The following is a 144,179-nucleotide window of genomic DNA, read 5'->3' as shown; positions in this document are numbered from 1 at the left end:
GGAATAGGTTTATTTGATATCTGAATTCTATGATTATTTTCAATTGAGCGATTGGCAAATTGAGAATCTTGTTTTATTTTTAAAAGGATCTTATGTTTTCTGAATATCTAGTAAAGAAAGAACGCCCAGTTTGCCTTCTAATATTGTTTGATTTCTAATGTTGTAAGTTTAAATATGGAGTTCTACAAAATAAACTCCAAAGCAATCAATAAATTAATATGTCTTTAAAAAACTTACTTCAATTACTTATTGGCTAATAATTGAATCAAATTTCATTTGTCAAATGCAATTATTTTTAAAGTAATCTTTTCAATCAGTATTGGAACATAAGTTAAATTCCTTAGATTGTGTAAACGCAATGACTACACTTCAAGTTTTAATATTCCGTCAAAAGTTTGAAATGTTTGTAAACATGATGAATTTCAGACATACAAGGAAAACATTTTTGAGAAGGGAATATGGGAGTCTAGGGATTTACAAGGCTCAAGATGTTTGCTTTAACATACTGGGTAACCTGAGATTAGGTAATGATCGCTTGATAATCACCATCTCTTTTCATCTTATTGAAATTATATGCGCTTCTTGCTAAGTGATCTAAATAGATTACATCTCTTTCTCTCAAATAAATGTTTTATGTATTTGTCTCAAGGTACTCGATATTTTGTGATTTTCGGAGATCCTGATGAACAAAATATTTCATTTAAAATGATCTAATATACCTAAAAAAACTTATGTGCTAAGTTTTACTTAAAAAGCTTACATAATTATAAGTTGAGTTAGCAATATTCACAGAAGTTGTCGAGTTATTAATTAGTTAAGTGCAATTTGCAACGCAGCGCCGCGCCGGTTGCATCACAGAAACGGGCGGGTAACGGCGAGATAATTCTAATCTTAATAACTCCTTAGAGATAAAACAGTCTACCCTGCAGGGGTGAATCGTGTATAGAAACGATTATGCACAGCTTACTTTAACTTGACTAGCCATAATAATGTTGTATTGTAACTTTATTTATAGAAAAACAAATCAATAATTACCATTTATTTTAAATCATTTCCACTGTTTGTATTTTTATCCGAATAAAAATATTAATATCAATAAAGCGCGCCCAGCTCCTGCGGTGTGCTAAGAAACTAGCCGATTATTCCAGCTTATTTTTTCATACAAATAAGTATACTATATTTTGAATGTCTTAACCCCAGTGCGGAGTGTTTTCTCCTGATTAAACTTGCAGTTTTTACAAATTATTTGAAGATTCTTGATTTGGAAAACAGTATTTCTAACAGTGTTTCTTGAGGATTTTTTTTCTTTGAGATGGTACTTTTGACATAAGACCATAATTACTTTCATACGTCATATAGCGCTCGATGCGGCTGTTTTAAGCATAATTAATTACTTGAACAATTCAGCCAGTTAACATTTCAATTGAATACCTATTATCGACTAAATTCATAGTAGTATTTTTTAATGAATTATGTATTAGAGTAATGGATAATCTCTATTCTCTTATCTGTAATAAAATCATCGTTTGCTACTGCTACCCTGACTACAAACGTTTAGACATACTTAAAACATTTTTTTTTAATAATAAGTATGACATGTGATATGAAGCATAAAAATTGAAATGTATTTTTAGGCGTTGATAGTTAAATAATTCAGCCAGATAAATCTCGCCCACATCTATAAAGGTTTCAGCTTTTTACTTTTAAAAAAGTCAACAGATGGAAAAGTTGAGAAAATATGATTATTTAAACATAGGCATAATGGTGAATGTTACACGGCGTGAAAGTAGTCACTCAAGCCAGACAATGAATGGTTATAAGCTTCGTAAATGCCTAGGCTTCCACATTTGTTTCAATAAATTTAGTTCATATACTTTTTTCATCCTCATAATTTCAAATCTAAAACTAAATATAATAAAGTGCAGGAAATATTAATGAAAACATTCCTAAATTGGAAAAGTATCGCATAAATAAACCAAATTAGTACTGCATTTATTATTTCAAAAATATTTTTCACTTTGAATATGATTTGCGAATTCTGAGAAGTTATTATTGTAGAGACATATTTTTTGTTTTTTTATTTTAATTTGAAATTTGCGTGAAGTTTTTCCAATGTAAAAATTTAGGCAATTTAAACAATTTAATTGATACATTCTCGAACCATTCAAATAATTGACCTAATCTTTAAAATTCAATAAGATTTTACCTATGTTATTACTAGTATAAAATGCAGGCCTATTGTTGTTAGATAAAATATGAGTGATATTATTAATAAATGAAGTCATGTATAAAATTTTATGCCAATTTATAATTACTAATTAAAAAAACAATTAACTATCATTAATTTAAGGCCGAAAAATAATGCATTAAATGTTGTCAAATTTAACTTTGTAGAAAACGTTATGGTAAAGTGTGTATTGTCAAAATATACAGATTATCATTTGTCTGTCTATTTATAAAAATATAATCGAAGATTAAACCCTTATGAAGAAAATAATCAACGATTTATCTTCACATAATTATGTAAGAAAAAACTCGTAATTTTTTATGCAAATCACAAAAAATCGTAAATTCTTAACAGTTAGGAATAAAATCATAAGAAATATGACAGTAATTCTGAAGCTCGAGTAATTAAACATTATGAACATTATTTTGTCTTCAGATAAAAGCTTTTTCAAGCACGTATTTCCGTAACAGAAACTTTTACTTTATAACCATGAATAAAAACAAAAAGATATTTTATATTCTAAAATAATTAAATATTTACAATATTATTTGTTGTTATTTGAAAATTCAGTATTTAATTCCAAAGACATTTTTTTAAAATAAAAATATAATATTATTTACTGATTAAAGTTTTTTTCAATTTGTCGGAATAGTTATATAGTTTGACGATAGTCATCGATTCACGTTGAAAAATAAATTATCTAACCAAGAATACAATATTTTGAATTCAAAAATGTTTTGAGTATGTCCAAATGTTTGCAGACTGGCTGGATTTCCTCTCTAGGGAGTTATTCATATTTAAATTTGTTGCAAAATAGAAGGAAAACATTTTCACGAAAAGATTATGCAAGTCTAGGAATTTGCAAGGTTTATGACCTGCCATTGACTGGTTTAAGTGGCCACATCACATACTATTCAGCCGGATGAATCTCACCCACACGATAAAGGTTTCAGCTCTTTTACTTCACAAAAGTCAACAGATGGAAGAAGTGAAGAAATGTCCACAAAACAAATTTAGATCTGAATAAATCCACAGGGAGGAAATCCAGCCAGTCTGCAAACATCTGAACATACTCAAAACATTGTTCAATCATAAAAATTATTCAATTATGTAATAAAATATTTATTTTTCCACCCACTAGAATTCTGATAGTACAGTAGAAAAGATGCAGTTCTTGCCAGATGATTTTTTCTTCGGAGCATCTATGTACATGACAGATATTAGATGAAAATGCAATGTTTTAAGCAATTACCCTTTGTTTAAAATTAATGATTATTTTATTTTTTCAGAATTTTTGTGATTGTATTTTAATAATTTATAAGAAGTAGGAAAAACAAAAAAAGTACAATGAAAACCTGGATTCTAGTACCTTCGTTTCTTTTGCTGGTTTTTTGTGGTTCAATAAATGCCCTGCCTGAAAATGGCCAGCAAAGTTATCCTAAACCCGCTCCAACTTCAGAACATATCAACAGCTTCATGTCGGACTTGTGGCTTGATGGTGCTGAAGTGGTCCGAGTTCTCTGGAAAGATTGTGCCAAGAAGGTAATACTTTATGCTATAATTGACTAAATACACTGAAAGTACATGATTAATTTACATCTGAAAAGGCATGAATATCTAAGAATTTTAATAACAGCACGCTATATGAAAAAAAGGTGGTAATATTTAACTAATCAATTAGTTTAATTGATGATCATTTTCTTATCCGCAACCAGTAGTGAACAAACGAAAGGGGGAACTTTAAGGTGTCAGTCAAGGAATTATAAAATATTGCAGTATAAAACTACCAAACAATATTATTTTAATCCGAATACTGTGTAGTTGGAGATTCAATGCAGTTTTTTATGGACCATTGGGTGTGGTGATAGTGAATAATAATGAAAATCTGATCAAGATCTGGACTTTTTTGGTTTAAGTTTACAATTATTTAAACGAGCACTAAATAAATAGTCCATGTCTTGTTTTGATGTCCCCTATGTTTGTCAATACTTTTTTCTTCTTTTTTATGGTTTTACTATTTTTATATTGTAATATTTTTACTGTTGGAAAAAAATACAGTCATAAATACTGCTGCCAAGACGTTTTTCGCCGTAAAATTTCTAAGGTTTAAATACACGTCGACTTTTATTTTGCTTTTAACCCTAAGCGCTCCATACTGTCGTCCGTGATTATCTCCCACGAAGCGTGACTTATCGATATTTTAACATCTTTCAATCGCTTTATCAGATACATTATAGGTATTATATTTCCATACCTTTACATATAAATTTATTTCATTTCCTCGGGGATAACTGACGGGCTCTTTAAAACAAAAGACACATTTGACTGTCAATACAAGTTCAAAAAATGCCGTGAGTTGTAAATGTAAATTTTCATTATCATTTTCAAATACAAAGGGGGTTTACTTTATTATACTCAACACAATTTATTAATATTGAAATTTGTGAAAAAGTTTGTTTGGAGTTATTCAAGTTAAACTATATTTGAATATTTACATATCATGCTCATGGTTTTGTATGAAAAAAATCAAATTTTCAAGCGAGAAACTTTGAGGGTTTGGTAATATGTGATGTTTTTACGTTTCAGATTTTTTCCTAATTTTTTTAAAAACAATTTATCTTTAACAAAAGATTGCGGAATACACTATTGTACATTTTTCTTAAAAAAACATATTTTAAGGATATTTGTAGGGTTCCTAACTTAATCGAATGGAAATTTGGGAGATAAAAAAAACAAAATATGTATTTTAGAGTGTACTTAGACCTTTTTTCCAAAACATAATTTTGATAATTATTTGTAGAGAATCCTTGAAAATAGAATTCGCCTTTTGCGATTTCAATATATTTTATGATAGCAGACAATTAAATTATTTTCTCCAAAACTGCCAATGTGAGCTAGTGGATTTTTTATTTATTTTATTTGGGAAAAAAACAACAGTTTTTACATATATTGTATACAGAAAGTAAGAATACATATGAACGAAAATTGTGAAAACAGTCAAATCACAGTGGTGTAAGATATTGATAAAGTACATTATCGGTATCAAAATAAAAGCAATTAACAATTGTTAGGCACTTAGTTGCAAATAAATTAAATTTCTATATACTTACACACAGTTACAAAAATAAAGTTTATAGAAATAAGATAAATTTAAATTTAAAGAATAAGAAAAGAAAAAAGTTATTTAAAAATAATGTAAAAGGTACAAAAATATAATAATGAACATATAAATACATACAAAATAACTGACATTGTAAAACTAAACGGGTGTACTGTCTACAAGGATTTTTCTATATTTCATATAAGAGAGATGAAAAATGTCTGCGTAACCGGAGAGAACAGTATTATAATAATGACATGCTCTAAAGAAAAAGTCGTTTTTCTTTGAGTTAGTCCTAGGTACTGGCAAATTAAATGTAGTATGGAGTCTTGTTCTGTTGGGTACAAAGTATTCTAAAGAATTTATAAGTAAAGGGCAGTCTACGATGTTGTTTACCAGTTTAAACAGGAATAATTGATCTGCAATCACTCTTCTATATTCCAGAGTTTGAAATGAATTTGGTGTACAGTGAAATTTATATTTTATTAAATTAATAAACCTCTTCTGTACCTTTTCAAGGTTTTTTTTACATATTTTATATTGGAGATTCCATATAGTTGATGCATTTTCTAATTGACTTCTCACATATGTGTTTTATAACAATATAAATGTTTTTGAAGTCATTCGACATTCGCATTAAAAAACCTAGCATTTTGTATGCCTTACGCAGCCAACAATCTATTAAGATGTACTTGAACTAGATAAAATCAATATGTAATAACACTGACCGACCTGGTGTTGAGTCTTCTTCTTTGTCAGCGATCAGCTCGCGCTATTGGATAAACTGATGGTCAGGAAAACTGCATGCACACAATTGTCTGGAGTCTGGAGGTGGCGCGGCGGATGATGAAGAATGGCGAAGGATTATAAAATGTTTCCGGCGTTGTGCAAGTTAAAACGTTAAGTTATTTTCACGGCAAAATAGCGAAAAATACTTTTCAACAATTAGAAAAGCATGCGAACATAACTCGTTGAAAAAGCGAAGAGTGGCGCGGAAGAAAAAACAGTGTTGCCAACCAACAAAATGTCCCGTCAGGCGTGGCAACCTCACAAAACCAAAATAAGCCAGTATCTACTTACATGCTATTCTTCTGGCTAAAATACATTGAAACAAATTATCGGCTCAACCAATTATTATTGAAAAACACAAGTTATGTTTTCTCAAAACTGTACTTTTCAACACTGCGCATTTGCGCGTTTTGGCTGAATTTAATTTACTTCGCCAAAATAAGCTACGTCGCGTCGTTTGTGACAGGGATTGATGAATAAATGTAATTAATAGCAAAAAATCGTTTTTTTATGCATATTCTTTTTAAATGATAAAAGAAAAATATTTGAGTTTTTATTATTTGCTCAATATTTAAATTTTCAGACCATTTCCTAAAAGTCGTAAATAACTTGTAATAGAAAAATATAAATCGAGTTGTGGTTGAATGGGATTTGAATCTCGGACCTTTGGCCCATGAGTCCACATACTAGCATGGGATCTTGTCATAATTTTTACGGTTTTAAATTTTTTATTTGAAAAAAACCCTTACGTATTTCTAAATTTTCCCATATTCGTCTAAGCAATTTGAAAAAAAAATCTACCCCCTTTATTTCGTTTGCTAAAACTTCACAAACTTTTTGCATCCTGCAATAGATTCCGCACAATTTTAGCTGTATTCTGGGAATCAATACGAGGATGACCAAGGAAGACGTGACATGATCAGATAAACCAAAATCTTAAGTCTGGTCATGTCAAAAGCAGACAGAACCGAAGGGTATGTATGACAAGATGTATGAATGTGGAAGAAGCTAGGAATATATGCCAGGATAGACGTGTGTGGCGGTGCATTCTCTCTCCCTACCCCTACGGGGAAATGGCGTGACGGTAGTAGTAAAAAAATAGCCACTAACCGGTAGAATTGTGAAATTCCGGGAGAATCAGCAACTCTGGCTGTGTGCCAAAATTGTAATTGTATTTTTTTTTTCTTATTTTTACTAATGAGAAGATAATTATTTTGGTCCCATTTAAATTAAATAGATCCAATAGACAAAAAAAAACAATGCAAAATTGTCCATGAGTGTAATAAAATGAGCACCTCTATTACTGCGTAATATATTGTTATTGAGGAAAGAAACTTTAATAATAATTCAAATGTATCAATCTTACTGAAATCTCTTGAGAATTAAATTCAGTTTTTGTTAACAAACATTTGGAGATATTGAAAATAAAGTTGCAATCTAATGGAATTTTTTTCTTGTAGTTTGTGCAGAACGACTTGGCTACAAACTTGAGCAACGAGTTCTTCCCCCAGATGATGAAGTGTGTGAAGAAGAAGACATTAGTAGCTCTTGACCGCTCTCTGAATTCTGACGTCATCCCCTTGACTCAGGGCTTCCAACTGGTCCGGTTTGAAAAGGTCAACAGGCAGGGGAAATCGTTCGATTCTGAAAAATACGAAAACAAGTATGAAACTATCACTGAAACCCACAGACAGAATTAAAAATTTAAGATATTTGGAGGCACAAACATCGATTTGTCTATTTTTGGGCGGATGAATAATACAGTTTTGCGTGTGAAATAGGGCCGTTATTATTACTGATTATTTCGCCTCAGTTAGCACGTTAGCGAGTCTACTATATGCGAGTTCTTAGGTTCAATTTCTTGTAGGGTCGACATCAAATATGTACTTATAAGGTGGATTTATGTGAAGAGATTTAAATATAGAAATAAGTGAACGCAATGTGATCCATTATTGTTCGAACAAATAATTACGTAAACGTTTTTGGCGTCATTTTCAAATTATCTGAGTACTGAAAGAGATAATGAAGAACAATTACATCAGGTATTAACACATTTTTCCAGACATATTCAAACAAGTGGTCAGCCATTTTACTTATCATCATCTTTAAACCCTTGTTTGCACCCGATGGTGCATAGAGCACTGCATTAGTAAACCAAATGCAGCATAGTTCCATCATCTGTTACATGAAAGTAAGGACGGAAAACAAAGAAATATTGCAGTTCGAAAATGCTTTAAAATCAATATTTTACATCCGCCCTGGCAGGAATTGAATCCAGGACCTTTAAAATGGTGAGTGAATGTGTCAACCACAACACAACCAGGTGGACACATCTCCACTCGATTCTTTGAGTAAATAACACTCTGCTAAGATTTTGGTTATATTTCACACGCAGGACTGTATTTTTTACCCGCCTGGGCAAAAAATATCTGAATAAAGAACAAATGTTAAAATAAATATAAAAAAAAGTAAAAGGGACAATTCAAATGAATTTCGAAACTGATAATGCATAAAGAAATTGTGGGAAAATGCTTAGATGGAAATGCACATTTTTTTTTTCTTTAGTGCTAGTAATAAATATCTATAGCGCATCTCGCGTTACAAATCAAAACGCATACAACGGTAGCCACAATCTGTATATTAAACAGAGTGTTAGGCAGATGGTTTTCCAAATGGAATAGGTGGTCAAGGAAGGTCATTGCCGACTCGATCAGCCCCAATAACCTGGACTTGTTATCATTGTCATTTTTTTAAAGTTTTTAATAAAAATTCCGATATTCTTAACTTGCATGAAAAAAAGTCGTGGGTTAAACCGCCAAAACGATATTTTGTTTTCATGTTAAGTGTAATAGTAAAATTAACATTTGGTGCAGGTATCACCTTGAAAAATACTTATTAGCTATCAAATTTTCTAAAAGAGCTAAAAAACTCTCTTTCAGCAACTTTGATAGGTTATTATTATTTTTTAAGCTGATAGCACCAAGTTTTAATTTTAATAGAACATAAACACACTTAACATAATAACAAAACGTCATTTTGGCGGTTGTGACATTGATTATTTTATTTTATCTTAGAACGTTTTAAATAGGCAGAATATTTCAATAGTACTCGAAGACACCCTTTTCCCTGTAAATACTAAGAAATAAATCAGTATCCTCCCCAGAAACACCACTGATAGATGAGTTGTAATATATTGCCATAAGGGTGATGATAAAATCTTCCTATACTTTTGCTGTTCATATCGGGCCTTACTTATAAACCTGGTATAAAGTTACGCCTAGGCACAGTGGTAAAATAATAATAAGAATACCATCTTTATTCTACCATTGTAATGAATATAGTATTTTCATCCGTATTTTACTACTTTATTTATTAAACACTTTATTCAATATATATACAATACACAAATACAACATATATACATATAAAGGCAGGCATATTGCTTTAAGGCAATTTTTTCCTACCTACGCTAACTGTTCAGTTTGGAAAAATTACAAGGGCATGGACGTTTTGAATCTTATGATTTTATACAAAATTACAAACAAAGATTAACTAAAAAAATAAAACATATTTAAAATTAATACTTCACTATGAAGAGAGGAGAGGTGGTGGGAAGAACCGAGGCGTACCTTTATGGCAAGTTTATGAGTAAGGCCTATTGTGTTTCAACAGCACATACAATACATATTCTACACATACATACATATATTTTGTGAACTTATGTATATCCCAACTTCTACGGAAAGTGTCTAATGAAACAAACACAAACACACTCACAGTTAATCCGTCGTTTTACTGTTTTTATACACAAAGAAACTTAGCGTACATTTACTATTGATGTAATATGATATTTTATAAGTATAAGTTTCCTTTAACATCTTAAGACAGTGAAAACATCCTATCTACATCTACATACGAGAAAATAGTTTTAAAGGTCGTGAGCCTTCCGATCGGTTTCAAAAAACAAAATACCCGTTTCTAACTTGTTAATGTATGAACAGGCAGTGCGCAAATGCCAAAAGTGAACAGGTAATACCAGAAATTTGAGACCAGTATATCATTTAATTGAATTTGTAGTTCATAAAAATTAGTTGAGTATGATCCATAAAAACGGTAAATGTGGCTAAGATTTCGGTTTCTTACGAATTTATATTCAGTGTCGACAAAATCGGCGTTTATTTTAGTTGAGTACAGTTTTATTCTTACAATAGGGAAAACAAATAATGAAGGAAAATTCATCATTATCATCATTCCCCTTCCACTCCTAATGGTGCATAGAGCACTGCATTGGTACACCAATTGCAGCGTATCTCGATTTTTTTTTTACATGAAAACAAGATGATCAGTCTTACGCTTCAGTTACTAGTCCAGGGACTATGAAATATTCTAGTGTGACCACACTCTTTCCAATAAATATTCCCTATCAACCATGTCGGGAATCGAACCCGAGACCTCTTGCATGGTAGGCAAACGCGCTGACCATTACACCACGAGGTCGACGGAAAAAAGGTACATGAAATAATTGTAAGTTTGGTTGATAACTATCGAACAAGGTATCACCTGTTCTAGAATTATTCCTCAGCTATTTTTTTTAAAGCATTATTTTGATTATATCATTAAAAAAATAAAAAAAAAACAAAAAAATATTCATACATTAAATGAAAATAGTTTATTTATTTATTTATTAACAGAGTCCATTAAAAAATGGCGTTTACAAATCGTTAAAATACAAAAAGGAGAACCAAAAAAATTTAAATTATTGTTATCAGACAAAAGGTCCATGTCATCATGTTATATCAGTAGGTACTAAAACAGTTTTCCATCATGAACCATCAGGTGATCATTGTAAACAATTGGTGCATTAAAGGTTAAATTACGTTGTGCAAAAGAACTTTTACGCTTAGGTACACTTAGCGTTTGGCGGCCTCCGTGGTGTAGTGGTCAAGACCCTTGACTCACGCACGGAAGGTTCCGGGTTCGATTCCCGGTGAGAACACAAAAATTAAAAATGTGAAAAAAAAAAAAATGTAAAAAAAATGTAAAAGCTTTTTTTCTAGCTTTGCTCTTGTGTTCTTGTTGTGTTTAATATACAACTATTATTTTTGTTTCCCAATTTCTCTTAGTTTAACTTTCAGGTGAATCGTCTTACATGTCATACTTTTAGATTTATAATAATGGTTATGACTCATAAAGAGAAATTGAATGCCATGTTGAAATGTGTTTCGGGTGTTAATAAATTGTTTTCGTTTTAGAAATTCAACTGAAATGAGAATGGCAGATGAAACCATTGAGAAGGAAGACTGGAAATACCTTGTATTGGAAAGAATGGGTAGAGTGTTTAACACCCACGTACTGAAAGTCGATCTTCTCCCTTCCGACGAGAAACTTGAAAAAAGTAAGAGAAATGTTTTTATTTTGTTAATATTTTAATGTTCAATTAATCTTAATTTTCAAATATGATTCATTCCGCATAATTTACACACATTACGTTTAAATACCCCAAATACAAACACGTTTTATTTTCAATAATGATGGTATTCTTTTTTTTTATTAAATCAATTTCAATAGGGTTGTAAAGTACATTCACGGAGACTTGACCGCTGTGCGACACACGTGCGCACCATGAACCTACTCCGTGATATCACGTGATTGGCCCCATTTCAAACGATGGCAAAAATCTTATGATGACACGGTATGATAAGGGTGTATTGATATTTATTGGATTCCGTATTTTTATTTTGTTTTATTTATTTATTTAATGCCAGACGAATTACATTAACCAGTACATCATAAGGCCGATTAATCTTCGCTCGATTTTTACCCGAGAGTCGTTGCTCATTGAATTTCAAAGAAACACAAAAAAAAAATGTCAATCCACATGCCTTTTACTGGCCGCGTGGATTTAAACAATAATCGTAAATTGTGCTGTTTTATGTCTGATATCACGCGACTGGTTTGTTTAATTTGATATTCCTATAATACTGAACACGGTATATCTACTTAACTAGTGCCACGGACTCGTGGGTTAGAGGTCCGAGGTTTGAATTGTTTCTACTATAACTTGATTCCCAATTTGTTATAGTGCGTTATTTACGGTTTGTTGAAAATGGTCCCTAAAATTTTGGTGAAATAAGAACATAAATATTATTGGAGAAAAAAAAAACAGATGTGTAAATTACTTCAAATATTGGGCGAATTGTTTAATTTTAAATGGCATTTATAGTCACCGAAAAGCTTTTAGAAAGTAGGAATATAATTTTGACGCCTAATTTTAGAAGTACCTCTGTAAAAAAAGTTTTTCATCACGGGGGATTTGTTTTGGGAGTTTGTTTCCGTAGCAATTTTTCCTATAAAATTACCCTTTATAAAGGCATTTCATTTACTTCTAAAAATAACTTTTTTTTAAATGAGGAAGTTCATGTGTTCGTATTTATGTATCGTATTATCAGCGCTATGATTATTTGAAGTTTCGTAATTTTGAAATTACTCCGCCTGCGACGTTACAAGTTTAAGTCGGAGAATTCTGCTGATAGGTAAGTTGGCTTCCCAGAAACCAGAAATCTATTACAACACTATTGTGATAGATTTACATTGGTTGATTCTTCAGAACTTGGGACGAAGTTCAAACTACATTTTCGAGAAACTAATTTTTACAAAGTGTAAGAAAACATTTTGAATATCCAATTTCCCGTAGCACTGAGCTTTCTCATTATTTGTGGGATAAAATGCACCTTGAAAAACTATAATATCTTTGTACCTTATGTCAAAGACATTTTTCGCTCTAAAACTTGCCAACATTTTTGAAGTACGAATGACAAACAACATATTTTGGGCAAGTTCCTCAAAGTGACTGAAATGTGCCCTTATTGAATAAAATGAATTGTTATTTAGTATTTTTGATCCCTAACTTATTTTAACCAAAATTTGACTTCTAGGAATTACACTCAGAATAACATAACTTCTATGCAATCAAAGGTTAACATTATTTGACATATTTACGAATATAAGTTTTTTACAACCGCCATATAACCGAAATAGAATTTTTATTTCAATAACAATCTGCTTACTTTGTATAAAAGTAAAATCTTGATCGGGTTCATGTATAATCATACTGTTACAACATTCAATGTAAAATTGTCAATTGCATAAGAGCAAAATTAAAATTATCGTGTTGAACGTATTTTTCTTTAAAGTGTTAATAACATAATTGCGAATACATTAAAAAAAATCAAATTAATGTTTAGTATTTAATTAGATACGACGACGTTCTGAAGTTTTCGCGACACATTTTAGATAAAATTTTGAATGAAAGGGTTTTATTTGTGAAACTTTGGTAACATTGTCCAATCTACATTTTCTATGGAACAATAACTTAGTGTTACAGAAAATAAAGTTTTCAGAGAAATCGAGTACAAATACTCGTACTTCAATTCTTTGAATATAATAGAAAGTTATGTTCAAAGAAATGTAATGAGCATAATAATATGTAGATTGAATCATTTGAGAATATTTCTTACAACTTCGCTACAGATAAAGTTTATTTGTATTAGGCATGGTCAACCTTTTTACAGTCTGGGTCAGATTCTATCGAAATAACCACCCACAAACACAAAACATCCATCTGTTTTAGTAGTCAGCGAAGACCACGTAAAACGAAATCCAAGTATTTAATCAAAATAAAACAAATGAGCTGGGGTGGAAAGTCAAGATTCTCGCTCAATAAAGTGCACAACAGTGAGCCAAATGGATAGGCCATAAGATAAGTTTGACTCAATTCTGACCTTTCTCTTGACGCTCAAATTAGTAGAACGATAAGTTCATGCTTCTACCAGCTGAGACAAATTAAATGCATACGTAAAAATTTGACAGTGGATGCCGCCCGTCAATTAATAAATGCGTTTGTAGTGTCTAGAGTCGATTATTGTAATGGTATCTACGCAGGTCTACCGATGAACAAAATGACTCGACTACAGTCTGTATTGAATGCTGCAGCAAAATTTCAGCCATATCACTCCAACTTTTTCGGGAATTTCACTGGCTACGTTTCTGACTCCGTCGGTGAACCTTTTGGTTTAAATATTAATGGAAACAAAACTAAACTTATGGTTTTTAGCCGAGAAAGTCATCTAAATGTAAATCTCTAACTCAAAGGTATCAATATCGAGAGAGTGAAACAGTTTAGGTACTTAGGATGTATCATCACAGAAGATCTAGACCCCGACATTGAGATACAATGCAGAATAGAAGCAGCCCGAACAGGATTTGACTAAATAAAAAATCTTCTTTGTGACGATAATATAAACCTTAAACTGAGACAACGAATGGTCAAATATTATAAATGGTCTGTTTTACTGTACGATGTAGAGACGTGGACTCTTAAAGTTAATATTATAAACAGCCTTAAAGCATTTGGAATGTGGATCCACCGTAGAATGTTAATAATATCTTGGACCAATATGATAACCAACAATGAAGTATTACGTAGAGCCAATACTAATAGAGAACTATTCACCACTGTTAGGCTCCGGAAGATTTCATATTTTGGCCATGTGTTGAGAGGTGATAAATATGCCAAACTTCAGCTTGTCATGAAGGGGAAGATCGAGGGACGTAGAGGAGTCGAAAGAAAACAGCTTTCCTGGCTTCGAAACATCCGAGCATGGACCAGGATTAGAACTGTGGAGGAGCTGTTTCGCACTGCTCAGGATAGGGAAGCTTTTTTCCAAGTGATCGTCAACGTCGGGGGGACCCGAGATGACACGTGAAGAAGAAGAAGATGTAAAGCGACCTTGAGGTATTATATTACGAAAATGGCGCTATATAAGTTATCCATAATAATAATAAGACACCCAGGCCTGCTTTTTACGTTTCCAAAGGGCATGTGACAAGTGACCGAAGGCACACATTACAGTGACATGGATCAGATTATCTCCGACATGCGTTGTAGCGGGTACGAGGTAAAGAGACAAGCGGAGGATAGAGACGAGTGGAGACTGACCATACATGAAGCGAACCAATCGCACAGATTGTGACCCGCGAAGAAAGACAAATGATGCACTCTGCATTGAAATAATGTTCTTGTTAAACAACTGCAGGCATAATCCTGTAAGGTTCTATTTTACATCACACATACTGACGTGTTCTGGTTATCTAAAATCGAGTTTGACGTTTTTTTTCTAAATTTCTTGCAACAGAGGGAAAACATTTTTAAGAAGGGAATATGGAAGGCTTAATTTTTTCTAGTGTTAGTTCAATTTTATCCGCAATTAAAAATACGCTTATTAAAACTACTCGTACGTTATGACCCTTAGTTAAAGCGTGTATTTTGTTATTATTGAATATGACATGATATCTTTTGATAATAATTTATTATTTAACAGTTAAAAATCACATCAAGCTCGCTGATAATATTAATTATCAAGGAATTATAAAAAAATAATCATAAAATCACACACAAGTCCGATATTTTGAAACACAATATTTTGAGTATGTGCAAATGTTTGTAGACAAGGCTGGATTTCACAACCTTAGGAGTTAATGAGTTTCAATCTGATTTCAAATTTCAAAGTAATCCAGTCTTGTTTACAAACATTTGAACATAGTCAAAATATTTTTGATTCAACTAACTGGTGTAAACAAAGTATAAAAATTTAATAGTATTTTCTAGTATTGCCTAATAGGCGAAATAATTCAGAAAGAAGAATCTCCTCTCATCAATAAGCCGACAGATGGAAGAGTTGAGGAAATGTGGATGTAACACTATAAAAAGGCCACCTTAAACAGCCAATGACAGGTCATAATCCCTGTTAATGCCTAAACTTCCATATCCCCTTTCAAAAAAATTTCCCTGACAGTCGCAATAAATTTTGATGTATTAAGTAAATTTTTTGATCAAATTTCCTCAGGCCGGATCAAAACGTTCCACGGGCCAGACCCGGCCCGCCGGCCAGAGTTTGCTCACCTGTGATTTATATAAATACATTGGTATAACTTATCTTTATAGAATTTATTATTCAAACTTACTGTTACGTACGTAGGATTAAGAAATTTTATAAATAACACGCTATTTTACTTACGGATGAAACTTTTATTGCCAATCAAAGCAACACAAGATTTTTTCTACGAATCTTGCTTAACGAAGCTGAGACCGGTATCATGTTATCTAATAACTAATAAACATAACAGTTTTTCCAAGAACTGGTGCTTTGTTTGTTTTTTAAATATAAGACTGTTCCTACAGTAATTTGCTATGCAACATTTTAGTAAAAAAGAATGAATAGATTATCATCATACCTATTTTGCTCTATGTCCGGGCGGACCAAGAATACAGTTCTGCGTGAAACAGAACCATAATCCTGGATGATTTTTTTAAAAATAAAAGATAAATATTTGCGTTCTTATGAAAAATCTAAATATTTATTTTGGCGGCCATTTTCAATGAGTAAGTTTATTTAAAATAAAAAAGAAATACAATATTACAACTAAATACAAATCTATAAAGATTTAATGCCTTTATTTATTTCAAAGTTTCCCACTATGCAAAAGAAAGTAAAAAATCTTTCACGCATGAAAAGGAGTGACTTATTATAATAATGTGTTTTTTGTAAATATTTTAAACATGAAATGTGAATGAAAAGAAAATAAATAGAGTGTTTTCAATGAGTGCTCATAAAATAATTATAAGAGTAACTTTTTACTTCTTTCGTAAGTATGTTGTATTCATGACTGCACTTATTGTTTCTAAATATATAACTCACTAGTAGAAAATGAGAATCAAGTTGTGGTAGACTGGGGTTAGAACTTTGGATCTCTGATCCGTAAGTCAGCGACACTAGCCCTAAGGCCATAACCTGATTTCCATGAACTCGATGGCTACTCTCAGGTTGAAATCTTGAGAAAAGAATGAGTGTGCAGATGTTTCTCTATCTTAAAAAACTCCCTAGAGGGTTAGTCCAGTATTTGTCTACATAAAAATGTACCATTTCATTTTCTGTATATCTTTTATAACGATGCTAATTTCATAAGTTTCTTTCTTTTTAGCTGAATTTCGTCATCGGAGGCGTCATCAAATGGTCCAAATGATGATGTTTGGAATAATGTCTATGGGAATGATTTTGGTTCCAATGGGTTTCCAATTCCTGGCAGTTCTAGGAGGAAAAGCTCTTCTTCTTGCCAAACTTGCTCTCATACTATCTTCTATTCAAGGACTGAAGAAGGTAGGATTTATTTAGGTACTGTGATTCCTAATTCATTTTATTGATGAATCTTAATATATTATATAATACACTTAAACGACAAATGAAATATATATGGCCGCAAAAAAGTCGATCACATAAAATATTGATGACCATGAAAAATCAATATGAAATAAACACATTAAAAAAAAAAATATTTGCGATCTAACGATATTCACAAATATTTATATTTTTAAACAATTCTTAAGCATAGTGGGTGCTTTAGTAATTGGACGTGCTAAAATAATTGGACACTCTAAAACTTATGTTCAAAATTATCTACGTAAGAATTTATCTCCCCCATATAATACACTTTTTTTGTGCTTTATCTTAAAATGAACGCATTTAATAAATTCACTTTTGACCATTAGATTTAGAATGACTGATTACTAAACCATGTTTGAAAATGGAAATTTAATTGTGGTAACGGAGTTTAAACTCCAGACTTCGTCAAACGTCAGAACCAGTGAGTCCGCGATATCACCACTTTCAAAATTTTCCTTCTGTTAAAAAACACGCACTATCCTGGATTCAAACTCTTTAGATTAGAAAAAAAGAGTTCATATATCTTTACATGAACTCTTTTTTTCTATGATATATTTTGTTGCCCTTTAATGATAGGAATATTTTAATGTTTTTTAAAAATATTTTTTATTTCTTTTTATAATTACTATTAAAAAAATACCATGTAATCTTTTACATAATATTTTATTTTCTCTTTCTTATGGTACACAAAAATATTATAACTGTCCATTATTCATTAACATTTTCTTGTATACCCACGAACAGGCCATGCCTTTGTGAGATATTTTTGTTGACTATTTTTACTATTAATATGTATTTCATTGCTATGTAATTATGCTTTATTTTTAGAATACTATGTTTTACCTTTTATGTATATTGTAAAAAACAAAAAAAAATCACCTACATACTAGGCAACGCCTAAAAATCTTATTTTTTCAATTTCCATACTTCTTCATGGACCAAGTGGATTTATCAATAATATTTTGAGTTTGTCCAAATTTTGGTTAAGTGGCCACAATACACAGTGTTAAAAGTGGCCATTTAAACCAGCCAATGACAGGTCATAAGCCCTGTAGATGCCTAGACTTCTATATTACCTTCTCTTAAATGTTCTTCGTCTCTGTTGTAATATGTTTATGTTAAAAGCTCCCCAGGGAGTTGAATCCAGTCCTTGTCTACAAAAATTTGGACGAACATAAAATATTGTTATTCTACTTTATCTGAATTAAATTTTTAAGAGAGATATTCACAACTATAGTAAATTACCAAAAAGTTGGCACAACAATAAAATCTTTAATATTTTTTTCTGACCCTGAAATAAGTTTTGTGTATATATCTTTGTAAGTTAAATATATGTTTTGTTTTCTATAAACAATAATATTCGAGCACCCGATGAAAAATAGCAGTTGATTTTTTTTTATTTTTTATTTATTTAAATCTTAAAGTAGGGCACACGTATCATACATATTGTTATGTGTGTTCTAATAATAACATTGCAAATATATTTAATTTATAAATTGTTTATCACATATGTCTTGACCATTATTTTAAATTTTGATATGTTTTTTTCTTCATAAATATTTTTTTCCATTTCGTAATACTTTTTAATTGCTTTAAATAAAATTGAATTTTGTGACTTTGCCTTTTTCCTAAATGGAAGTCTAATTTTGTTCTTTTCTCTAGTTGCTGGTTCCGATCAATTTTTTTCCAAAATTCTGTTTTTTTATTAGAGTTTATAAGTTTATTGGAACGTAAAGCTACCATAAATAGTGTAAGTCTTGAAATTCACGGTTTTGTTTATACTTTTCTTTACTTGTATTCAGTCACTACCGGTCTATATGTTATTTATTTTTTTGAATGGAATAAATGAAACACTAAAGAAGGTAAAATGTTTTTTGTATTCACATTTTATGTTAAAAGACATCTGTCGTAGACAAGACATGTAAAAAAAGATTAGCTTAAAAATATGCTTAGTAATAAAAAAAAACACATTTATTTCAAATAAAACAAAATGATGAAGATTTTTTTTACGGACATTTACTCTACATTTTCAAACATTTTTGTAAAAAAAAAAAAAACGTATTTTACGCTTGGAACGTTTTAGACTCTGATGAATGAATGACGTGATAATTACAATTATTTTACGATCTGAAGCATATCGCTGATATTAATCGACCACTGTTATCCGAATCACCACAAAAAAAAATTTTTTACTTTAAAATTAAAAAGAGGAGGTTGATTTTTTGTTGCGTGCTTTTTTTAAGTCCGTGTCTTTGTAATAATAAAGATGAATAGATATTTTGTTCCAGATTGCTACTAGTCCGCTAAACTACGGGTTATATCATAACTTTCCAACGACCTCATTCGATGGCACTTTTGAGAAACGGGGATATGAGAAATCGCCACAGCAACCTCCAATTTACAAATACGAAGAATGGGTTCCACCCTTAGAAGACAAACAATCCAATGATTTTATAAGATACCGCTTTGATAGTGACAGGAAAATGTGGATGTCAGAGGGTAATAAACAGTTAAAGAGATCTGTTTACAATATGGCTCCTGCGCAGAACGTGTATCCGGTTTACAGCGCATCTCCTAGTGAGGGTAGTTTTAGCCAATATCAGTCGCAACTTTACCCAGGACTTATCCCTACTGTTCCAGGATTAGCGGAAAACTTTGGTAATACTGGTGGTCAACTCCCTCAGGAGGTAATTGCTGAATACACAATTGATCTACCTGTTAATAAAGTGCAGCTCAAAAGCTCTGGGCCGTTCTTAAGTTCATAGAAAAAAAAAAACAATTTTATTTTGAAGTATCATGAAATTGCTAATGTCTACTTCTATTAGAATTTTCATTTTTATTTTAGTATAAAAATTGAAGTAAATTTGAAACTAATTTTATTTTAAATCTATCAAATACACAACGTGCCTTATTAATTTATTCTAACTTTAACATACATAATGATAATTTAGTAAATATGAACCATGTTTTATCGTTAAACAGTAGTTCAAACAATGTGTTCACAAATAAGATTTGCTTTTTAAATATACCGATTTCGACAAACTGTACGGGTTTTATTTTCCCATTGCCCAGAACACGAATTTGGACTAGTTACACCAAAAAAGTTAATAATAGTAACAATTAAATTATTGTTACGTTTTTCGTCAAAATTGGTTGCTTAATTTTTTTTTTCGCCGTGCAACCAGTTTGTCTGTTGTGACGAAAATGTTAAAATTGTTCAACTGCAGCTTGGAAAGTTTTATTTGCACTTAAAAATATATTAATTAAATTGATATTTTACGAGTTCAGTCACCTATTTCCGAAACCCGCCATCTCCCTATAGCGGCCATAGGGAGATAGCGGATTTTGGAATGAGGCGACTCAGTTATATGTGTTACTAGGCTGTATTTACTGATATAAACCAAGCAGTAAATAAAGTATACTGTAAAGGCTTATTTATTTTGTGCAAAATAATTGTAGAATGAAAACTTAAGACTAAGTTAACGACAAAATGCCTATGAACATCTCTCATTCCAGAGATAATTTATCGTATCGGAAAATTTCAGAACGAGAATAACATTTTCCTTGTTACCATTTTCCTAGATTAAAAAAAACATCATCATCGTCATCCCCCTTTTTGCACCCAGTGGTGCATAGTGCACTCCTCTGGTAAACAAAATTAGTTTAATAATCTGTAACTTAAAGCTGAGGTGATCAGACTTATGCTTCAGGTGCCAATCCGTGAACAACGAAATATTACAATTGAAAAAAAACCGTTAAAATCAATATTTAACTTCCGTCCCGTAGGAATCGAACCTACGCCTCAATAATGGTAGGCAAACGCGTCAACACTATAAAAGGAGGCGGCCTTATCTTCTGTAATGGGGGGCAGAAATCATCCTTATTCTGTGAATTGAGAAATAAAATCAAGGAAGTATGTCATATTGTAAAATAATAAAATCGTATTTATTTATTTTATTCACATAAACGGCAAATCTGCCTTTTATAAAAATTTGTGATGCTTTAGGCTTAATTTAAATTTTTAAAAACATAAATTTTCTTTTACCCAAGATTTATAAAAAAATTATACAAGATTTATAAAAAAAAAATAATCTAAACATTATACAACATATTCAGTAGAAAGTTTAAGCAATTTGAGAATAAATGAAAAAACAAATAAAATAATTAAATATTTTAAAGTAATATAACAAGGAAATCGTAAGTACTGTTTCATACAGCTGGGCAAAGTGAACAAAAATTGTGTTTATTATGAAATGTATAAATAAATATAATTACCATTCACCATCTTTGAAAAAGGTTTGTTCTATAGGAACAATACCCCACACTAAATATATCCGATAGGTGGGAATAACTATTGCCGAGTTCATGAAGTCTGTTCAATACGGCATTACAAGTATACACTGTCCGTGAATTGTTGTTACAAAACGATGGCACCTGTCTAGTCATTCTTCTAAGCACCCTGAAGTTGATGAGAGATAACAGTTCAGGGCAAAAATATATGTAAATATAAGTAAATAAATGGAAACTTGTTTTCTCTACAAATTATGTTGTAATTTACTAAACACGTTTGATTAGAAAATATATTTTTTTAGTTTCTTTGAATTTGCTTGTATCTTACACATCTTGACTTCAACAGATAAATTATTATTTATAAGTATTTTTATTAAATTAAAAGTAGTTCAGGGTAACTCTTCTCAGTTTTTTTGTTGTTTGGTTTTATTCATCTTGAATATCCTGATATTATGTAGAAAAGAGTTCGTGTTTCTTTGGAGATGTGACCGTGTCTTTGATTTAATCTTAAACAATTTTCACAGTACATTCTGCATATAATTTGAGCCTCCCACGTGAATGAAAATTTCTCCGGAAGATCTTAGAAACTTCTTTAAGTTTTGCAAAGCATATGCCTCAAGTTTGCTTTACGATAAAAGTTTTATCTTATGCGGGTCTAACACGAATCTAAAATGATCTAAATTTAGTATTAATTAATCCAAGAAACCGCCAAAGAAGAAGATTTAATCTGAAATCTGGTGTAATTAAATGAACACTCCGAGAATTTACCATATTGAAATACGGTTATTTGGTTTAAAATCATTAATGTCTTTTTTCGGAATATATATTTTTTTATTTCACAATGATTCTACCTAATAATGTGCATAAATATAATGAAATAAAAAACAATAAAAAAAAATAACTTCGAGGTAACATAATATAACAAATAACATAACATAAAAAAACATCTAAATATACACATATCCTACAGTCCTATAGACCAATCAGTCTCACCTCTTTCCATCTTAAAATAATGGAGAAAGGGATTTACATTTGCTTGACAGAGATTACTCTAAAAGTGGCACCTCTTCATGTTAATCAACATGCCTATCGAAAAAGCAATTTCACAGAGACTGCACTACTTGCATTTACTGACAGAGTGGAGAAAGCACTTGATGACAAAGAAATAGCTCTTTGTGCCTTTCTGGATATTGAGGGAGCATTTGATAACACCTCAACTTAAAGTTATTACTAATAGAATGACGAAATGTGGCCTTGATTCAACCACTAAAATGAATTGAGCCAATGCTATCATACAGAACGGTGAGGACGACGCTTCTTCATGCCACCATAGAGGTATCGCTAACAAGGGGCTGTCTTCAAAGAGGTGTTCTATCGCCACTTGAATGGTCCATTGTGGTTAACAATATTTTGTGTGAGCTCAATGATGCACAGTTTATGACTCAGGGATATGCAGATGACTTGGTGGTCTCAATTGTAGGTAAATGCCCGAGAACTTAAGAAAGAATACACATTATATATGAATGTGATGCTTTACATCATAAAAGTAGCCTTATCCTCGGGGGACCACTCATGAAACCTCAGGATGTGAAAGAACTCGCCCCCTACCTAATAGCCCGATACTTTACGGATCTGAGCTTAGAAGGGCAGATTAAGCAAAATGTAGGTTAGGTCGGAAGAAATTGCCTTTAGACAATATTTATTTATTTATTTATATACGGCATTTCTGCCATTTACATATATGTGGTATAAAGAGTGGTTAAAAATAAAAATATTTTAAAAAAATCGAGTATGAAATATTAATATACTCGTACTGTACACATTATTAATTACTTGAAATACATATATATTTTAAAGAAATTATACAATAACAAAATACATTAATCATTCAAATTATAACTATTCCAACCCAATCTTCTGAAGATGATTTGCTCTTTTTGATAAAAATATGTTGGTCACTTTATTTTTTAAGTTAGGCAGAGATAAACTAAATATATCAAAATGTGATGCATATTCATTCCCGGTATTCTGTAATCTAACAATAGGTGAGTTATATTGAGCTACCGTTCGAGAATTTTGACAATAAAATATTGTAGATGTTCTGCTTAATCTAGGTGGTACATAGAATGAAATCAATTTCAGTAGATCAGGGGTATCAAACATTGGTTTTATTATTTTATATAGTCATAAGATCGGTCGATGTGCTTCGTTCTTGCAATTTAGTTAATTTAAGAGAGTCTAAAATTTTGTTATAATTTAATTGATTAGTAGAAAAACCCATCTTAAAATTAATATATCTAAGAAATTTATTCTGAATTCACGCCCTTATGCAAATGTATGTAAACTGTTTATGTATATTAGTGTTTTAATAAATAAATATGAATATGTTTCGTAACTTGAACAATAAACATGAAACATTTATTTTATTGGTTGGTTAGAATAAGTTGTCATTTGGTAATATGCCCACCAATGTATTATTTATATTATGTACAACAAGTTGAATAAATATAAAAAAATAATATAGGCACTTTTCCCTACTAATTTTTTGTAACACAATCAAGATTCAAATTTCAAAGTAAGAATTATTAGCAAACAGTATTTTTTTGTGAATTTTGCTAGCGATTGACGCAACTGTTGAAATATTTATCAAAATCAGCATGTTAAATCACGCCAATCAACATCTCATCTTTTACACGAAACATATGTTGCTAGATTTGAGATTGACTTTTAAACATCTACATACAGGATGTGAAATAAAGTATAACATCATCAAATATCCAGGAAAATTTGAATACAAAGTACTCCGGTGAATCAACGAGATCAGGCATTTGCAAACTTTGCCAGTAAAAGGCCGCATTAGGAATTAAAATGAACGGGGGGTCGCAAGTAAAACACTGTTTATAAATATACATTATTAACTATCATAAAAAAATTCAATGAAAAAAACTGTTTTTTTTAATTTAACAAGTAGAAAAATACGTTTTTTTTCAGAAACATGATTATGGTTCACGGGCCACGCAAAAATGCGAGTCGGGCCGCAGTTTGCCCAAGCCTGAACTACATGTTAGGATGATAAATTATAATTGATGAATCCCACCAAGTAAACGAACATATATTTTTCAGTCTACACTCACTTAGAGGTTGCAAAAAATATTACCCATTAATACCAAATGCACTCTTGTACAAGCATTACTACTACCCATGCTAGATTAAGCGGATGTTTCTATGACTAATTTAAGCTCTGAGCAACTCAATAAACTTGAACGACTTCAGAATACATGCATAATATACATTTTTGGTTTTAGGAAATATGACCACATTTCTGATTATCGTAGGCATCTAAAATAGCTCAAATTTAGACACCGGAGAGACTATCACTCCCTCTCACTTCTGTTCAATGTACTTCATAGTCCTAAAGCTCCTACATACCTGCGTAAAAAAATTCAGCGCTTATCAGTTCATGGTTTACCTATTCGTTCTAATTCTTAAGGCATTCTCTTAATACCCATCCATAATTCCTCTTTCTTCTCTAACTCATATAGTGTCCATGCGGCTCGACTGTAGAATCATCTCCTATCCACCATCAAAGATGTTACTACATTATCTCTGTTTAAATCACGTCTGAAGAAACATCTCCTTTCTCTTCCTTAATCTCTCCTTCTTTCCTCTTTCCTCTTTCCTCTTTTTTCGTTTTTCCCATTGAGTAATAGTTTTGATTTAAAATAATTTATAAACAAATACGTTTATTTCTATTTTTATATATCTTTAGCTTGTTAATCTTTATTTTTTATTGAAAATGTTCTGTAACTTGAATTATAAAAATAAAACTATTATTTTATTGGTTGTTTGGAAGAAATTGCCATTTGGCAATAAGCCCGCTAATGTACAAATAACATTATTTACAAAAAGTTAAATAAATAAATAAAAAACATATGTACATTTGATTTCACATTAAGTAAGTTTAGAAAAATTTTTATATGAACAAAAACAAAATAGTGGCTAAAACTCGGAGTAATTATTTACTCGCCTATAGAGACGCTCTTTTGCTCTATTGCATTAAACAAAAGTCTTTTCAGCGTTTACGATTGTCGACCTGAGAACTCACTGCCCGTTGTATTGCTGTAAATAGCTAACTTTGTGATTGACAATCAAATAATAATTGGGTGGGAGAGGGTTAAAAGCCATTAAATTAATTAACTTCGACAATAATAACAAATCGTCACGCCGATTCCCCGTAATGCGTTGGCAAAGAGGATAGAACGCCATGTAACTCTATCTTTGACTACTATTTCATGTATGCGCGCCGATTATTCCGACTTTTAAAATATCCATCTTCATGTGTTTGTTGGATTTGGTCATGCTATGTATTTTTCGGTCTTCCTCGTTTTCTGCGTCCATCAACAGTCGCTTTGTATTTTTTTAGCCGTTCTTTCGTCGTTCATTCGTTCTACATGTCCAAACTAACGCAATATTCAAATATAATAAAAAAATAATTCAAGTTTTATAGAAGACTAGACGGATGAAGAAAACATTTCTGTGAGTGAAACAGAACCAGAATACTAGACGAATGTTTTCCACTCGATGACTGTTGTTCGGTTAACACCTTGAATAAAGATTTTGAGTAAAGAGCTATTATGTTAGCCTTGTTGTGTACTGGTTGGCGCGATAGCTTACCATTCTTGAGGTCCTAGGTTCGATTTAATAAAAAGATTTTGATAGTTTATTTTTAATAACGCCAAATATAAAAATATTTAATAACGCCAAAACCACTGAATATAAAAATCGACTTTCCAAATATAGATTTTAAAAGATTATGCAAAGCTAAAAATGTTCAAACTGATTGGAAAGTTATTCAGTTGCTTTTCAAATATGCTTTCAAAAATGATAATTTTCTGAAAGTTTTTGATCTTTGCTCTCTGGAACTTTCAAACTCAATAATATTTCTATGCAAAAATAAAATATTACTTGTTTGGTGTGCTACGAAAGTTGATAAAATTTTTAAAGCGTTGCCAACCGACTCGATTGCTTATAAAGGGTTGTCAATGCCCAAAACATATAATCCGAGAAAAAGGATTATATTTAAATATACAGTATAAAACAATAATTTCAAACTTATAATATTAAAAATCAAACAATAATTTTATATCAGGAAACAAAAATCTGTAGAGGAATCTGGAACCTGTAATCCCCTTTACGAACCCCTCATTTTTTAAAGATTTCCGCCCATTGCATGAAATATAAACACTGCAAAAACATTAAAGAATAAATATATAATCAAAAATATACAAATCTACAAAAAAATGATGTTGAGCAGATATAAGAAAGCAAAAGTGATTATATCCAATTGACTGCAAAATTTATAAAACAATAGTTACATAAATTACTAACAGTATTTTGAGTCAAAATTTTTGTAGACAAAGACTGGATTCAACACCCTGAGAGCTGTTTATATTAACATATTACAACAGAGATTAAGAACAGTAGAGATAAGGTAATATAGAAGTCTAGGCATGTACAGGGCTTGTGACCTGTCAATGGCTGGTTTAAGTGGCCACTTTACACACTGTGTGACATTCGCCATTCTGGCCATATTTGAATGCATAAATGAAGGTTTCAGCTCTTTAACTTCACAAACATCAACAGATGAAAGAATTTAAGGAATATACATGTTCAAATATGGGCAGAATGGTGAATGTTACACAGTGTGTAAAGTGGCTAATTAAATCAGCCATTGACAGATCATAAACCCTCTAGATCTTCATCTCTATTGTAATTGTAATTGGATGGGGTGGAGTTTTGGACGCACATAGTCACCCTGTAGAAATCGCACAGAAGAGTATAGTTAAGATAATGTACAAAAAGCATAGACTAATTCCTAGTAACGAATTGTACATAGAGAGCGGACTCCTTAATTTAAAAAAGTTATATTTATTACAATGCTTAAAATATGTACACAAAAATAGGGAATTGTTTGGCAATAATTTAAATAGGACTAGTAGCAGATTAGAAAGTGTACTGTCGGTTCCATGATGCAGAACTAAGTTCGCACAGAGACACTCTTTCCATGTTGGTCCAAGATCTTTTAATCTCCTACCCAAGGAAATACAAAATACAGAATCCCTTCCAAAGTTTAAAGCGGCTTTGAGGACTTGGATCAGCATGGAAAATACAGATATACACCTATTGTGAAAGAGTCGTACAACAGCATATTCTAAACTTTGATGTCTTAATTACATTGTTTATGTCATTTTCCTGTTATTTCTGTATGATTTTTAATGGCATTGTCATATTTGTGTTTGTATACCAAAAAATTCACCAAAAACAATAAAAAAGGAATGGCCCACGCTCAGACGTTTAAGTCTTTGTGGGCATTTTTTCCAAATTTAAAGCTATGTTTATTTTTAGAATATGTATTTTTTCTCTTCTAATGTTTAATAAATATAATGTATAAAATATGTAATTTAATACATGCATAATACGTAACAGTATGGAAAAATAAACAAAAATAAAAATATGTTAACATAAATTACTTTATTATTTTACGGCAGACTGCTCTAGCATTACTTCTAGGAACTAAACATTTAAAGAAGGTGGACCAATACCAAAACCTGGGCAGTATAATAACAAAGTCTGTAGATCTAGTTGTAGAGGCGAAATACGGGATCAAATTGGCCAGTAGCACATTTAATAAAGTAAGGACAACATTCAGCGATGATCAAATGAATTTAAAACTAAGACAAAGATATGTTAAGTGTATCCTATGGCTTAGAAAACCTGGACTTTGAAAGTACAGACTGTGAACCTGTTGGAGGCATTCGAAATGAGGCTTCAGATAAAAATGCATCGTATGAGTATACTGTTGGTAGATTAGGTTAGCGAAATAGGTTCGCGAGGAAAGCTTATTGCAATGGAATCGTTAAAATGCATAAAGGTCCGTAAGAATTCCTATCTGGGTCACATCCTGCATGGAGATAAGTATGAAATCATCCAACTTATACTAGGCAAAATTTAAGGACAACGTAGACCTTACAGAAAGCTAACGTCTTGGTTGCGCAACCTAAGATATTGGACCGGAACGAGGTCCTTGGAAATACCTTTCATTATATTATTTGGCCATATCTAATTTCCAAAGTTGAGAACTTCCGTATAAAATTCATCATCTTTTCATATCATCGGGTTTCTGTTGCAAGTTGGTAATAAACGTTTTACTAGTTGTGAGATATTGCAACTTTAAGATTAAATGCTCATTTCAAATCAACGATTCAAATAAAACCGCAAATTGAATATTATATAATAAAATACATTTTTTGTATTTATACAATCTGAAATATTTTTATTTGCTTTTTAATTAAAGATAATTAAATGTCATTTATGAAGACATGTTATTTTTTGATGCTTTTTATTTACTAACTTGTACCAGAAACCCGATGGTACAAAGTTTTTCTTTTAGGGAATAAATGATAATAATATACTTACATTGGAATTGCTACTAAAATATAGCATTATTACAAAAGTAACTATCGAAAATTCTTCAATTTTAACATGTTTTACAAAACGATCACAAATGATTCAATAATGTGTGAGTGTGCACAAAAATTAATATCAATATTAAGACAAAGAATTATTATTATACTACAAGAGCATTAAATTTCTGATGAGAGAAATTATAAACGGCTTTTACACTTGAAACATTGCTAAGAGAATGTAGAACTCGAGTTTTGACTAAACTTAATGACAGATCACGTAAACTTCAACCTTTAACCTTCAATATGAATAATAATTTCTCATTCGCATAAATAATTCAACATTCTAATTTTACCTTTCTTTTTGTGAATTCGGCATTCATTCATAGCCATTCATTAAATTAAAATAATTTCATGCTCTTTAATAAACATTTCCTGAATAATGAAAGGATGAAAATGGTTTATTGTTTTTCAAGTCGACCGTGAAAAAAGATTTACATTTTAGGGGACAAAAATTCGTACCAGATATTGAATTTTTAATGAAAATGGATACTTGTCGATCTATAAGCGGATAAATAATACGTAAAATGTAAATACTGAATTAAAATAATGTCACCATGATTTCGATAAATCTGATCCAATCTTGAAGTATTCAGAGCGGTGCGGCAGTGTAGAATCTCCGCGACCCATCCAATACAATGAATTTGAATTTTTAATCGGCGAATAAAAATAATTATTTCCGTACTTGTTGCGAATTTCATAACTGTTTTTGTGTAGTAACTATTTTAATTATTATTCATAAATTTGTAAAATGGTTATTATTTATGACACGTGCGAAAGATTAATTATCAACAAATAAATGTTGACCATTACTTAAAAACTCACAAGATGATACTAGATTTGGTAATATATTTTTGTATACATTTTTTTAAATTTTATTTTATTTATTTGCCGGACAACCTAATAAAATTCACGAATTTAAACTACAAAATTGTTCAGTGATCGTGAATTGCAACTGCAAAAAACTGAAAAGTGTTCAGAGTATAAAATATCTGGGAAAAAATATAGACCAGTATTTAAGGTGGGATGAACGAATTGAAACTATAACTGCAAAAATTAAGCGTTTGATACATTTTTTCATCCCATTTAGAAATAAACTTTAAGTCCCGGATTTGAATGCACTGGCAAATTCTGTTTTGACTTATGGTCTAATTGGTTGGGGAGCTTGCACAAAAACCGTCCTTGAACCAGTAACAATTGCACAGAAATCCTTAATCCGAGTAATTAAAAAAAACACTTTCGTTATCCAAGTGACTTGCTCTTCAAAAAATTCAGAGTACTTAATATTATTCAACAGTATATATTGAGAACGGTAGTGGTTACACACATAAATAGAGACAAATACCCAAGCGTCAACCACAGCCATAATACAAGATACTCTAATTAGTATTGACATGGACCTTGCAAAATGTGATTAAGGCAAGTCGCTTGGCACAGTTGTTCACTTGGTCAAACTGAGTTGATAAAGCCCGGTTGGCCAAGTCCACCCCCCGCTGGGGGAAGGGGGGGGAGGGTGTCAAAGTGCCTATCTGCCGCACGTCAGTCTACGATTTAAATCAAATTCAGTTTGACTACAAGGTCATGTTTGATATCGTTTTCGCATAAATCAGGGTCAAGAAATTCATTTCTAAAACAATTAAATATGGACTTTTTATAGTAAAAATAGGAAAAAAATAGAAATATTTTTTGGTAAATAACTTTTGAAGTATTGCGATATTTATAAAAAAAAATATGGGTAAGTAGTTTCATTAAATTTTATTATATAAACAATAACTTTTTAAAAACATTTTATGAAAAAAATACTTAAATAAATAACTAAAAAACATTAATGCCGCGCGCCAGAGCGACGCATTGAGAGCGCCCACATCCAAAAATCGTTTCTCTCTCTCTAAGAAAAAAAATATCTTTATAGGTTGGACGTTCATAGGCTGATTATGTTTTGCGTAAAATATTATATTACATAAGCAGTTTAAACTTTATCAAGTTTTATTAGCAAAAATTAGAAGAAAAAAAAATAGTAAAAGAAATACAAATAATTTTCTTATTCATTTTTAACTTTTGAAGCATTGCTTTATTTATATATATAGCAGTGACGAGCGGTGAGTTTTTAAATTGGTAAGCTATGAAAATTCTGATAAATAATTCTGTCAATTCATCACACGACTTGGAATTTTTTGGGATAGATCTTCCGGCTTTACCTAGATCTCTTCGAATGAAGTTGGATTGGCGTGGTTTAGCTCAAAGTTTTTGGTCTTTCGTTTTTTTTGAATATATTGGATACTATTATTGTTTTGCCCTTGTTTGTCTTTGCTAAATAGTTTTATGTTCTTTTTGTTCAGTTTCTTGCATTTATGTTTCTTCATGTAACTGTTGTAATTGGCTTAGGCCATATGTATATAATAAATAAATAAATAAATAAAATGTCCATAGCGGTAGTATGGCATATAAAAAACAAGTCCATTTTATATTTAATAAATAATTGCTAACAAATGGCTCCAGCGGCTAATAGTTTCAGTAAAAATATTTTGTAATGTAGCACAAACATATGATTTAAAAAATATAATTTAAAAAATATAATTTAAAAAAAAATAATTGCAAAAAAAAATTGGAACGCCATGGACTCGACCCCCGCCTTCGTCATTAGGAAGCAACGACCCACCGGCGCAGCTATTCCGCGTTTCGGGCTAGGTGTCGAAAAAGTAATTAATAAACTGTATAATTCGTTAGCGCACCGGTGCATCTTTGGTTAAGTCAGACTATTATAACTTGTCTTAAAATAAAACACTATTTCTTTATAAATGATAATAATTAAATAATTAAAAAGTATTCCTTACCGAGTACGATAGTTCACCAAACAAAACATAAATTACGTTTTAAGAATCATTGTTTCATCGACTTTTAAATCACATTATTATTCACAAAACGACATAAGTTATACATATTTTAATTCTTCATGTATATTTATTCTAAACACTATACACTAGTAACGTTTTTATCATAACTCAACTTAATTTTCAAAGTTTAAACGGATACTGAAGAATAACCTACAATATTCAACTGTCATCGTATGCACAAAAACGAATTACAATTAAAAAACAATTAGCAAATCTTTGTTTTTTAAAACCCACTCAAGGATTTATACTATATTATGGATTCAAATATCAATTCGTTTCGATTAAAATAACAAAATATTTATTTATTTTAAAGCAAATTTACTTTCAAACCACCGAAACATAAGTATGATCAATTACTTACTTATTATTGTAACTTCCGTGTTAAGAGATATAAAATGTATTCGTTATCTCTTTCTCACATATAACAAGTGCGTATATTGTCACCTCCCTTAGACTATCGTCAGTTAAATTGTTGTATTTTCAAGAATACTAGCCCTTATGAAAAAGTATTAAAAGATCAAATTGCATTAATGAAAGCTGCAAGATTTTACTATAATCGCAAGTGTAATTTTTCGAACGAGATTCTAACGTTTTAGGTTAAAGACGTATTTGAATTAGTGATTTTAAAGTGAGCAGAGTAATCTCGTGTAATCCAGTGGTAATAATTTTGGCCAATAGAGGCGCAACTGGTCGCTGTATGGAATAAAGGTATATTATATAAATTTACTTACCCAAGGGTACCCAAGGGTAAGTAAATTTATAAAATAAATTAAATTTATTTAATAAAAAAATATATTACTTTTCAAGAAAAGTACTATATTTTTTTTGGTGATGTGTTTTTTCTTAATAATACTACAGTATTATAAAACATTTTGTACTATGTCAAAAAAATATGGTAAGCTGCATGTAATCGATTATAAGGAGCATTCGCCCCTGATATATGGATATGTGTGTATGTATGTATGTATGTGTATGTGTGTATGTATATTTATCAAAATGTATATACGAGTAAGTTTATATTTTATTGGTCTGTGCTTTCTATTAACTTGTAAACGGTTATCATGTTTAAAATGTAATTGTCTAGCTTGGAACGGGGTGTGTACCCTTGTTATCTGGGCAAAGTGAACATAAAATTGTATTTATGATAAAATGTTTAAATAAATAAATTTGTTTATTATTTTGAAGGTGGCAATAATTTTAAAGAGATAAGAATTATTAATTTATTTTAAGTTCTGTAAATAAAGTTACCATAAAACATTATTATGGACTCTCGAATATAATAGTAAGCTGCGCATAATCGCTTATATGAACAATTCGCTTCTACTAGGAGGCCAAATTAAAGTACAGAATGCCCAGGCTCGAGAAATATCACATTTAATTTTTGTATTCTCACCGGGAATCGAGTACGGATTCATTTTTCTAGCCTTCCTTACCGTCACTCTATAATGGACCTTCATGATATGACACCTAACTGTTTTCTTTATTCACTTGGATACGGATACAAGTTGACAAACCCAATAATTAAAGAAATATAAATATTAAAACATAGGCAGAATGGTAAATGTTAGATTGTATAAAGCGATCATTTACATCGGCCAATAATAACCGGTTTTATGTCTTTTTTTTAAATGTAACAAAAAATATGTGCAATTATTTTTCTTTATCAACGAGGCACTTTATTAAATAACGCCTGTAACAAAATGGTTTATGTAATAAGTCAATCACAAAAAAACAATTTTCAAAAACAAAAATGAGTATTTTGAGACAATTTGTGAGTAGTAACAATAATAAAGGTAGGGATAACAAAAGTGAATATTTAATTAAATAAATTAGCATAAAAACCAAACTTTGGTATTTATATGTCTTTTTTTAGCTACGAAAATGTCGTGTTAATTTATTTTTTATTTCATTTTTTTATTTGCACCACAGCAGATCAGGAGGCCCAATTACAGTGCTGAATTACAGCAGAAAATTCACAGGCTTTCACATTTAATTGTAGTGTTCTCACCGGAAATCGAATTAGGAACCTTCAGTGTGTGAGTCAAGCGTTTTAACCACTACAACACGGAGGCTTCCTAGGTTAACTAGGCACCTAGGCAGGTATCTAAAAATAACTGTGATCTAACAATCACTGTAAAACTTTGATTTTTATCTAATGTTAGTTATTTAGAGTCTAAATAAAAAATTCAGAGTTAAATTTTCTATATTTTTCTACCCATTTTTTTATTAGGTTAAAAATTAAGCCATATTTTTTTTTGTTAGTATTGCAAAAAAATAATAATTCTTTTTCGCACTACGTAGTTATACTAGTATTTGTCTACAACGCACAAGTCCTAAGTTCTATTCCTGACAATTTTATAGTTGTCATTCAATTAAGAATTAAAGAAAAGTCTAAAGCCCAGGAACGATCACGTAACAATGACCGAAATACTCTCAATTAAAAAAAAAGGGGTACCCTATGTACGTTTTTTGCGGATATGGATTATCTTAAATTGATGTTGTATATTTGAGGATAGAAACATGAAAACCAAAAGTGATTTTTACCAAGAAAACAGAAACGTTTCGCTTGTTACGATTCTTAAAATAATCAATTCAAGGATTAAAATGTAAACAACACGAGATAATATATTGTCCTTGATGTGGTAGGATTTAATTATTTTTTTCATCATTGCATCAATATCATTTGTATTAAAATATTTACATACTATACACATTACATACAAATAAGGACTAAGGATTTTGTTGATTTTTGTGGAGTTGACTGCGTGTATGTGCATACAAGCAATTATACATATAAAACGATATATTACTTATTTTAGTATTCAATATTTTGTTCGGCAAGGTGCAACACTTTGGCATAATATTTACAGTGTATCTTATTGTTGGCCCTGTGATCCTTAGAAAATGTCAGCTTAAACCTTGTATTGTTATTAATACAACTTTTACACTCTTAGATTAGTATATTTGCCTCTGGGAGAATCTATAATAAGATACGGGATCACCGCTTAGGGATATTCTTGTGCAACAAACATTAAAGATGTACAAAATGTTCAAAATGCGCTTGCCAAATTGATTGCACCCAATTATGTATACAATTAGAGAAATAATACTCCATTTATGTGTAATGAATGAAATGTTTTACCAGTTAAGGGTATTTTATCGAGCAAAATTATTATCCAACAGATGTTCAGCTCGATATATAAAAATAAATTAGAACACAGCTATCTAACAAGATTTACATCTATTGATGGCCTAGTTGTACCAAAATTTAAAAATAAATATGGACAATGCACGTTGGATTATATTGTTTCAAAAATATTTAATATGTTACCACTTAAACTTATAGTAAAAATAAAGTTATCTTTTTATTACGTAAGTGGTTAGTAGACAGAACGTTCCTATATTGATTTATTATTTTATCAAAAAAACATTTTTTTTAACTCTCATTGAATACATTTTTGTTATTTTCTTAGATAAACCTTTTCGTTTATTTCTTTCGTATTTTATTTACATTTTTTAGATCTTAATTATATGACATGAATTGAAATTTTCGATTTGCTGTATTTTATTTTTTATCTTATTTAGATTACATTTATGAGCACACACTATTTATAAATTTGTTCAATTTTTTTATTATATATAAAATATATTCAAGTAAATTGCTATTCTTTAATTTTAATTGTATTATTTTACTCTATTTTATTACTTTAAAAAAATCTGAAGTGTTCATTATTTTAGTTTATTTTATGTTTATTATTTTATACGTATACAGTATTATATCTGTACTTTTTAATTTGATTATTAATAAAAAATCATGTCTGAGCACCCGATGACAAACTATTATTGAATAGTCGGGAAAAAATACATTTCGATATTTTGTTTTATAATGTACATATTGTAATAATGTTTATATTTTTATTTAAAAAAATTAAAACTATTTGATGTTAAAATTTACATTTATCGTACCAGTATAAAATGTCCATGTTCAGTTTATTTGAACTGTGATATTTGCAGTTACTCGGAATATCACGTACGGGATGGTAATAACCATGTTTGAATGAGAGCTTTCTGCGTTTCATGTGAACAGAAATAGCTTCAATTAGCTTGTTGGTATTACACATGATATAGCGTTACCAGAAACGTTGTGTCCCTTTGCAAAATTAAATGAATGCTTGGTTGATTAAACCAGTAACAACGTTGTACGTTATGATTCTCTCAAAGAGTCTTGATTCAGATAAAAAGATAGGTGTGCTAAAAAATCATTTCAAAAACTGTAATCTAACTTAAGCCCAGTTGCACGAGAAAAAAGTTAAGTTGAATAATTCACGCGTTTTTGTAAAAATGGGCAAAATGTGTTGCTTTATGGTATTTTGTGCATGCAACCCATTTTGTCCATTTCGACAAAAACGCACGAATTATCCAAATTTCGAATTTTTTATGTCTACATTTTTTACTTGCACCGCCGCCGATTGGCTAAAGCCCGGTTGTTTCATTGTTAGTTATTGTAAAAAATCTGTAATAATAGTTCAAAATGGAATAAATGGGTTGTTTCATCTAAAGTAACTAACGGTGGATAGTAAAACCATTAGTTAAAAATTCAACGGGCCAATGTTGGCGAGTAAAACGTTATACTCGTACAATAGTAGAATAATGAAGATGGTGTCATTTTTTAACGTTGACCGGTTGTCGTTATTTACTCGCGTCTCTCAGTATTGCTTTTATTTACAAATACGGAATGGAAAACGCTTATTATGATCAATATAAATCGGAAAGTTTGTTCGATGATGAAATTTTTTACTTATTGTCAAAAAAACGAAAACATTTTGAAAACGATTTGACAGTATTTTTTCATCAAACCTTGGACGGTCAACTTCGTGGCAGTCAAATCATGTCTTCTTTTTGAAAATAATTCACTTAAAGTTATAAATAATGGTATGAACAAAGAATGTGATTTATATTTTATTATTATATATCCACATTACAGTATTTCAGAGCTTGTTGGATTACCGTATTTTTGTTATCTTTTATTTTTTCTTACCATTATTGTTTTTAAATAAGATATTAAAATGTTGTTATTGTTCTTCGGTTTTTATTATATGAAATTGTCAAAGTTTATTATTATTATAAGATTCAGTTTACCGATGTTATTTTATTGCGTTTAAATATGCCATGTTGTCACATGGTTTAATTTGTCCGCTTTTTTGACGTTTGCAAAGTCACATTCCACAGTGTAACAATGTGTAAAAAATGAATAAAACATAATGTTCCATTTTTGAGATTTGGAATAAAAAAACAGTGGCTATATTTCACTCAAGTTAAAACGCGGACGAAACAACGCATTGATAGTAGAACAATAGTTAAACCGAATTCGTTATAAATTAAACTATAGTAAAACTCAACTTTTGTTTTAGAAGTACTTGTTTGTGATTAAATTTCCAGACTAAAAATTGACAATATTAAAAAAATATTTAATTTAAGAAGGTATTTGTTTATGGTTGAATTCCAAAAAATAAAATAAATATTTTTTCAAATATGGCATTCTTTTTGCAAACGTCAAATTCCGGTCGTTTCACCAACAAAAAGGTGTACTTATGTAGGAATACGATTTTAAAAAATGTATTGAATTTAATATTATTTAAGTTTTACCAAAAATCCAATAAAAATAAATAAATGGGTAGAAATTTTAAGAAATTTAAGGAAAGAATCTGATTGATATTCACAAAAAACAAATAATGTATGTAAACATTTAAAAACAAACTTTTTTATACACAAAAAAACAACGTCTTGCCATTTTTTTGTATATGCATTCTCCTCGAATGCAACCATGGTAGATCGATGAATAAAACATTTATGCTTCTTACTTCTTTTTTACATTTTAGATTAAAGATTTCAATATCTATAAATACGCACAGCGCAAAGATCTATAGTTCTATGAAAACCGCACGTAAATCGGTTAAACCGTTTAGGAGTAGTTCAGTGACATCACACGTACAGAGGAATTATAAACACAAAGAAGATAATGAATATTCAACCAAAATAAATCACTATGAAAAGGAAAACGAAGATATCAGCAGCGTGGAGTTTTGCCGCAGTTTTCCAGAGAAATAAGAAAATCTTTAAAAAGGTTAGTCCATTTCACTCCTTATTAATCCGTTTGCGCTGTGACATTACAACATTTAATATACCTGCACGCATCGCCAATGGCAAATATAGTTATCGAAATATTCAAAACACGAAACCGGTCGGCATATGAAATATATTTTGTGATTTTACACAAAATAAATATTCGTTTTCCATTAAGTCACTACTTCAAATATTATTTGAAAATTTAATTTAAAATTTGCAAATACGTTTGTCACAAATTATTGTATTACAATTCTCAGGAACTCAAGTGCGCACCAAATGCATACTTATACGATCATCTAGGCAAACTTAAGATTCCATTTTATATGTTTACTCGTGTATAATATTCCTCGTTTCTTAGTCCAATCGCATTTTCCAACCTTACAGCGGCATACAGTCTGGGGGTTTATCTGTTTTACTCAAATATTAGTGCAGAGAAATCTAGGTTTGATAATAAAATGCCCTCTATAATCTTACGTATAACTATATTTCTCTATTGACTTGAAAAAACTAGTTCTGTTAATCTTGTTATTATTTATGTGCATCAAAAAAGTATAAGACAGTAGTATAAAAATATGGAAATCATGCGATTTTGCTATTTTAAAACGCCGTTCTTTAAAAATGTTGCTTTAAAAAGATTAACTAATTTATTTATTTATTTATTTATTCATTTATTAGTTTATACATGCATTGTTACAAAAATGGCACAAAAAACACACTGGCAAATTCTGCTTGTACTGGGAGTAGGCACAGTATATGAAGGGTCGGCAAGCCAGACAAATATTAGTATGCCTAATGTTGCAATCGGTTCCTATATGGGCAAATGCCCGTTCTAAGAAACCGATTTGTTGCGGCAAATATGGTTTTCGAATATGTTTCCTATAAATAAAAACAATATTGAATAAATAGAAAAACAGTTATAGCCCAAAAGAGAAGAAAAGAAAAAAAAATTTCAGTTTACAATTAATGTAAAAATACAATTAAAAATACAAATATAAAGCATACATACTACATACATACATATACACATACATACATATATACACACATATACATACAGATACATATATATACACACATACATACACAATATATATGCACATGCGAAAATACAATAAATTTATATATGATTCAATGGGATAGCATAATATTTAGATTACTATACTCAATAAATTCTCCGATTCCTTACTTCTAATGTCTGTCAACCAAATTTTTAATTTCTTTTTTAGTACTGATGGTTTATCAGATTTCCAAAATGACGGTATCAGGTAATGAGTATTAGATAAAAACAATTATTTTCTACGGTATTCCTGAAAAAAAATAGTTTGACATAACTAAAAAATGATTACTTTTTGACCGACGGATTACGCCTCTTGAAATTTAGATTAAACCTAGGTTCAGTGGTACTTATATAAAAACGAAGTATTTTTGTAAAATTTTTCTTCAATAATTATAAGATAAAATATTAAACAAGCCGTTGAATAAAAAAAAAATTTTAAAAATTAGAAATTTCAAACATTTTAAATCATTAAAATTTTGTTGTATTTTTCTTAAATTTCAAATAAAGTTATGTTATAAACTATGGTTTCATATATATATATATTTTCAAAATATTTCAGATGAAACTCTTTTAAAAAAGTGAATTAATTTTAGGAAAAATAAACTACAAATAATTTTTTTTTAAAGGGATAACCCACTAAGCTTCCAAATATGTTACAAATAATATAAAACCAGTCTTGAAGAGAAGAAAAAAGTAAAAGTAAACCAAGAAGTTTCATTGATTACTTTATTTAAAATTTTATCAAATTCATTCCTTGCTTTCATTCTCCTAACACAGCGGCTCTTAAAAGGATCACAGAGGTTCCGAAAGTTAGGGCTTGTCACATAATTTTTTTCTCTTCTAAATAGACTTCTTGAAGAAAATGAATTGTCAGTCACCTCAAAAGTAAGAAAAACCATCTTCTTCTTCTTGTGCCTTGCCGGGTCTCCCCGACGTTGGCGATCACTACAGCGAAAGCATATGTATCTGTCCTCGGCTAATTTTACATTTTGCAGCCAGGACGACTGCTTATTGATGTACTCGCCGTAGTGATTCCTGGGAAACAATGACTAGAGTGGTTTCCCGTTGCCTTCTCTGGTGGATTTTCTGTCGGGATTACCTTCCCTTAGCTGGTTGGTTTTGGTTTTGAGGTGCCAAAAACTCGCCCAACATTGCCCGGGGTTCGCGACGTGGACACTAACGAGTAGGACTAGTCAGTAGTGCTGCCGGTGGAATGCAACTGGGCATTCGCAGCATTTAATAGAATCACACCCTCTAGCAAGATGTGACTCACTGCGACCTAACTGACAGTTCGAACCCCAAGAAAAACCATAAATAAATATTTATTGAACCCAAAAAATCCTCAAAATAAAACTTCCCAGGAGTTCCCAGTTTCCACTGATTTGCGAATGGATTCTGTACCCAGAAAGACATCAACTGGGTATAGAATCCATTCGGAAATCAGATCAAACTATCAATATTAACAATGTCTGAGTATGAGAATAAGATCGATATAAAGATTTCATCCTATTTAAAACAGAAACTTAAATCAGTTGATTACAAATTGAAGGACCTTTGGATTGAACTTAAAGGTGAATACGTAGCTGTAGTAGCGAGTTAAACTCAAATATGTGTCATATTTGCATCGTATCGTGATTTCCTATCTCTCGAATACTCTGCTGAGGGCAACGCAATATTTTCTACTGATATGTAGGTAGTAAGAATAACGTGCATACCAACTGTTTGGTTTTTATGAATGATGGAAATCTATTTTAATTGTAAAGTAAAATATTATGATAATTTTCGTACCAAAAATCAAGACAATAATGACTGTGTATGCAACTTAACAGTAAAGAATTCAATATACCTGTATTGTAATACGAGAACAAAAGAAATATTTCTAAGTATGTAATTTAAGCTTAAGCATTCCGTGTAAAAAAACTCCCTCTAGTCACTGTGTAGTAACCTGAGGTTACTTTAGGTTAACCGTAGATAACCTGAGATTCAATGATGGTCGCTTGATAATCAGTTTCTCTTTTCGTTTTAATGATATCTGTGTCTTGCTTAGTGACCTAATTAGATTACATATTTTTCTCTCGGTGAATAATTTATATATACTCAGGGTACTCGTTATTTTGTCATTTTCAGAGATCCTGAAGGACAAAACGTTTCATTTAAAATTAGCTAAAATATCTGAATATGTGACATTTTTTTATTATTTCTTAAGGTTTACCCGAAGACAAAAAAAAAAAAATTTTTATTTATAGTATTTGCCGACATATTAATTAATTAAATGCAATTTGCAACGCCGCGCCGGTTGCATCACAGAAACAGGTGGGTTAAAAATGATCATGTTCTTGATGTTTTGCTTGTCAGCCTTCTTAGGCATATCACAAAAATCCTACTGTTAAAATATTAAAGCACGTGTGCCCTCTTTCAGTAGTGCATAATCTTTACTTTACCTAATTCTACGAATGTAAGACGAAATAACTCGAATAATTTAGTGAAAGGCCCATCCGTTAAAATAATCATACCAAGAAGATTGTTAATACTCTTTCATAGTATTGGTATTAAGAAAAGATATCGCGATATCTATTTACACACAAAGATATTGCTAATGCTTTTATAATGCTAAGGTAAATATGTACTGCTAACATGTGTACTTTGCTGACAGTATTAGTGAGTAGAACTGCGGAAAACAAGAGTTCATATAAGCGAGATCTCACAGTTCTCAAGTCTTTGTTTCTAAGTGGAATGAGAAAGATTTCACGACTGTAACTTTTGAGTGTTCTTCTGCTCAGAAAAAAAGATTCTTGGAATTGATTTCTCGTATACATATATATATATATAAAAACTGTCTTTTAAACGACAGTCAATGAAATCTAATTAAACGTCTTACCACGTGCTTTTAATTATTAACTGGATAGTGAAAATGTGATAAAATTCAAAACAAGTGAAGTTTAGTGACGTTTACTTTTTATTTGCTTTTTCAAACAGTATTTCAAAATGATTAACGACACCAAACATAACATTATAAAAATGCGCAAATCAAGTTTAAATATGTACAACAATATTATGAACAAAAATTTGAATTCTTTAAAGTCAAATGATGGAATTTTCATGGAAGTTTATAAAATCAGAAAAATACGTAATTTAATTTAAGTGTTTTTTAGTTCAATGTGACAGAGAAACGATTTAATATAATATTCTACTAAGTGAATATAACTTGATTGTACTCAGAAAACGATTCTAAAAAGACTTGCTCAGTACATGAGGTTTTTATATTACTTTACGCTCGCTGGCGGAACAACACTACAAGCTAGAAGTGTATAAAGGGTTGTAAGGCTGTATTAAGGTTGTTAGGGTGATGAAACGCGTACGAGTTGCGCCCTGGTAGAGCCGACGCTATAAGAGCTGACGTCGCGACGCCCCGATCGCAATAAGCTTTTTGCCGCCAACATAAAAGCTCCGATACAAAGGTTAATACAAACATTCACAACTACAAATTTACTTCGAATTCAACTTTGTAAAATGTCGTTGTGAGTTGAGCACGCCAGTGCTAAACAGATTTTCCCTCGTGTCAAGTGTCAAAACGATAGATAATTAAAAAAAAACACAAGTCAAAAGTTTCGTGCCAAAATGCGTGCTTCTGTCGCGTTTCTCCTGAACCTCAACATCGCACTTTACTTTACAACAGGCCAGACAGTTTATCAGGTACGTTTATGATAGTTTCATAAGTTTGCAGTGTGTTTTATTTCCAAATTTTTAAACAAGATAACAGAGATAATAACTATGTGCACAGACGAAGATAAATCATATTTAAATTAACATAAGTTCCTTGTTATCTTTATGACACAATAAAACTGGTTTAGTATTTCTGTAGACTCATTTTACAATATCAAGATATGCGTAAAATTTTAAAAAATTATTTAAAAAATCAATTTACAGATCAAATTAAATACATATGACTACATTTTTATTAAATTAATATTTTTTAAATTTAATTCATTTTAATTTAAAATTCTAAAAAAGAATGAAAAAGTCCATAAAACTTATATGTGACAAATAATTATTTAAAAAAAAAAATCAAGTTTATATTATTTACTCAAATATAAAAAAAAATCCAACCATTTTCCTAAATTTTGTTAATAATTTGTGCTAGAAAAATGAAAATCGTGTTGTGGTAGAGTGGGATTTGAACCTCGGACCTTTGGTCTGCGAGTCTTTAATACTACCACGGGACCACAACCCGGTTCAAAGAATACTTTTAAAATTTATTTTTGTTCAATTAAAACCTTTTAATTGATTTTATTTATGTAATCGTATTATGTTATGTGTGAATACTTTTTTGTTCTTACTTTCAATTTTCTAGTCACATTATTTAAAACATTTTAGGAGTATCTTTCAAATTTCGTATAAATCACAAAATAAACCCTTTCGTTAATTATGGCAGAAATACATTTACTGATGAGGCAAAAAAGCAAACTATGTTATTTCTCATTTTTTTTATATTCCGTTTGTTTGTTTCATAACTTAAAAAGTAATATATTATTTAAAACGACTTTACCGGCATTCTTTCGGTAAGAAAAAATGTGGTAAAAAATAAGAAAATATGGTTTAAATAACTGATTTATTTATGTATTTACATACAGTTTATTATACATGTTTTGAGACGTAACTCTGTAGGGCCAAAGTCCTGTGTTGAGTTGGGACGAATAATAAATTGACACTGGCATTTGTATATGACCATAAATATTATATAAAATCAGAAACAAAATAATAAAAATTAAAGAAAATATATATTTAAAAGTGCGTTTTTTAAAAAAAAACTTTATTCTACTTCAATCCATGTAGGTACCGGTAAGAAAAAAATCAGCAATTCAATTAAAGTTAAAAAAAGCGGTAATACAGAGTTCTGTAAAAATAGCAAAAGTCAGATATTACGCAATATTCAAAAATGAGCAGTTAAGACAGTAAATAATGTATCGCAAGTGTCAATATCACAGAGTGTGTTTAAGGCATTTGATAAAACGTATTTTTATTATTACGAAATCTAAGAAATAAAATACAAAAGGAGATATTTTGTTATTACTCTGATTTAAAAATAATATCTGGTGTCATGTCAAAGTTTAATTTTAAGATTCGATATTAAGAGGCTAATGAACAGAAAATAATTATATATATCAAAAGCAAAAACAACTGTGATTTCTCATGGAGTTCATTAAAATTTTAATTAATCGGCACGCCTTATTGTATGTTTTTATTCCCCTATTGATTTCTCAAAACATGGACTTCTAATTTGTTTCATTGATTAAAATATCTTCTTTGACGTAAAATGTACTTCGGAACACGAAATTAAAATAAACAATTGATAAATTGGTTCTTTTAAATTTAGTATATTTTAGAATAAAGACTTCGTAGTAGTGATTTGTCATTAATTTGTTGGAAACTATTTCTTGTCTCAAATTTAGCAAATTTCTCGTAAAATAATTTCGATAATTTGAAATATAATATGTAGTTTTATTTTTATCCTACTTATATTCTACTTATTTATTTATTAACGGACATTGTCCATTTAAATAATTTAAAGGATTTTGACTATAAAAGAAGAAAAAAAAGAAAAGAAGCATTGACAAACATAAGGGACATCAAGACCAGATCTGGACTATTTATTAAGTGCCTGTTTAAATTGCTGTAAACTTAAATCAAAACAGACCAGATCTTGTCTTGAGTTAACAATACGAGAAAGATGGGTCATTGGAGAATTAAGGCCATGGTTTGTTCTATGCTGATCGATGAACAGTACTTCATTGTTTCTCAAACTAGAATATTGAATTTTACTGGTCCCAGTAATGACGGAACATCGATTATACCATTATGTTTACCGTACATTTATATATAAACAATATTAGTTCTACGTTTTTATAGACTAGAAATATTTAACATTGACTATATATCAGCATAAAAATAATTACTTCTCTCTAGCTCAAGCATCCACGATACTTTTCAAAGCAAGCGATGTTGGAATAATTCAATATGATTTATGCAATTCACATAGAATGGAGACCAGACCACGGAGGCATATTCTAGAAGAGGGCGAACAGTTGATCAATAAAGAGTTTAAATTGTACAGACATAAGAACAATGAGAGGATATTCTGTTAATAAAGCCAAGTAATTTCAGCGATTTATTTACTGTATTATCTATATGCTCGTTGTATGTCAGTTTATAGTCCAAAACAACTCGTAAATCTTAAATGGACTTAACTCTATCAATTTTGAATTGATAAAGTTAAGGTTGAGGTGGTTAAGGTAATTAGATACTCAAAGGAAATAGGTTGTTTTGTTCAATGAAATGAAATTATTTTGCATTTTTAAATATTTAGTTCTAATTTATTAAAAGAGTAAATTTCAGTTTCAAGAATAAAGCAGTCTTGTTAAGTTTGAATTATTTTGGGAGTTTTGCTGTCGTCTACGAAGAGCAAAAACCGAGAGTTAGAGAATGACTTAGCAACATTATTAATAAACAAATTGAAAAGCAGGGCTACCAAATAAACACCCGATGTAACATCAACACTGGTTGACTAATAGTTGTCTATCCGAAATCTATCTACTTGTTTAAATTCTGTATTTTGGGGGAAAGTCGAAATATTAAGTCAATTGTTGGAACACTGCAGGAATCAATGTTGTGGCAACATTGGAACAGGAAGCTCAAGTGACATACTTTTGAATTTAGATTATTCAACTTTACTTTTTAGTTTTATTTTGTGAAAATCGTTTTTTTAATATTTAAAAAAAAAAAAAAAATGCATTAAGCCTCTATTTTAGAGGCTTGTCAGCAATTTTTGGTTTTATAAAATGAACATATAATCATATTTTCAAAATAACTGAACACATTGTACTGGTTATATGGCACGTTGGGTATTACACTATCCGCCTAATCGAGCTGGAATAAAAAATATAAAAAATGTTGGTAAATATAAATATTTAACCACTCACCGACTTTTTATGTCTACCGGTTTTGAGACATACCCGATTCTTTGTCAGGACACTCATTACACCAACATGCAAATACTAAAATACACTATCTCTTTTACCGTCACCGTAGTTTACATAGTATTTACGAAAAAATACATAAATAACATGCAGAGTTAAAGGGGATGCAAACACCCACAAGTCCAAACATGCACTAAAATTAGGTTAATAATATTTAGTGATGTGTTGCAAAACTTGTGAGAGAAGGCTTAGGAAGGGAAGATGCTAAATGATTGAACGTTACACAACAACAAATAATCAAATACATTTTCAATATAGCCCACTTTTTGATTAAAAAATTAACCAATCGTGTAAAAATGGTAGAGAATCGGAGCTCCAAAATGTTGTCAATAAAATAATCCATATGCTTTAAATATTTTTTCTTCACTAATAACAAATAATTATCTATCACATAAAAAAAATATTTGACATATTTTCTTCACTTGCGTGTATTTTATTAAAATTTATTATCCTCAAGCTTCTAATAAAACATCCCATATATTCTGTGTTTTATGAACTCTTAAAATACTGTGGTAAATAATTTATTTGTGCATGGTGATGTACAATCATATTACCACAAGCAAAAATGGAATATTCTAAAGCTCAAACATTTGAAAAAAAATTGGAGACATAATTTTTGACAATTCCTTTTCCATAATTTATAAAAAGAAACAAAGAAATTGAGTTGTTATAGCACACTCAATTAAAATTTTTAAATACACCGGTCATCTTACGTGCGTGTGTCGTTCATTAATGCCAATAACCTACTGAATCTATTTCACACAAACACCGGCCATAGAATAGCTTCTCTGTCTTCTTTGCTATGAGTTCTATCTTCGTGCTCTAGGATAAATATTTTTGTATTAAAATCCAGCATATTTATGCAAATTTTATTTTCCAAATCCGGTGTGAAAATGCCCATAAAAAAATACAACTTCAACTTTTTAAAAGTTAAGAGAGTTATATCGTGTCTTGTATCGTACGTAGATTAGTGTGGCATCACAACCGCAGAAGAGATAATAAATAAACAATATCACATGATTAGAAATCCCCGTAGGATATATATCAGATATTTTAACTCTGTTCAGACAACTTTTATAATATTATGTTTGTCATATCTTTCTAGGTGATTTTATCGACATTGGATATTTTCAAAAATATTTTTTAATTTATTCATCTCGTTTTTATATTAATGTTTCTATATTTCCGTTAATTGTGATTCAAATATTTTCTATTTAGAATCGTTTTAAAATCAAAAGATAATTCGGGAATAAGTAATATTTTTTAAAAGCAACATTGTTTCTGCACAATGCAAAAACAACTTAAAATACAAGTTGATGTTTTAACAAAGGTAACTAATATTTGAATGTCAAATATCCAAGCGTCTTCAAAACAAATAAAATACCGAAAATTAATTTGCAGGCAGCACATATTATTAATTTTTCAAAATGAAACTCGTAATAACTAATGATTAAATGTTCTTGTGGTCTTCAAATTTTTTCCCTATGAGTAATATATCCTTGTTTCCAAAGCAAAATAAAACATCTCCCAAAACCTGTTAAGACAGGATAATGAATGAACTATTTAATTCAATGCTCTTCTATTGAAAAAAAACATTAAGTCCATTATAATAAAATAAATAAAACAAGTTTGTTTTTAACCACTAATTTTTATTTTTCACCGACCGGTTTCAAAGCAAACAAGCTTCTTTGTCAAGGTTTACGTAACGTGAAAAATAAAAATTAGTGGTTAAAAACGAAGTTGTTTTATTTATTTTATTATAATGAATAACCACAAAGTTAGTGCTTCAAATATAAACTTTATATTAAGTCCATTGTTTAAACAGGAAAACATGTGCAAAATTTCATTTTTAAGTTAAATAAATAATTGAGTGCATTTTGCCCTCATAAATCTTCCATGTAACATTGAAATTTCACGAAAAATTAATATTGATATGTTGATATTTCTTTATAAAACATGACTGTAATACAGCTACAACCCGTATTTTATCCTGAATCTAGCATTTTATTAAAGAAATATATATATTTATTTATTTTATTTACAATATTATATGTATATTACATTCAATTGAGACACAAATCCCAACTCCATGGTACCAAAGCCCTGTATTCAGTTGAGACGAACATATGTATAAAACTTTAACAATCAATATCACCATGTATATTGTAGAACAAAAAACATCGCAAAAATATACATGGTACATCCACACGTAAAAGAAACATGCAATAGTAAAAAATAAAAAAAACATTTGAAGTACAAGAAAAAATAAAATTGAAATAAACTACCTAAATATTTTAAAAACCAAGCCCTCCCCCAAGGAATATACAGTCCTAAAACCCTTTTGTGAAAATAGATTTTGTCCTTGAGAGGTTAACACGCCCTTTCAAAACACTCTCGGTGCAATTTATTATTTTATTTTTTATTTTTATTCCAGTAAAATGGCTATAAAGTGCAGAGCCAATTCTACCATATAAACATGAACATAATTATAAATATAAACAAAAATATAACATTAAACATAAATATAACAATAAAAATAAATATAAACATAAAATAAAATTTTATATTGCAGCACTTATGGTGGTCTTAACATATCGCTCCATCGCTCGAACAACGGTGAATGGATCCACCCTGCAGTGGCTTGGAGAATTTCGTTATTAATGTTTTTTAGGCGTTTCCATAGGCTCCAGGCTCTTTGGTGAAGCAGGGCAGCGAAGGTGTTTATTCGTCCAGCTGTAAACATTTTAGAGGCACTGCAGTACCTAGGCCGTACTATAAAATCTCTTACAAACGTTTTGCTGATCCTCTCCTTATTGCTCGACCAGAAGTGTGTCAGTGCCTCTTTTAGGTAAAGTTGCCTCACATCTAGTACCCTCATGATACTAGTTGATACCATTGATACTAGTTCCATCACGTCACATTACGTCTTGCCGTACCACACCACATTACATCACATCATAGAAATTTAGAAAAATCGTATTTTTTTAGATACGCGGTGTTATAATGTAAGCGACGAAATGAACCATCATCTTTAAAAGGCATTTCATCAGAAAATATTATACACACGTGATCCAGTCACTTATTTGATCTCATTTTCACATTTACGCAAGCCAAGGGCTATTTTGCTATTTTGGCAAAGTTGAACGTACTGAAAAGACAAAACAACTTTTTGCGATTGATGCTTTTATAATTACAGCGTAATCTTCTGCCGCAAAGTTACAGTTTTTATGTTTAAACCAATGTTACAATTGACATATTTTAAAGAATATAATCGGCAGACCAACATCTCAACCAAGACGAAGGGGATAATGCTTTGGTAGATATCTCAACCGCGATAAAGGAATTTTTGGGTGGAATAAAAATTCACCACTCTGCCTAATGTTTTCCACAATTAAACAATTTTCAGAATTTGTATATATTTATGACAGTAATTTTATTATTTTAATGTCAATAAGGTAATATGGCGTAACTAACGCTTTAAAATAAATTTTTAAAAAATGTTGATAGATATAACAAGACATACAGAACATTTTTAGTAAAGGAATAATAAAGTCTTGGCATTTACACGTATTTTTACCGGCTCTTAGCTAGTTCAGGTAATTATTTTGCACACTTCGTAACGTTAACTGTTTTTTCTACATTTAAACATCCATTTAATCTATTTTTTTAACTCTACGTTAATGAGAGTTAGTAAGCGACCACAGTGGCAAGCGTTTGCGGCGCGCGGGTGTTGGGTATCCTAAACTAGTTGTATAATTATGTAAAATTCTAATTTTAGATGGCAAACACTTACAGTGAAACACGGTGCTAATGTTAATAATTTAGTGAGGGAAAACAAAGGAAAAGTATTCAGACTGAGAAATTAAATTTTTCCTTAGCTTATTAATTTTTTTAGTACACGAGTCTCCGACTCCCTGGTAAAGTCTGTCCTACAGCAAGTTCAGCAAGGTAAGGCTCTTTTTTACCTAGTATGTATCTAAAAGCTCCTTGATCCTGATCCTCAGGTCAAGTGGCATGAATCCGCTTAAAACCTGAGCTGGTACCAGGGAGATTGTTCTGTATCCTTTGCATGACCTGATAGCTATTCGTCTTTGGATGGACTCCAGTTTCCTACGGTTGACTTTCTTCTTACTTAGAACTTTATGTACCAAACAACACCGCTTGTTTGCAAATCTACAGAAGTAGCCCAAAACGTGGTGTCGCGCGCGTCAAGATCGAACTGGTTTGACTTTCCCGCAAAGCGCGTGGTCAGAACGCGTGCGGCTCCCGCTCGCGGGCACCTGGCCCGCGCCGCAAAACGTTCGTCACTGTGGCCACGCACTTAAGAGTCCACATTGTGTGTTATACTTTATATAAACGTGAGTTAAACGGCTACAATAAATGACATGTGGCCAGAGTCTACATTAGTGTGGGTTAGAGTCTGCGGTGAAGTAGGTTAGAATGAATTTTTTTACCAAATTATTTCACTCACTGTTACTAGGAAATTACTTAAAATACTAAATACTTTATTTTCTAACCAGTTGGGTTCAATTAACAATATTAAGAGTCGTATTATCAAACGACAAAAAAATATCATACACACATCAATAGATTTTAACTAACCCACCTATTATATTATAAAGCCAGATGAGACATACTGCCTCAAAGTGAGGTGGTTCGCACATTTACCTACCATGCTATGATGAGCATTGGTTTGTAAGTTCCTAATAATTACCTTAGACAGCGTCAGCACAGATTGTTTCATATTCCGATATACAGGACCAAACAGCCGATGGTTATGCCTGTTGGAAGGGCTACCGCTATGCTGAACAATATCGCTCAAGATATTGATCTGTTCCATGTATCCGAAGGGGTTTTCCGGAGCAGGATTCTCCTACTACTTTGATATGAATCTCTTTTATGTATTTTTTATAATATGTACGTGTTGAATGTATGTTTGGTATGTATACTTTATATGAAAATAAATGAATTGAATTGAAAGTCCCAGGTTCGATTTCTGGTAACATTGACATGAAACATTAAAAAAAAGAAAAGGTGGTTCCATACTACAATATGTCATGTTTCTGGACTGGCACCTGAAGCAAAAGCTGATCATCTTTCTTTCATGTTACAGTTGATCGATGTATTCTAAAATATCTGAAATACGAATGCAGTGCCCTATGCACCATCGAGTGTAGACAGGGGCAAGATGGTGATGATGCTGATAAGCATTTTTGTGTCATGATAGTTTTCATACATAATTATTATTATTTTTTCACGTTCCACAGTTTCTTACACCCAATAAAAATATGCTCTACTCACGTTTAATAAAAAGAAATAGTATTCCGAAAAAAAAACCTGTAGGCAGAAAAAGGTAATTTTATAGTCAGCGTGTTATGCTGATGCCAGCTTCAACGCCATGAGCTAAAAGCTCTCTAAGATAATTGAGCAGATAATGTAGTTAACGTCCAAACTGAGTTAAAAGCAAACGAATATTAAAAGGAATTAAAATATAACATAAAACATTTTGCTATTAGCGGCGAAATACACGAAAAATCAAACATTCACACATGGGTGCGAATATTTGAAAATTAAATCACGTTGATCAAATAAAACTGCACACAATATGAACAATTATTTTAACTACACATCATTGTTTCTTTATTTTTCTGAAGTGCCAATTACTGCTTTTACTAAGAAAATGGGTTGAAAATTTCTTAGTATCTCTTAATAGTAAGTTGTAAAAACAAAACTTTTGTTGATATTTAGAAAATGCGCGTATTTTATAATTTACCGATGTAAAAACGATAGCATTAAAAACCATCATAGCTTTTTATACATAGGTAATTAATGTTTTTCCCCGTGACAGCGCGCTTTTTTATATTTCGCAAATGGCTAACGATGAAATTTTAAATTTGAAAAATACCTCATCCATAGAGTTTTAATTGATAATATATATCCCTTTAAAAGGTTGGTCCTTGGAATATTGAATATGGGTTTAAACATTTTCAAAGATTTAAAAATTTTTCGTAAATTTTTTTTAAATATTTTTTTTATTCCTTTGTTCACATAGTGTATTTGTAAAAATTCAAGAAAATTAAATAAGTAAAAGGCTGATATATTTTTTTAAAATATATATTAACTAGCAAAAAGACTTTTGAAAAAAAAAATAGGCCCTTTTGCCTCGTTTCATCGGCCCCACGGGCCTAAATTGATCGGCCTTTCGAGCGTTGGATGATTTGGTTCTTTAGGACACCAAATTATCGCTCTTTAGTTTGGGTCTCAGAATGGATTTTTCGCTGTTCGGAGCAATAGAAATGCACTAAAACAGAATCTGTTACTCAAATTAGTGCTACCAAAATCACACCAAATAAACAGATCAGACGTTCCGTTAATCTATGGCAACGTAGCATCGCTGTTTTAAAATGAATTAATTTTTCGATTAATAATTTATTTCGAATGAATTTGTTTTTTCAGGATAAAACTCGTCGGCTATCCTCGTAAAAAAAAGTCAAATCGTTCGGTTGCTTCGTTACCCTAGCCTTAAGAATTATTTGAAAAATAAGAAAAAACTCGGGTAATGTCGTTGTTAAATTAATTAAAAATACTTATATAAAGTCAAATAATATTTTACAATACTATGATACACAATACCAAGTACAGAATTATCAATTAAAACAGAAATATAGAAAAATGCCAACTTGAACATGATCATAAAACCAGAAAAAAGGTAAAAATCAAAATCCCATTTAGAGAAAAGGCGGAGTCACAAAATTCTATTAAATATAAGTTAGTAAAAAACCATTTATGGAGAAAAAAACAGGATGAAAACTTTAGATTTAATGTTATCATTATCAGGGCACACATAAAAATATGTTGCCCTACATAAAAATTTAAAATATATTTTTAAAATAAAAAAAAAATAGTAGGTATAAACCATATTATTAAATAGTAAATAAAATATTATTATAAAGAAGAATTAAATTGCCGTAGGGAAAAAAACCTTTTTAATATGGTTTAATTTTAAAATAATTTGAATTTTCAAAATACAATAAAATAAAGTGAAACTTCTCCTTGCGTTGCCGCGTTGACACGGTCCGGGTACCAACACAACAAAAAAGTCTCAAGAATGACGTAATTCAATAGATTCTTACAATGGTGTTTTATTAAACATCATTGTATTGAAGATTCACTTCTTACGTCATAAGTATTATCGACATTCAGTTTCAATTGTCATACATCAGATCATTTTGTTAATAACAAATTATACCAAGTATGATATGAAACATTTGTAATTACACGCTACAATTGAATTTACTGTGTAATTTAGTTTTTAGTTACAAATATCAAGCAACGCAACATACTATACACCTCTGGCCCACAAAATAATATGTTCTGATACTAACATGCAAGATAGACAGGCTACCTCATAATCCTTTCCGGACGTTTGCGAATAATCTGTTAGGTATCAATTTTTATTATAAAGGAGAGGAAATGCGGGCAACAAAATGAACGGCGCTCTAAGCGTAGTAATTGCCAATAAAAAATTGTCAATCGAAGCTAAACTTGCAGTGCACAACGGAGTTTTTATCCCAAGACTTATGTATGGAAGTGAAACGTGGAGCTGGCAGAGGAAGGATAAAAGCCGAGTGAATGCGGTTGAAATCCGATCTTTTCGACGCATGTGTGGGAAATCAATGTATTTATTTATTTATTTAAACGCCTTTTAGGCTTTTACATGTTTTTACATACATATATACAAATAAAGACAGACTTGAATTTTACAAAGAAGTAGCAAAAAATATATAAATGATTTTTAGAAGAAAAAGAAAAATATCAAAAATATCATCTTTACATATTTATATAAAAGTGGAAAGAACAAAAGTGCATTTTTAAATATGAAGACAGAAATGCATTTTACACAAAAAAAGGAGCAAAAAATAAAAATGAATTAAGAAGAGAAAGAAAAAAAAAAAAAAAATAAACATCATTACATATTAGTAGGAAATATATGAGGATACATAATAATACATACATATATTGCAGTGGAGAACAGGAGTGCATTTTTTCGTATAGGATAATGTATGACAGGGTTACGAATGATGAAATCAAGCGAATGTGTAAATCTGAGTCAAGTATAATTAATAAGATTAAGAAAGGGTCTCTGAGATGGTTTGGTCATGAAGAACAAATGGACGACGAAAGAATGGTAAAACAAGTATAAATGGCGAAAGTGAACGGTAACATGATACGAGGACGAACAGGGAAGACGTGGCATGATCAGATAAACCATAATTTTAAGTCTGGTCATGTCAAAAGCCAGAAAGACAGAACCGAAGGGCATGTATGACAAGATGTATGCATGTGTCAATCAGGATAGACGTGTGTGGCGGTCCATTCTCTCTGCCTATCCCTACAGAGAAATGGTGTAATGGTAGTAGTAGTAATATTTTATAAGTACACGCATGCACTCATGTGTCTGTGTCATATAAATGCTCGTACCATTTCAACACAGGACTTTTAGTCCTATTTAATTGTAAAGAAACAAATAAAATAAATAAATACAATAAAATGCAACATTTTTTGTACTCAGAATAGTTGTCCCAGTACACTTAAATTGCAAATGTCAAATTCGTTTCTGTCTATTCTGTGTAGTTCTGCAATGAATATATATGCATATGGAATTGTATCGACGCATACCTTAAAATAAATTATTTATCTTGGATAAATAATCTTTTAACCCTTTCAAACCTGAATTTGTTCCAGTGGATTTAAAAAATATTAATGAAAGTTTGAAAATATTAACCACTTACCGACTTTTCTATATCTACCGATTTCGAGACGAACCCGCCTCTTCACCTGGACACCAATCAAACATGCAAAACCCAATATACACCTTTTTTTAAAAAGGAATAAGTCTCTAACTTGAGGCTTGTCAGCCGGTGGAATAGAGGGAATATGGAAGGAAGTAATGAAAATTACACCACAACACCCAGACCAATTCAGAAAAAAAATTCTTGGATTTTTTTCTTGCAACTTGCGGGAATCGAACCCGTGACGTCAGTTTCACAGATAGCCGTCTAACCAACTGCGCCCAGCGCCTGTCAATTTACCATAGTTGTTGGACAAAAATATAAAACCAACACGACATGCATTTTAATGAGCACATGCACTGATTAGGACAAAAAAGCACTGATACGATTATAAAAATATTTTATGTTGTTTGAGAAATAGTTGAAAAAAGGGGGGAGGGGATGGAGGGAGGCAATTGAAAAGGCTATCTTCGTCGGTACATACCGAGACAGTTTACTTAACTTCTGTGATATCTACCTCAATATGCTCTACCGACTTGTCATTTCGATATCATATGATCGAATCCTATTAATAAATGACTCCTAAAAAATTTTCCGCGGTATTAATTATTTTATTTATAAATTTATTTACTTACATAAGTTCGTTGTACATTATTTGAGACATAAATTTCAACTCAATGGAACTCAAAGTTATGTGTTGAGATGGGACGTCATATAGTCATCATTCATATTTTACTCCTGTAATAAAAAGTGGCCACTTTAAAGCATTTATGAACTAAAAAAAACGTGAAATAAAAAAAAAAATCCTAATTAAAGCAAAAAGTATGACTTTTCACAATTAATAAGACGGTATGCTTCACCTGTATTTATCTACCGAGGTATTACGAAGCCGGCTCTTTTGACATCTCGATACGTACGCTCAGGAAGATAGTAAAAAAAGTGGAAAAAATGTAATAACAAAATGCATTTTTTACGGTGGCAATGTTTTGGCAGCTAGATGCTTTTATATGTTAATAGGGAAGCACCGAGCTACTGCATCCAGCCATTTGGATACAAACCGAACAGTTGCGTCAAAATTTAATTCGACTTCAAAATTTACTCATTTTTCGCTCGCATTTAAAATAGGTTTTTACGATTAAAACTGGCTACCTCAGAACGATTAAATAATGAAATAAATTTTTATTAAAGCAAAAATTGTTCGGTGGAACAAATTGAAAAACACATCGATGTACCTAACTTGAAGATAAAACTAGAAGATAGAGCATAAGTAGTGTATTTTTGTAATTGCTCTGGAGAACTTATCTTTAACTATACAGTCATGTTAAAGGTATGACGTGCTTAACTTTCCGTTGTAATCGCGGCCCAGAAAATATTTAAAACAAGGAACACAATACAGATTGCTCTCTTTTCCAAGCCGACAGTCCCGAACGAATACGTGCCATTTAATTTAAAAGCTCTTTATTATAAATTATTTTATCGTTGTAAACTCAGTAAAAAAATAAAATTATTTATGAAATTTTCATAACGCAACATTTAATAATCATAACCTACATAATTCTGAATGACTGTAATGAACTAAAATAATATCGGGATAATCTTCCAACGTATCACATCCCTATAATTCTCAGTTTTTACCTTTGTTTGTTATCATTTATCTGACTTTGTTCAGATATCGATCTATTAAGATTCTAAATAATAAGAACTATTCGAGATCAAAATATTTTGCCAAGAAAAGCTCTCAGTTGATCAGATGGAACAACAAAGGATTAGTTGTTTCCCGGAGTCCACAAACAAAAGTTTTAGATTTTCTGAAACTACTTTTCTATTCCAAAAGTCTTTGTTCTTTTATCTTTTACATCATTCCTCCTTAAACTGTTTCAGCATTATTATTGAAATTGTGGCCAATCAATAATTCCGTCGTGTTTAACATTTTAAAGGATAAAACAATGTAAAACTTGTTTTTGGATTGAAACTAGTTTAATGAAAAATATCATACATTAACTTATTTTCCCGCAACTGGGCGGAAAAATAACACATTGGGTAAAATTGAACTATGTTTCTGGAAGGAGTATTTTTGACTCGATGGCTAATCTGAGATTCTGGAAAATAAAATCGAGAGGAATTTAGTCTGTCTTTCAGACTAGTAGTTAGTGCGTTTGTCTGCCTTCGGCCTCGAGCTCGATTCGAATATATTAATAAAATAGGAAGTTTTTTACTGAATATTTTACGGTCTCTAGACTGGTGAAATGCTGATCATACAACCTTTGTGAACCGATATTATAAGTAATTAAATCTCTTTTATGGACCATTAGGTTCAGATGAATAAATAATTAATATGAATACAAACGATTTTATATTTATTTATTTGCTCCTTATGCTCTGGGTTCTATATAAGTATATCGAAAATTAAAACTATTTTTTTTATTTACTGAAATAATATTAATGTACCCTAAAAACAAATACTAAAATATAAAAATTTCGTTCGTAATATTGACTCAAATAATACATATACCAACTTTAAAAAACGCATACCTACGTAAAAAAAGAGCTCTTCTTATTTAAGGAATTATTACAATTTTCTGATCATTTCCTAAATATCGTAAAAACCATTGGCTAGAAAAATAGGAATCTTGTAGTGTTAGTGTAGGATTTGAACTCGGACCTTTGATGCGTGAGTTTAGAATACGACTACGGGACCATCACTCATCCCAGACTTTTACATAATTATGACCTCCAGGTATATGCAAGTTGTATTATTCACTAAGATTAATTTGATATAAATTTGTTACAATAAAGAGGAAAAAACTATTCTGAGAAGGGAATATGAAAGTCTAGGCATTTACAGGGCTTATGACCTGTCATTGGCTGGTTTTGGTGGCCACTTTACACACTGTGTAACATTCAGCATTCTGTTCACGTTTAAACATCCACATTTCCTAGTGAGGAAACATCCACATTTCCTAGTGAGGAAACATCCACATTTATTAAAGAGAAAATCCAGCCTGCCTACAAATATTTGGACATACTCAAAATATTGTTGATTTAACTAACTGGTATAAGAAGAAGCATAAAAAATGGAAAATAGTTTCCAGGCATTGCCCTGTAGGCGAATCTGATGAATCTCACTCACATGATAAAGATTTCAGCTCTTAAAAGAGTGAGGTAAACCTCACAAAAGTCAACAGATGGAAGAATTGATGAAATGTGGATGTTTAAACATAAGCAGAATAGTGAATTTTGAACAGTGCGTAAAGTGGCCACTTAAACCAGCCTGAGTAAATGCTTAGACTTCCATATTTCCTTCTTAAAAATGTTCACCCTCTCTGTTAAAACAAATTTATATCTAAATAACTGCCCAAGGAGGAAATCCACCCTGTATACAAACATTTATACATACTCAAAATATTGACTGTTCATTTGTTATTTTTTTCAATACCGGAAAGGGTAATGGCAAAAAAGAGCTACATGTAATGTTTCGTAACAGTCATGTAAACTGTTTCGACCTTTTAAAGGATTAATTAATCCGCTTACGAGTGATTTTTTTTAAAGTAAAAAGATAAATATTTGAGTTCTTATTATTTACTCTAATATTAAAATTTGCAGACCGTTTCCCGAAAGTCGTAAACAACGGTTAAACTGGATTAAATTATATTTATGGATATAATAACAAAAAAACATTTAACTAAAACGTTTGTAGCAAAAAAAAAACGTACTTATTAATCCTTTAACATTGAAAATGTATTCAGCAACATCGTCAAACGAGATTTTACCGGAATATGAATTATGTTAAACCCGCACGAATTTCGTTCAGAGGCACCTCTCCTTGAACGCACCGAAGTGTTTGATGTTGATATTTTCGGTAAGCGTATTAAGCTCTTAGGCCCAAATAAATTTTTAAAAGAGGGGTTCAGTGGCTCTATTCTGTAACTAATTCATTTCGCAAATTCATTCGTATTGTATGAGAGGAAACGAGAGTGAAATACGATTTTAATTGCGTAAGAGTGAGATGGATATATATTACGAACGAGAAACTTACGAAACGAAATGAAAACACAATAAACTTGCAGAACTGTGTTTCCATGGGAGGAGGGATTTGAGTTGGAAACGCGTTGATGATTTTTTAAATATTAGAGTTTGTTTGTTTTTTTCAAATATTGATGTGGTATGCGTATTTTATAACTTTACTAATTACGTGTGTAAATATGTTTAAATATTTGAAATAAACACATATTTTCAAGAGATGTTCATTATTTAATAACAACAAAATACAGAAGGGCCTCGATAGTCTAATCCGATATCTGGCTAATCCAAATGCCTCAATAATCCAGACGATCCTCCTACACCTGTTAAGCCTCCGTGGCCCTTGTTGTTTGAATCAGATGACATTTCTGGCGAAAAGGCGGAAGATTTTGACATACCATTAAGCCTTTTTAGAAACAGTGGCTTTTCAGACGGAGAAATTAACATTTCTTAAAAAACAATGCTAATATTGATTGTCTGGAGCCCTTAACTGACAAAGACATACTAAGAAAAGTAAGAAATGAGCATGCCAGTAAAAACGAAAAAGAATTGGAAGCGTCAGAACCAGTTATAAGGATTTCACATATTACAGCGGTGTCCGTCTTGAATCGATATCTTAATTACAGAAAAAATACTTTTACGTACATCGAGGGACAAAGCATTTTCTGTAAATAACATTATATGGGAATCCTTTTAAAAAGTGTGAATATTAGCATTATTATTTTATAATCTAAGATTCTGCATGATCAAAACTTACTTAAGCAAAAAACTTTGTTTTGTTTTGCCAAATAAGTCACAATTTGTGTTGATTTTGAACTTTGTTTGTAACTGTTCAAATATAAATAGAAAAAAGTCATGAATCTTGACGTCACAATTATCAAGGTCAAACATGTCGCGTTTTTGTAGGAACATAGTTTTTAATAATTTATTTTTTGAAGTTATGAAAAAAAAACTTTTTCCCTAATATCCATATTTATTCTGAAAATACAATAAATTTTTCTAAACCCACTTCATATATCTTCATCGGTATTCGTTTTGTGTGATATTTCCTTATTAGATAAATTGAAAAATCCAAACTTTATTTATCCATTTATCCAGAATTTATAAACTCTAAATGGATATAAATATAATAAACAGGTCGTGTAAAATCACGGAAATATTTAAGTGATTTTACACAAGCAAAATACATTGCTATTATAGGACGGGTGCGCGTGAATTGATTTGAGGTTAAATGAGAAAGATGGATTACAATTGAAGTTATTTATTAAGCAGTTACACAAGAATTACATCTTATTATTCTGTACAGAAGCAATTTGTAAAAGCGGGCACTGGCGGGGAGCTGGTGGCCGGGGGACACGAAATGCCAAGATGAAATGTAATGTTCTTCGGATGCACGACGTTTAATATCTTGTCCGAGCTGATATTGTCGCGGGCTACGCGTTCGGACCTGTCAACCTCACGGCTTTGGTGTTACCCTCCTCACGATATTATTTAATATTAAAAACAGAAATTAATTTTGTGCTTCAATTATTATTTTTTTTCAAAGTTACTGTTAAGACTTATTAAGAACATGTTTTTTGAGAACGCAATGTCGAAACCTAAGTCGTTTATCATCTTTGTCCAGATGTCTGTCGCTAATATGATTAATTTAATCATGAAAACCGTTAAACGAAGATATAATCGCATTTTCGTTTGAAAAAAAATTAGGTTGGCTGCGTAAGTAGAAATTAATAATTTGAAAATCTTGTAAATGACGATCCTAAAATTATTTTTCTAGAGAATAAGGGTTATTTTCCCAATTAAAGGTACACTTAATACAAAATCTGACCAAATAAATAAATTATAAATATTCCCAGAAATATTTAAGCAAACGATTATCAAAGTGTCTAGCCACGGCTTAAAGGGCTTAATTGTATTTTTAATTAGTAGATAGGCAGGTACTTGGGGATATTTACTATTTACTTAGAGATAGTTAGAAATAAAATGTTCAATACGAGATTTATAATTCTTACGTATCAACAATATTTTGAGTTTTTCCAAATTTTTGTAGACAAGAACTGGATTCAACTCCTTGGGGAGTTTTTAATATTAACATATTACAACAGAGATGAAGAACATTTTAGAGAAGGTAATATAGAAGTCTAGGCATCTACAGGGCTTATGACCTATCATTGGCTGGTTTAAATGTCCACTTTACACACTGTTGTAAGCTGTTTCTAAAAAAACCTATTCGGTTCTGTTTTTGGGTGCGGAAAACGGGACAGCGAAACGTACATTTTGACGATTTTAGCTAAACATAGTCAGTCCAACATGGAATTATCCTTTTTGCACGGTATCGGGAAGGCATTTGCGAGAGAGAGACAGAAAAACAATGTTCAAATACCTATTCATTAACAATTTTTGGCACATTATTTTCTCTTAACATCCAACGATAACATGAAAATAGCTGCTGTTGTGGTAATTATAATTTAGTTTCTAACATACATATTTCAACATCATTTACCTGTTATTCTCTACTCCATCAAAAGTTAAAACGTGTTATACAGACAAGTTAGTTTATTCAACGATCAAAACCCACGGCATCTATTCCTATTACCGTCATAAAAATTTAAATAAAGGTTTGCAATGTTAGTTAATATTTGTATATAAGCAAAAACTGTCTTTTTTGTGTATACCAGTTTTGAGACGTACTCATCTCTTCATTAGAACGCTAATTACACCATCCAACTTCCAGTATATTATTATTTATTTAGCATACGTGCAGGAAACAGTTTTTAGGCGATAAAAACTAAATGGCATTTAGAAGTCAAGATCCAGACCAGTCAGATATTCGACCATCTCAGGAACCACAGTCAGGCAGTTCGCTGGGTCACCAGGGTAGCGTCTTGCTGGACAATACTTGACGATTTACTTGGTGGTTTGCCTTTTGTCACTACAGTCGCAAACCGATAGGGGTATTTTTATCCATTTGTGCGTCATGTCTGCATATTTCCCGGTGGTCACAGACCAGTATTTTCTCATTGATGTGGGGAATGGAGTGTAGGTGAGGCTCCACTCTCGACCTCCGCTCTCTCAACCATTAGTGGTTAAGCTCAAACTCATTCATGCCTAGCCATTTCAAAATGCTTCCTGGATGGTAGTCGGTAGATGATAGATGGTAGTCTGTTCATTTCTGCATAAAGTTTATATTGATGGATGGAGTAATTCATAGTTTTTTTTAAGATTTTGACATATTCTCTCAGCAGGGATTTATCTCATTATAATATAATTTCACCGTCGTAGTTATAATAAATATAACACCATAGTTCTCATAAGATATATGTTATAGATACTAACACCAACGTGCACATATTGTAATAAAAAAAAAACGCAGATTCTTCTGCATACACGGATAAAACAATTCAATTACAGGGCATAAATTTTTGACACGAAAAAAAAATTATGACATTGCACGAAAAAAAAAAGCAATACGTGTAAATATGCCGCATACTGTAAAAATTCACACACAAGAAAGTTAATTATAAACGAATTAATATTTGGAGAAAAAATCCAAGATTCTGTATAAAAACTGGAAATGAGAAATCACAAGTAAAAATTAAATGGGAAATTAAAAAAAAAATAGCCCTTGTGAAAATATTACAAAAAAAAAAAATTCTTTAATTGTACGGTAAGTATTTGAATATTTGAATTTTCTTTCAAATAAAAAATTTCTCGGTCGAAGTACATATTCATTTATTGAAGATGTCGTGAAACGATTAAACCAGTCACTAGTTATTTCAAATTCGTGGGTTCAATTATCACACGTCTGTGGGAAATTTCTAATTTTCGTTAATTATTAACCTGTTTGAATATCCATGGATCGGTAATACGGTTTCTACCTAACTTTGTTTTCATTTCTCACCCCTTGCTTTATTTTCCATTACACCCCCACAATTACCCGCACTTACGAGTCAGCTAATCTAATGACAAACGAAATACACGCATACATCCGTTCCTGGAGTTAGCTGGTGCTATATGAAGTGGAGTATTTGAGGAAATTTGATTGTAATAATTAACCTCGTTATTCTGCCAACTGAAATGATTTCGCGACATAAAATATCACAGTCAGCGCCATTATTCTGGAATATCTAATTATTTTATTTTTTTATCCTATACACGGTTTTTTAGGCCCAGATTGCGAAGTTTCAGAGGAACATTCCCCAAGGTGAACTTTATAAAAAATCCTAATATTTTTTTTCCAAATACTTATTGAAAAAAACGTTTTTTTTATAATCTCAAAATGGACTATCATTCATTCTTCATTTCTCGGACTAGCATCTCTTCACAAACTCCTCTACCCCTCCCCTACACTGCCGCTCCCCTTGTCCGCTTCTGGTGCTTATCGTTTCGTGGGTCAAATACGTTTATTTTCTAGTTTTTTATAGAGAAAGTGTAGGGGTTTATATAAAGAATGCTAGCCTTAGAAATTAAAGGTTTACTCCAATTTCAAATTGCAAAAAAAAGTATTTATAAAAAAAACGTAGTTATTCAGTCCATCGAGGACAACCATTCGAACATTGCCTTTTATATATATAGATAGAAGATAGATATAGATCATAGTGACAATGTTGACGAAATTGCAGACTATTTGACTAAGTAGACTAGAAAATAGATGCCTGTTAGGAAACAAAGTTTACAGTTTGCAAACGCTTTTAATCGACTTAACCCTATTTGTGTGCAGCAAACAACGGTTACTTTATAAGTAGTTAGTATCGGAGATATTTACATACATAGATGGAAGAAGTTGTTGAGATGAACGGGAAATAGACGGAAGGGGAAGTTCATACTTGGATGGAAGGAGGTTCGACGTAGGAGCGGTTAAATTTGTTAAGCTCAATCAGGGGTATTGATATCAATGTATCTACATATTTCCCATATTGTAAAAGTACCTATTGATCTACGAATATTGAAAATAAAAGAGAATTATAATTTTACGAAATATTATAATTATTTATTTATACAATGCATGTGAATTTATAAATTTCTGGGTGTTTCTTTAAGCGTAAGACAGCTTTAAATTGAAATAATAAGGTAAATATTTTTTGGTAATTACGGACGCATAGAAAATAGTGAAGCTGTAATAATGGTGTTTTTTTAAAATATTTTTTTTACTAATAAATTTCAAAAAGGTACGTATTTTCTTTTTTTAAATTCTATACAGATCTACTTTTATACATCTAGTAAATGTTATCACTGTAACTCTCCAAAAAAAAAAACTAACTCTTGTCCTTGGAGAGTGACTTACATTGTTGGAGTGGTTTATTATTGACTTTATATAATTTTGAATATACAAGAAAAAAACATAGAATATATTTAAAAAAAACATAAAATCTAATACATTAATACTATTTAACATTTGATGCCGTTTTAACACGTGCTCAAAAAAATTTTAGATTTTAGATTTACTTTAAATCTATTGATTGATATATTATTTTTGATTGTTTTTAGTTTACTGGGGAGATTATTATAATTTTTTACACCTTTGAAGACAAAACAATTATGACCATGACTTGTGTGAAATTAAGGAATTTTTGTATATTTTGGTATCTGAGTGACTTATTCATCTCAAATTCTTTTATTTTTTCTTCTTTACAAATTTGTATAATGGAATTTATTTTATAAAGTACTTAAATATGTTATATAGACTTTCCGTATTGAATGTTGAGGGTTTCTTTAAAATTACTTTAACAATTAATCTTTGTACTATTTTAAGAGGGTTTGATGTATTGACATATGCACCATCTCATCCTACAATACAATATTGTAACAAAGATTCTACAATTGAGTAATAAGCTTTTTTTAAATTGTTGTTTTTAAAAATATTCCTTAATCTAATAAATAAGTAAATACATTTTCTAATACGTTTAACTAGTTCAAATATATGTACATGACAGTTGACAGCTAAAATAAATGTCTACGAAAAATCAAGCAACGAATTTTTATTCATGAATTTTCATTTTTTTAGAAAAGAAAACTTCTATAAAGTTCATTGTCATTAAATGTCTTTTACCAAAAATGTTTTTGAATAAAACAGAGTAATCTATTCGGTCATTTGCCAATCAGCTACGTACATATGTAGCTGGCTACAAAGGAATCCCTTTCAGTGTAAACGCTCGTGGGCGGTTAGAACATTAAATTGCACTGTCAGTGTAAAATGAAAGTAAGAGCAAATTTCAAATTTTTGAGGTTAAAATGCAAAATAATCACATTTGTCACAAGCTACATTTAAATTTTAAAAAAACCAATGAACAGTATTATGAGAGCACCAATAAATTGGCATTAATTATATTTAAAACATATAATTCAATTGAACTAAATAATATTTAATGTGTTAAAGGGAAATGAGTTCAAATTTAAATATAAATGCATATTTTTTTAAAAATTAATAACCAAGTTTTACCAGCAAAGTGAAATTTTTAAACTTACATATTTTTAAACTAAAATATTTGCACTTACTCCGATACCGGTATACCGTTATAACAGGATCTCTGGATACCAAGATGGGAACCCCTATTTAAATTCCTATAAAGATGCTAAAAAAATGTTCGATTCGTGGATAACCTCAAGAGATGAGTTGTTTTTTCGAGATATTATTCGTGAGATGGGAGAAAGTAGTCGCTAGCGATGGACAATACTTTCAATGACATGTTCTTTACTATTTTTTAAAGTTAAACATTATTTTTTATGAAAAAAACGGCGAAAATTTATTTAAGGAAGCTATAGGTTTATCATAACTAATAAATGTTGATTTATGTCGACGGACAGTTGTATTTTGGCTTATTGGTGCATGAAAATTGTCTTTTTTTTCACATAACATTTCTTCGTATTTATAAATAAAAATTTGAAATAGCAAAAATTTATTAACATTTGTTTTATTTTTAAAGTAGCGTTGACTGATTTGCTGAATATTTAATTTACTTACGATTTACCATTTTCTTAATTTTGGGCGATTTTCTTTTATCCGGAGAGCAGGATCCGAACCTCGGTATTTTGTTTCGGAGTCCACAAAACTACCATGGAACCACACCCAATTGAGAGCTGTCAGTGTCGTATCGTATAAAATGTAGGATATTGACGAAAGAAAACTTATTAAATGTGCAATCAATCATTCTATTTAAGGCTCTAAGATAATTCAAAGTATTGGACTGTGATGTTTGCTAGCCACAAGTAACCTAAAGTATTTCGGCAATGTTTCCAAGAAAACTGTCTATAGACAAGTTTTCTAAAAACCGCTTGATTATTAAAATACCCGATTCAGGAAGAAAATCAGCAATAAAAATTCTAAGAATTAAGACAGAAATTTATTTAAAAATATGATTTAGTATGCCCAGATGTTAGAAGACAAAACTGTATATTTCTTTCCTGGGATTTATCATGATTGAATTTAATTGTAACAGAGAGGAAAAAACCTTTTTGAAAAAGGGAATTTAAGGGAAATATAATCTAGCCTTGACTACAAACATTTGGACACTTGTACTTAAAATATTGTTGATTATACTAACTGGTACAAAAAGAAGTATGAACATTGAAAAGTATAGTATTTTCAGGTGTTGCCTAGTAGGTGAAGTAATTAAGCCAGATTAATCTCACCCAAATTAATAAAAGATTTGGTTATTTTACTTTACAAAAAAACGGCAGATAAAATAGTTTTAAAAAATGTGTATGTTCAAAAATAATCAGAATGGGGAATGTTAGAAAACGGTAAAAGTGGCTAATTGCCAATTGCAGATCATAAACTCTATAAATAAGTGGATTTCGATATTCCCTTCTCAAAAGTGTTTTTCTTCTTTGTCGCAACAAATTTAAATATTAATAACTCCAGAAGTCTAAAAAAATTCAGTCTTGTACTAAAAATACTGTTTGATTTTATCACCATAGAAATTTAAAAACAGATTTGACTAAATAAAAAAATGGCCATGTGACTCAAAACGAATGTAAAAATAAACCAACAAATGATGCACGTTGAATTACTTTCATCCCACACAATACAAAACTGCTCTGAAACTTTTCATTTGGGGTCATTTCATTGAATGAATTTAAACTCCCACGTTATATTTTCCCTTATAAATAAGAACACATTTCCACTTTCCACACGAATTTCTCTAAAAATAACATACCCCTAAATGAAAGGATTGCTATAATTGACACTAACGAACTAAAAAGTCATTATGAACAGCTTAACATTCTTTGAACAAAGTTGTCTATGAGTTGGGGCGTAAAACTGGATTAGGCAGGTGTATGAAACATTTGACAGTAATTTGGAATCTCTTTAACCAAATAAATATAATTGAAAGTTTAATTAGGTCAGTGCTGAATGAGGTTTGTTTGTAATTTGAAGTCAAAGCAAGCCTGTTTTGATCATAATTAAGAAATGAGACTTGTTAAATAACTAAGGAAGATGATGAAAACATGCTCTTGTAATAAAATAATTATAATGAAATGATTGCTATATAAACCAGTTTTTATTTTTAAAAAAAAATATTTTTTTTTTGTTTGTTTTTTAAATATGTATTGTAAAGTGATGCCTTGTAGGAGAAGACCCGTGCTAAGGCAGACTAACATGTATGTTTATTTATATATTTTCATATACATACACACACACGTGTGTACCCTTATAAACATTCATACACACCCACACATACACACATATACATGCATATACACATACATATATGTACATATACACATACATATACACATACCCACATAAATATTCATACATATATACACACACACATACATAAACACCCTTACATACACACACATACACATATATATACATCTATATATATAATGAATGGCGAATGCTGCGGATTCCGTGGACGGCCAGACGTACGAATGCATCTTTTCTCCAGGAACTGGACATAGGAGAAAGACTAATATCCATGTGCGAAAAAAGAATCCTGCAGTTTTTTGGGCATATTTCCAGGGGAAACTCTGATAGTTTGGAGAAAACTATTCTCCTAGGAAGTATCGAAGGGACAAGGTCGCGTGAACGTCAACCGACAAGATGGAGTGGCACAGTCACTTAGAGTTATCAGAATCATCACTGACGAATGCCTATAGAAGAGCACAAGACTATTCCAGATGGAGGGAAACTGTCCACAGACGAGCCATGCCTGGAGTCAGGCGTAATCACCATCCTCGGACATGAGGCACGGATTGAAGAGAAGAGATATATAATTAATGTATACAGTTAATGAGTTTAAGCTTAAACTTTGTCCGTGAAATCTAGAATAATATATAAAACATAATGTAAATAAATTAAATTACTTGAACAAATTTCTGAACCTAAGTATACGAGTCAAGGTGATGTTAAACTATTGAATGCAATGGAAACATGCTTGTAAAATAAGATATTGGGACTAGAAACTAATACGGATAAAGGATTCAAAATTATGCAAAAACCATCCTATCCGCGTCCCGTGGTGTTTAGGCATTGAATTGGTACTTCGATCGCATTGTACATTGATTAATTTAATTACACGGGATCAGTTTAAGGCTTCAGATAATTAATTGTAATTGAATTGTTTTCGATTAACCTAATCTAACCCACTTTAACAATGGGGGCAGATGCCCCGACTCAAGACGGATTTTCTAGTGAGTCGAGCCAAGTATGCAGGCATAGGTCGTTCCTAATTGTGTCACTATAAACTGTGTCTCTGTCTCTAATAAATGAATATGCAAGGTAAATAAAAATAATTTAAAAAAACTATTTTTATTAAGGCAAATTTTTCAAAACAGTTGTATAATTCCCTAACATCAAACAATAAACCTGCATTCCACATAACTTACAATATTGGAACGTTGTTAAATACCAAGAAGTAAATAATATTTTAGGGTGACTATTGCAATGAAACATCGTATAACGGGCCTTATTGAAAGGTTGTTTAGATATTAGCTCAATACAATTTTTTTCATGACTTTAATAAAAATACAGACGTTAAAATCTTACATACAAATAATAAAGGGTTAAAAGTAAATAATATGGAAATATTTCACATTAGGAGAGCAAAAAAAAAAAAAGTAACTTTGATCAATAATCAAACAACCTTTTAATATAGCCCATTATAAAATGTTCCATTGTAACGATCACCCTAAACCTATTAAACTCAAGCCCCTCCCTCCATACCTTTCTCCCTTTTTTCTACTATTTCTCAAATACCATAACATTTTTTTCATAATCTAATCAGTTTATGTGCTTATTAAAATGCATGTCGTTTTGATTTTATATTTTTGTGCCACAACTGTGGTGAAAGTGTATAGTGGGTTTTGCATGTTGGTTTAATTGGTGTTCTGATGAAGAGACGGAAAGACATAGAAAAGTCAGAAGTGGTATTATACAAATATTTAATAACATTTAGTAAATAATTTGAATTTTTGGTACTAGCTAATTTTGTATCGTGTAAATAAATTTAATTTTAAAATAAAGATATTTGTCTTACTTGTCTTGATGATGTCAAAAAAACGATAAAATTTGTAATTTTGTCAAAGATTGCTAGTTTTTAATTTTTATAATAAATGTATAACAAAGTTTTATCTGCGATACAGTTAGAGAGAAAAAAAAATATTTATTTATTATTATAACTAACGGTCGTAGCTAATTTGTACGAAATTAAATTAAATACAAAGTTATATAACATAAAGGAAACAAAGTTATTTGTTACAGTAAACTCAATAAAAGTAATGTACGAGTATAGAAAAAAAAGAATGAAAAATTTATAGTTAAACAGTGAAGTATAGAAGAAAAGTAGTAAAAAAGAGATGCATTTTAGATGCATTTGTAAATCTTACATAAGCACACATTGTTAGGAACACAAATTCAGCAAAAATAAAAACAAATTGACTTTTATATGAGTATATTTTACAAACAGACTGAATCTCTGGTAATTTGGTTATTGTTGCAAAGTCAGTAGTACATACTTCCTATGTTTAATTGAATAAGCATGAACCTATCCAAGTACCAAGTATGACTGTTTCAGGGGTCTCAAACGAATCATTTAATTATTATATCTTTAAATTAAAGAAAATACAACAAAAATATTTCATATATACAAACTAAAAACAAACAGAAAAATTATATATACATATATACATACATACACACACACCCTCACACATATACACACACCCATACACCCTCACATACGCGCACATATGCATCCACATACATACATATACATACACACACACATCCCTAACATATCAAAAAAAGGTTGTACAAGATATTAAACATTATCCAGTAATATTGCAACCATCCTCTGCTTTCGTATACTTGGAAAGTAATATGTTCCAGATATAGACAAGTTTGGCACTTGAAATAATAAATAATCAAAAGCAAATAAAAAATATAAATAAAAAAGTAAAATGTTGGTTATCTGTTGAGAAGATACATTTTGTATAGGTAGTAAAAAAAAATGTATATCTTGTAAATAAATAATAAAATTTATGACCTTTTGGTCCTATTTAAATAAAATATCCTGGACTAAAAATATACCATGAGAATAAAATTTAGTACACTACATCACAAAGGCGATATAATACCACAAGTACTTAAAGAACAAAAGATAACAACATTTTTAATAATACTCGCTATATCATCTGTAAGGGCGTTAAAGTAGGCGTCCAGACACCTTTATAGTTATATTATTTTTCCAAGAAAACACGTCAAATTTATAATTTAATGTTTACATTTTTGTAATGACTCATTTGCATTATCTTTATCTATATATATATATATATAAAGGCAATGTTTGAATAGTTCTCCTCGATGGACTCGATAACTACCGGACCGATTTACGTGCGGTTTTCAGATAAATGTACGTCTTTGTCGCGAGAAGGTTTATAGCTCATAAAATCTTCAATTTAACAAAAAAAGTTAGAAGGTCGAATGTTTTTTTTATCCATCACCAGGGATGCATTCGCTGAGAATGAGTATACAAAAAAATGGATGGATGTTATATTTTGTGTATAAAAAAGTTTGTTTTTGAATGTTTACAAACAACATGAGTATGGAATTGTATAAAAAAAAAAAATTAAAAAAAAATAAAAAAATAAATAAAAAAAACATTGGTTTTTGTTGTATCCCAATCAGATTATTTCGTTGAATTCTTTATAATTTCTACCCACTTATTTATTTTTACTGGATTTTTGGCTATACTAAAATAATATCAACTAACATTCGATACATTTTTGAATATCGGATTCCTGACTTAAGTGCATCCCTGAGCAGAGTTTAACATTTGTTAAAAGAATTTTTTATTTGAAATAATTAGTTATTTTGTGTTTTAGAATTCAAACATAAACAAGTAGTTAGGTACCTACTTAGATTAAATATTTAAATATCTATTATTTTTAGATTTGGAATTCGTCATTAGCAAGTACCTGGGTACCTACTTACCAATGAAAAGTTACATCTTCTTTACATTTATCCGAACGGTTTTTACTGAAGATTTTTTTGTAAAGTTTTGAAAGTATGCTTAGTTATGTTATATGGAAACGCGGTCTGACCTTTCTTCATACAAACGGTGTTTTTACAATAATAACAACAACAACAAAAACAAACCATCACGCCGTTTCTCCGTAAGGGTAGGCAGAGAGGATAGAACGCGACATCTGCATTCAAATCTTACTACTTTTGCCATATCCATCTTCAAGTATTTGTTGGATTTGGTCATGCCATGTCTTTTTCGGTTTTCCTCTATTTCTGCATCCATCAATATTAGCACTGTTAATAGTTTTAGCCGTTCTTTCGCTGTCCATCTCCAAATCAACGCAGAGTTCCTTTCTTGATTTTTTCAGTAATGCTTATCTCAACCTTACATAATGTACGAATTTCAACATTTACGCATCTATCGTATATATTTTTATAACGCATTCACATGAGAGATCGTATTTCAACAGCATTTGATTTTGTTCATTTAATCCATATACGAGTATGAACTCGAATCTAGCAATTGCAAAGCATTGCCGGGTTCAGCTCGTAATATATAAACCAACGTCAATTTGGGATGTGTGGTATCCACAAACAGTTCCCAAACCTCCCTGCCGGCTACCAACTCCTGTTCGTCAGTCCAAATAGAACAAATGACTCATCATTAACTGGTTTAAATGATCCTTTTACAAACTAAGATTCACTTTTCTGCCAACGTTAAAACATCAGTATTTCAACAATTCTAACATTGATTTGTTGATTTTTATTTCTTTTTCAGAGAGGTTATTTATCACTGATGATAATTTATTATTATTTATTTTTTTATGGTTTACAAACAATAAAAAATAGAGAAATTGTGTAATACTTGATTAAAGTAGTAGACACGTATTGTAATACTTGTCTACAAACATTTGTACATTTTATAAAGTTAAAATATTATTTAGTATACCAAACCCCTTAGCGTGTCATGCCATCGTTTCGTAATATTCGTATCCTCAAATAATTTTACTCCGATGCTATTAAAATCGTATTTCACTATCGTTATCACTACATTCGAACGAGCACTCTCCGACTTTAGTCTTAACTACTCTAGGACGAAAGTAGATAAAAATAAACTAAAGCATTAGTAAAATAATAAAAAATAACCCACAAGCACACAAGAATAATGCTTATTTTTATTGTATGTAGTATTGTAGAAGGATTTTTATCATAATAATAACACCGTCATTGTCATTTTTATTATAGTGTGAAAATAGAGTAATCCTTTTAAATGTATTTTATGTGTATAATCCAGTGTTTATTTTGTTTTATGTATGTCCTAGCAAAGGATTTCCAGTGTCTTTGTTTTCTATATTTAATTTTATTTTTATATCACATACGTATAATTGAAGCATTTTTTCAACGTTTTGAATTTTAAATTATTCGAAACTAACAAGAAAATATAAACTATTTAGAAATAACTTTTACCCTTACACTGTGCGTCTGAAAACTGTGGAAATATTATTTTTTGAATTTAATTAAATCAGTTAAACCGGAAAATTTATAGTAGTGGAAAGTGATTTAATTAAGGTTTTGATATAAACGTGAGTAGTGTTGATTGGGTTCCTATAAAATGAAGTTCAAAATTTCAACTATAAATATATATTCTTGCAGGTTACAGTCTTTTATCGCTGAATATTTTGGACATGGAAATTTCAGCCCTTTAAAAATTTGGTCACTCAAAATAATGCTACCGTAAATAACAGAAAATATTCAGATATATCAACACAGCAAATAAGCGAACGATTTTTCCGAAAACATCAAATTATATACCAACCCACATTGATGTAGTATTTTATCTTTCTTTATATGTATCTATAAAGCGTAATAAAATTCAATAATTTAAAATAAAAGTTTGCTTCATACATATTTATTTGACCGTCATATTGTCTTATTTTACCATGAAATATGTGAATTTTTATTTTGTACCTGTCTTGTGAAAGCCCTCTGGGCGTATTTAATAATAAATAAATAAATTGTAAGAACGCAAATATGTATTTTTAAACTAAAAAATATAATGTTTAAGTCTATTGTATAGTATTTTTGACTGTTCTGCATAGTTCTTTTTGTAGTAGTCTTTTACTGAAGACAACAGGGTCTGCTTTGATAAAACAATGAAATTATAATATAGATATAAGCTCAGTTTGATTTCTACTATTTCATTGCAAAATTTTAAGTCATTAAATTAATATTAGAGGTAATCAAATGTTAACGGTTGTATTTTTATGGTACAATTATTTATAGAAATATTTTGACTGTAGAACTAATAATAAATTCAATACAAAAGGCAACTTTTAAGTGCCTGCTCTACTTTGTATTTAATTTTCAACATTGTTCAGGCCCAAACGAAGTTATTAAAATTAACAAAACGTTTTAATTAGTGCCCCAGGCTGTTATTAATCTGCATACTATTGTTGTTTGTAAAAGGCGAATGAAGGGTTTTTATCAAACCCAAATCGATCTCATCACTTTTAATAACACCAACTTAAAGGATTTACATAGCCAAAAACCAAATTAAATTTTCCTTTGTTCAGTTGATTTTATTAATGAAAATGGTGATCAAAGCTATTGGGAAAAGTGATTTAAATAATATGAAAGACCTGGCTAATAAATTTATCCGAATTCACATTTTTTTTTTGTTATTTAATTATTAATAGAAAAATCTAATTTAAGACACATCACGTTCTCAAAACTTAGTTTATTGTTGATTAAGTTAACTTGTAATTAAATTGGCATTTAAAATTTGGTTTTGTGTCAGCTTAATTGTCTTTTAAGTGTACTCTCGAAGGGTAAAACATCTAGTTATTCAAGGAATAATTTTAATATTGCCACTGTCGTAAAAACACTTTACTTGCCTACAAAATAATAAGTTGATGTATAAAAATATATTACTGTCTCTTTGCTGGAGTAATGCAAGGGCACGTCCTTATATCGCCAGTATTTATGATGACGAAAGACTGAGTTTTGTGAAAGTCAAAACCTCTTGACTAATGAAAAACCAAATAAGAGATCGGCAATGATGCAGTCTATTGCATCACATGGAATCCTTTGTCTTAACCACTATGGACTGTTTGTGGGCCCAGAAGTGTTAAATGTCTTTGATAAACACATTAAAATTTCTAAAACGAAATCAATCTTCAGGAGAAATAAAGAAAACTAAATTTTTTCTAAGGGAAGAGACCATTGTTGATGACCGCTTCAAGATATTGTAATTTTTTATTATTATTATTATTTATTATAATCTGGCGAGCACATTGCGCTCCATGTTGTCCAGATGGTGATGTAAAATTAATGTTTATATTTTTATATAATATGTAGTGACTAACCGAAACAAAATTATCAGTCGAAACCGAAACTCATTAGAATAAGTAACTTCAAAACTAAAACAATGGGCGTTTTTATTGTTAAACCTTACGAGTTTATTAAAATAAGTCTCACTCAAATAAAATACACAATGAAATAAAATACATAAATTTTAAAGTTCATTGTTATGTTATACATATGAGTTTTATGTAACAGTTCCGTAATGTACGGTATGGGAAAATTAACTATTACCGATAAAGAAATTAGAAAAATAAAAATATGAAAGGTGCATCCGATTCACGAGCCATAAGATGCATTCGGGTGCAGCCGAACGTAATCCGACACATCCCGGCTACGCCGATGTTCCAGTCAAGTTTTAGCCAAAGCCGCGGTCAAAACTCGTTTTATTGGTTGAAACCGAAACTCCGGCCAGTCACTAATAATATGTAAGCCTCCGCTTTCCATAATATTGTATACCAACTCAACACAGGGATTTTGGTCTAAGGGAGTTTGGGATACGTTATTATTCTTTAAAATGAGACGGAAAGAGTGCTTGATCTGGGTCTTGATATTTTTGAAAAAAACCTGAATACTTTCATTGTAAGAAATAACAAAGAATGGAGGGAACTGAAAATACTAAGGTGTTCAAATACATAACTAAATATGATAATTAGAACAAATTTAAAAGTATGAGTTTAAGAAAAATGTGAAAATGGTCAATTGAAATACTTAATAGAAATTTCAACTGAAATCAATATTTTTTGAAAAATAAATGTCGAAATCTAGATTTTTACAAAGCTTATGACTTATCACTGGCTGATTTAATTGATAACTTTACACGTGTGGGATTCATAGTCCATTGATCGATGACTCATAGACGTGCAATCATTTCACCTGAAATAAAGATCAATGACCGATGAAGAAATATTATATTAACTACAATACACCATGGTAAGCAAGATTAATAGTATTGCACATAAAACGTCCGTCTAGATAAGCTCAATGTCCTGCAGTACATTTACTTCATGGAGACACGAAGAGTAAAGGAACGTGGTCGATAAAAAAACCACAGGGCGCGGTAATGCACAGTTAGCCTAAACAGTCAGCCCAAACAGTCAGCCTGAGCAAGTTAACCCAGTTGTGCAGCAAATCAATTCCAGCGTGTGGTCCAAGTGCAGTGGGTTCAATACCTAATCGCTCTTCGCTCAATACCTAATACCTAATCACTCTCACGCTCCACAACAAAGTGTAATATATTTATTCGCCATGTAAAAAACACGCATCAACCATCAACCTCGTGTCTTCTGTCAATCTTCAAGTGGGGTAGGAGCTCCAACAACCCTCAATAGCCGAATTCCTACTCGCGTTGTTGTAAAATTCATCGTTCATTAAAAAAATACACAGGTATATACAATATAAATTCATCATTCTATCTTTATTTAAACATTCACATTTTTTCAATTCTTCCATAGTTGATTTTGGAACTTATATTGGTATGGGTCAGATTCTATTGAATTATTATAACGCCTGACCAGTAACGGTTGACCAATTTATCTTTCGTGTTGCTATGTATTTAGACAAAATATAAACTATAATAAATTTTGATTTGATTTGTTATTTTTTTCCGCACCAAATAGCGCATAGGGTACTGCATTAGTACACTAACCGCAGTTATCTATCTTACGCTTCAGGTGCCAGTCTTGGGACTTTGAAGTATTCTAGTGAAAAAAACACACATTTACAATAAATATTTCTTGTCAATCATGGTGCGAACAGAACTTCAAATCTTTTGTGTGGTGGACAAACGCGCTGACCATGAAGAGGTGGAAAATCTATCATAAATTACATATATTTCAATAAAAATGACAATCAAGCTATCACGTGATATAATTAAGACGAAACGTTTAAAATCGATTTAATTTATAGGGAAATAAAATTTCGTGTAACAGTTCACTTTAAATAATAAAACTTCTTTTAAAAGAGTATTAGAGTATTACATATAAATGAAACTATTTTATTTTTATTGTTACTGAATGAGAAATTTACATTATAAAATAATAATACATTTTTATTGCCAATTGATATTTATGTAAAAAAGATTTGTTATTCGTCTGCAGGTATTTTCAAACATTTTTACTGAACATTATCAAAATGAAATCCATTTGCGTGCATTATGTATTTTTCAAGCGCAAACAAATGAAATGCTGGATGCATTTAATAAAATGCAATGTAAACACTGATCAATTAGTACGTGCACCCGGGTATTGTCATTTTAAAAGCATTTGCATTATTTTTATATTTGATTTTTTTTTTAATGTAGGTGTTAGGGATTCGTGTGATGATATTCTTATACACATTTTTTCAATAAATAAAAAATGAGTTTTTCTTAATATTTAGGGTTTTTTCATAGACTATAGAGATTATAAAGAAAAACGTGTTAATAAATTATAAAATACAAATATATTTCACAAAACAAATCAAAGGTGTATTCTGTTTTATTTTTTAAAAGAGTTGATATAAAAAAAAATGTTTTTGTCGCGAGTTTTTCCAGTTCTTTTTGCACAAAAACTTTTGGAAAATCACGAATAAACATGTTTTTCTACAATCTTAAATATTTTTATTCATTTCGACCACTTTGGAGTTAAAAAAAACTTTTTTAGTAATTGAACCGTTTTTTAAAAAAACAAAGACATTTTAAAACATCGAAAATAATAAAGGTTTTTATAATATCAATTTTAGGCACTTATCAAAACGAAAGACTCAAACAAAACATTTGATTAATTAGAATATATGGAAAAAGATACATCGCCATTCGATCGAAAATATGTTTATTAGAATATTCTAAATATTTACCATAGAAATAAAATATTTGCAACCTCAATATACTTCTTAAAAAAAAAAACATAAAAGTTTAATTTATAATAATTTTAATTATATTTTTTAAGCGGGTGTTTTGTAAAAATAAAAGAATTATTTACTGACAATTCTTGATTGAATTCCATTGTAATGATGTAATAACTTATATTTACATTTAAGTTATTAATTTATAAATACTGGTCAGACCAGTGTGAAGATGCTCATTAGAGGGTGAAAGCACTAGTTTGTCAAATAAATAAGTGGAAGTGTGTTAAGTATATTTAAATGTAAATGTACATGTAAATATAAGTTATTACAGCATTACAATATATATATTTTAAAATGAATAATAACTGGAAATTTGTGCGCAGTATTCTGAGTTTGTCTAAAAGCTTGTAGACCAGGACTGGATTCAACCCCCTGGGGAGTTATTAAGATTGATAAATTACATTTATTAAATTAATCTTAGTAAATCCCTAGGGGATTGAATCCAGTCATTGTCTACAAAAAATTTAACAAACTCATAATATTTTTGATAAATGAAACTGATCCAAGTAGTTAAAAAGTTAAAAAATATTTTTACGCGTCACTTTATGAACGTGAAATAATTCAAACAAATGAATTTCACCCAGATCAATAAAGATTTCAAATCTATATTATGTGTATATTATGGACTCTGTAATTCTGTTTTGGCCTACGGATGTGTCGGTTGGGGAGGAGCTTCTAGGACTATATTAGACCCACTAATAAAAGCTCAAAAATCTGTTTTGAGAAAAATGCCTATAGGTCCCCGAGTGAAGAGTTGTTTTAAACTCTACGAGTTCTTGATGTAAGGCAAAAAAATGATTGAAACCTATAAACACTGGGACACCCTAGATAGGGTACACCATGCACACGAAACACGAAGTTCTGTGAGGAATGACTTAATGATGCCCAGAGCACGTGTAGCGGTGTTTCAAAGATCTTTTATTTTTACGGGACCAAAGCTATATAATTTAGTGCTTTATATCTAGAAAAACAAAAGTAGAACATGTTTTGAGTAAAAAATTGGCAAATGGTTGATAGACATGGGAAGAAAGAAAATCAAGAGAAGTGAGAAAATTTGTTGACAATTATTACTTAATTTGTACCAATATGTTTTATACATACTAACATATTATGTACATATTTATTATATTATATACATACTTATTTTATTATATACATACTTATATATTACATTCATACTTTTTATATCCGTGTACACTTTTGCAAATACGACCCTATTTTTTTTTTTTTGCCGCAACATATCGGTTCCTTAGAACAGGCATTGCCTATATAGGAGCTCATAGAACCTCCCTAAGTATTCTGCTATAACGCACTCCTTTGCTTGCTTGATTTATCCTTAGTGTTTGAGTAGTAGATTTGTTTGTAATTTGGCTTATGTGATTTTTCTAATATATAAAAAAAAAAAAAATCTTCAACTTTTTAAAATTCAATAGATGGAAGAATGAAAGTAATAAGTATGTTCAAACATAACAGAATGATGAATGTTACACAGTGCGCAAAGTGGCCAATTAAACCAGCCCACGATTGGTCATAAGCCCTGTAAATGCCGAGACTTCTATATCCCCTTCCCTAAAACGTTTTTCACCTCCGTTGTAATATATCGAAATTCGCGATTAATACAATTACATAATTGATACATATATTTATCTACACAATATACACTTTTTTTTTTAATGTTATAGCTGTTACTTTCCAAAACAGAGAATAGAATCATTTAGGAATTTAAATTTGTTGCAACAGAGTGGGAAATTTTTTTAGAAGGGAATATGAGAGTCTAGGACATACTCAAAACATTGTTAGCAATTTGAAGTTATATAATTTTAAATATGCATTAGAAAAAAAGTAAAAATAAGCGAAATAAAAAGAAAATCAGAAGATAATAATACAGTTATACTATTTAAATTAGAAACCTGTTTTTACTCGGGTTCAAAAAGATCTTTAAATTCATTTCGAATTTGTTTACTGATAAATTAGTTTTGATGGTTTTTAGTTCATTGGGGAGATAATAATAAAATTATTGTTTTTCACGCGAACTTAAAAAAACAGCTCTCAACAATTCTTGAAAAATCTAAGAGGAATAATAATTTTATTAAAAATAGTATTAATCTCATCTTTGCATCGGAATTTCATTATTATATTAATTATTATTATGAAATTATTTTGGGAGAACGGAAGATAAAATGAATGGTTTTTTGTGTCTATTATCAGTATAAAAATCGTGTTTTGGGTTAAAAGCAAACATAGCTTTCAACTTAACTCAAACAAAAATAATAAGTTAATGTCTATGAAAATAAGAATTGTCATCATAATTAATTAGGTACTAGATACTTACATTTACACTTATGGTTATTTAACTAGATATTTTTGTTGGAATTGTATAAGAAATATTAGAAACGATAAAACTAAGGAAATGGTTAATCTCGAGTTTGCAAATAATCCAATCGAATCCACCACCATATTAAAAGCCCCGGTTTATACAATGAATATCGTAGCACTATGATGATACGAATTTTATCGCGTGCCTCTATTTAGCCCGAAGCTTCTATCTGGTTGAGGATATTTGTATTTTCTGTAATGTAGGGACCCCCGAGGTGTTGATTGGGAGTTGGAAATGAAGTTTGGCAATACAGAAATAGAGTAGAACTGAAAGTCTGGATCCACAAGGGATGTTTCTATCATTAACTATGTAATTATCTAGCACAATATAAATATGTACTCGTATATACATAGCGCGTTGGATGACAGACAATTTCATTTTTCAAAAAACACATTTATTTGTTATTTTTTAAGCAGCTTTTATTTTTGCATCGCAAATGGTGGATTACAGCGCAGAACACAACCGTTCGCTAAAATATTCAAGTCATATCTATATTCGGCTGGTATATCGGAATTACTCATTGTAACTTAATTCCTACTTTACGAATATTGCACAGCGAGTAAAGTCATCACTTAAAGTAGCAACAGCAGGCCACGAACACAATAAATGCGTAGACTTCTATATTCCAACCCTTTAAAAAAAAAAAATATATATATATATATATATATATGTTTGCGTTCTTATAATTTACTAAAATATTTCAATTTTGCTGGCCCTTCAACGAATTATAAATAACTCACTCTTAGAAAACGGAAATAAAGTTAAGGTACAGTGGGGCTTGAACATCGGACCTCTGATCCGTGGGTCCGCAACATTATCCACGGGACTATATATAAGGTAATGAGGAAGTTCAGTGTTTTTTCTTTCTTTTATTTTTCGTTAATAGAATAGTAAACTAAGCCAATTTTTTATTATTATTATTTTAATATATAGTATTATCAGCGCTATGATTTTCAAAGTTTTGTATTTCTAAAATAACTCCGCGTGTGACGTCAGAGGTTGTTCTCTGACAGTTCTTCCTATTGGTTCGTTTACGGTGACCAAACCGGATATCCTTCAAGATCTCATATCATTGGATAGTTCATATAAACCAGTGTCGTCATTCAAAGTAGTGCGTTTTTATTGAAATATTTTTAATTATTTTTTTCGTACATTTTCAAGAAATTTTGCCGTACAAATTTTACTGCGCGCAAGAAAGCATTTTTTGTATCCATTTCCCTCATATTGTATGTGTATGTTTGTACATTTGTATGTAGAAGAACATATCTGTGGATGAAATATTGTGTACATTAGATATTTTTAATTAACTTTTAATATTCCTTTATTCCATAGAAAATATTTATACATAGAATAAACATATATACTTCATTTCATTATTTTTGACATTCTTCAAATTGCCCGTTTTTTAGTTATTTCATGAAAAAATTATTAGTTTTTGGCACATTTAAATATTTATGTTTATGACTATTTTTTCTAAATAAAAAAAAAAAAAATTAAAACTCCCGATAGGGATAGTTATTACTACAAAACCTAATATTTACTTGTCTAAAAATAATTGGAAATATCCCAAATTTTGACAAGACCATTGTATTATCTAACTGTAAATTTACTACCATATCTTGCAGAAAGGGCCTTCTTTCGTTGAATATCAATAAATCAGCTGGTCCTGATAAAATCCCTCCTATTTTTCTTAAACATTATGCCTCAGAACTGGCTGAACCTATTACTTTGTTATTCAATAAATAATTATCTCTAGGACACTTTCCTTCTAAGTAGAAGTCCTGCTATGTCACGCCTATTTTCAAAAAGGGCGATGATACCGATGTAAAAAACTACCGTCCTATTTGCATTCAGTCTGTCATTCCTAAATTGTTTGAGTCACTTATTCTCGATCGAATTCAACCGCAAATCTTAGAAATAATTGATTGTAAACAGCATGGCTTCGTTAAAGGAAGATCAACTGTTACAAACTTAATGCTTTATCAGAATTTTATTGGTGAAGCTCTTACCAAGAATCATCAGGTTGACAGTATATATACTGACTTCAGCAAGGCGTTTGATAAGATTTCACATTAGGTGATGCTTAGTAAATCATTTAATTTTGGGATATCGTGGAACGTTTTTCAAATGGTTTCGGGCCTACCTGTCAGATAAATTGTTGTATGTTAAAATTAAAAATTCTTTTTCTGATTGCTTCTGTGCAACCAGCGGTCTTCCGCAAGGCAGTCATCTGGGTCCTATATTGTTTTTGATTTTCGTAATCGACATAACATCATGTTTCCGAGATGCTGAAGTTTTGCTGTTTGCTGATGATATTAAAATTTATAGGGAGGTAACGAACATGGGTCATTGCGAAAATCTGCAATCTAACTTAAGGTGTGAAAAGAACAATTTATTCCTAAATGTTGACAAATGCAAAGTTTTGACTTTTTGCCGAAATAAAAACCCAATTGCTTTTAACTACTCCATAAATTCTATAAATTTAGAGCGAGTGACCGAAATGACTGATCTTAGTAAACTTCTTTAAACATATACAGAGCAAAACTAATAAAAGCATGAAAACTCTCGGATTTCTGTTGCGAACGATTAGAGACTTTGACTCAGTCTAGGTAATGAAAATTTTATATGTTGCTTTAGTACGTAGCCAACTTGAATACAACTCGGTTATATGGTCACCATATTATAAAGTGCATATTAATAATATCGAAAGAATTCAACATATTTTTTTACGTTTCATTTTAAATTAGGTATTTCAGTTGAACATATTAATTATACACACTTAAATAAATATTTAAATTTACACACATTAGAAACTAGAAGACAATGAAATGATTTGTTATTTTTGTTTAAAATATTAAATTCAATATTTGACTGTTCCGAACTGTTAAAACTAATTAACTTGCGAGTGCTCGGCCGGATTACTCGATTTAATAAACTCTTCTATATAAATATATCTACAACTAACTACAGTACACACTCGCCTATGAGGAGAACTCATGTGTTTGCAAACGAATACGCAAATGATATAGATATATTTAATACAACACTTTTGAATTTTAAAAGGCAGTGTATCAATTTATTATCTCCAAATTTAAATTCTTAAATAATACTATGTTGTTTTATATTGAATACCTTTTGTTAACATATAAAGACCTGTAACAAAATTGGGCCTAAGCACCAGAAAAGTGAAAAAAAGTTACAAGGGTTTAAAGATATACTCAGTTTTTTTGGTATACAGCATATATTTTTTAATTCTTTAAAATGTGTACAAATGTGTAAGAAATAAGTTTAGTGAAAATTATATAGTTAAATATTATTTTAAAAGGGTATAAAATAACAAAGTAATTGAGAAGGCCTTAAGACCAACTGCTATTTCATTAGTCAGGCCTAAGTGCCTAGCGTAAAAACATAAAATAGGGCCTATCACCAACATCCATTAAAATGTCTGATTTTTAATTCAAGGATGCGTAAAACTAATAAGTTTGAACAAAAAAATACATCATTTATAATGTAGGTATGTAAATTAAAAATAATAATTATTAATCAATGGAAAAAGATATCTATCATAACTCTCTACTGGAAAAGATTTTTGTAGAAATTTTTGTTTTCTTCAGAAGGCATATACTCGATCATGTTGAGTAAATCTTTTTTTTTTCGTCCGTGATCCGGCTTTGGTAATCTAATTGGCGTAGTTTATAGGTTTTTATATCGCCAATTAATTGATTTATTTTTAAATTTAATTAATTTATTACTTGTCTTAGCTCGTGAATAGTGGCTTTCTTGTCGTGGAAACAATTTAACATGCCCGATGACTTGGTTTTCGTCTTCAAGATCGAATTTTGGATATTTTTTCTTATTACCCCTTTTTCGGTGAGGATAGTCTCTCCGCGTTTTTTTCTCTATTAGTAGGACTCGAATACCTTAATACTTCCTCTAAGAATATCAATAAAAGTGGCACGACAGACATTGACTACTTGACCATTGTCATTAGGGACAGTGTAATAAACAGTACACTGCCTTTTGATTTCTGATGGGTTTTTGTATTTCCCATTTCTCCGTCTTTTAATGTTTGAAATATGGAATAATCCCATTAAATATGCACTTTGCTTCAACCAGTCACCTGTTTCGTAAAATTATTTATGCAACTGCAGTTTTTAATCATAAAGAAGACTTTTACAGTCATTCTGGCACTTGCAAGTGAACTGAAAAAAAAAGTCAACTATACGGAGGACTGTCAAAAATAACCCTAAATGCCACTTTCTAAGGTTAACATACAAGCAATACTACAAATTATTTACCTGGGTGAATATGTATTTCACTTTTGACATTTCGAAAAGCCGTATTTTTATCGATTTCTTGCCAAAAAATAAATATTCACCCACCTATCTGATAATTTCGCAGGAGTAATTCGGAAAATGCCCAATGTTTCTTGTAAATTAAGCTATAAAGCTATTTAATCTTCTAAATTATATATGAAATACATACTAAATTGTACATGGATTTTAGTTAAAACGTTTGAATAAAATTTGTAAAATTTGGTATAACGGGGTCAATTAGCACGTATTGCCTGGGAGGAGAAATCGAGTGAACACGATCACCAATAAGTGAGTGATATTATCTGCCATTTTTAAATGAAGAACCGGCTGTCAAAAATTTTATGTTTGTATGGGGAATTCCAAATAATTGTCGGCGAATTTCGTTTTCGAATTGCACGGCGTCGAAATATCAGACGCCGTGCAATTCGAAAACGAAATTCGCCGACAATTATTTGGAATTCCCCATACAAACATAAAATTTTTGACAGCCGGTTCTTCATTTAAAAAATGGCAGAAAATATCACTCACTATTTGGTGATCGTGTTCACTCGATTTCTCCTCCCAGGCTACGTGCTTTGACCCCTGTGCACCTCAGACATCGTTTGCACACCCCTAGATTCTGAACGCTAGTTAAAACTTATCAAAAATTTGTCAAAACAGATTTTTAAAAACAAATCGGCTTACCGAAGTATTCGGAGGACTTATTGCTGGTACAATCACATTTTTAGTAGAACAATATTGTCTCCCTTGGGCTTTTAACTTTTTATTTTCACTTAACTTATTAAAACCACTTCTTTTCCGCTTTGTTGTAAAAGGCGTATCCGGATCACAAGTCTCGCGTCCAGCCATTTTGTATGAAATGCTTAGCGCTGCAATTAATCACGTAGGCCCTTATATGCGTTAATGGGTTTTGTACTTAGGCTCCATCCCATATACATGACTTCAGATTGATATAAAATATTTTTTTCTGGTACATAAATTCTAATTTGTGTTATTGGCGTAGGCATATAGAACATTTCCTCATACTCAACGTCATTTTTTATTTTTTGGTATTTAAGCCCTATTTTATTACAGGTCTTCATATATCTGTATTCTTAATTATTATTTTTCTACATTCTTCTAATTTTAAAATTCTTTTAATGTAACCGATAGGAAAAAATAAACTTCTGTTCTCTCTACTGAAATAAATGTATGTATGTACTATTTGTAAGTTTTATATATTTTTATTTTCTTTTTCTTATTACTTCATTTTAAATTTTTTGCTACTTTTGTGAAACAAATCTCTGTTTTTTTTATATAAATATATGTAAAACATGTAAAAGCCTACAAGGCGTTTAAATAAATAAATAAAAAAAAAATATATTAATGCACTTATGTCAGTTTCTTACCTATTTAATAATAAAGCTTTCAATATAACGTCTAATATATCTATTTTTATATCACGGATCAGATACCAATATCAAACGTCATATTGCCACCAATAAAATGTTCTGGCTGAATATTGAATATGATATGAATTGAGCGTGGGAGCAATAACGCTTTAAGATGGGCGTTTCCGTCATTTGATAAGAGTAGCAGTAACAGTTACCGTTTCACAAATAAAACTGTTTCGTGTAATTGATTAAAATATATCCATACGGCAACCGTAAGTCTTTGAAAGACGATGGTGATGTACACTTAATTTAAAGACGGGGAAAAACGGCTTTTCCGGTGACTATAGTTTTATACGGGACCAGCACAGTCGACCACATTTCTCACACTTCCAGGTTGCGGGGGGGGGGGTATGTATCTGCTTTCCTCGCACGTTTCCTCCAATTAATCAATTGTATTTCATTTTATATCATGAATTCTGGTGAAGTATTAATTAAATAAATAAATAATCGTGGTTAGTTCCTGGTCGCGTCTTAGTAAATTGTGTTCATTGTAATCATTCGATGTAAACTGTTAGAAGTCGAGATTTTTTCAAGATTCCTAAATTTATTTCACTGAAATATAACGGAATAGAAAGTTACAAACTTTATAAAATGTTTTCTTTAAAAATTGTTTCCCGGTGAAAGTTTTCCTATTGTTTTTACCCTTCACTGTCTAAATATTTTTATAAATAACATTGGAAAAACTAAAAGAAAAATTAATATTAGAGTAAAAGAACACTTAAGATGCTTTAATAATAATAATTTTTCTTAATTCGCAAACCATCTGATAGAAAATAATCATAACTTCAATAAAGACACCGGATTAAAAGTACTTCATGTTGAAAATAAAATATTAAAATAAGACAACTTAGAAATCATAGAAATCAAAAAAGCGATTCATAATATGAAAAGAAAAAAAAACCAAATAAACAATATTTCTTTTTGTCCTCTCCTGTCTAGATTCGAAAATGTTGATATCAAATTGCCACCCTTGTAACGAAAAAAAGACTTGATTTATTGGGTTCACGTGTAGTATTTAGTAAACATGATAAAAATAAAATAGGAATTAATTCATTAATTACGTAAACCTTGAAGAAGAAGCTTGTTTGCTTTATAACCGGTCGGTAGAAAAAAAAAAGTTAGTGGTTAAAAACAAAGTCGTTTTATTTATTTTATTATAATGAATAACCACAAAGTTAGGGCTTCAACTATAAATAGTATGTTTAATTTATGTTTGTGATAGTTGTTTCGGGAAAACAACTTTTTTTAAATACATGTTTAATTTTTTTACCTTTTAATAATGATACATTTTGTTACAGAATACCTCTCCTACTAGCTCCAGGCTCATAGGAGGCTACACATACGGCAATAACGCCATATTCAGAGCGAGAAGGAACAGCGATGCCGCTGAACATCACGTTATCGACTCCGCAAAAGGTAACGCCTTTTTTATAAAAACATTATTTACTCACTTTTAATACCCACCCAGAACTATACTCGCCTTTCTTGTATTTATTTAAATATCGATAATAGTTAAACTATTTGTTTATATTATTTTCTTTTGCTTTTATTACTTTAACAATATTGTAAATTTATATCCTCTTACTACTTTTTCCATTCTCTATTTCTTCCTTATTTTCTCATCCCATTTTCTTTTACGCCCGGCGAACTAGTGTTTAGTTATTAATTTTGTGTACGTTTGGTTTCCATAAACAAATCAATAAAATTGAATAAAATAAAATAAATACTATAAACACCTCAGAGTAATAACGCGTAACCTAGAAAAAATTTAATCGACCTCTACTCTATAAAAAAAACTCAAACTTTGTATGGATGCCTAGTGCGGCCCCGACATATTGCCCGTAATTAACTGTCATTATCAACAGTAAACATACCTTAATTCACAAATTTATCCCCTTAATTGAGAAAAATAGTATTTGAAGTAAATATGTTGATAAAAGGAAAGTTTTTAAGCAACATAATACACGTGTCGGGACAATAAATGCCAAAAATTAATGTAAACCATGGGAAAATATTCGGAATCAATTACCTGTAAAAACTGACTCAATTTTTATTTATGTTAACGTAAATATCCAAGTTATTTACAAATAAAGCCAAGCAAAGCTACAAAAGCATCCGATTGAACCGTTATGTTTATGTTGTCAAATAAAACAAAATGGCCACCCATTGGTTGCTAACCAATAAAACAACATTGCTTGCGTTTTATGAAACATAGTGACAGGGCTTTTCTCTAGGTTACACATTATTACTCTGAGATGAAGACGCATTGGTAGATAAGATAATTACTGACATTCTTGTGGCATAGTGTTAAGTGTATTTGACTAACAACATTAAAATTTCGTTAGGAGCAGATAGAAACAATGATATTTTAAAAACGTTTTCTCTTTTGACTTATTCATTGTTTTATCTTTATCCAAACAACTTATAAGGTGTAAACTGACTACTAAAAACAAGCCAGTGCAATGGAACAGGTCATGAGTTTCAGATACCTGGGAGTAGAAATTTAAAGTCATAGCATTTTGTACAAGTCCGAGAATAGGTCAACAAACCATTAACTGCGTCAGGGTGTCTGAGGAATGTAATATGGAAAAAAAAATGCGTATCGATAGCAAGGTAAGGATATACAGGACATGTGTGAGACCCACTATGACGCGTGCCAAGGAAGCGCGAGCTGATACTGTTCATACCAAAGAACTGCTAAAATGAAGGTACAATAAATACAGATACGAGTGAAATAGAGAATATTGTGCAATGGAGTAGATCCAGATGAAGATACTGGAGAGACATGTGGACATAATGAGCAGCGACTGCACTACACTACAGCCAATGAAATCCCCTATGAACAACGTCTCCACGGAAGACCACCCAAGAGATGGAGGAACAGTTGAACCTCATCATCTCATGAAAACGACAAGTTTTCTTTATCTCAGATCCTAGGATTTCTTAAAATCTTAGGTTTTTGTATATAATGTAATTAAGATTATTCACAGTCCGAATGTTTTTCCATTAAAAGCCCTTTGTTTGTATTAAGCAATTTCAGGCGACGGATCTTTGGTTGGCAAAACGAGGACTTTTTAATTTTGGCGGAAATAAGTATAAAGTAAATTCAGTGATGGAATGACTTAATTCACCACTTTCTTTAATGGGTCCATTTGCTTTATGAGGCATTATAAAAGAGTATTAATTAAAAGGAAAAGCAATTTAAGCACTCAATATAAACCGCTCGGCTATCCCAGGAGTTATTTTCACAACTCTAATGTACGATACGTCAATTACGTAGTTAATTTACGCTAAATAAAAAGTTATTAAAATAAGTTTTATATGATATTTAATAAGTTATAATTTAAAAAAAAATCTATTTCGTAAAGACCATAGAGCCTATGACACGGTAAATTCAGGGTAAGTTGATTTTTAGTATATTATTTTTTTATTTTAATGTTATTTACTATTTTGAGCTGTTTACTGACAACTGGAAAATGAAATCGAGATGAGATTAGTCGGCCTCATGGTGTAAATAAAACAATAAAAATCAATCGAACTTATGTATCTTATTTTATCATGCCGAGTGGATTTTTACGATTGTCTTAAATGACCTAAAATAGTGAAGGCCTTGGTTTTCTCAGTGTTCATGTACGGTGTGGAGGGTTAGACACTGATAGAATTCTGAAAAAAAATCTAAGCTTGAAAAATGCGGTGTTGGCGGCAAATGCAGCGGATTCCGTGGACGGCCAAACGTACGAATGTATCTATACTCCAGGAACTGGACATAAGAGAAAAACTTACATCTACGTACGAGAAAAGAATCCTGCAGTTCTTTGAAGATATTTCCAGGGGCAACTCTGATAGTTTGGAGAAAACTATTTTCCTGGGAAGTGTCGAAGAAACAAGGTCGCGTGGACGTCAACCGACAAGATGGAGCGGTCTAGTCACTGAATCATCAGAATCATCACTGACAAATTCTTTTAGAAAAGAACGAGACCGTTTCAAATGGAGGGGGACTGTCCACAGACAAACCATGTCCGGAGTCAGGCGTAATCACCATCCTCAGACATGAGGCACGGATTAAAAAGGGAAAATAGGCATATGGCAATGACTGAGAAGTTCCAATAATATGCTTTTTCAAGCTACTGCAGAGTCGATTTACTCACCCCCGTTTACGTATAGGCTACAAATGTTAAGACCGTCATATGGACAGTACTATATATGATTGATTTTATTTCATCAGTAAATAACATGTTTTCTTTCTTTACTAATTGTTTTCTTTTTGCTAGATTGCTCATCTTGGCCTCATTTTGTTTCCATTTATCTAACTTGAATTTTTTAGGCACATTTGAAAAAAATAATTAAATCAGTTATTTTTATAAGGTAAATAATCTTCTTCTTTATATAATGAAATTGGCTCAGCACCATTTAGCCTTTTAAGGGGGTTCTCTAGTTTGACGGTCAGATTTTTAAGCATTATTTGTGATTTTTTTGTGAAAACCAATGAAAAAATAGAACTTTGGAGTTTTTTTTATTTATTTATAAAGGTTTTAAAAGTATGCATATAAATTTTTAGCTAAAAATATTCATTAAAACCTAAGTTATAGCGCTTTAAAGACACCTCCCTCGAAAAAATGGACGCTTACTCCCTCAACAAAATCAGCTGATTGGCTTGTTTGAAAGTGAAAAAAATTGGAAGTCCTTTAATCTGTAAGCTTATATCCACAAAATGAACTATTATGAAAAGAAAAAATTAAAAATTGGATTTTTGACAGACTTCGGAATAAAAAAAAATTGAATTTCATGTATTTTTTGTCAACTTTTTGGTAAAAAAAAATAGAACTATTTTAAATTTTGAAGTGATAATAATTCATTCCATGCATCTATATATGTTGAGTAGACTCTATACATTTGAAGTGAATCAATCGAGCCGTTCTCAAGATATGATGGATGAAAGTTTAAAAAACATAGTATTGAGAAAAACACGTTCGAAGTTTCAAGTACAGTAACAACTCATACCGGCCCTCCAAATACCTGACTATTCTAACTGCTGTATGTTTATAAGGGCTTTGAATTTAAAAAAATCACTTTACAAACATATTTCAGATATATTAAGGAAATAATTTATGCAAAAAAAAAACGATTTTTTGAACCCATCAGACCAGAGAACCCCCTTAATAAAATAAATTTTAATAGTAATTACTGTTATAATAAATTTGGTAGGTAAACATTATTTATTGAGTGTGAAGTACTTAATTATCGAAAAGCAGCTTTAAGTTAACCAATACAGTGCTCTTTGCACCATTGAGTACTAATAAGGGTATAAACTATTGGAACAATAATTATGCCACGAAGGCTACTTCAGTTTTTTTGTCTTAGCGTCTAGAATTTTAGAAATTATTTCGCGCGATTTGAAATTTTTCCTGCATGTAAAAAATCTGTAGGATATTTTTTTTTAGTTGATGCAGTGAACTCCTACACCAGTTAAAGATGACACAAGAAAAATATGTTGATGCTTTTTTCCGTATTTATTACATGTTAAATAAAATTAAGAATTTTTTCACAAAGTGCAGGAGTAATGAAAATAAGTGAATTGAACTTATCTACTGGTTTTTAGGTCAGAAATAACCTTTTCGGATCTACTGATCTTCTATTGATGGTACAAAAGGGTGCTTTTGCTTTTATAGTAGTCATCCATAGTTTTCTTTTTACTTCCGATTAGGGAATTGAAGCCATCTTCTATTTCCCTTGCCGTTTCCCTAATTCGACATCCGTACTAGGTCATCAGAATTTTGGATGTTTAAATTATTTTGTTGTTTACGTTCAAGAAACGCATGATTTATCGTTTGGACTGTCTTTGAGACAATAGTAAGTGAGGTGACAGTGGGCATTGGTTTCCGGGTGAGTCCTTCAGATTTCTTCGTCCTTAATTCATGTGTGAGCTGTTTTAGTGTGAGTGTGAGGATTTATGTGAGTTAGCTTAAAGTATTATGACAACGTTCTTACGTATCGTGTCTTTGTTTCAGACTGCATGCTGATTACATCGGACGAAGGCCATTTTTTCTACAAGTCCGTAACAGATGAACCAACGGTGTGTGGCATCTACATGATAACTGATCCCAATAAAAGGATCGAAATGATCATAACCTTCCTTGATATTCCATGTGAGGCAGAAGGTCTAATTGCGGTAAGTTATCTAATAAAATCATACCGAGAATTTGTTTTTTATAAATATTAATCACTGCTTTTGCACCAAGCGAGCTTAATAAACTAAATGATCCCTTAAAAATTTTTTGTGATCACACAGTTATGAGTGTAATCCGATTGCCCGGGGTTTGCGGCGTGGACGCTAGCGAGTTGAACTAGTCAGTAGTGTTGCCGTTAGAATGCAACTGGGCGTTCGCAGAATTCAATAGAATCACACCCTCAAGCAAGATGTGACTCACTGCGACCCCACTGGCGGTTCAAACCCCAAATATCATTAAACAAGTTTATGTAAATGGTGGAAATTGTGTAAATAAATATACCCCTGGAAACATTATAACACATTAAATGTTTACAAATGAATCTTGGATGACAGCAAAGTGATTGCAAACGAAATACAGATAGATATATAATATTACAATATTTGCATACTCCGAAGTTAACAGCTAAACTTGAGACGGGAGCTTAATCTTGGGGGTAAACATTTGAGAACGATTTTTAATGAAGTGTCAACCTATTTCACACCAAAAGACAGCTGTGGGTTTCAGTTTAACTTAGCGTAAGAGGTAAGATCGATCAAAACGTTTACTTTATAGTGTAATACTCTGTCAATGTACACTTCTTAACAACTTTGGTTTAATTTTCAATAATTTAAGTCTAATAAATTTTTATATGTTAATACGCCATGTCTCATTCGTACTCTTAACCGACGTTTCGGATCGCATTACAGCGTCAATCATCAGTGAGCTCACGGAGAACGTAATATAAAGGGTAATTTTTTTCAAAAATGAAAGTAGTACTACTTACAGACTAATAACACAGTACAAATATATTTAACTTCTCTCCGTTAACATTTAAATTATTGATATTATAAAACGTACAAAACATAAACAAAAAAGAGTGTTGAAAATACTCGTACAAACGAACTGTATTCTTAATCCACCCGGGCACAGAAAAAAACTCGGGGAAAAAATAGCGCAATTGTTGAAAAATCGTATTCTATGGATCAAAACTTTGTGAACCTTTCAAAAAATTTAAAGGATTTATTTTTTTTTAAAGGAAGCTGATAAAAATCCGGTTTTGGTATTTTTTAACAAGTGATTTAATTTAACGTTGAATTCGAAATTAACGTAAAGTGCTAGGGGTAGCGTAATTCAGCTGAAAAGTTAGGGGGTAAGTCAGGGCACCATTAGTGGTGAAGTGGTAGATCTTTTTAGAAAAGCGGTGAAATAAAATGCTGAGTTGAAGTTGTAGGTTAATAGAATTTATAACATGAAGAGGAGGTGTCAAGAAATTAATTCCACTCGTTTCAGCGGAAACTTTAGAAAATTAATACAAAAGTTTTATAATTAAAATGTAAAACCGCAATATGAATATTTGAAATGTCCATATTGAAATTATTTATCATGTAATAAAATACTTAAGGGTACTTTTATATGTATTTTTCTACAAGCGTTTGGCCGTACTCACAATGATATCATCATATTTTTTTATCTAGTGGAGCATACGGTTGAAATAACAGTAAAAAAAAGTACAAATCGGAGTAAAAATTAATGATGATTTCTAAAATTCAATTCATGAAAAAAAAAATCTCTATTCAAATAAGAACAAGTGTTCTGTCTTGCATTTAAAAAGAAAAATATTTTCCCAAAACTTTTTATTTTTTTATTGTCTATTTTTGTCCGTTATCCCGCCTAAAATGGCATTTACATTTTGACCGTTCGATTCTCGTTAGAGCACCCGATTCTTTTCGTTATTAACTGCATTATTTTAGGTCAAATGCTAACAATGTGACCTAATATATTTCACTTTACGTATGCTTTATAAATGTTTTTATTATACTTACTTTAGATAAACATACACTCTTTAAAACTTATGTTTATTCAAACGTACATAGCAATAACTTCGTAACTATCAGGAAAAAATGACGAAAATTTTGCACTCGAAAGCGGTTTTAATGAACTTTTTAGTTATGGCAGTTTGGCACGGCAAATTCTATTAAATGTCGTACTAACTCAAAAAACTGTTTTTTATCACTCTTGACGGGGAGGTGCTATATATTGTTACGGGTAACATTCGCTATTTATCACGAAAAATAATTGAGACCCATCTTTCTGATTTCGTCTATGGCGAAAACGTTTACCGAGTAACGTTTTCTCCAAGCCTTCTCACGTGTCAAAACGCGAGAAAAATGGGTCACGGGTCACGGGTCACGGGTAGCGCTCTTCGGCCAAAGGAACTACACAATGTGCAAGTGTTTTAAATTACTTTACTTCATGCCGATCTAATGCAACAAAACATCACATTAATCTTTGATAGAAAGTCCCCTTTTTAAAACTTGGCATCTTATCAATACTATCTATATAAGATTTATTAAATATATGTTAATGGGATGACAAAAATGTCCCAGGGCCAGTGCCACGTTTTGTATTCTCATTGATTCAATATGAATAAATCAGGAATTAAGATGATGTTCAAATCCATCAATAAATTTTACAAACTATTCAAATTGACATATTTATTTTTATTTTTTATTAATAACAAATTAAAATACAATATTACAACTAAATTAAATTTTTTACAATAATCAAATACATATATTTACATTAACGTTTCCCATTACGTAAAAGAAATAAACAATTCTTGTGTACATAATGGGGAGTGACGTTGTAAGATACAATGACGATGTAAGATACAATAGATTATTTTATTTTAATCAATAATATTTTTAAAATAACATATATAAATTACAAAAAAGATATAGGTTATGTTTTCAAACAGTGTTGCATTAAAAACGATTAAAGTTGTATTTTTTTACTTCTTTCTTAAATATATTGTATTCCTGACTGTACTTTTTATTATCTTTGTTCATTTCATTAATGAAAAATATTCCTCTGTAAGTATAATGATGTTGCGCAGTAGTTACAACCCTTCTGCTTTTTAATAAACAAATGTTTACGGAAAGCAAGTTTCCAGATAATTTAAAAAATAGGATCGATAGTATAAATATTTAAAGTTGAGAATAAGATGGAAATAAATAATTATAAGCCAATATCCACATTTAACACTATGTCTAAAATGGTGGAAAAAAATATTAAAAAATCAATTAATTACCTACTAGTATATTGAAAAAAAGTCTATTGTCTACTAAACAATTTGGTTTGAATGAAATAAATAAAACAACTTTGTTTTTAACCACTAATTTTTATTTTTCACCGACCGGTTTCAAAGCAAACAAGCTTCTTTGTCAAGGTTTACGAAGTTAGTGCTTCAAATATAAACTTTATACTTTAAATTTGGTTTTAGATTAAATGCAGGAACATCTGATGCAACAGCTAGAAAAACTAGCTACATACATTATAATCTTGACAGATGAAATGTATAGGTATTTACTCCGATTTATGGAAAGTTTTCGATACTTTTTAAAAATTGGAAAAAGGAATCGGAACTGCTTAAAAGTTAAATGAAAAACATTAAGCAAGTAGTAAAAAATATTGTTCCTAAACGGAAGTAAAAGGCTCTATAATTATTATTACTTCATTATTTCTTTAATACTTGACAAGAATACATTATATAATTGAATTTACAATGTATTCCTCACTGAGAACACCCGTGCCGTGGAAGACATTTTACAGGCGTCAGGAGAATAAAACGTTGGAAGTGTTTAAGATCGTGCAATAATTTATTCATGTTTTCGCGTACACATATTTAACTGATTCGTGTATTTTATTCATTTTTGTTAATTTGTGGAATGGTACGTAAAATGAAATTGACCGTTGCATTATTAACGTCTTTTTTAAGACGTAAGACATGCATCATAATGGAGATGGGATGCGCACGGATTGATGAGTGCATCGGGCCAAATAGTTAGAAAAATGTTTTTATTCATAGTGTTTTTGTTTGTAAGTTTAATGTGTTTTTATTATGTTTTAAATGTATTTGAGATTATGATTTAATTACGTTTATGAAGACATGTTTCAAAATTACGAAAAATGTCTCCTTTGGCACGGGACACTCTAGTAAGGGAACATTATCTTTGATGTAAAAAACGTTATACATAAATTGTAAAAGGACACATAAATAAAATAAAAAATAAATACACCCAGATTTTTTTTGTTACCTCACACATCTGTTTATCACTCATCCTCATAAAAATTAATTATTACATAGTTTGCGTAAAAAACAATTTGATTTATTACATTTTAATAAAATTAACATTTCAATTACATCCAAATCTTATCTTAACAAATACAAAGGAAATAAAAGTGGAATAAGTTATTGTTAAAAATATTTTTGTTAATTATTTATTCAATACATTAATGTAAACTGCTTTGAAAATATGACTCGTTAACATTCCTGTCAAAATAATACGACTTTTAAATTCCAAAGACAATTTATCTAGCGAATAACCGTTATTAATAAATAGGTTCCTAAATGCAATTTGTTGAAATCCGTACGAGTCAAAATTATACGCATTTAAAATAAAATTTACTCGTGAGAATTTATCTTTTCCTCTGGAAAAGTGTTTAATAATGCATGAAGCTACATTATGATTAAAACATATTAAAGTTTTAATTTAAACTCTACAGTCAAAGCAAGCATGGTCAAGCTTTCGAAATAAACAACGTGGTTTAAATTATTTATGTTCAACACAATATGAATAATTAATTCAGAGTAGGAATTTATTAAATGCCCTTAGATACTCAGTCCTTGCATGTTTAATTTATTTTTCGTTATTTTTTATGGCCATTTAAAAAGGTTTATTATATTGACGTTTAACGATGTATATATTTTTTTATTTACTGCTATTTTTTCACCCCTTTCTCGAAATTGTTCATAAAAACTTGTGTCTCTCTTCAGTTTCGCATATTTACTATCAATTTTTGAAAAAAGAAATAAGCTAAAATGTAATATTTCTTTAAAATCAAACCGCAAAAATAACAAATTTATTTAACCCTTAACTGCAGTATTGTCAATTTGTGATCAATCAAATACACATGGTCAGTACAATCACCTTTTTCTAATTACCCAGCATGACAGTGAAGGAATACAGTGTTAGTTTCAAATTGAGACTGCGGCCGCAAGCTCCAGATCTCGCTACGGAAAGAAGAATTACGTAATAATACAAACAAGACAAACGACACAACACCCTTATACATATAGGAAATATTCCAAAACTTCGCCCTTTACAACAGGCACTAAAGCAACGGAAGAAAAAAATACGTATACCAAAGCACATAAGTACATCAAATTATCAAGACACTACTGTCTCAGTTAGTTTAGATCTAAAATGAAAAAAATTTTTTTTCGTTAATTATCCTCTTCTTCAGTCTTGTTCACTCCACTGCTGAATAAAGGCCTTTAACGAACGTTTTCACTCCTTGGAAATAAAGGAGTGTAAACGTTCTTTAATCATTCGATTATTTATGTATTGAAATAAAACTAATTCACTGTCTTTAGTATTAATACTATCATAGCATTGTTTCATAGTATATAAAAGACGTGAATCAATAAAAAATAAAAAATAAACAAATCTACAGTTAATTTCAACATAACCTTAAAAAAAATATCTATTTTTTTGCAAATAATGGTTTGAATTAAGATGTGTATTTTACTTCTGCATATCGTAATAACTCAATAAAATGACTAGTAATAAAGAACTCACACGAGAGGTAGTATCATACATGATAAATATAGCGCAGGAAATTGGTAAAATAAACCAACTACAACTAATGTACAACTGACTACTGCCAACAGGCCGGCTTCTCCTGAAGAGTTTTAAGTGGTTTCCTCTCCACGTGAGCAAATGCTGAGAAGTTCCTGATTAGCTCACATTAATATCTCCCTCCTGATCCCAATAGTTAAGATAAATTTTAAGATATTTAATTGCAGAAAAATCCACTTTTTGAAATATAAACCTTGAATATTATAAGCAAGGTAAATAATAAAGCAACTCCCATATAAAAAAAATATTAAAAAAATGAAGATAAATTAAAAAAATGAGATGAATGAGATCCGAGGTTTTAGACTCGCTCTGCCACTTGTTTTCCATTTTTCAATATGTTTTTTGACGACTACGAAGAAAATGGTAGCAAAATTAATAAAAATATTTATGTAAATCTTAAAAACGCAAACATTTTTACGTTTTTTTAAGAAAAAGAGATGCAGTCGGAGATCAATGAAAAACAGTTGATAACAGCATAAATTCTATTATTCAAGTTTATCCGTGAAAATTCTTGTTGGAAATTCATTAACCTAACCTGACCTAACTTAATGTAGAACTGAATGGTATTGAAATTCCAATTTTTATGATTAAAATATCACTCGTATTTTATTTCTACAATAAATTAAATACCAGATAAGCGCGGATTGTGTGCCTTCTTTAGCCAATGATGTTTGTTATGCAAGAGAAAATCTCGAAAATAATTTAAGAAAAATAAATAAACTTTTTGTGTTCTTTTGCAGTGGATTGATGGCTGGGAGTTGAACGGGCAATACTTTCCATCACCCGGCGACCACCCTCGCCCAATGGACGATCGGTTTGCAGAGTTCTGTGGAACGAGGAGAGTAAAGCAGGTCTTCATCAGCAACCAAAACGTAGCACTTCTCCAGTATCGCGTTCCAAGCAAAGGAAAGGGCTTCTCTATCACGGTCCGGCATGTCAAAAACCCGTCTCGTAAGTGCCATAATTTTTTTTTATTACAAATTGATGCCGACATCAATCACATTGTTCACTTCTCAGTAGGTGGGAATGAGAGGATACGGAAGAAAGCTATTATAAATTACTAACACTTTATTTGCCGCGAGAAACTACAGAACCAACACTGGTTTGTATTCACTAATGCCGAGAATGCTTGGGCTTTACAATGAAGTGTCCAAAGATATCTCAGTTGATGTATTGCTATAGCAAAAATAGTTGTACAAAAATAGTTGCAAAAATAGTTGTATTCACTATTTGAAAGATGAAACTTACTTACAAGACAATGTCTTGTCTCACAGAGAAAAAATATTTTTTAAAACTCTTTGTATACTTTGTTTTATATATATGTTGTCGGCCTCGTGGTGTAATGGTCAGCGCATTTGACTACTATGCAAGAGGTCTCGGGCTCGATTCCCGACACGGTAGATATGAAATATTTATTCAAACGGGTGTTTTTACACTGGCATATTTCATAGTCCCTGGACTGGTACCTGAAGCGTAAGAATGATCATCTTGTCTTCATTTAACAAAAAATGATCAAGATACGCTGCGATTGGTGTACCAATGCAGTGCCCTTTGCACCATAATGGGCGGAAAGGGAATGATGAAAAATGATGATAAATGTGTAGTTTTATATTCCTTTGAACATTATTTGTATACCTTCAATTAATTAACTGTTAATAAACCAATCCATAAGAGTTTATTCAGTAACCGGTTGAACGGTTTAAATAAAAAAATAAATTCAACGCTGAAAAAAATTTCGAGAGTATATTTGTAAAATTAAATATGTCTCTTTTGTTTATCATTGTATCGTTCGTTTATTATTTACTACAAGCTTTTACCCGCAGCTTCGCTCACATAGTGTTAGGGAAAAATGATTTACGTAATGAATTCGTTGTGTCGTTTATCAAAAAGAATTTTCCTTAAAGGATACTGTATTTTATCGGGATTAAAGTAGTGAAGATTGTAGCTTGGTCTTAAAACTATCACTATGAATGAAATACAATGATCTGTTAGTCTATGGTAACGTAGCATATATTTTGTCAATAAATCCAAAGTCCTACGACAAAATCAAAACGAAAAGCAAACCAACAAACCGTAGACAGTAAATGACAGAAATTAGAATTCATTTCGGATTGATCCTTTTTATCATCCCGCCTTACCGCCTACTCATTTTTAAAGTGTTTAAAATTTTCATAATGTTGCTCATTTTTGATAAATCATATATTTTTGTCAAAATGATTATTTTTCATTTGGGATGAAAAATGACTTGTTTTACTTCTCACCCTTCCAACTATCCATGTGAAAAAAATTGTCGATCCATCGCTCCGTCGAAACGCAAAGGAAACACAAACAAACCATCACACTTTCGCATTTACAATATTAATATGGGTGTATTGATATCTGTCGGCCTCGTGGTTTTTTTTATTTATTTTTTATTTATTTCTTAAGTTAGCTTATATTAAAACTAATATAAACTATTATGTACATTTACATCATCTATATATATTTACATTTCCTTACAGTAACTTATGCATTTATTTTTAAATTCTTTCAGACACTTTTCATTCTTCATACATTCAGGCATCTCATCATACATTTTTAAACCCTGATACATCAAACAATTTTGCGACTCAGCTCTTTTCAATAATGGTAGTCTTATTTTATCCTTTTGTCTAGTAGCATATTCATGACGATTTTTGTTTAAGACAACTTTATCCTTAAAATATTTTGGTAATTTATCGTGAAAAAATTTATGTATAAATATCAACATATTAAATTTAAGTCTCCTTCTTACAGATAACCATTTTAGTTCATCTCTCATTTTTTTTACATTGCTATATTTATTTTGATGTTCAGCGTGTTTGTCTACCATTCAAGAGGTCTCGGGTTGGATTTCCGACATGGTTGATGAGAAATATTAATTCAAAAGGATGGTTTCACGTCAGAATATTTTATAGTCCCTGGACTGGTACCTGAGGCATATGACTGATCATTTTACCATTTAAGTTTGTAAGTGAAAATTCTTGATGGAAGTTCATTGTAATTTATTATATAAATAAAAGACGAGTGATACTTTAATCCACAAATTTGGAATATCCAGTGACCGGTTTCATCGCTTTCGCGACATCTTCGAGACTGGCATATTCCAAATTTGTGGATTGAAGTATCACTCGTCTTTTATTTATATAATAAATCATCTTACGTTCATGTAACAAAATTGATCAAAATACGCTGCGATTGGTGTAAAAATGCCGTGTTGTATGCACCTATGGGTGCGAAAAGGGGATAATGATGATGATATTTGAATGAACATCCGGGATAAAATGGTTAACTTTATCGATAATGCTACTGTAATTCAAGATGACAAATCCACTTTGTTCTTTTTGTGAAATGGCAGTTGCTTATTTTTCGCTTTTCTTATTATGTACAAGGTTTATATTTGCTCCTTCTAAATTCTCCAACTTCAGTGTGAGTAACTGGAGAGATAATCGGTTGCGGCCCTGTGAAGAAACTTTTCCGCATTTGAGGGTGTTAGAAGCAAGCTTAGAAATATCCACCAAAAACGGAAAATGATTTATTGATGCCAAAATAAAATAAATGTAAAAACCTGCCCACATAAATAATAGCGTAATTTAAAACCGTCTCTAAATCTGGCATAAACGGATTTCAATGACTACTTGACACCGCAAACTAAGCATTCTACATAGAGTTAGTGAAGCATAATTTAAAATTTAAATTTATTTCAACAGCGAGGGAAAACATTTTTAAGAAGGGAAGATGGAAGTTTAGGCATTTACAGGGCTAATGACCTGTCATTGGCTGGTTTAAGTGGCCGCTTTACACACTGTGTAACACTCACTATTCTGCCCATGTTTGAACATCCACATTTCCTTAACTCTTCCATCTGTTGACTTTTGTGAAGTAAAAGAGCTGAAACCTTTATCACGTGGGTAAGATTCATCTGGCTGAACCAAATCACCTACAAGGCAACGCTTGAAAACAACTTTCCAATTTTTATACTTCTTCTTTTACCAGGTGCTTAATTCAACAATGTTTGAGTATGTCCTAATGCTTGCAGACTGGCCGAATTTTCTCCCTAGGGAGTTATTCATATTTAAATATATTTTAACAGAGAGGAATCCAGCCAGTCTGCAAACATTTGGACATACTCAAACATTGTTGCATAGTTAAAAATCTCAAAATTATTTTTTTTAAGTTTTTCGCTAATATCTGAGTAACTCATTCAATGCAGATTTCTCAGTTAGCTTCTTATATCCACAAATATCCTCATTGCTCAATGAAGAAAATCACAGATTTTTTTTTGAGAAGTTAGACTTTTGACAGACATAACAGACCTTCCAGTCCTCTTACACAGTAGTCGGCATTTTGTATCCTTCGTTTGTTTATAACAACAATTATTGTCTTAACTATTTTTACTCCAACTTGTTCATAAGCGTGTGTTAATTACTCAAATTTAATACGTTATTTATCACATGTATAAACCTAGATTACTTTACAAATGCAAACGGAATTAATTGAGTTATTTGTATTACTTGATACGTCATGTTGAAAACGCCAGTTTTCGATTTACATAAACTTTGTATCTCTAATTAAGTCTTTTCACTATGTAAATACCATTACGACTATGAATAAATAGGTAAATGGAATATTTGATTTCTAATCTATTTTCAGTTCTCGAATTTAGTATTTTATAAACTTTTAATAATTAAATTAGATAACTGATTAAATTACGAACTAAGAAAGCTGAATCCACTTTGATCAGAAGACCACGACAGGATGATAGCAATTAGAGTTGTCGAATAGATTTTTTTCTTCTCTTGGTAAATATAATATATTTATGTTTTTTTTTTATCGTAGCGTACATTTTTTATTATTTATTTAAACACTTAAAATACATTTAAAGTTTACAAACATATGCGTAAGGGAGTGCATATTGCCTGAAAGCAATTTCTTTCTACATACCCAAACCGTTCAATTTGAGAAAATCAGTGGTATGTGAAATATATTTTTTGTATAAATCAAAATATAGATAAACAATATAAACATACATATTTTTAAAGAAACAAAAATTTTCTAAATATTTACAATATACTATGAAGAGAGGAGGGAGTAAAAAGGGAAGTAAAGAGGGAGGAGAAAAGAAAAACTCAAATATTCAATAAGTGACATTTCATACGTAATTTGAACGTACATAAGGAAGGGGCATCTCTGACATAAGTTGGTAAATTATTTAATAATCGAGCAGTTACTGCTGTGGAAAAAGAGGCAAGAAAATTGAAGCGATGAATGGGTATTGAAAGGGCTCTCTCGTTACTAGAACGAAGAGATAGTCCATGCTGTGAGAAGGTCGGAAGAGGTCTCTCAGATAAACAGGCAAAGTGTGTTAAAATATTGTGAAGCAGTGATAGAATGTAAACGATTTTTTCTAAGCATCTACCTATTTTTTAACTGACAGCATCATTTCCCCAGAATGGGATTTTACATAAGGAATACAAAAAATATGTGTGTATATAATTATCAATATTTTAATAAAGCATGACCTTTACGGTAAAACTTTTGATTGAATGTTAATAAATAATTGTATATAACCACTTACCAAATTTCCTATGTCTACCGATTTTAAGACGTACTCGTCTTATCATTTTCATTCAAAAATTAAAAAAAAATATACAGTTCTTTAAAAAAATGACATGTTAATGAAAATACACAACAATACTATTAGCTGTAAAAGTTCAGTTATTTTTCTCCTGTCAAAATAATTATATTTTTAAAGTTAAAATGTCAACAAATCCCAAATCAAAAAGGAATTTAAGCAGAGACTCGCCCAAAACCTCGTTGGAAGTTGATATTCATGAAAAATCTTACTTAAATATTTTATCTGAAATCACTTCCACAATCAACAAAGAGTTCAAAAAAATTCGGGAAGAGCTTTTTGAGAAATTGAAGGATATTACCACATCCATCCAATATTTATCCGAAAAATACGACGACATCATAAAAATAAACGATAATCTCAATAAAAAGGTCAGTGCAATGTCTAATGATTATTCTCTCCTTAGTACATCATTCTGTCAATTAAAATCGAAACTTAATATAATGGAACAGTCGGCTAGAAATAATAACATTGAGATACAAATGGTACCCGAAAGGAATACTGAGAATATTATTAATTTGTTTACTTCGCTTTGCCGCACAGTCTCTGTGCCTCTCAAAGTGGATAATATTATTACCTGCAGTCGAGTTCCAAAAAAAATAGAAAATAAAAGACCTAAGAACATTGTCATATCACTCACATCTCCCAGGGAACGTGATGTGATACTTGCAGCAGTACGTCAATATAATAAGAAAAATACTACTAGTAAACTCAACGCATCACACCTAGGAATCACAGGAACGACACAACCAATATTCGTCCAAGAGCATCTTTCTCTTGAAAATAAAATGATTTTTTCTGCTGCTCAATCTAAAGCGAAGTCTAACAATTGGAAGTACTGCTGGACCAAAAATGGAAAAACATATATTCGGCGGGATGACTCGTCCGGTGCTCGGATTATTCTTAATACTCAAGACCTCGATAAACTCACCTAATATAATTTTTCTCACTAATAATCATTGCACCGTGATTTTCATGGAACTACAAAAAACTACAACCATTCATTGTATATTTGTTATTTTTTTGCATCCGAGTATATCTAATAGTTTGCCTATATATATAATTAGCTTTTTTTTTAGCACATTTCAGGTTATTTATCTTACATTCTATGTTTTGATCATAACAGATTATACTGCAGTCGATTTTTACGTCCATACTTTCCTCTATCTAATAAAACCTATCAATTTCAACAAATTAAATATAATCTGTAAAGCAAAAACATTATCACAATGCATGTTTAATCTTAATTACACATTGGAAACTGTTTTGACAGTTCGAACTAATAACTCATTCTATGCTTTCGAGGACGACATGCGTCTGTTCATAACAGTCACGAATGCAATTTTTAAAATGTGCCCGTTTATGTACCTCGCGGCGCTACCGTTTGCAGGTAGAAATAATATTATTAATATTTACCGTGAAATAAAACATGTTCGCTGTAATAGTGTGAACTGCCTGATAATGTATAAAAGGAAATATATTATTTCATGTTGTAAACTATTATTACTAAATATTATCATTTTTAACTTATACATTAAGCAAACAATCATGAATTTACATTTAAAGACCAATATTATTTGTAAAATGAGCTCAGAAACTTATATGTTGAAAATATTACTTATTACTTTTTAAATATTTTATATGGTAATGGAATTTACTAATATTGGTATACTACAATCTGTTCTCAGGGTGATTAAAACTATATATATATTAAAACATCACGCTTTATTTATGTCTGGCAGAACTTTTAATCTCATTTTTGAATTTATTAATAAGCAATTAAAATTAGAAAAAACTAACATGTCATATTTATGTACAAAACTTGTTATAAAAAACTGTATAGTATTTCAGCTGATGTTTACTATATTAACTATTTTTGCATACTATAAATTATATCAGTTTCACTACTTCATTATACTTATGCAACTTACTATTCACAGTACATTTTTAATTATGGTTATACAGACGATGACTGGTGTTTCACTGCCTCTAATTTATTCATATCTCTGTACTTATTATTTATTTGTTTCTAAAACCATCACACTTAAATTTGAAATTGTGAGATTAATATTTTTAAATTTGAATGTTTACTGATTGCAACCAAATTTCATATTTACAGATGCTTTTATTCTACAATTATGCTAAATAATGATTATTTGTATTTATTATGCTATATTTTTTCATTTTTTGAGGCTTTAATTCAAGCAAATATCTTTAAATATATTTTATTAAGATTTTATTCATTGATTTCGTCTGGTTGGTCTGAGTGGTACAAACACAAGTTACGTCAAAATTTTTTTTTTTGCGAATCCATTAAACAACTTACCCACTGTATATCTTATATATGTTTTCTAAAAATAGAGACTTCTTACATTTTACCTTCTATTCAAAAAATCATAATATGTATTAATAGCGATATAATTTGGTGCTTTGCCCTGTCATGCCTTTGATATTCTATCAAAACTGTAGAGGCCTTCGAAGCAAGGTCGAAACATTTTTCCATAACATATTACTAAATAATATTTATTCTATATACGGCATAACCGAGACTTGGCTCCATGATAATATCTTTGATGGCGAACTAGCTCCAATATTGAACTTCAGTATTTTCCGGGCCGATAGACCTTACCACGAAAGTAACGTATCCCGCGGAGGCGGGGTGATGATTATCTGCCGAAAGGAGCTTGAAGCTCGCGCTCGCGAAGATTTGGCATGCACAGCGGAGTGCGTATGGATAACTATTCCTGCCGGCAAATTAATCTTAAACCAAAATGTTCACATAGCGTGTGTCTATTTACCCCAAGGACGCAATTACAACACAGCGGTAAATTCTTTTTCATCATTATTAAGTTCGGTCCGTGACCAATGTCCCGGTGACGCTGTAATAGTGATGGGTGATTTCAATATGCCAAACATCACCTGGATTATTGGACAACATAACAATTCTCTTATACCGCACTCCGTAAGTCATCACACTGACGCTGCATTTATAGATACCCTATACTACACTGGACTTTTACAATATAATAACATTTTGAATCTCAACGGTAAAATACTTGATTTGGTTATTAGTAATATTGAATGCCAAATACTGCACAGTGATTCACCTTTAGTAAAGGAAGACTCCCATCACCCTGCATTAAAGATCACACTTCTGGTAGAACCGGTAAATAGCTCTCTTTTTGGTGCTCAAAGGGAAGTTTTACTATTTCGATACGGTGATTACAATCAAATTAACAATTTTTTGACAAATATAAATTGGACGATTCTAAGTGAGATCGAAGATATTGACTCTGCCATAAAATATTTCTATGGCAGTATCAATAAAGCCATTTCTACATATGTTCCGAAAAAGTTATTTAATCCAAAAAAATATCCGAAGTGGTACAACTCCTCTTTGATAAAAATCATAAAAGAAAAGAAAAAAATACATAAAAAATGGATAAAATATGGTAATCCACGTGACTATTCTGAATTTTCACTACTTCGATCAAGACAAAAGAAAGTTCAAAAAGACTGCTACAAATGTTATATCAACACTATTGAACGTGAAATACCACAAAATCCTAAAAAACTATGGTCTTACATTAAACATCAGAATAAAGGATCAAATACTCCACAAACCATATGCTTTGAAAATGAAGTTGTGTCAGGGGGAGAAAACGTATGCAATCTCTTCCTGAAATACTTTAATTCTATTTATTCATCACCAACCACAGCTTCAATTACATTCACAGAAGAAGAAAATACCACAGATCAATGGGCTTCTGATAATATAGGTTCTATAATTTTAAACAAGGTAGAAGTTTTTAAATATTTAATTAAGCTCGATGTAAACAAAGGTGCAGGCAGCGATGGGATTCCACCTTTATTCGTTGTACGCTGTGCGCAATCTCTAGTGACTCCGCTGACTTTACTTTTTAACAGATCACTTAAAGAAGGAATTTTCCCTCAAAAGTTTAAGGAAGCACTTGTCATTCCAATACATAAGTCGGGAGCAAAAAATTTAGCTAAAAACTATCGCCCAATATCAATTTTGTCGGTATTTAGTAAACTTTTTGAAAAAATAATATACGATCGCATATATCCCCTTATTTTAAAATATATTCCAAATCAACAGCACGGTTTTCTAAAACAACGGTCAGTTTTATCGAATCTTACAATTTTCACAGACTTTGCTATGCAAAACTTGCGTAGTAACAATCAGACAGATGTCATATACACCGACTATTCCAAAGCATTTGACAGGGTAAATCATCAAATTTTAATTAATAAATTACGGTGCATGGGTATCCATGGGGATTTACTCAAATGGTTTACATCATACCTAGAAAAAAGGTTACAGAGTGTAACACACTTTGTAACTATACCTTCTGGTGTACCACAGGGTTCTCACCTGGGCCCTCTACTATTTAACGCATATACTTATGATATAAACAAATGCTTTAAATATTGTAAATTCATATCCTTTGCTGATGACATGAAAGTTTACGCCTGCATTAAATCTCACACTGACTGTGCAAAAATGCAAGAAGATCTCGACAGACTTTTTCAGTATTGTAATCAAAATTTACTGGAATTAAATATTAGTAAATGTCATTCATTTTGTATTTCGCGCAAACAAACAACAATCAGCTTTCCTTACTCTTTTAATAATACCCCGATCTCTATAACAGATAGTCAAATTCGCGACTTAGGTGTTATTATTGACTCAAAACTTATGTTTAATATTCATATTGAATCAGTCCTAAAAAAAGCATATAAAATGGTTGGACTTATTATGCGAGTATCAAAACCTTTTAAACATGCGGAGACATATGAAAAACTCTACAAAACATTTGTTCGTCCCCAGGTAGAATACTGTACTCCTATTTGGTCACCTTACTATAATGTAAGTATTAATAGACTAGAAAGGGTCCAACAAAAATTTTTTAAGCAGGTCGACTACCGGTTAAACATTAACCTTTCTAATCATGCTGAAAGTATGCAGTACCATGGAATAAACTCTCTTAAAAATCGAAGAATAATGTTGGACCAGTTATTTTTATTCAAATTAATTAATAACAAAATTGATTCTCCTAACCTACTAGAAAGACTTCCATTCCGTGTGCCATCTAGACCGACAAGACAAAATCTTTTGTTTTACACTGAAAACGCGTCAACAAACTATTTTAAACAATCTACAATACCTAGAATATGCGACCAGTATAACAATATATTTACCGAGGCTGATATTTTTTGTGACAATGTATGTAAATTTAGGTCAAAAATTATTGAAATTTTGAGAGAAGCAGACATTTAACATTATTATTATATAAATATTTTTTCATTTCTTTACTTTTACATTTATTATATTGAACATAATTAAAATTATTGTATTAAGTGTAAACAATTTTTTTGGTGTGTGCATGAGTTTCTTACTCTAATATACAAAGAAATTGGCAATATATGTGTACATACTGTTTGTTTACCTAGTAAAATAAATAAATAAATAAATAAAATATAGAAAAAATAGCCTCATAATAGTATTTGAGTCAAGGGTAGGTTTTATACCTAAGTAAACACATTAAGTGATTTGAGATTGTACAGCCCGTCAACCCCTGTTAACTTTCCCAATAAGCGCCAGATGTATGACCCCTTAAGCTGAAAGATGTAAAAAGATGACAGTGGAAAAGTTTTAAATTCTCCCAACAAGAGCAGACCCAAAAGTAATATGACTGCTGACCTAAAAATTTTATTTCGTCGCTAACATATAAACTACAAAAAAGTGTTTATACGAGTATCACAAGAAAATATAAGAAGCCATTTTCATATTTTTTTTTTTTTTTAATTATTGTCAATGTCTTAGTTATAAAAAAAAATTATGAATACACATATTATACAGTACTAGATATAAGACAAATATACGCTTATACTTTTCTACGACACTTACACAAAAAACCCGACAGACATATTGACGGACCGCAAATATAATATTTGAATATAATATAATATTACACAAAGACAAAAAACAGCGCTTCTTAGAAAAGACTAAAGGAAAAAACAAATTATGGATAGACACACTACAATATTCTAGCACTAAGACGTTATAATTGATTAAACATGGAAATATTATATGTAAGGAAAATAAATAAAATGCTTTCAAAACTTGAATCAATAAATGGATAGCTGTGGATTAAAATGACTCAAAAAGAACTGGAAGAATATGTCTTGTACCTCAAGGTATATTAATTATATGCATTTCGTATTATCATTAATAATCATAAGTCGTTTTTACTAAAAATACTTTTTTATTTTTTTAAATATTTCATTTCCTTTTAAAATTATATTATCAAACTGAAATTGTAAATTTATACAAAGTAACATTTGTGTTTAAAAAATATTACACGCTCCGGAACGTGTCTACGGCACTGGCCCCACTTCTCTGGTAGTGAATACATTCGCAAAAAAGAAAATTAAATAAAATAAAATAAAAATAAAAGAGAATTTTGTAACTTTATATATTTCTGTTTTTTGTACTATAAATGAAAACATTTTTTTTGATATATGAACATAAAATCAACATTGTTTTTAATCATTAATTTATAATTTGTTCAACTGACCGGTTTTGAAGCTACACAAGCTACTTTATCAAGGTATACCTTACTAGTGAATTCTTTCCTATTTTATTGTTACAGTGATCTAAGTATGATACTTTTGTTACATATGAAGCTAATAAATCAAGTATGTTATTCTTTCGACGACGAGAAGTGTGAAATGAGGTGGATAAGGTCAAAGTGGCGGTCTCCGTGGTGTAGTGGTCAAGACGCTTGACTCACACACAAAAGGTTCCGGGTTCGATTCCCGGTGAGAACACAAAAATTAAAATGTGATTTTTATCAAGCCTGGGTGTTCTGTGATGTAATTCACCACTGTAATTGAGTCTCCTGGCCTGTTGTGGTGCAAAAAAAAAAAAAAAAAAAAACTAGACAGGAATGGACCAAAGGAAATATTGTTTATTTGGTTATTTATTATTTTTTTACAATATTTTGAGATTGTCCAAAGGTTCGTAGACACAAGACTATATTTCACCCCCTAGGGAGTCATTAAGATTAACAAATTACAACAGAGATGAAAAACATCCAATCATATTACATACAGTCCAAGAAGAAGTTTCAAAATTTGAAATTTGTTTTCAGCGTTGTCTAGTATGTGAAATAATTCGATCAAATAAATCTTTTTACAACAATAAAGGTTTCAGCTCTTTGACTATGATCGCATCTTTAGCATCTTTCATCTTCTTAAAGAATTGAAGAAATAAAGATGCTCAAACATAGGCTAAAACGACGAATGTTACACAGTGTGTAAAATGACCGCTTAAACCAGCCAACGACAGGTCATAAGCTATGTAAATGCCTTGACTTCCATATTCCTTTTTCTTAAATGATCGCCATCTCCGTTGTAATTTGTTAATATTATTTTTAAGTTTGCCCTAGCACGGGAGATTTCCTTAATTTATTTATTTTTTTATAGATCAAGAGGTTTACTTAAATCAGTGGCGTCACGTAGAGTATGTCAACATATAGTAACAAATATTGAAAGTGGAGCTAGATAATTTCCAGGCTGGCAACCTAATTAAACAGTTAATCATGAGTATTTTATTCTTATTATTTTTTTCCACATCCGCTCCCAAATGAAACATGTGCTGGATGATAAGGTAGAGCATAATCAGCATGAGTTACTAAATTTTGCTCCCTAGGAAATTTTCTCAAAACAGGAATAACTTTGAAAATATATTTAATATTTACAGCGGATTTTCAATATTCTAATAATTTAATTATCAATGTTTAAAAAACAAGTTTTCATTCGTAATTTTCGAATTTGAAAACAAGTACAAACAAAACGGCTCGCAATTATTGACGCCATGTTATTTTGATGTCACACGTCATGCCAGCCGTGTGCGTTTCTAACAACCATTTCGATCAAGTATTTCGTAGTAACGTTAAACGAGCAGTTTTTTCCTAGGTCTAGGTCTAAAAACACCTCGTTTTCAGGTAATTCAAAATATGCGTCATTTTACACTATGAACACCGACCAAATACACATAGAATTTACCCTGTGCCCGGCCCATTTTCGGAAAATTTCATGCTTTGAGTAGGGTTTCTTAAAAGGGTCAAAATTATGAAAATACTGGGTTATATCAATTGAAACTTTTCATATTTATTAAAAATAATTGAATAAGTCATTTTTTTTTTTTTGGATTTATTTTATTTAGTTCTATGATTAAAATAGTCTTATATATATTTACAACACAATATTTACATCTATACTTATTCTAAAATTATTTATCACAATTATACACTTAATATCCTAATTTATAATATTAACTGTTTCATATGTACATTTTCACTAATTATATTCACTATTTACACTATATACTACTTATATTTTTTACATATATACTTTTTACATTTAATTTTAAATATATTTACATTTATTTCATTTTTTATGCTTTCTGGCATTTCCTCAAATAGTTGTATTCCCTTGTACATAAGGCAGTTCTGGGACATTGCTTTTGATTTCTTTTCCAGTCTTATATTTTTAGATCCTCTTGTTGCATAGTTATGAAAGAACTCATTATTTTTTAGTTTATTTTGAAAATATCTCGGAACTATTCCTTTAATAATTTTGTTTATTTCATTAGCAACATTGAATCAATTCTTTGATCAATTGTCATGATATCTAGAAGTTGAATCATTTTCTTAACTTTTGTTCGTCTCCCACATCTTAATATTATCCTCATCGCTTTGTTTTGTATTATTTGGAGTCTCTTAGATCTCCTTCATTACTTAAATATAAAATACTGGAGCAATAATCAATGTGGGGAACAATAATATTTTTAAATATCAGCAGAGAGGTTTTAATGTCTAATTTATTCCTTATCCTTCCTAACAGGGATACCTTCTTTGCGATTTTTTTACTCGAATAGTCTGCATTTTTTGAAAAAGATAATTTAGAGTCCGTGATCCTATTTCAATTGTATTGTGGTCCGTGATCTTATAGAGATTTAAGTATGATAGTTTTGCCAACATTGGTCTTTGTGGAGAGCCACATTGCAATGTTTGCACATATACAGGATCTCACTCCTTTTTTGTGCTTTGTATCCCGGAGCCGTGTAAACACGTGATTATAATAACCACGCATTTTGTCCCAGGTCCGTGTTTTCACGTGTTGTTATAGTTGGATAATTTAAATGGCGCCATTTTTGTAAAAATCACCTCAAGGTAGTTTACCAACAGCGAAAAAGTACTAACTAAAGTTACAATATTTGAGTTTGTCCAAATGTTTGTAGACAAATCCACATGTTTGTAGACAAATGTAGAAAAATTGACTAAAATCAACAAATTGAAGATTTGAAGAAATATGGATGTTCAAAGATAGGCAAAATGGTGAATGTTACACAGTGTGTAAAGTGGCCACTTAAACCAGCCGTTGACAGGTCATAAGCCCTGTAAATGCCTAGACTTCCATATTCCCTTCTCAAAAACGTTTTTCCTCTCTGTTGAAATGAAAGAAAATGTACTGATAAAAGTCACTAGATGTCAATAAAATGCTTTTTTGGACAGCTGGTAAACCATGTGAAAACACAGGACTGGGACACAATGCGTGGTTATATAATTACGTGTTTACACGGTTCCGGGATACAAAGTGTTAAAATAATGTACAAAATTTATCCGATATCGGCATCGTATACATAAGTTCCGATTATACGCGTGATTTTTAAAATTCTTGGTGTAATTTTTAACATTTTGAATTATGATAATTTAGTAGGGTAGGTACTACTTATTTTCCTCTGTGGAACGCACGCCACTGACTTATATGATAGAACGTTATTATGTCATATTTTATCCAAAAAAACGTACTGAATATGTATAATTTCTTGTCTATATGTACATTTTTCCGTCAACAAATAAAAAGAGTATCTAGACTTGTGAAAATAAATTCCACATTAATCAAACTTTTATGAGTACATTTTGTAGTTTGATATTGAAGATTTATCCCGAATAACGACTAAAAAATGTAAATGCTACCACAAGAGCATTTTGTAAACAAAATTTAAATGATTCATGAGTACACATTATTTTTAAGCGAAATTTTTATCAGCGTTTTATAGTGTGACAACATTGGGTACAATTAATCTCTAAAAAAAGTGAAAGCATTCTTGTACACCTAATGAGATAGAAAACATCAATCCGAATTTAGGCAAGCCTTACCTTATCTCTGGGATTAACTAAAGTCCAAAATATTTTTTGTCAGTTAATTCTAGGATTCTCAGGGTGATCACAGATAGTTTAACTCTCAACCATTTGTAACGAGTCACTTAAAGTAAGTCAACCTTGGAGTCTGGCAGCGGCTTCGGGGAAGTAGGAATAATAGTATCGCCCATTCATATGGATTTATTACCCCAGAAAATTGCATCAAATACCGATATTTCTCAAACCCGATTCGGCTAGAAAAGCCTGGTGGTGATTTGTGGATGCCATATGTCATTGAAGATTGGTAATTAAATCGATTGATTTATAAAAAAAGACTAACTTTCGTCCTCTTCTCCTTAGCCGATAATTTACACAGCATTTAATATTTAAAGGATTGTTTGACTGAATATGAGTCTAAGCTTTGAGAACCAGTACTGGGACTAGGAAATATCTAGTGCAAAAAAGTTTTCTTAAATGAATATTTCATGTCAACCATGCCGGGATTTAGACCCGACTGAACATTACACTAAAAGCGAACAACTTATAAAATAATTTTTAATTTAATTTATAAATATGCCTACATTATTGTAATACAATAAGCGTACAAATTCATGAGAAAATTAGTATTTGTTTTTGAGTTGTGTTTGAGAAGGATACTGTCTTTCTTTGGACATACTGCTAGACGTGAGCCAGACAATCTAAAAAAGGCAATAATGTCTGGCCGAGTTTAAGGTATGAGAAGCCGGTGTAGAATCCCATATAGATGGACTGACCAAATAAAGGTGGCTACGGGGCTAAAATCTAATGAGTCAGTTTGTCGGGCTGAGGACATACTGGGGTAGAACAGACTAATCAAAAGTGTTCACGGTGATCACGATCCTCAGCATTGAGGGACCAAATTAAAAGAAGAATAATACTAGACCCACTAAGCCAATTTATATGGCTTGTCACTGAAGATCTTTAGCAAGAAAAGGATATAATTACACTATTTATCTATTACAGCCAACTTAACTATAAGGGGCAAACAGCGTCGTAGCTAGGGGCTGCCAGGGCCGCAACCCTCAGGAGGAAGCACTTTGCAGACCCACAGCATTCTTTTTCTAGAAAACAAGTCTTGCCCCAAAACTAAAATCTTGCCAGAGGCGCCCATGACCTGGGACGCTGTGAGCAAGAGAAAAAGAAAAAAAAGCTATTTTAAAGGACGCAATATAATAATATGAAAAAAAGGAATGACAAAATAAAAATCTACATTATAGAAACAAAGATTTTTTTTATTTATATATAGACTCTTAATTGAATAGATATAATAGATATATGTATAGATTTAGATATAATATATACTAATAATCATTTATAAAATCATACTCTTATACATATTTCAGAGTTAATTTTATATTCCGAATAATAATAGAATTTAATGACCCAGCTTGGTTTTAAATTGTCAAATGAAAAAAATTTACCCAAGGAATAATTTATATCAATAAAAGAGCTAAAAAATTTTGAGACAGTAGTAAATTTATAAAATAATTTAATTTAAAAAAATGATATATTTTCATACGAGGTGTGCTCAGAAAATAACAGAATTTATAAGTTTCGCGGGTTTGGAGAGTCCGATTGTATTTTTTAAATTATTATGTTGGTATACATGCCCCTGAAGTATGCTGAAATTTTCAGATGTATTTTCTGTTTACCTAGTCTGTGGCAGCCGGTAAGGTTAGACGTGTTTTTATGAGCTCGGCAATTTTCGTTTGTTAAAAAAATGAATTGAAGGATATGTATCAAATTTTGTGTAAAAAACTAAATACTGTTCTCACCAAAGGAGTTCTTGAAACTCAGAGGTTGATTAATAAAATTGTGTATGTTTTCCCCGTTTAGCCTGCAATGTCCTTCTCTATGACGTCGAAGACATCTATACTCTGCGAAACTACGGCAAAGCTTCTAACTGCTCCCTTTCTACTGTGTTCCCCGCATCAGTGAAGGTGGTGGCTCTTAGCGTTGGCGTTGCATCCGCTAGGAACAGTCGGGAAATCGAAACCGGAACCATTCATAAGGTAAGATTGATTAATATATTGATGAATTTATTAAATAACGTATAATTAAATACATACAATAAGCACATAGCAGATGGTATTTAAATTCAAGAGTTAACATTAACGAGAAGAGAATATGGAAGTCTAGGCATTTTTAGGACTTATGACCTGCGGTTGGCTGGTTTAAGTGGCTTCTTTACGTACTGTATAAAATTCACCATTCTGTCACATTTAAACGTCTACATTTTTTAACTCTTTTTTCTGTTGACTTTTGTAAAGTGGAAGGGCTGAACCGTTTCACCTACTAGGCGACTGACGACGCGACGCTTCAAAACAAATTTTAAATTTTTATGCAACTTCTTGTGCCAGTTAGTTCAATCAACAATGTTTTTAGTACGTTCAAATGTTTGTTGGCATGCTGGATTTTCTCTCAAGGGAGTTATTTCATCTGAACTCTCCCGGGAATCGAACTCAGAACCTCAAGTATAGCAGGCAAACGTGCCAACCACCAGGCAACTACACTACCTTAACTTATCTTAAGCGTATCTTAAGTGTAGATCACCCATATTATCTTCCACGTAACAAAAAGGAGTAGAGACTCAAAAACAATCGTCCAGGTTTTTGATTTTATTTGACACTAAGAGTTGTATTCTCCATTCGCCCGAACCCAGAGGATGAGGTAGTAAACTCAAAACCGGTCGGAACCAACATGAAAATCAATATACGTAATATACGTTTTGGATTAATTTTATTGTAATGTACATAATCGTATAAAATAAACAAATTGAATTTGAAACAAATGTGGTTGATACAAAAAATTGTTTTTTTTTTTTGTACATGTCGGCAGTTAAACAGCTATCTGCTTACTAATCTTCTTCTTCTTTATCATCTTTTAAGGGATCTTATGATCTGTGTTACGGAAAACTAGTTGTTCTCCTGAGATGATGAGAGCCAACCGTTCCTTCATCCAATAGGTGGTCTTTTAGGCGGACGTTGTCCAGATAGGATTGCATTGGTTCCAGTAAACACAAGTTTGTCGCTGCTTATTCTGTCCACATCTATTACAGATTCGGTTTTAGAGCGTTTTTCTCGTAATGGACCTTAAGACCTTTATTTCAGCAGTTCTGAGTAGCCCATTTGTACGAACAGTGTCAGCCAACGCTTCCACAGCCTACGCAATGATGAGTCTTATACATGTCTTGTAAATTCTGATCTTACTATACGTACGCATATCTTTATTTCTCCATATATCATTCCTCAGACACCTCGACAAAGCTGATGTTTTGTTGAACTGTTCTCGGACTTCAGTGTACAAATCACTATGACTTAAAATTTCTAAACCCAGATATCTGAAGCTCAGGACCTGTTCCACTGGCTTGTTAGTCGGGTTATGCCATTAAGGTTATTTGGATAATGTAAGCCTTTTTGTATTGCTGACTGATATTTACATGTTTAGCCTTTGTGATACTAGGCTTTCTATTAATTTATTTTTAATCCGTAATGTTTTTCTACCTTCACAGTCTACATTTTGTATTGGGTGAGAATATCCGTGATTCTGACTACAACTGAAGGATACACGGCTAAAACAGGCTCATTGCATTTTTTCGGTAATCGAGATATTAATGATTTTTTTTTCTCTCCGAAATGAGTTCAATAAAATGGAATATTTAAAACTAACAAAACGTTATTTAAAACTGTTGGCAATTTTTTTTCCGAAATAGGACGATTGCTGCAACCAGCAAGTTTTTGTCAGTTCGAAAGATAACATTTTAACTCTGTCAGCTGTGGTGAAAAATTCCTTTGCGCACGGTGATGTAACATCGTATTACTTCAAGCAAAAGAAGAAATATTTTGAAAATATTTAAATAAAACATAGAGATGTACAGTTTAATGATTCCTTTTTCGTAATTTATTAAAAATGAACATATAATTGAACCGTGTTATGGCAAAATAAATTGAAAATTATAAATTCACCGGTAATTTTACATGCGCGCACCTCCGCTCACTGCCAATAACCGACTGAATCTTTTTTACTCAAACACTGGCCACTGAATAGCGTCTCTGTCTTCCTTGTTATAAGTTCTATCTATGTGCTCTCTCTTATACAGATTTGTTGCTGTATTAGCGTCACATTCATTCTTTGCATGGCCAGGATAAATATTTTTGGTATGAAAATCCTGCATATTTAAATATATTTTACTTTACAAATCCGGTGTAAAAATGAAATTTTGGAGATTACAAAAAAAAAACTTCATAAATACAAAAATAAAAGAGATACATCAAGTCGTGTATTGTATGTAGACTAGTGAGACATAACAGCCACACAAGAGTTAAAAAACAAATAGTGATGACGCGAGAGAGAGGCGCGAAAGTTATTTCCTCCACAGCTTAGAGAGCGTATGAAATAGTCCGAGATGGTCCAACAAGATCAACCAACACACACATTATTAAGGACGTTTACTACCACTTAATATACAATAGAAATCGACTCACCTGTGTTAAAGTGTTTCCCCTCGCTCCATCAGATATAATGTGCGGGAATGATGCGGACGTTAGGTTCTTTCTTTATTCGGCTTTGTGTATCAGGATTTTTGAATATTGGATGCGGTGATGATAATAATGCTATTAACACTTTAAGGGTAACTATGTAAAGATAGCGGTAGGAATATATATTTGTTGTTAGTTTATCAAGCGGATCACAGAAGACTACATTTGTTTTTTAAGGAAAAATACAGACGACAGTTTTATATTTGAATATGGAATTTGTGAATTGTTGTAATGGAGTAGGTACTGCCAGGCTGCTCAGGTTCCTACTTTTCAAGGAAAAGCCGACAACCAAAACACATAAATGGTAGTAAACATTCACGCGTAACCAAATAGTATTTTTTTTTGTTATTTTCTGTGATTGTACGAAAAACAATTTAAATTTAATTGATTTAATATTTTCTCAAAAAAAAATAATTTAAAAACCCGTTGTCCGACAAATATGGTTTTAATTCTTCCTTTTCCCTCCTCTAAAGTTCGGTATATTTTAGTGAGCTTGTTTTTGCCGTGTCCCCTTCAATTGTTAAATAAATGAATAAAAGTTTGTACTTAGTTTTCATAAGTAAAAACGGAACAGGTTAAAAAAATATATATTAAGTAAAAAAAATTAAATGATGTAATAAACTAAATAAATTCGATTTTATACACATCCCAATGCAACGTTCTATGACACAATAAATTTTACAGTATGTGTGGATTTCTAACAAACAAATATTTAAATTTTACCCATATTCAAATTCACTCTTTATAAACATAGGAGCTAAATAAATTTCTACGTATCTATTTAAAGGAATAAAATTATGTTTAAACATCGGTGTAGCCCCTTTTCAAAACTTTTTCATTTTCCTTCCCGTAAACTATTTATTCAGTAAAAACCAACACAAGCTTAATGGAATAAATTACTTCCATACAAAGAGGTATTGCCTCCCCTTGAGCCAAGCCTTTTACCGAAACAAAGGAAAATGGTCACACTGCTGAAAATATGGAGAAAAAAAAACATTGGCTAATTGTTCGACTGCCGTTCTCGTACAGAAAAAAACATTTACATATATTCAGTGTAAGGCAAAAAATAAGAAAATTATTTTGATTAAAATATTTTTTGTTCAACCTCATAAATGGTACTTTTTGTTGCTTGTTATCTTACGATTTAATTATTTTAATTAACAAATCTGTTTCTTGGCTCTAAAAGGGCCGATGTCAGATCTCATAAGTTTTCTTACCAACATTGTGTAGAGGGTTCATATCAATTTTAAAATATACATATTTAATAATTTTAAATACACTCCCATAAGTTTTAGTGTTTTTTCATTTTATAATAGTTTCAAATGTCTCAAATAATTTATTTAAGCTTAGCTTAAGTATTTAGTAAAATGACTCTTCTGTAATGTTGTAATTAACAACAATGGTTCTTTAAGACCCAAACTATAGACAAATGGAGTTTACCTACTGACTTTTCTTGTTTAAACAAAATTTAAATAATTATACCACTTGAAATACATTATAAAGTAAATTTATAAATACATTTAAAAAATATTATTTATAAATTTAATGACTTAACCACAATATTTTGATTAAAATATTACAATAGAGATGAAGAACATTTAAGAGAAGGTAATATAGAAGTCTAGGCATCTACAGGGCTTATGACCTGTCAATGGCTGGTTTAAGTGGCCACTTTACACGCTGTGTAACATTCACCATTCTGCCTATATTTGAACATCTATATTCCTTCAATTCTTTCATCTGTTGATGTTTGTGAAGTTAAAGAGCTGAAACCTTTATATATGCGGGTGAGATTCATCTAATTGAATTATTTCACCTACATACTAGGCAACGCCTGAAAATATTATTTTTTCAATTTCTATACTTCTTCATGGACCAGGTAATTTATCAACAATATTTTGAGTTTGTCCAAATTATTGACAGGTCATAAGCCCTATAGATTCCAAGACTTCTATATTTCCTCCTCTTAAATGTTCTTCATCTCTGTTGTAATATATTAATATAAACAGCTCCCCAGGGAGTTGAATCCAGTCCTTGTCTACAAAAATTTGGACAAACTCACAATATTTTGAGTTTGTCCAAATTTTTGTAGACAAGGACTGGATTCGACTCCCTGGGGAGCTGTTTATATTAACATATTACTTGATGACTTAAGATAAAATAAAGGAGTATTTGTACATATCGGGATTAATTAAAAAAAGCTGTTGTAGCTGTTGGTTATCCAAATAAATAAAATAAATAAATAAATAAATAAATAAATTAGAAATAAATTAGAAATTTATTTATTTATTTATTTTAAAGAAACAAACAGTCGAAAATGATATAATAACATTGAAAAAAATTACAGTTTAAAGACAGACCAGCAAAGTTTCTAAAGACCATAAAAATCATAAATATTATTAAATTGTGAAAATTAGAAATATGCGTATTATAGTAGAAAATTTATCCGACGTCACACTGATAAAATAATAATACCGTCACCATCGTATTTTTTTTTGCATTCTTAAAGTAATCACTATAAAAATACTGAAAAGACCCTGTTATAGCACGTGCGTCATCGGTTTCTGGACAATATGCACAAAAGAAGTTTATTTTACCTTTCTGTTGCAGTGTCACAAACGTGGTTTGCCAGACTATGTGGAGATAGGAGGTTCAGCAGGCTTTGACAGCGCTAACTTGGAAAAGGTGGACTCCGTCTGTGGTTTGGACTCTACTCCGGGTAAGTGTACCTGTTATATGTACATACGACTAGGTATTACTTTACCGAAAGATCACAATCAGGTCTGGGGAGTGATTACATTCGGAGGATCGGAACCCATATTACCCAGCATCATCATCATACCACTACCCGGACCCAATGGTGCATAAGGCACTGCATTGTTCAATCAAACGCAGCGTGTCTGGATCATTTTTTAACAGGAATATATAATCTTTTTTTTTTTTTTTTTAAATATTAAAAACTTATTTTTTCAATGAAGAACCTTTCCTTTTTATAATTTTTATTCACAAAAATTTGTGTATTCTTTCAGTAGCCTGAAATGAAATATAAAATAAAATGTATACCCACACACAGGCTATGCTTTTGTGGGTTTTTTTTTAGTTTATGTATTATAATAGTGTATTTTGTATCTGTGACTTATGTTTAGCTATTGTAAAATGAAAGAAAAAATAATGGCAATAAAAAAAAAACTTTAAAAAAAAATAGAAAATTAGGTATAAAATTGATGTATATCATACTTAAAATAATTACAAAAATATATGCGTTTCTGAATATTTTTATGACCTGACATCAATTTACATTTTTTTGAAAGATAAATATAATAACTTTGTTTAATGAACCACTTTTTATTGACTCAACCAACTTGTTTCGGCAACTATACGTTGCCCACTTTAGGGTTATTTAATAACTAAACATACATAATATATAAAAGAAACAGTGAAAAAGTACGTGGGTGACGATAATGATAGAAGAGGGGGTTATTATGTTTAATTTGTGGTAAGGATAAGGGAGGGGGTGATTGTATTTAATGTAGGGTTAGACTTGACAGGAAAAATATTAAAAATAGGGCTTTGACTTAAGTTAAATTGATTATTTAAAATATTGACATTTTATTTGAAGGCTTATTTCTAGAATTTCCAAATTATTTGATTAATGGGTTTTATTATTTAAATGCAATATTTCGATTCCGTTAACAAAATTAAAGAAATGGTGATTTGTCAAAATATGGTTAGCAAATTCTGAAAACTTGTTATTATCGATTCATTTTGTGTGTTCTTTAATTCTAATTTGAAAAGACCGCAATTTTTTTCCTATATATGAAGAGAGCAGCATGCAGTTGCCGAAACTAGTCGGTTTTGTGAATAAAAAGTGGCTCATAAAACAAAGTTATTTTATTTTTCTCTCAAAAATAGAGCAATGATCCACAAAATTAGTTTTACAAATATTCCTAATAAATTTACATTTATAGGGAAACATCACGTTTTTTTAACATTTTAAAGTAATAAAGGTCTGAAATTCTATCCAGTAAAAAAAAAATATTTAGCTAATTATTAGTAAATTTTTTTTTTTTTAAATTTGAAATTTTGAATTCCCTCAAAAACGGTCATTCCATCGGTCACGCCCCTAATACGTAACGATTCATGTTTATTTGCTCCTGACCATTGAAATTTGTTTGGAACATTATCACAAATCTTAAAGTCACAACAACTAAGACAAAACACCTCGCGTTTTTCTAGCAACGTATTTCTATTGAATTTTTTTTTACATTTATTTATGAAAACATTTCTTCTCAATATCCACATCGATTTTGAAAATACAATTGATTGTTCTAAATCCATTTCAAATATTTTTATCGGTATTCGTAGGCCCGTTGGATATTTCCCTATTGTCATGAATAAAAACCAACCTTGTTAAATCTACAGCTACTTATAGAAATCCACTTATAATCATGAACAAAATATTTATTGTTGGTTGAATCCATTCGAAAAGTAATGGTTTTGTCAAATTTTATCAATTAATAAACTTTTTTTTTTGTGTTGAAGTAAATTAATAAAATTTTCATTTTCCAGCGAGGTCTACCGCATCCATCTTCTGCGAGGTGACCACAGTCCGTCTTATCTCCGGAGGCCGCTACGAGAACTCGGTCACTGTTGCTGTTAAGAAACTCGGAATGGAAGGGATTATGGACGCAACTCTCTTATGTGGAATGTAAAAACGATAAATCATCAGCTTATAGATATTTAAACGTAGTCAAATCAACTTGTCCAACGTAATTCGCAGATAAAAGTGAAACGAAATCCCACAACTTCACAGGTTTTTAAGATAACGTAGAGTGAATAAAGCGAGAGAATACTATTTAGAATAAATGAGACGCGGTCAATTTTTTCTTCACACAAACGAAATCTCGTATTTTTTCTCTAGATTATGCCACTAAAGCAGTGATTTTTTTATACACAATAAATATTTACCATATGGTATCCCTATGGTTTTTTTTTATGGGAACTGGAACATTAAAAAACCCTTAACAACAATTGGTTTTATCTGCTATCTTAGGACGTATAGTATACAAATGACATCTATTTTTTAAAAATCGCAAAAAATACTAGGACATGAAAAAAATACCTTTACTTTTTTTTTTAAATCAACCAAATCGATTCAGTTTTGCTGTGCAGAAAATGGGACAACGAAACGTTGATTTTGTCAGTTTTAGTTAGACATAATCAGTCCGACGTGCAGTGTTGTCTTTTTCACACAGTATCTGGGAGACATTTGCAAGAGAGTGATAGAAAAACAATGTTCAAATATCTATTCACCAAAATTCTCAACCACCGCGTTTCCTCCGAACACAATTTGAATGTTTTTCTCAATACAAAAAAACATATCGATGATTTTTGACAAACATTAAAACGAACATTTTATTATTTAATCTCATTGTTATTGGGAAAAAACAACGGAAATTACATGAAAAAATAAGTATTAAAAGTAGTACAAACATTAAGGTAATTTTTTGTACAAATATATATACAATAAAAAAATATTTTACACGCTAAAGAGGACATAAAAAATATTATTTGTACAAGTGAAAGAAAAAGACCATTGGAAGAAGGTTGATGAAGAAATGAAGTAGAGGAGACAGTGGGATTTTTACAATAGAATTAACCAATTCGGTATTCACTTATGATTGCAATACAAATATATTATAAAGTACGAAAACATTCATTTTAAAGTGCATAAAAAGGTTTTTTTTAAGTCATAAAACTTTATAAAACAGAGCAAGTTAAATTTAAAGATAAATCTACCACATAAGCTTCCTATTTAGAAACAGGGAATAACTTTATAAAAAAGGATGCATTTTTTTATTTATGTTACAATTGAACGTAGTTATGCAGAACACAGCTAGCCATAGAAAAGTGAAACTGAGATAATAGCACCTTTGTGAAAAGAGTAAATACTCAAATGCGCACAATTGGAATGTTTTTGTCTTTGAAAAACAGTAAACAATAAATTTTACAAAAATTTGTTTTTTTTATATTACAAACGAGAATCTTATTATGTATTTGACGGGTTTTAATGATTTTTAAAGTACCGTAAGATTTTTCCAATGCTGTGTTTTCTACAAATTGAGAAATGCCGTTTTTGTGATCGAGACCATTTTCAGAAGGTAATTAGTGCAGTTTTTTGTATGAAAGCAGTCTGAATGTTTTAAGCAGAACCTAGGATTGACCTTACTGCACCCGATGACATCTAAATTTTTTATTTTTTCGAAATTGTGGATTGACTGCTTTTTGCATAACTGCGTTCAATTGCTGTCAGCGTTACTTAGAAGACTTTAATGACAGGATGCGAATTTGGAAGAATAAAAGTAATGCATTTTATGACAGTCAATAAATACACAAACTTATGCGTTTATATGCCCCAACATCAACAACCATCTTCGACGTAAGAAACGAGATAGCTGCACTGCCTACATAATATATATGACTTTCTATTGTTAAAATAAGAAATAAATAATGAACCATAAAAGTATTAAAACAATATCTGTTTCATCTCAAAAATTTTAAATTTGACAATCTGAGCTTTTAGAAACTCAGCTTTAAAAAAATGTGCTGAGCCACACGTTTGTTAATGTTAAATTTCAAAACGATTACCTGAACGGATTTGTATCTAAAGTTGTTACAAATACAACCTTAGCACCCTCAAACTCTCGCTTTATGATCTCTACTTAATATATATTCCTAGATTAAAATATAAATATATATATTATATTTATGTAAAACATCAATACTTGTACTTAAATAATGGGTAAAAAATTTTCCCCTAAGTCAAGATTTTATTTGATGTGATAGAATGTTCTATGAATTAAAAATATGTAATTAATGTGCTTTCAACTAACGTATTGGGTGTTTATAAATAAAAAATCTTGATTTTATCATAGCTATGTTCTTAAGAATCATTTCTACATTCCGTTAATGTACCTGATATTATTTCGTAAAAGTTTTTTTGCCGAAAATTTTCGTTTCATTTTATTAATTTTCTTAAAAGTATTTTTGGAAAAAGACTAGTAAATAATTAATTTGTGGTCAATGTAACATAAGTAATTTCTGAACTGTATTAATGTGAAATAAAATATATTAATTAAAATAAACATGTGCATCAATGCATTTTAATTATTCAGCACCCCTTTAAATTTTGTGTTTTGTTGATGTTTTATTCTTATTTTCACTAAATAAAAAAATACCATGCAAATGTAAATACATAGAAAAAAAAAATATCGAAAAGATGGGGCATGATTAGGGTTGCCATTTACTGGATACGTCTTCCATTCACAATGTTTCGGAATCACTCGGACACACGTTATTGATTAGAACTGTTAAATTTCGTAACGCTACAAAACCACCCCTAAGTAGCGTCTACTAACGTAACCCAACATGAACATCCTCGCTTTTATTGTAGTATCTCGGCTACGCCATAAAACTGTATTATTTAAAAATTGGCATCTTTCGGTTATTACTTGGGTGGATAATGTGTCAGTGTCTAAACCCGACATGCCTGGTATTTGCAAAGCTACTTTAGGTAGATTCTGAAACATCCCGAACGGATAACGCGTCAGGTAAAAGAATATGAGTCCCGCCGCGACGTCCCGACAAAACTTTAAATGTCCTGATTTATACTTACACAATGCAGCAATGCCGTTAATCTTTCCAAACATGAAGGTGAAAAAAATCCGCAAGTTCCCGAGGGAGGTACCAGGAATACCCCAGCTAAATTGACATAAGTACGACTTTAAAAAAATTACATTATTATGGTCGTGGTAGGTGTTTATAAAACTGTTTTATAATATTTCTAGTTTTCTTCGAAATTCATACATTTAAAAAAAATACTGTCGCGGGAGGATGCTGTATGGCATCGCGATGTTTTCACTGTGATGCATTGAACAGTACTGATTTAATGTTGTGATACCCGTTTGCGGGGAAGTACGGCGAGGAGTTAGGAGGGGGAATACATGTAAAATCTAAAGCACAAAATACAATTTTTCGCTGTTACGGTTAGAAAAAAGCCGCCGAAAAGCAAAAAGCGCGCGTGCAAACTGACAATCATAAAAAAATATTAAACGGTAGAGCGATAAAGTAAAATTGTTGCTGTTTGCACAGGGAAAATGCAAAGGAAAATCTGTATTATTATTGAAAGAATTCGTTAGAAACATATGATAATTATTTTTATACATTCTTTACATTATGGGAGAGATTGTTTAAAAAATACATTAGTACGATGATTAACAAAAAAGTTAATACCCGGGGGACCCTAAATATTCCTCTTTGGCCCTGAAGGGTTAACTAGCAAATCTTCTATTGCAGTTCCTGACTGAGAAAAGATTGTTACTCCCGCGCTTAAAAGATAGGCGGGGCCACAGCCTGGGTGACATTGGGTGCTAAATGATTTTAGCAATTTATGTATCTAAAGAAATTCATAGAAGCTGAACTTACCTCGGTAGAGTGGGAGCGGATCTATTTTAATTATTTTTTCAAATTAATTTTAATTTCTGCTCATAACGCTAATGTGACAAAAATGATTATCATTGATGTCGGCCAAATGCTATAAATAAAAACGAGCTGCTTAAAAAAATTAAGTTTGCTCATTAAGTATTTCTTCCTTAGAAATATCACACAAAATGTAAAAAAATAAATTTTTATGTATTTTTAAAAATCATCATAAAATTGCCTTTTTTTGTTACTGTAACTCCTCATCCCACAACGCCTAATGAGAACCTAACCAAATATGATCACTCTAAATACGATCAAATGTAATAAATATCATATGATGGATCTGCAAAAAACGCACTAAGTGCTATTTACACTACAAGTCGGGATATTTTCTGTAATAAGTCAATATAACATAAATCCGTTCAGGGAAAAAGCACCAAGGGACAAGGGACTCTGTACTGGTGGGCCATCAATAGCAATATTTCGGATGTATTCAGCGGAGCTTATGGAGCAGTACTGACTTGAGAAAAGGTGAGATTGTTGGTCGGCGACATGATATCCTGAAGATGTCTAGTAAGTGGTGTCTACATGCTTCACTCAGGGGCAAACGTGGCAATTATTATTTTGTTTCTTTTCTCTTTTTACTAATGAATTATTATTTCATCTATCGTAATAGGTACTGTAAATTAAATAAAATGATTATAAAACTTTTTTATTAAAGAAAAAAAAAAATTTCTAACAAGTGACTAAAGTAGGTACAATGTGACTTCAATTTGAATACCTTACAATGGTATTGTGTATCAGCGAAAATGCACTAAGTCATGTCAATCCACTATTATTTTGAAAAAAAGTTCAGTTATTATTTATTTAACTATTGAATAAAGTGTAGTAAATAGATCTACCTAAATCTAGTATCGCAAGATTTTACTTTGATAGATGGGTGTTAATTCTGTGGGCGAAAAAAACAACGGAATCAGTAAAAAAATTCAAGTCAGACAAGAACATTTTATATTTCAGTCTTTGCCAAAAGTTTCAAAAAATGTGTCCTGTCATTCGTATTTTTTTCTTTACATAATCATATTTAATTATTTGATAGTTTTCGTTGTGTCGTTGTGCACCCAAAGAACAACTCTGCACAATTAAAATTACTAAAAACTCTATTTTGTAAACCAATTTTGTTGCTCCTTACGCGCACATAATTATAAAATAAACATATACAAAAACATTAAATTCGGTAAATTAACGTATCCAAAATAAATCATTTTTATTGGATTTAATTATACTTTTATTTTTTTTAAATAAACGAGTATGTGATGCGTTTCGTCTCGTTAGGACATTATCAAACAAACTTAAATATTTACAAAGTTTTGTTACATACTAACTGTAATAGCTGTTTAAAGATATATTTACATAAAAGTGTTAATAGTTTATGGGAGTATTTAACAAGTATCGAGACTATTTATAAAAACCAAGAAAAGTAACGTAATTAAAAATAAATTAGGATTTTATTTTTTTAAATTGCGTTACTTTTCTTGGTCTATATAAAAATCCTCAATACTTGTAAAATACCCCCATAAACTATTTGCATTATTTATTTTATTTATTTATTTACATACATAAGTTTATTGTACATTATTTGAGACAATAAGTCCCGACTCCACGGGACTAAAAGTTCTGTGTTGAGGTGGGACAAGCAATTATTTGACACAGACACATGAGTATATCACCACAAATATAGGATTAGAAACATAAAGAATAATTATAAAAATATTTGAAAAAAAAAACAAATATATGGCATATCAATATGGTAAATAGTAAACTCAAGCATTTGAAAAATCATCAAGGAGTTTCCTACTCAAATCCTCTCCACTAAGGAAAATCCAGTCCTTAACTACTTTCTCAAAAATATTTTTGTTCTTGAGAGCTTAATACGTTCTTCCAAAATATTGAACACTCTCGGTGCGATAAATGAGAGATGTCTCTGAGCAAAAGTCGTACGGGTTTTGGGTATGACATAATTCATGTTCTGAGACAACCTCGTACGGACATTTTGCTGAGACCTCTCCTTATTGTTTGACCGGAAGTGTGTAAGTGCTTTTTTTAGGTACAGTTGTCTCATATCCAGCACCTTCATGTATTGGAACAACTGTTCTGACAGGTATGTTGGAGGGTGCCGGAACACCTATATCATAAAACAGCAATTATTGTTAGTATGTAAAAAACTTCGTGCATATTTAAGTAAGTATGATCACATATATTTTTTTTTAAAATGAAGTAGAATTAAATCTAATAAAAGTGTTTTATTTTGGATACCTTACTAAATTTTAATATGGAATTCTTTTTTTTTATTTTTTATTATTTTTATTATTTTTTCTGCAAACACAATAAATAAATAAAATACGGTGCTGACAGAAGGAGTAAACAGATTGATGGGATTAAGATATCAGGTAAAGTTTGTTTAAAGGAAATTTTGTTCGTAGGGGTGCGGGTGGAATGTTTTGAAATTGCTCGCGGTCAAGATGACGCTAGCTCAGCTATTTTTTCATTAGTCTGTGGTTCACACAACTATAAAAAATCATTATGAATACAGCTAGATATATTTATAATATGTAAAACGTGTTTCGCTTTGTGGTTTGACATTTTACAAATATTTATTTATAAATTTGTTTAAATCACTTTAACTTTAGAGTTAAACGTCGAATAGTTTCGAGGTAACTTCCTCATCATCAGGACTTAAAGTAACTTAGAATTTCTAGTCGAATTTCTGTATTGGAAAAACACCACGTAAATTTAAAATTAGAATCAAAAAACATGTAAGGAATCTCAGCAATAACAACTTCTTAGAATTCACAAATCATCTTATATCGGAAAATCCCAATTTAAGTCAAGAGTCGAGGGTAATTTTTTTACATATTAATTAAAATATTCTTCAACAATGTTTGATTATGTCCAAATGCTTGCAGACTGGCTGGATTTCCTCCCTAGGGAGTTGTTCGTATTTAAATTTATTTCAACAGAGAGGGAAAAAGTTTTCGAGAAGGGAATATGGAAGTCTAGGCATTTACAGGGCTTATGACCTGTCATTGGCTGGTAGGTGATTTGGTTCAGCCGGATGAATCTCACCCACGTGATAAAGGTTTCAGCTCTTTTACTTCACAAAAGTCAACAGATGGAAGAGTTGAGGAAATGTGGATGTTCAAACATGGGCAGAATGGTGAATGTTACACAGTGTGTAAAGTGGCCACTTAAACCAGCCAATGACAGGTCATAAGCCCTGTAAATGCCTAGACTTCCATATTCCCTTCTCGAAAACTTTTTCCCTCTCTGTTGAAATAAATTTAAAATATTCTTCGTTTGGAAAATCTATAAAAAATATAAATAAGTTATGCCATTAACCAATAATTTCCAAAAATAAATAATCAATTCAATTTAACTTCGAGTCGTCTCTTCAAAATTTTTTCCGTTATAATTAACACTTTGAGTACCGGCCAAATACACATAGAATTTACCCTGTGCCCGGCCCATTTTTGTGAAATTTCATGCTTTGTGAAGAGTTTCTTAAAAGTGTCATAATTATGAAAACACTGGGTTAAATCAATTCAAACTTTTCATATTTATTTGAAATAATTAAATAAGTCATTTTTGTATGATAGTTTTGCCAACATTGACCTTTATGGAGAGTCACATTGCGCATTGCAATGTTCGCACATATACAGGGCCTCACTCCTTTTTTTGTGCTTTGTATTCCGGAGCCGTGTAAATATTTGATTATAATAACCGTGCGTTGTGTCCCGGCTCCGTGTTTTCACGTGGTTAGATAGGCTGTATTTGGTTATCACTGAGTTTTTTCTTGGAGGATTTTCGTGGACACTATATGCTCCAACAAGGGAGCGGACATGGAATGATGATGGTGATGATGATATGTGTATAAAATATTGAGATTGTTGGGATTTATTGGGATTTTTGAAGTTAAAAACATGAAATGTTACAAGTGTATATCTGTATCTTGTTGTCGATTAAAAACTGAATTAGAAAAAAAAAACACATGTTAGTCGTAAATATTTTATATTGTTAATAATAAAAAAAACTTAAACAGTGTCAATGTGGCTCAAATGTGGAATCATCTGCCATACGATGTCAAAGATGTTTATGGAACGACTTGTTGAAATTGAAAAAGTCTGAATAATAATTTCCTATCTCTACCGTTAAATACAGGAGCAAGACGTTTTATACTTAAATTATGACTTTTAGAAAAAGGTTTTATTATATAAGGAAAAGTCTTAATTTTTAAATACTAAAATATGGCATAATATGTACTGTTTTCAAATAAAGTTATTATTTATTTATTTAGGTTAAGTATGAAACATTGTAAGAATATATATAAGAACCTGCTGACAAATTGTACATTGACATTTTCTAATGAATGATACATGTTAAGCATAAAGTTTTAAATGCAAATTAATAAAATATTTGATTCTTTGTAATCAATGTACCTATTTGTATTTGACATACTTCTTAGTAAAAAATATATCAGAACATTTGGATTGTTAAATAAATGTATATTTTTTTATTATTTCTTTTTTAAAAGAAATATTTGCATTCTTATGATTTACCAAAATATTTCAATTTTGGTGGCCATTTTCAACGAGTGGTAGATAACTGAATATTAGAAAATGGAAATCAAGTTGTGGAGAGTGGGGTGCGAACCTCGGATCTTTGATCCATGAGTCCACGAAACTAGCCACGGGACTACAACCCGATTTTATGTTTGTATGTATATATTAAAAAAAAAAAAAAAAGAATTATTAGAGGATTGGGTTTGAGCATTTATGAATGAAGAACATATTTGTTTCCACGGTAAGATATAATGTGACTAAGACAAAAATATTATATCATTGTTTTGAATTGAAAAAAATATTTATTAAAAAAATATATTAGCGCTCTTATAATTTGCCCAAATATTTCAATTTTGGTGGCCATTTTCAACGAGCTGAGTATTAGTAAATGGAAATCAAGTTGGGGTAGAGTGGGGCTCAAATCTCGGACCTCTGATCCGTGAGTCCGCAACGCTAGCCACGGGACCACAACCCGACTCAATTACCAAATTATCTTTACCGACAAGCCATATAATTTTGAAATGGTGAGTCTTGTCACTATTAATACACTATAAATGTGTCATATATTTTGGATACCTTTTATTGTTCTGCAAATAAATAAATGGATAAATATAAACCAATAAATATATTTGTTTTAAATAAATCAATTAAATGTCTTTTATCCAGAAATAATATATACATATATAATTGCGTTTTAATAACCTATTAAAATTATTTAAAAATAATTTAACATGTTGTAGATACACAAAATTGTAAAATTTAATGTCAAAACATTAACTTTGTGGAACATTTTAAATAAAATTATTTTTGTCACAGTAAATATCGGTCACGCCGTGAGAAATTTACAGTTTTTTTTATACAATGTTTTCATAAGCGGATACATTTGCGACATCTGTAAATAACTTGGGTAACTTTTAAATTTGCTTACCAATATCATTTTCAATTGGTGTGTGTATTGGATAGAAGTTAAAAATTTTATCCATAGATGAATTTGTACTCACACAATCTGTTTTCATTTTTTTTGAATTATTTTTGTTAACAATAATATTAACAATTTTTTTATACAATTAAATACTTTATGACTTTTTGGTTTGAAACTTTGCCCTGCTTACAAGGGTTCATACCCTGTTCCAATCCAGGCAATTACATATTAACACTTATTTATTTATTTATTTACCTATAAATTTATTTAAACCTGGAATACTTATAACACATCTCAGAGGCGTACATATACAAGGTGGCGCAAAGGCCATCACCCTATCGGAAGATCCTAATTTTTGCAAATAGCGGCAAATATCAGTTCTGTTTTGACATTTGTGAAGTAAGCAGATACAAAATACACGCCAAGAAGACATGAACTGCTATACTCCTCAAGAACGCGGTAAAACGGTTAAAAAAAATTTGCGAAATAATTAGTTGGTGGTGTTGACGCACATATTTATTTATTTATTTATTATACATATATATACGGCCTAAGCCAATTACAACAGTTACATGAAGAAACATAAATACAAGAAACTGAACCAAAAGAACATAAAACTATTTAGCAAAGACAAACAAGGGCAAAACAATAATAGTATACAATATATTAAAAAAAACGAAAGACCAAAAACTTTGAGCTAAACCATGCCAATCCAACTTCATCCCACACTGTTTAGTCGCGAAGAGATCTACGAAAAGCCGGAAGATATATCCCAAAAAATTCCAAGTCGTGTGATGAATTGACTAATCTACACATTCTGGACATTGGGGCATAAAAACCAAAGTTGCTCTTAGAAGATTTTATAAATAGCAGATTTTGACTTCTGGTGACACGGTTAGGAACATGAAAAGAAATTGATTGCAACAGAGATGAGACATCACTTAAAGCATTAAGTATTTTGAAAATGCATATAAGGTCCATCTCAGTTCTACGTCTCTCCAATGAAGACAGATTAAGAGATTGCTCTATTTCAAAATAAAAATAATTATCCCTTTGTAATCCGAGCAACCATGCCACTTTTCTTAAAAAACGGTGTTAGACAGACTCGATATGGTCAATATGAGTCCTGTAGAATGGAGACCAAATAGGAGAAGCGTATTTTAGATGGGGTCGAACTAAAGAGTTTTGATGGTATTAATATTTTTGAAGTCCGCCGTCACTCTATTGATAAAACCGAGAAGTTTGAGAGATTTTTTTACAATATTATCAATGTGTTCACGATAGGAGAGTTTACTATCTAAAGTAGTGCCAAGATCCTTTATTGACGAAACCACTGAAAGGGAAGTATTTTTTAGTTTGTAGTTAAATTGTATAGGTTTTTTTCGTCGCGAGAAAGATATTATTTTACATTTGTCAATATTGTCATTGTTATATTGTGGCCATCATATTGTGGACATAAATTACAGCAAAATTTACAAGTGCCATGTTCAAGATGCCATTCGTTTTGTGGCTGCATGACATCGAGGCAGACATTTGATCAAATTAATTGACGCCTCCGTTTATTTGATTGTGCCCTTCTACGACAGGTGCTGAGTCAGCTTCTTCGACGGAATGATATTCTACGTGTGCAGGAAACACCTCTTTAAGCTGTTTTCATCTTCGCTTTGAACGTAGAGTATAAGCTGGTAATCTTTTTGTTCAGAAGCTAATTATCCAGGCAAAGATTTATCTTCTTGTGATGAAGCGAAAGTTTTATCACTATTCAATCTTTTAGATGATGACATATTGATAAAGTATCTGAAACAATTGATAGTAAGCTAGGATGTACGTAAAATGTACGCGACAACGTCAAACTAAAAACACAACTCACTTAAAGCTTAAACATTTGTCTCGCAGACGTACTGGATTGTAATAAGCTCGTAAGATTCGAGTGACTGAATTATTTCATTTGCATGTCTACAAGAAAATGCCTTAAAACATTTTTAAATTTCGGTATTAGTTGTTAACATAAGTTGTGTCCAAATTTAAAAAGGAGCACCATAAGTAAAACAAAATGGTAAAAGTTACACGTCATTCGAAATAAAATTTTCGATTCTACAAGACATTGTATTTGTTTTTACGTTAAATCATATTAATAATTTTATTACAAGCCTTCGAAATGGAGTGTAAAGTAGCAAAAAATAAACAATTTTGGCATCAATATCAATAAGTGACACTCAGTCACTCAGTTTACCCTGAAGATGGCTCCAGCAATGGTATCCGAAACGTCTGAACAAATCCAACAGACACGGAATTACCCAAAAAGAAACATATTGGTAAAAAGTGACCGTGAAAACTTTCACACCTATTTAATTTTAGCATCGTTTTTTGTTCGCGTTCAATCGAGGGAACAGAGCTGCCAAAGCTGATAATGATATTTGCGCAGTGTACGGGGAAGATGCTACGAACTATTGATTATTTTGTTGTGTCCTCTTCATTTGGAAAAAAACGGACAGTACTTATGTTAACACATATTACTTCTTGGATCAGTTGGTTTAATCAACATGATTTGGGTTTGCCCAAATTAAGCATAAACTCAAATTACTGTCAATGTTGCCCTAAATATTAAACATAAGAGTAAACACACTTTTTTCACACACGCCCAGTGGTAATTATTTTCCAAATCGAATTTCTATTGTTACCAACGCTAGAATTCTCTGGATCGCTAAGTATTAAATTGCTCTGCAATGACAGGTCTTAAGCCCTGTAAATACCCAGGTTTTCATTTATCCTAATAACTCCTCAATCTCCATTGAGATATCAAAGTAATTTCATTTAGATTTGTTGAAATATCGGTCTCTTTAAATTAAATTCTAGGAGGGTTAAGTTTGAGTATTAGTCTACAGAAATTTAGACATACTAAAAATATTGAAACGAAGTTTCATATTGCAAATGTAATGGTATTTACCTAAATATAATGTTACGTAACTACATGTGTGTATGTACGGTTAAGCTTTCGTCGTAGGAACGAGGTTAAGGGTTGTTCACCCTCCCTATTTGCACGTCCTTTGTAACCTCTGTAGTGTTTTGTAGTGCTGTAATGTTTATCTTTTCACGCTGTAATGATGAGAAGATGGATAGTACGACGTGATTATGTATAATTGCAAAGTGCATTTGTTATAGCAAATTTATTTTGCAGTTTGCGAATAGTACAGATGTTTTATCTATTTTACTTATTGTTAATTTTTTTCTGTGCCTTACGAATTTTCCCGGCCTAGTTTTTATTTTATAGTATTTTGCGCTGTCTAATCTATATTTTTAAAAGCTTTATTTGTGAACTTCCAGATGTTAAAATAAATAAATATTTTTATTTTAATAAACAACTCATACCTTGGGCATTTCCATTATGATAATTGAATAAAAAAGTAGAAAAATTGCATTTTTAAACTTTTGTTAGTAATAAATACGTATTATTTTTTTTTACCACAAAAGGCCAGGAGTCCCAATTACATTGGTGAATAGGCATACAATAGCCGGGCTTGAGAAAAACTACATAATTTTTTTACGATCCACCGAAAATCGAACCCTAAACCTTCCGTGGGTGAGTCAAGTGTTTAAGCCATTACATCGCGGAGGCTGAAAACAAAACTGCAACAAAAAATTGTTTCACAACGAATCATCGAGAAGAAAGTGTGAGTTTGAAAAAGGGCAAGTTTGGACTTCAAACATGATTCAGTGATGGGCAGATAACGAATAATATTGAAGACATACGAGTATAAATGATTTTGATAGAAATGTCAATAAAATTTCGTGGTTCCGTGGCATCTTCAGGACTGTTAAATTGTTTTCTAACATTTTCAACTTTTATATACTAGTCTTGAGATGCTTACTTAGTCGAAAGCGCTTGCTTCAACTTTTCTACAACTGTTTTTTTTCCTCTTGTTTCCGTTATTTATTGCTTTGCTTATGCATGCAAAGTTTTTTTTTCTTAGTATACATATTTTGTACAATAGTTATTTTTCACGGGTTTGAGTTCATTCCTTCATTATTTTTTTTCATTTTTGGAACTACGGTTATCAGAAAGTCAATATATCTTTCCTCAGTGGCTTTATTTTTTATTATTTCCTCTGGGTTTTCGAAAATTTGGCCGTATTGTGCGCGCATTTGTATGCAGTTTAAACTCTCGGCGTCAAACATAGGACAATCGTGTAATATATAGAGGACGTCCTGAGAGCTGAGTCCATCGTTAGGGCAGCAATCTTTATCTCTTTTTTTAAATCTATGAAGATATTTTCGAAAAGCACCATGACCTGAAAGTATTTGAGTTAGCTCGTAAATCCGCCCAAAAGTATCCAATATCTCGGCATCTTTTGATTTTTAAAAAACAATTTCGTTATTTTGCCTGTATCACTTGAAAAATACATTTTGTTCCAAGTATCGAATTATTTTTCTTACACTATTTTTTTAATGTATGACATGGGAATATGGTCATAGGTAGGGAGAGTTCTCATTTTGGAAGCTTTTTTCGCTAATTCATCCGCACGCTCATTTTCCATCGTGTGCTTTGATCCATGTCAGGGCAATTTAGTTTTTTTGATCTTCAACTTAGCTAACCAAGGAATTTTACTGATATTTTCACATTTTTTTTTATTTTTACGAAAACTAGGGAGTTTTATAGCGAAATATTTGTAAACATTATTAATATTGTTGATGAAATACGACGTCATATTTATTTTTTTACGTCGCTCCGCTTTCGCATCCATCCCTTCAAGGCTTGACATTAAAAAAACCCTATTCGGGAAGCTTAGTTTCCAACTAAGTCGTTAGTTTAGATTTATTGACAGATGTCGTGAGAAATAGCACTGCTTTATAATCCCTCTTATCATCGTTTCGAATGCATCGTAGCGATAATTTGAGCGATCAAAAGTTGTGGCGCAAAAGAAATCCTTTTACAAATATGTGAATAGAGAGGTATGGTATTATTTAACAAAATAACTTTTTGTGCGCGCGTACTGCGTGTTTTTAGCTCCGAACCATTTACGCATAAAATGGATAAAAAGTTAACATAATATGTTATGTAATATTTGAGAAATTCAAATAAAAACTCTAAACGTGTGTGTCATGCGCAAATGAAGAATGATCACAGTGAGATATTTTTTAATGTTTCTTGAGAGTTTAAAATCCTCTTTTTACTGTCTTAATTATCAACTTGCAAACATATTTGACAGTTTTGATGTATGTAGTACATAAAAAATAATATTCAACATAGTTTTAAGAAGCAGTCGGTGGATGTCAATTTTTTAAACCCAAGCAAACATAGTTTGTATTAAATTAATTACTTTTAAATTACATAAATTTGACTATGAAAATAAAATGGCTCCTAAAAAAGAAAATAAAAAAACTGAACTAACGATTACAAATGGGTAAGAAATGAAAAATAAAAATAAAATTGATAAGCAAAGATGGGACGGGATAAAAAAAATGGAAACTTTCGAAACTTTCAGCAAATCATTGGATTTTTTTCCAACCAAAGAGTTGAATTTGAAACTGAAAAAAAATAATCATGAAATACAATTAAGAGAAATACAAACCAAAAATAAAAATATAAAACTTCGTAATAATCTGATTAAACAAATCGCCCTTAATACATCTGTTGAAATTTAAAGGGTCCAACTCAAAAATATGAAAATCCAAATGTCCTGATAGAACGATTATTGTCAATATTAGATTGTGGGATATGATAAAAAAATAATATCGTCGTTTACTTTTTAAATCCATATAAAACAATATAACAATTATTCTACTAACAAAAAAAACAAAGGATATAAAACTGCCAAAGACTTAAAATTCAGTGGTGAATCTAAGGAATAAATAAACATAAATGACAAACTACTCCAGCAAATAAACAACTGCTCTGGATTGCCAATGGCACAAAATCATATGTTTATAAGTTCTTCTTCATCAACCTTCTGTTCTCCACTGCTAAATGAAGCTTCTTCCATATCCTTTAATTTCTTTTAGTCGGTAGCTGCTTGCAGCCAATTTTTACCCGTCGGACCATCTTTTTTTAGGTCTTGCGACGCCTCTCTTATTCTCCCAATGTCTCCATTTTAAAATTGTATGGGTCCATTTTGTGGGGTCTTGTCTCGCAATATGTCCTGCCCATTGCCACTTTGGTCTTACGACGCGATCCATGAAATCAGCTATTCTGGTTTCGTTCCTTATTTTCCCATTTCTTATTCATTGGCTAACACTCATAACGCAAGCAAAAGGAACACCTCTAACGCAGCCCCTAGAGCTACTAACATAGATCATTCACGTATGAAGATAGGAAAGTTTATTGGAAATGTATGGGAGTTTTTTTTTTCCCTGTCCTTATCTCTCATCTCTTCGCACTTTTGGCAATAATCTTCTTAAACTGAACTGTTACAAATGAACCTTCACAGAAATGTATGTAAACTCAACAGCTTTAAACCGACGGTAATTTAAGGTCGAGTCCAAATTTAAAAACTACAATAAAATCAAATGTTAACGTTATATTTTAATTATAATTAACAAATTAATGGCTTTAAATGCAAAATTTTCCTATAAAATTGCAATATTGTGTGCTAAGCTCCATTTTTTGATTATTTTCGATTTTTCAAATTTTTCGATAGGGTCAAAAATGGGATTTGTTAAATACAACAAAAAAAATATTTCAACATAAATAGTAATATTTAAAGTAAATTAATAATACTACTGTGAACAACAAAAAAAGATAACATTTTTAATACTCGAGACGCAATTTCGAAAGCATTACAAAAATCTATTAAATATATACAAGAAAAACCAAAAAGTCGAAGTAGGTACTTAAATTTTAGAAGTATTAGAATTGGGAAATGTATTGATTTGAGGTGAACTTCAATTATGGTGTATCACACTTAATTGGGTTGTATCTTGTCCCCCTTGCTTTTCAACTTGTATTCTAACTATGTTTTTAAGATAGCGCTGAATAACAATTAAAGAGGCCTGAAGATCAATGGAGTTGAATCAACAAAATTGGGTACGCCGACGACACTGTTTTGCTGGCGCATACCATTACTGATCTTCAGGAGCTGTTAAATAGTGTGGATGCATTTGGCGAACAACTTGGTTTAACAACTAATGTTGGTAAAACAAAATGGATAACATTTGGCCGACTTGATAACTCCGCATTTTCTCTCAAACTAAAAGGTAGTGACATTGAAAAGGTGGACAAGTTTACGTATCGGCAGCATTATAACAGAGACCCTCGACCCAGATATAAAAAAATAAATGCAAAGTTGAGGCAGTAAGAGCTGCTTTTAATAAAATGAAATTCCTATTCTGCAATGCTAATCTAAACTTAAATAAGGCAAAGATTGGTAAAATGTTATGTGTGGTCAGTATTATTAAATGGCAGTGAGACTTGGACTCTGAAGGTGAACACTATGAACAGGCTGGAGACTTTTGAGATGTGGTTGCATCGCAGAGTGCTTAAGATATCTTGTATCGATCTGATAACAGACTCGGAAGTCTTAAGTCGAGCTAGAATGAACAGAAAACTCTTAACCACCATAAAAGTTCGTAAAATTTCGTATCTGGGGCATATAATTGGCGTTTAAATAAATAAATAAATAAAGATAGTGTGTGAAGAAAAGTGCCACAAAAAGAAACCACATGCCTTATTTCATTTTGAAAGGCAGAATTGAGGGTCACAGAAGGGCTGTAAGAAGACAGATGTCCTGGCTGCGAAATATACGAGACAAGACTGGTTTTAGGACTATGGAGCAGATTTTCTGGACAGCACAGGATAGAGAGACTTTTGCCAGAGTGATTGCCAACGCTGGGGATACCTGACAGGGCACTAAGAGAAGAAGTTCATAATGAAATAGACATTCATTTTTTTCCCAACTGCATTGGAAAAATGGTGGTTGCAAATGAAAATACGTAAAATTTACACTTTCTGAAAGTCCAATTCCGTAGTCAAACGCGACCTTTGTGGTGTAATAATGAATACACTTGGAAGGTTCCTGGTTTGATTCCCAGTAAGCACACAATTTTTTTGTTGGGTTTTTGAAGCTTAGGTGTTGTGCGGTGTAATTTACTAATGTAATTGGCCCTCTCACTGAAATCCTATTTTTACATTTAGTAACACAACGCGCATTTTTGGTTAAAATTATGAAATAATATATAATGAAACAGCGTGTTGCTTATGTTTGTTATTGTTACGACATATGACGCTGTTATCAATGTTTTCTCTCATTCGCACTACTTCAATTATCATTCCGTTTCATGTAAACATCTATCTACTTCTGCTTCATATAACATTTAAATTCTTACCTCTTCGCACTTGGTACAGTGAAAGAGAAACATTGCCTGAAAACATAAGTAAGGTTGTGTCGGCGTCGGTCAAGAGAAATAAGATGGCATCGAATTCCCCGGGCTTGGCCTCTCGGCAACTGGCCTGCGTGACCGGACATCCAGTTGTCGTGTGACGCCAGGGGTTTAAAATATTTTACTATTTAACACAAAAAAAACCTAAGCCAAAAAAAATAAAAACAATTATTTGAAAAAGTTTGTAAAACAAAAAATTACACACACATATTTTTTTTTTGGACTCATTTTTAAATTTGGAAAAAAACGGACAAATTTTATGTTACCACTTTGTAAATGGGTCCACCTCCAGATTTCTAAGTAAATCGTTCGTAATGGAGCTCCTGTTGATATTTTCGCACAGTAGTATAGAACTGTTTCTTCGATATTTATATTAAATGAAATCTTTCGTTTCAGTCATGTCTTCGTTTATTTCTAACTCAATATCACTGTTATAATATAAATCCTTATGCGTCTTTTGTAGGGCAATTTTTAATTTTTCTAAAATAAAAAAAAAACAAAAACTTTTACCTGATAATTATAATTTATCGACTTGAAGAGCCCTGCACACAAGCGTCACTCGAAGAAAGTAACATGACTAAATTGTTTTTATTTCGCTCGCGAACATATGTACACGAGTAAAAGAGAGAGTGAGACGTAAAGAGCATGTGAGACGATCGTAAATAATACGACACATTGGTAAACTTTTAATATTTCACTTACATTATACTGGAAATGACACCAGGACCTCAAGAAATGTTGACGAACGCGCCAACCACTACAGAACGAGGCGGACTTATCTCCACCCGATTTCCTTCTTCAAATTTTCATCTGACAGCCATCGAGTTGGAAATACTCGTCCAGGATTACGGTTCAATTTCATAAAGATAACTGTATTCTTTTCCTGTCTGGGTGAACCCATTGTACAAGTTACAGTGAGCTATCTGAATAAATAAAATAATTGGAAAGCCTTGAAATATATAAATCAATTTGAAAAATATGTCCTTGATATATTTGATGTAAAATGTAATTTTATTAAAAGTTTATAATATAAGTACTTCAGATGTTTTGAACTTAATCAGGCATAAATAAATAAGCTCTGTCAAAGCTTATGCTTTCATGTTCCTGTCGTTTTTCATCTGCCAAAGAAAAATATAAGTCCTATACAAAGTTTATTCGGGTATAATATACTAGGTTTCTGACGTACGATCACAAAAAAATACTTTCCTCGAAAAACGGATTTATTATATTCTGATTTTTCTCAACAATATTTGAAATTCGTCCAAATAATTGGAGACCAATACTGGATCTCACGTCTCAGGGTGACTAAAAATTGGTAAATTTTACAACAAAGATGAAAATATAATATTTATGGTGTACTCAATCAGTGCCCCATGTACCACTGGGTGCGAGAAGGGGAATGTCACAGACTCTTAAAGCTAAACTGGCAGTGCACAACGGAGTTTTGGTCCCAACACTTATGTATGGAAGTGAAACATGAAACTAGCAGAGGAAGGATGAAAGCCGAGTGGACGCAGTTGAAATGTGATCTCTTAGACGAATGTGTGGGAAATCAATGTATGACAGGGTTACGAATGATGAAATCAGGCGAGAGTGTAAATCTGAGTCAATTATAATTAATAAGATTAAGAAAGGGTCTCTGAGACGGTTTGGTCACGTAGAACGAATGGACGACGAAAGAATGGTAAAACAAGTATATATGGCGAAAATGAACGGTAACGTGAGACGAGAACGACCAAGGACGATGTGGTAAGATCAGATAAACCGAAATCTTAAGTCTGGTCATTTCAAAAGCAGACAGAACCGAAGGGCATGTATGACAAGCTGTATGAATGACTAATAAACAATATAAAAATAATTTTAAAAACAAAACATTGTTATAAAATCCAGACGCTTTCCGATAAGGAGATCCAAGGTTTGAACTTCAATCACGGCTATTTACGATTAAAAGAAAATAGCTAATTGAAATATTTGGGTAAATTATAAGAACGCAAGTATTTATTTTTGTGTGATGATTTCAAGACTGGCAATATACAATGACTGATTTAACGACTTAAAGGTTTTTTGTTCTATGCAGGTTACAAACAATGTCCCTTCAATATTTTTTCGAATATTTAAATGATATCTATATCTATGTATATAAAAGGCAATGTTCGTACGTGTCCTCGATGGGCCGAAAAACTACTGAACCGATTTACGTGCGATTTTCAGCAAAATGTAAATCTTTGCCGTGAGCATATTTATAGCTCTTAAAATATTTAATGTATTAAATACAAAAAGTAAGGTTAGTAAATGTTTTTAATTATCGTTCACTAGGGCTGCAATCACCGAGAATGCATTTACAAAAAAAAAAAGAATATCATTATCTAAAAAAAAATGTATTATAATGTTTCTTGTTTTGACCACTACACCACGGAGGCTGCCATTTATTACAATATACCTGGTTGCGTCACATTACATATGTAGGTTATTATATTAAATTTTAAATAACCTGCTAAACTCTAATAAGAATGTTACAATTCTCACCGTAGGTACCCATCCTTTTTTCTTCGCCAATAAGGTATGCACTGTCAACGCGAATGCATTACTTCTAAGGTGTTTTTAAGTGTTAGCAATGATTAATTTGGATCCGTGCATCGCGCAAAACAGTTAATTTTTATGTTAAGAAACCCATTGGGTCGTCGCGGCCATTACTTAATCAAAACCAGTTTTCTTATTTACCATAAACATCACATAGTCTGTCGCGAGAAGAACTCTAACAATAAAGTATTAAGAACCCTATTATAAGGCGAGTACTTGAGTTTTTAAATTTGTTTGTTTATTTATTTAAAAAAAAAAAAACAGCCATTATAGCTGAAACATAATATATTTACAAATAAACTTAAATAGAGGAATTTCACTTTTTTTACACTTTTTAAAATAATAAAGGTCTATGAAATACTGTCCAGTAAAAAAAATAAATTGTTACTCATTAGTGACATTAATAATATTTTTAAATTTGTAATTTTGAATTCCCGCAAAAACCGTATTTCTATTGGCCACGCCCCTTATACGCCACTCTTCATGTTTATTTGTTCCTGATCATTCAAATTCGTTTAGAACACTGTCACGTCACAACTATCATGGCCAAACATGTCGCGTTTTTCTAGTGAAGTATTTAAAAAAAATATTTTTAAACTCAAATACGAATACATTTCTCTACAATACCCATACTGACCTTGAAAATAAAATTAATTATTCTTTATCCATTTCATATATTTTAATCGGTTTTAGTAGTATGTGATATTTCCTTATTATAGGCCAATTACAATGCCAAAAAATAAGAAAAAAGCGTACCCGTAAAAAGTCACTCCGTATTATTCCACTTGGTTTTTTAAAAAATAGATATTACAGTAGTAATGAAATAGAACACATTAAAAGAAAAAGATTTTTGTTT

General features: G+C 30.9%; 2 protein-coding genes across 3 annotated transcripts in view; both read left to right on the top strand.

Moving 5' to 3' along the window:
• Osi23 (DUF1676 domain-containing protein Osi23) overlaps positions 1-20,437 on the top strand; it is a 26,275-nt gene extending 5,838 nt beyond the window's left edge. Inside the window, exons 2-6 of one of the 2 annotated variants that reach the window (XM_088225416.1) lie at positions 3,517-3,769; positions 7,577-7,779; positions 11,369-11,511; positions 17,157-17,347; positions 19,684-20,437. In XM_088225416.1, the coding sequence (XP_088081542.1) occupies positions 3,575-3,769; positions 7,577-7,779; positions 11,369-11,511; positions 17,157-17,347 (732 nt within the window). In that variant the 5' untranslated portion in view covers positions 3,517-3,574 and the 3' untranslated portion in view covers positions 19,684-20,437. Of the gene's footprint in view, positions 1-3,516; positions 3,770-7,576; positions 7,780-11,368; positions 11,512-17,156; positions 17,348-19,683 lie in introns of those variants that run through there. The other variant, XM_088225415.1, reaches the window with a different exon arrangement.
• A 21,553-nt stretch (positions 20,438-41,990) lies between these two features.
• Positions 41,991-123,902, top strand: LOC148282232 (corticotropin-releasing hormone-binding protein). The gene is made up of 7 exons (XM_088225412.1): positions 41,991-42,978; positions 87,274-87,391; positions 91,984-92,144; positions 98,627-98,837; positions 115,650-115,825; positions 120,962-121,070; positions 122,921-123,902. The coding sequence occupies exons 1-7, from the start codon at positions 42,904-42,906 to the stop codon at positions 123,061-123,063; spliced, it is 993 nt and encodes a 330-aa protein (XP_088081538.1). The 5' UTR covers positions 41,991-42,903; the 3' UTR covers positions 123,064-123,902.
• The last annotated feature ends 20,277 nt before the right edge of the window (positions 123,903-144,179 follow it).

The sequence above is a fragment of the Micrasema longulum genome, unplaced genomic scaffold (assembly GCF_059751315.1).
Source record: "Micrasema longulum isolate JH-2025_06_02 unplaced genomic scaffold, ASM5975131v1 h1tg000357l, whole genome shotgun sequence".
Classification (NCBI taxonomy): domain Eukaryota; kingdom Metazoa; phylum Arthropoda; class Insecta; order Trichoptera; family Brachycentridae; genus Micrasema; species Micrasema longulum.
This window is presented reverse-complemented; position numbering and strand designations above follow the sequence as displayed.

Bases quoted from the DNA above. Each gene is read 5' to 3' on its own strand.
- LOC148282232 (XM_088225412.1), top strand. From the start codon at position 42,904: ATGCGTGCTTCTGTCGCGTTTCTCCTGAACCTCAACATCGCACTTTAC. The intron at 98,838-115,649 runs GTAAGTGCCATA...TTCCCCGTTTAG, and splicing joins GCATGTCAAAAACCCGTCTC to CCTGCAATGTCCTTCTCTAT. The intron at 115,826-120,961 runs GTAAGATTGATT...TTTCTGTTGCAG, and splicing joins AAACCGGAACCATTCATAAG to TGTCACAAACGTGGTTTGCC.